This window comes from Scyliorhinus canicula, chromosome 18 (genome assembly GCF_902713615.1).
Source record: "Scyliorhinus canicula chromosome 18, sScyCan1.1, whole genome shotgun sequence".
Classification (NCBI taxonomy): Eukaryota; Metazoa; Chordata; class Chondrichthyes; order Carcharhiniformes; family Scyliorhinidae; genus Scyliorhinus; species Scyliorhinus canicula.
This window is the reverse complement of record NC_052163.1, coordinates 33,464,358-33,580,081: the sequence shown is the minus strand read 5'-3', so window position 1 is coordinate 33,580,081 and position 115,724 is coordinate 33,464,358. Positions and strand designations below refer to the sequence as shown.

At 43.3% G+C, this 115,724-nt stretch overlaps 4 protein-coding genes across 10 annotated transcripts; 2 read left to right on the top strand and 2 right to left on the bottom strand.

Annotated features, from left to right (window-relative positions):
* Positions 1-5,262: 5,262 nt before the first annotated feature.
* On the bottom strand, positions 5,263-53,779 carry mfsd11 (major facilitator superfamily domain containing 11). The gene is made up of 13 exons (XM_038776991.1): positions 53,287-53,779; positions 50,380-50,435; positions 50,027-50,134; positions 39,427-39,506; positions 19,156-19,252; positions 18,095-18,153; positions 16,344-16,503; positions 8,995-9,032; positions 7,508-7,573; positions 6,838-6,963; positions 6,555-6,741; positions 5,924-6,059; positions 5,263-5,747 (listed from the first exon to the last, which is right to left on the bottom strand). The coding sequence occupies exons 1-13, from the start codon at positions 53,380-53,382 to the stop codon at positions 5,586-5,588; spliced, it is 1,371 nt and encodes a 456-aa protein (XP_038632919.1). The 5' UTR covers positions 53,383-53,779; the 3' UTR covers positions 5,263-5,585.
* A 966-nt stretch (positions 53,780-54,745) lies between these two features.
* On the top strand, positions 54,746-63,205 carry LOC119953119 (serine/arginine-rich splicing factor 2-like). 4 transcript variants are annotated; one of them, XR_005457962.1, is made up of 4 exons: positions 54,746-55,320; positions 57,724-58,009; positions 58,620-58,756; positions 62,370-63,205. XR_005457962.1 is itself a non-coding variant. In XM_038776990.1 (3 exons), exons 1-2 carry the CDS (start codon positions 54,965-54,967, stop codon positions 57,986-57,988), a joined length of 621 nt encoding a protein of 206 aa, XP_038632918.1. In that variant the 5' UTR covers positions 54,750-54,964; the 3' UTR covers positions 57,989-58,009; positions 62,370-63,205. The 4 variants fall into 4 exon arrangements, 1 of the variants encoding a protein (XP_038632918.1); XR_005457960.1 differs by having other exon boundaries at positions 58,620-62,486; positions 62,818-63,205; XR_005457961.1 differs by lacking the exon at positions 58,620-58,756 and having other exon boundaries at positions 54,750-55,320; positions 62,370-62,486; positions 62,818-63,205.
* A 2,490-nt stretch (positions 63,206-65,695) lies between these two features.
* LOC119953118 (methyltransferase-like protein 23) lies at positions 65,696-78,108 on the bottom strand. Of its 4 annotated transcripts, XR_005457959.1 has the most exons (6): positions 77,915-78,108; positions 70,851-70,955; positions 70,195-70,432; positions 67,473-67,557; positions 66,648-66,852; positions 65,696-66,346 (listed from the first exon to the last, which is right to left on the bottom strand). XR_005457959.1 is itself a non-coding variant. In XM_038776986.1 (5 exons), exons 1-5 carry the CDS (start codon positions 78,011-78,013, stop codon positions 66,166-66,168), a joined length of 708 nt encoding a protein of 235 aa, XP_038632914.1. In that variant the 5' UTR covers positions 78,014-78,107; the 3' UTR covers positions 65,696-66,165. The 4 variants fall into 4 exon arrangements, 3 of the variants coding, with proteins under 3 accessions (XP_038632914.1, XP_038632915.1, XP_038632917.1); XM_038776986.1 differs by lacking the exon at positions 66,648-66,852 and having other exon boundaries at positions 77,915-78,107; XM_038776987.1 differs by lacking the exons at positions 66,648-66,852; positions 77,915-78,108 and adding an exon at positions 73,509-74,138.
* Positions 78,109-78,118: 10 nt separating this feature from the next.
* On the top strand, positions 78,119-115,350 carry jmjd6 (jumonji domain containing 6, arginine demethylase and lysine hydroxylase). The gene is made up of 6 exons (XM_038776985.1): positions 78,119-78,429; positions 83,703-84,091; positions 87,066-87,352; positions 93,266-93,401; positions 98,684-98,822; positions 114,813-115,350. The coding sequence occupies exons 1-6, from the start codon at positions 78,301-78,303 to the stop codon at positions 114,942-114,944; spliced, it is 1,212 nt and encodes a 403-aa protein (XP_038632913.1). The 5' UTR covers positions 78,119-78,300; the 3' UTR covers positions 114,945-115,350.
* The last annotated feature ends 374 nt before the right edge of the window (positions 115,351-115,724 follow it).

The following is a 115,724-nucleotide window of genomic DNA, read 5'->3' as shown; positions in this document are numbered from 1 at the left end:
CCATTGTTGTTTTGATATACATAAATGATCTGGACGACGGTATAGGTGGTCTGATTAGCAACTTTGCAGATGATACTAAGATTGGTGGAGTTGCAGATAGCGAGGAGGACTGTCAGAGAATACAGCAAAATATAGGTAGATTGGAGAGTTAGCCAGAGAAATGGCAGATGGAGTTAAATCCAGGCAAATGCGAGGTGATGCATTTTGGAAGATCCAATTCAAGAGCGGACTATACGGTCAATGGAAGAGTCCTGGGGAAAATTGATGTCCAGAGAGATCAGGGAGTTCAGGTCCATTGTACCCTGAAGGTGGCAATGCAGATCGATAGAGTGGTCAAGAAGGCATACAGCATGCTTGCCTTCATCGGACGGGGTATTGAGTACAAGAGTCAGCAAGTCATGTTACAGTTGTATAGGACTTTGGTTAGGCCACAATTGGAATACTGCATGCAGTTCTGGTCGCCACATTACCAGAAGGATGTGGATGCTTTAGAGAGGGTGCAGAGGAGGTTCACCAGGATGTTGCCTGGTATGGAGGGTGCTAGCTGTGAAGAAAGGTTGAGTAGATTAGGATTGTTTTCATTGGAAAGACGGAGGTTGAGGGGGGACCTGATTGAGGTCTACAAAATTATGAGAGATATGGACAGGGTGGATAGCAACAAGCTCTTTCCAAGAGTGAGGGTGTCAATTACAAGGGGTCACGATTTCAAGGTGAGAGGGGGGAAAGTTTAAGGGAGATGTACGTGGAAAGTCTTTTTACGCAGAGGATTGGTGGGTGCCTAGAACGCTTTGCCAGTGGAGGTGGTAGAGGCGGGCACGATAGCATCATTTAAGATGCATCCAGACAGATATATGAACGGGCGGGGAACAGAGGGAAGTAGATCCTTGGAAAATAGGCGACAGGTTTAGATAAAGGATCTAGATTGGTGCAGGCTGGGAGGGCCGAAGGGCCTGTTCCTGTGCTGTAATTTTCTTTGTTCTATGTTCTTTGACAAATTGATATAGGGATTCTGAACTAGCCTTAATGACAAGTCAGTCGCTCTTTGTGGAAAGCATTCATTGATCAATTATTGTCAAAATAAGTTTTTTTTGGTGGCCATGTTGTGTTCAGCCGCTCCCAGGGTAGCTTCCACACAAAGATTTTGGTTTGGGCCCTTTCTTTGTCAATTTATGAGGCAATTGTGTCAAAAAAGTGGTTGTGTTTTTTTTTTCTTTGAGGTGATGTGTCAGGTACACGCAAAAAATTGAATAGGGCGATGGTTGAAGTGCAAGGTCTGTCTGGTGCAGATAAAAATAAAATGGTGGAGGAAAGGATGGCATCATTGTTGTCACCCTATTATCAGTAGAAAAACTGCTAGGAATGATTGAAGAGCAATCACTGGAGCATCAACGGGAAATGCAAGAAGATTGGTCAAAGGCGATCGAGGGAGCAATCGGCTCTCTTTGTGATAAAATGGAGCATATGGGTCTGTGAAAAGGCCCTGGAAGTAGGCTTGAGCACACAGATCACTTCGGCAGAAGCCGAGAACGGGAGAACCACCGAGGATGGTTATAGTAAGGATGTACTGTTTCCAAGTGAAGGAACAGATCCGGAGATGGGTGAGGATGACAAAAGATTAAAGTGGGAAGGCCAGAAAATCAGAATTATCGGGACATTAAAGAAGATCTGGCCAAGCAACAAGCTGGTTTTAATCGGACCAAGATGATTCTTTATCATAACAAAATTTGATTTGGCATATTATGTATGGCCAAACTTTGGGAAACATTTAAAGGGAAAAATTATTATTTTACATTCGCTGAAGAGGCACATGATTTTATTCAGGAGCATGGTTTAGAGGAGGAGTGATTTGGAATTGTTGAAGATTTATTTGAAATATTTGTACATATAATATATATATATATATTGTAAGCAACAGTCTTGTTCTATTTGCACATGCGAACCACTTTTGGGTTTTTCCGTTATTTTTGAAATGTTTACGCTATGGTTAATAATGTTGTTAGATTTATACATTATTGTCACCTTGTTGTTGTTTACATGTTAAAATGGTTGGGGGGAGATGAGTCAGAATATTAAATATCTAAAATGGGGAATTTATTAAACAAAGGTAGCGGTCATCCTGGACCTGGACACTCACAAATCGATCATGGGTGGTGGATTGGATCCTCAGCTGGACCGGTCTTGCCCAAAAGCATTAATCAAATTGGGAGTGGCGAAGGAGCTGGGGGTATTTATGGACAAGATTTTGGAAGGGTGGGGGGGGGGGGGGACCTTGGAGATTTCTGAATCCAGGAGGGAAGGAATTTCCATACTTCTGCCATGTATATCAGGTATACTCCCGTATAGATTTCTTACAGTGGATAATTCAATTCTCCCAGAAATAGTTGGAATGGAATATGGGCGATTGTGGTCTTCGATCGTGCCCCACATTTGATGGATATTAGGTTGAGAAGGTCAATCTCAGGGGCTCTCGTGGAGGATGGATTTGGCATTATTAGCTGCTGAAAAATTTTGTGGAAAGATTACTTCAACCATCAAGGAATATAGAATTTAACCAAAATGGGGAGGTCTCCTCCTCCACATTCTGGGAGGCATTGAAGATGGTGGTATGAGGGGAAATGTTTGGATTTAAAGTACATAGGAATATGATGGAGAGATCAGAGAGGTAACGATTGATGGATACAATTCTGGAATAGGATCGGCAATACTCTGTGGTTCCTATCAGGGAACTCTTGGCAGAACGGAGAAAACTAAAAGGGGAATTCAATTTGATGATGATAGGGAAGGCAGTGAACCAGCTTCATCGAGCAAGGGGTGTTTTCTAGGAGTATGGGGAAAAAGGCTAGCTGCCTGCTAGCACACCAACTGCAACAACAAGATGAAATAATATGATTTTTTGTGGATTGGTTTTCCCAGAGGTTGTAAAGGAGGGACTGGAGACTCCACTGAAGTTACAGAAAGTGAGAGGTGTTAAGAAGGACCAGCTAACCACGTCCACATGTTCTGGTCATGTCAACGATCAATGGGGTTCTGGGTGTTGGTATTTAAAACACAAATAGAATTTGTGGAGGTGGAAATATTACTGGGACCTCTTGATGCAATATTTTGGGTGTTTGAAGTACCAGGACTGAAAGAAGGGAAAGGGGTTGATGTCGGGGGCATTGGCCATTGGCCGGTGGCGGCATCTACTGGTCCCACCATTGTCAACAGGTTTCCCCATTCTATGCACCCTCGTCGGCATGATGTCGGTGGATTTTATTGGAATGGATATCCCCAAAGGTATCACCATTGTTGGGGATGTTGCAGAATTCTTTAACCATGAGAAAATTAAGTTTGCTTTTCGTGGCTCAGGTGGGGTCTTCTGGACGAGATGGAAGCTGTTCTTGTTTTTATGACAGATCTATTTGTTACCGGCGGCTAAGGTGAGGGGGTAGGGGAGGTGGGAAAAGGAGGTAGGGAAGAGGGGAAAGATTTAATGGAAACAAGGGGAAAAAGTCTCAATTTAGGAGAATCATATTTTGTTTATTTTGCTATTATGCATGTCCTGATTTGAAAAAAATATATACTTTTAAAAAGTTTGCACCCAATTTAGAAAAAAGAATATCTTTCTTCAAAATAAATCCCACTACAGGCTTGCTTTAGTATCTGTAAACACGAGAAACAAATAATCGAAAATGGAATAAAAATTACTTGGATTGACATAACCATCTATCAATTCAATAGCAGAGAGTGTTCAAAAAGTAAACAGTAGAAAAACTGTTACGGGCAGCACAGTAGCACAAGTGGCTAGCAGTGTGGCTTCACAGCACCAGGGTCCCAGGTTCGATTCCCCTCTGGGTCACTGTCTGCACGTTCTCTCCGTGTCTGCATGAGTTTCCTCCGGGTGCTCTCGTTTCCTCCCACAGTCCAAAGACGTGCAGGTTAGGTGGATTGGCCATGCTAAATTTCCCTTAGTGTCCAAAAGGTTGGGGGGGGGGTTCTTGGATTACGGGGATAGGGTGGAGTGAGGACTAAGTGGATCGGTGCAGACTCGATGGTCGAATGGCCTCCTTCTGCACTGCATGTTCTATGTTCTAAAATACTTATTTAAATTCTCGTTCACTTCCTGACTCAACCTTAGTTCAAAGCAAAGTTTCCCTTTTGATCCCTACATAACTATTCAGCGGCATGTGATCGGGAAAAAGAAACATTCTATACTTGACCGATAACATAACTGGGGGCTGCTGACAACTTGCACTTACGTCAATTTCTGAACATCTGAAGGCCATTGATAATTTTTGTGGCTAAATCATTTCAGTTCCAGTCACAATCATTAATAATCATGCAATGGCCATATTGCCACTTAAGCAATGCCAGTGGAATTACTTGTGCAAAACATGCATTTACATGAGAGAATATAATAATCAATTAGAAATAATTGCCACAAAAATATTTAGTTTTGCAGAATGTAAAACATCAGCAATACGAATGTCTAGTTAACAAATTTTGAGTAGCTGTCAATAGTGCTGCAATGATTTGGAATATCATGCTTCAGTTAGTTAATTGGTACTCCTGATACAGTATATTTAAAGAGAAACAATAAAGATTAATGTGAAGCAGGGTGGAATGGAAGTTTCCGAACCTTGGGTGGGATTTATCGCACAATCCGCCGTTTGTTTCACAGCGGCAGGAGGCGACCCGCCATTGGCCGGTGGCAGCATCTACTGGTCCCGCCATTGTCAACAGGTTTCCCCTCGTCGGCATGAAACCCGCAGCTGTGGGTGTGCCGTTGATGGGACTGGAAGTTCCCGCCGGTGTGATCGGTCGAAAAGTTCCAGCCCATGATTCACTTCCATAAGTCTCGTCCAAAAGCACTGGAAAATTTTTAAAGGTCTGTGAGTCACAAATAAAAGCATCTTCTACATTAATAAAATCTAATTAGAATGGATCAAATAAGACTTGGCAATTAATAACTTGAATCTGAAATAATACTCTGCAATACTACAAGGAAAATGCTTAAAACAGCATTTCAAAGGGCGGCATATGGTATAGTGGTTAGCACTGGAACAGCAACGCTGAGGACTTGGGTTCGAATCCCGGTCCTGGGTCACTGTCCATGTGGAGTTTGCACATTCTCCCCATGCCTGTGTTGGTTTCACCCCCTACAACCCAAAAGATGTACAGGTTAGGTGGATTGGCCATGCTAAATTGCCCCTTAATTGGAGAAAAAATAATTGGGTAGTCGAAAATTTATATTTAAAAAAACAGCATTTCATTTCAAAGTAGTTCAATGTTTTAGTGTATTCTGATTTAGTTTCAGAATATTTTTAAAGTGCAGAATTTTATTTTTATGCAGCAGAAATATTTGGCAAATATATCTCACCAGCCCTTCAATGGCTGGCTTCAGGTTACCTTATTTAATTGGCTTTATTACATTTCTTACAGTTATAACCACCTCCCACGTTTGTCTGTTTGAACAATTTTTTTTGGAAGTTTTTCACACAACAAAATTAAAATTCTCAAAAATAGTTTGTAAAATTAGTATTTCGGAACAAATTGAAGATTAAAAAATTACATTCCATTGGGTCTTTTAAAAGCTGGCTTCTTGATTAAATGCGATCATAACTGAAACCACGAGAATGCGCTTCTGTCCTCCACTCCACAAGGATGAAAGAGATTGTGCCGAAGAATCCAGCCACACAAAGAATAAGCAGCTGCCAGTGAAGCAGTAGATAATTGCTGTAGCCAAATGCTATTGCTGCACTAATAGACTGGTGGAGGGATGGACGGAGAAAAATAACATTCAGTGAGTGCATTGCTAAATTCAATGTTTAGAATAAACAAGATTTTTAACCACAACATTAAATATTAATCTGTTCACTTCATTTAACTGCTTATGAGTTGCATTTGGGTTATGTGCATGCACAAGAAAACTCTTCATTCTTACTTGCACAAATTTGAAAACAGCAAATGCAGGAGCACTTTCTTCGGAATACATAAATCCCACAATGCTGAGGAGCTGTGTGTTAAAACAGCTGTCACCTAATCCCAGAAGAAAACTGCAAACCAAAGCGATAATTTTGCTGTGGAGAAAAAAGGCAAATTATGAGCTGGGGAAATCATGAATACAAACATAAAAACAGTATATATCTAACATTTTAATTGTCTGCTGTTTTGTTGCTGGGAAAGGGCAAGATAAAACAAATTGTATTTCAACTGGTTTAATCCCATGAGTACGAGCAAGTTTTAGGAAAGGTAAAAAGTCAATTTATTTCTGGCAAACAGTCAGGAAAAGGAAGCTAAAATTCAGGTGCTTCCCATAACAAGGAGTGGGGTTCTCATCATATTCTTTATAATAGAACAGGAGACCCATTCCAATGAGTAGTCAGTGGAAATCAAATTGAATGGCTAAAATTTGGATAGGTTCAGTTTAATGTTCATCCCCATGTTTTAATTGAAGGTTTAGTAACATTTTCAAATAATCAGTCCCCTAAATTAATGAATTCCCTCATCACAAAGTAGCTTACTTGCACTACACTTAAATTAACCAGAAGTACAAATCAAGATATATGACTAACCTTGGAATTAAATAAGAAACTCTATTTGTCCCTTCATCAGAAACAATTGGTGCATCCCCTGGTACATTTAAGAATATCAGATAGAAGGCTATTACATGACTTATTAAACCCAGAATTACTACAGGGTTTCTGCCAAGGCCGAGATATTTGCTGAGGAATTTGTTCAATAAACCAAAAGTTGCACCACCTAGAAATACAAAATTTACAAAATGAAGTCAATGCAATTCTGTTTAATGAAAGCAGATTTAATTATTTAATAATACAACAACAAATAATCACAAACCTATGATTTCTCCAACACCAATGAAGATGCCAGATAAACCAATCAGGCTTTTGGCTTCATTCCCAAAAGAATTTGTTGCTCCCAAACAGGTCCCATAGACCCCACTGAAAAAGGTTAGTTCAAAACCTAGAGGGAAAAAAAACAATTTTCACTGATTGAATCGCTACATGCCCTCTCATTAACGCTGAAGCACAAGCAATTTCAGCATTTAACTTCCTCACATTAACTAGTCTTTTTGCTATACGGACAGAGAGTCAACTTGCAAATCATCAAGTCCAGCATCGTGCAAGATAGATCCACGTCATTTCATATCATAGCAATACATATCATGAGAAATGCAAAGCTGAGCGTATACAATCTTCAGAAGTTAGTTATGCAACATGATTGTAGACCCAAGATGTTTGCTCTAGTCACCCTCTTGCTAGGAATATGGTGATGTTTCAAAATGAACACGAACTAAATATTTGAAATCCATAAAATTGTATTTTTAATGGATAAAATATCTTCACAACAATAATCACTGATCAAATGTAATTCACTCTGTATAAAAGAACATTTTGAAAACCATTACTGGCGAATTAATTTGATGTACATCATACGAAACCAATTTAATTTTGATAAGGGAAACCCCATATTCATCAGATTTATCAGACTTCTGGGAAATTCTTACCAGTGTAAGCAATAGTAACACTTAGAAGCAGCATATGTTTGGTGAAGAATATACGGATTGCACTTCCTATTACAGAAAGGAAAGAAAGATTTACTAAATTCCTGAAAACCAGCTACTTATACATGTACACAAATGCAAGAATTTTAATGAAACTGACCCACTTCCAGCAGGGTGGCCCAAAGCAGGCACGGTATCCATTTCTCAGAGAAGTGGGTTTTGCCTTGGCTGCTAAATTCAGCTATATATTCTACTTCTTGCACACATTTCACACAGCTTGGGAGACTTGCGCACTGTTAAAGCCAGAATGGCCAGGTGGCGACTTCCGGTGGTGGCCATGGTCTGGCCGGTCGCACACAGGGTGGCTCCTGCATGCAGTTGTTGGTTATGAAACTTTCAGCCCATTTGATGGGTGATTTTTGGTGACAAACTGTGAGGAGAGAGGTGGGTGGTGGATTCTCCCCCAGGCGGAATGAAAATGGGGTACCGGATCCGGCAAAAGTCAGTGAAAGCCCTAGCTCAGTTGGGGCATCCTCATGGCGCAGCAGTATTGGGAAAAATGGTGGAGGGGACTGGGTCGTTGTTGATGGCCACATTGCCGTTGCAGCAGCTTATGAGCTTCATGAAAGAGGAATTTCGACAACAGCAAAAGGAGATACAGAAAGACTCGTTAAGATCAAATGAGAAAGAGGAAAACATTTGTACAGACTGTATAGTTGATTACTGGGAAGTATGTATGCCGGGGTGTTTATATGTTGCAACCTGTTTTGATACATGTTGGTAATAAAATCTTTTTTTTCTTCAAAAGAGTGAATCAGGGTGCAGTAGCACCACTTCGTGGGTCTTTGGTTCAAGTAGAGAAGTGTCTGGAGGCACAGGGTGCAACGATAAAAAAAGTGGAGACGACTGTTTCAGACAGTGACAATCGCATCACTGGAGGCAGAGATGCTGGAAGAAATGTGCAAGCTGCGGCGGGTGAGGGGAGACAACCAGGAAAATCAGACCAGGTGGCAAACCTAGCGCATCGTAGGTCTGTCGGAGGGAGTGGAGGGAACAAGTGCCATCAGCTGTGTTACAAAGATGTTTGAGATACTGGTGAATGAGAAGGTATTTGAGAAGGTCACTGAAGTGCATTGGGCCCACAAGTCCTTGAGACAGAAATCGAGGGAGGAGGAGGAGCTGCCCCGGGCTGTGATTGTGCGAATACAAAAATTATAAGACAAAGAAAAGATTCTGAGGTGGGTTACGGTAATTCGGGACTGGCTGGGAGGGGAATCGGGTCTGGATATATCAGGGCTCTTTATAATAGAGTCGATATTTCCACAGGGCGATACCAGCACCCCTCGAAACATGCTGCAGTAAAAGCCAGAAGTGAGTGAAGCACGTTACGTTTTCGCCAAGTGGCACGTGTTTGGATTTAACTCCCTGCCCATATTTGCAACCGCACACCCACTTGCCAGTTAACATTTTGTCCATAAAAGCATGCTTACGAAATGCATCTATTGCTTGTGATCGCCATTCTGGAGGTCTGTAAATAACATGAAACAATTTGTTCAGCATCACAGAAATCCAACTGCCACATAGAATTTTAAACATTTAATATTCAGTAAGTTGTAAAGTACTGGTGGGAAAGGATAAGAGTGGTTCTAGGGTGAATGTGCTAAATTGGGGGAAGGCTAATTATAACAATATTAGGCAGGAACTGAAGAACCTAGATTGGGGGCGGATGTTTGAGGGTAAATCAACATCTGACATGTGGGAGGCTTTTAAATGTCAGTTGAAAGGAATTCAGGACTGGCCTGTTCCTGTGAGGAAGAAGGATAAATGCGGCAGATTTCGGGAACCTTGGATAACGAGAGATATTGTAGGCCTCGTCAAAAAGAAAAAGGAGGCATTTGTCAGGGCTAGAAGGCTGGGAACAGACGAAGCCTGTGTGGAATATAAGGAAAGTAGGAAGGAACTTAAGCAAGGAGTCAGGAGGGCTAAAAGGGGTCACGAAAAGTCATTGGCAAATAGGGTTAAGGAAAATCCCACGGCTTTCTACACGTACATAAAAAGCAAGAGGGTAGTCAGGGATAGGGTGGGCCAATGAAGGCCAGGCGAGGGAATCTATGTGTGAAGCCAGAGGAAATGGGTACTAAATGAATACTTTGCATCAGTATTCACCAAAGAGAAGGAAATGGTGGATGTTAAGTCTGGACAAGGGTGTGTAGATAGCCTGGGTCACATTGAGATCCAAAAAGACGAGGTGTTGGGCGTCTTGAAAACTATTACGGTAGATAAGTCCCCAGGGCCTGATGGGATCTACCCAAGAATACTGAAGGAGGCTAGAGAGGAAATTGCTGAGGCCTTGACAGAAATCTTTGGATCCCCACTGTCTTCATGTGATGTCCCGGAAGACTGGAGAATAGCCAATGTTGTTCCTTCATTTAAGAAGGGTAGCGAGGATAATCCAGGGAACTATAGGCCGGTGAGCCTTACGTCAGTGATAGGGAACTTACTGGAGAGAATTCTTCGAGACAGGATCTACTCCCTTTTGGAAGCAAATGGATGTATTAGTGAGAGGCAGCACGGTTTTGTGAAGGGGCGGTCGTGTCTCACTAACTTGATAGTGTTTTTCGAAGAGGTCACAAAGATGATTGATGCAGGTAGGGCAGTGGATGTTGTCCATATGGACTTCAGTAAGGCCTTTGACAAGGTCCCTCATGGCAGACTGGTTCAAAAGGTGAAGTCACATGGGATCAGGGGTGAGTTGGCAAGATGAATACAGAATTGGCTAGTTCATAGAAGGCAGAGTAGCAATGGAAGGGTACTTTTCTGATTGGAGGGCTGTGACTAGTGGTGTTCCGCAGGGATCAGTGCTGTGACCTTTGCTGTTCGTAGTATATATATATTTTTGGGAGGAAAATCTGATCAGTAGTTTTGCAGACGACACAAAGGTTGGTGGAATTGCAGATAGCGATGACGACTGTCAGAGGATACAGCAGGATTTAGATTGTTTGGAGATTTGGGCGGAGAGATGGCAAATGGAGTTTAATCCGGACAAATGTGAGGTAATGCATTTTGGAAGGTCGAATGCAGATAGGGAATATACAGTGAATGGTAGAACCTTCAAGAGTATTGACAGTCAGAGAGATCTAGGTGTACAGGTCCTGCACTGTACTTTTCTTTGTTCTTTATTCAGATGACTAGATATTTCCAGTTGGATAAGTTCAACTGAAGCAGGACTCCCATCTTGTGCATAGCACAAATCTGCTTGTTTACAAAACGTCACCTTACTTGCTCAGTGTAATTCTGGATAGGTTTTCAAGAGATGAAAGTCATTGAATTGTACATGTCCCCTAATTGTAACTACACGGTAGGTCAGAGTATAAATGAAGAGATAATGGGAGATTAGAAAGCTACTGCAATAATCATGGGGGATTTTAATCTAAATATAGATTGGAAAAATCAGGACGACAACTGTTGCATTTATGAGCAGTTCATAGAATGTTTTTGAGATAGTTAACACATACTGGAGCCAACCATACTATACGTGATATTGTGCAATGAGATTGGATTAATTGATAACCTCACAAGTGAAGGCACTCCTTGGTAACAGCGATCATAATATGATTGAATTTTACATTCAGGTTGAGAGAGAGAGAAGAGTGCACCAAGACTAGTACTTTAAACTTAAATAAGGGTATTATGCGGACATGAAAATAGAGCTAGCTAAAATGAATTGGTAAATATGCTGAAGGGATAGAACAACAGATCTTCAGTGGCAGACATTTAAAGGAATATTTCAGAATGCACCGAATAGATACATGCCAATAAGAAAGAAAAATGTCCATCATCTCTGGTTAACTTAAAATGTTAGACAGGATTAAACTTAAAGTAAAAGCATATATTTGCACAAAGACAAGTGGCAGGTCAGAAGATTGGAAAGAATATAAAGAACATCAAGATTGACAAAAAAAAGTGATATGTAGGGGAAAACTAGAACTGTAACATAAAGAAGGACAGTAAGAGTTTATGTATATATTGAAAAAAGAAAAGAAAGAGTTAACAAAGTAAGTATTTGTCCTACAGAAAGTGCCTCTGGGGAATTGGTAATGACAAGTAGGGTTATAGCAGGTGGATTAAACAGGTATTTTGCATCTTTCTTCACTATAGAGGACACAAGTAACATCCAGAACTAGTTGTAAGCCAGGAAATAAAAGGAAGGAGGGAACTTAGGAAAATGACAATCACCAGGGAAGTGGTATTGAGCTAATTATTGGGTCTGTGGGCTAACAAATCCCCTGGTCCAGATGGACTTGGAAGAAGTGGCTAATCAGATAGTTGATACATTGGTTTTAATTTTCCCAAATTCCCTATTTCAGGGGAAGTCGCATTAGATTGGAAGATAACAAATGTAACACCTTTATTGAAAAAGGGAGAGAGACAGAAAGCATGAAACTACATACAAGTTAGCCTCACATCTGTCATAGGTAAAATGTTAGACAACATTAATAAAGATGTTTTGACAGGGCACTTGCAAAAATTCAAGGTAATCAGGCATAATCAACATGGTTTTGTGAAAGAGAAATCAAGTTTAACCTATTTATTGGAGTTCTTTAAAGGAGTCACATGTGCTCCGGTGGATTATTTGAATGGATGTAAATTGAGAGAGGTGGATACTCAACGTGACCTTGGTATCTTAGCAGTCGCTGAAAGTAAGCAGGCAGGTACTGCAGGCAGTAAAGAAGACAAATGATATGTTAGCCTTCATAGCGAGAGGATTTGAATATAGGAAAATAGGAATGTTTGACTGCAATTGTATAGGGCATTGATGTAGCCACACCTGGAGTATCGTGTGCAGTTTTGGTGTCCTTATCCGAGAAAGGTTTTTTTGCTATGGAGGGAGTGCAGCGAAGATATACTGGGCTGATTCTTGGGATGGCGGGACTGTCAATGTGGAGAGATTAAATTGATTAGGATTATATTAATTGGCGTTTAGAAGAGTGAGATGGGGAGCGGGATCTCATAGATTTCCAGAAGACATTTGATAAGGTTCCACATCAAAGGGTTGTGCAGAAGATAAAAGCTCATGGTGTAGGGGATAACATATTGGCATTGGTAGAAGATTGGCTAGCTAACAGGAAAAAAAGTTGGCATAAATAGATATTTTTCTGGTTGGATTTCACGAGTGGTGTACCACAGGGATCAGTGCTGGAGCCTCAACTTTTTATAATTCAGATGAACAACTTGGATGAAGGTTGCAAAGATTTGGTTGCCAAATTTCTGGGCAACACAAAGATAGCTAAGAAAGTAAATTGTGAAAAGGACATAAGGAGGCTACAAAAGGGACATAGATAGGTTGAGGGAGTGGGCAAAAATCTGGTAAATGTTCATTTTGGCAGGAAGAATATAAAATAGTGAGAGATTGCCTAGCTCTGAGGTGTGGAGGGATCTGGGTGTCCCAGTGCATCAATCACAAAATGCTAGTATACAGGTACAGCAAGTAATTGGGAAAGTGATGCGACCATTCATTTACACGAGACGATTAGTAGAATTGAACAGTGGTTTCAGTAAGCTAGATCTGTGCCTGCCTGCGACTGCTCTGTACTGACTGTCGCCTACAGGCTGCAGATTTATATACCACCCCCAAAGGGGCGGAGCCACAGGCAGAGCCCAGAAGGGCATCAACATAATACAATACAATACAGTGGTGAATTGTAGTAGCAATACGTTCACGACAGAAAGCTAATAGAATTTTGTAATTTATTAGGAGGGAAATTGATGACAAAAGCAGGAGGTTATGCTTCAGGGCATTGTTAAGACCACATCTGAGATATTGTGTACAGGAATGGGTGGGCTGTCTTATGAGAAAAGTTAGGAGAAGTTAGATTTGTATCCACTGAGTTTAGAAGAGATCGAAATCTTTTAAGATCCTGACGTGTAATGACAGGGTGGAAGTGGAGAGGATGTTTCTTCTTGTCAGAGGATTGAGAATTAGGGATCACTGTTTAAAAATAAAGGGTCGCTCGTTTAAGGTGGAGATGAGGGGAATTTTTTTCTCTCAAAAAGACATGAGCCCCACCAGCCAAAGACAGTGGAAGCAGATTCTTTGAATATTTTTAAGGCAGTGTTAGATAGAGTTTTGTATGTAAAGGTTATTTGGGTAGGCAGGAATGTGGGGTTGATGTTACAATCAGATCAGCCATGACCTGATTGAATGGCGGAACATGCTCGAGGGGCATACTGGCCTACTCCTAATTTGTATGAATTTCTTTTAATTTGTTTTTGACACTCAAAATTTAAGAAATCCCAGCCTTAATCCATAGCACACCATACAAATTGAAATGTCAGTGAATGCAGATCAAATAATTAAAACTAGAGATTAGTTTATTGCTATCCAAGAAGGAATTAGTTTGAACTAATAAATTAATGTGCTCATGAATATCCTGAAACTAAAGACATTTTTATGAAGGAGTTATACTCATTTGCTAATGCATAAAGTAACCACTTTTTTTCATTCTGAACTGTTACTACGACGAAAAATGGATTTAGGAAAAGATAAGGGGCTAAATTCTCCGACCCCCAGCAGGGTCGGAGAATCGCCTGGGGCCGCCGAAAATCCCGCCCCCGCCGTGGCATAGATTCTCCGCCACCCGGGAAGTGGCGGGGGCGGGAATCACGCCACTCTGATCGGCGATGCCCCTGCGGCGATTCTCCGGCCCGCGATGGGCCGAAGTCCCGCCACTGGGAGGCCTCTCCCGCCGCCGAGGTTTGAACCACCTCTGGAGGCGGCTAGATCGGCGGCGCGACCGGGCCCCCGGGGTCCTGGGGGGAGGGACAAGAGGGGGGGGGGCGATCAGACCCCAGGGGGTGCCCCCACGGTGGCCAGGCCCACGATCGGGGTCCCCCGATCAGGGTGCGGGCCAGTGCCCTGGCGGCACTCTTTCTCCTCCGCCGCCGCCACGGCCTCCGCCATGGCGGAAGCGGAAGAGAAACCCACATCGCGCATGCGCCGGTGGTGACGTCAGCGGCAGCTGGCCGCTGACGTCACCGCCGGCGCATGCGCCGACCGGCGAAAGCCTTTCGGCCAGCCCCGCTGCCGGGCGGCGGGCCTGAAAGGCCGCTGGCATCGATTTTTTGCACCAGTCGTCTGGTGCCAACCACTCCGGCGCGGGGCTAGCCCCCAAAGGTGCGGAGAATTCCCCACCTTTGGGGAGGCCCGACCCCGAAGTGGTTGGCGCCACTCCCCTACACCGGGACCCCCCGTCACGCTGGGTAGGGGAGAATCCCACCCAAGGTCAGCAGCACTGAACAGCAATATTGGATCATTGACAGAACAATTGCTGATGGTTTACTGCAGTGGTGCCGAAAATAGAGTATCTCTTAAGGCTTGGCAATCCGGCTCTACATGTACCATTATTTTTCTCTCCCACCTGAAGTTTTAGAAATGTTTGTATACGTATATTAAGGGGTATGTGATGGCTTTCAACATCGCATGATATTGTAAGACTCCTTCCTGTTATTTCCTTTGTTTTCATTTATTTTCTTTTATTTTTGGTCTGTGGACCCATAATCAGGGTGTGCCTTTAAGCAGAAGATATAAAGTTGAAGCAGCCTGCTTGTCAGCAGGACACTGTGTTCCCAGGTTTTATATTTTGGAAGGGAAAATCATAGAATCCCTACAGTGCAGAAAGAGCACGCTACTTTGGCCCACTCCCCCTCCCTATCCCTCTAACCCCACGGAACCTTTGGACACTAAGGGGTAATTTAACATGGCTAACCCACCCAACATGCACATCTTTGGACTATGGGAGGTAACTGGAGCACCCGGAGGAAAACTATGCAGTCACAGATAGAACTTGCAGACTCCACACAATCACCCAAGGTTGGAATTGACCGTGGGTTCCTGGCGCTGTGAGGCAGAAGTGCTAACCACTTTGCTGCCCCAGACTCTTGGGCACCAAGTGGATGTTAGGCACAAGGTTTGGAGGGCATTGGGTTGATTGGTTAATTGGCAACAGGTGGGTTGGCGAGGGAGTGTTCTGCCTGACATCGGTCAGTGATTGGTTCTCGTGATGCTTTTTGAGAGAATTTAGCAGAAGCGTTTAGACCTTGGAAGTGAAAGGAACTATCTCATTCTCTCCGGTTTGAAGAAGTGAAAGACCCGATTTATTGGTCTAAAACCAGCGAGTGCATAGCAAACCCTTTGCTGTGAACCCAAAATGATTCTGAGTCTGCAGATGAGGTAGTCAACCTTACCAGAGAAAACCATCACAAGCCTGGAAGGAATAAGTATGAAAACAAAAGCCTGAACTTCAGAACGACATTGACTGAAATCCAGACCAGTGCACCAGAGATCCTTATCATTTGATTTTTATTAATATTTTTTCTTTCCTTTTCCACCACCCTTTCCCCTCTGTGTTATTTGTCTGTGTATGTATATAGAGGAGATTGGACAAGTTGGGGTGGGGTGAGATTCGGAAAGGTTAGTAGATAGTCAGTAATTTTTACAAACCTGATGACTATAGTTTACTGGATTCAACCAAGGACCTTGGGTATTTTAAATAAAATCTAAATTCACCTGTACTGCGACTCTGGGTCAAGTGGGGCTGGAATTGACCACGCACTAGCCCACGGTCTTGTGACAAAATGCACTTGAGGCCCATAATTCAAATAAGCTTGCACATTTTCAATTTACACCATCACAAGTTGAATACATCTCTACAGAATCTCTCCACAGTATGTGCACACACAAATAAAAATTAAGCCTATAAATTTCCCAATATAGCAAACTGGTAGAATTTTAGTTTCCTCCCATAATCTCTACTCTTTTTAAAAGAAAACAAAAACATACCCAAGTACAGTATCAGATTCATCATCAGATTTGTCTTCTTCTGTAGACAAAACCTCTGAGGCAGGTTCCTCTGAGACAGGTTTCCTTATAAGTAAAAACAGAAAACTTCCAACAGCACTAATTACAGTGAGTATGATATAAACGGTCCTCCGGTTATGATCTGAGGAGGTCAAAGAAGAAAGATTAGTGTGAAACTATTAAGCTGCTAAAGAGAAAGAGGGGATGGGTATATTTATGAACTTAGGGGACAAGAAAAAGGCAACAAGATGGCTCTATAAAGCAGGGAGGAGCGGGTAAAGTTGGGAATGCGTCCATAAAGAAACACGGGAGAATAAAGTTTCATGAATGTGGGAGGTGGGAGGCAAAGAGAAATAAAGTGCATCCAAGAAAGAAGAGGATGATCTGCATAGACTGTCTCTGTGAAGGAGGAATGGAACTGTGAAGATGGAGGACTCAGTGTTGACACAGTTATGGAGGCAAAATTAAAGACCACAGAATTTGATACTTTTACAAAAGGAAATATATACATAAAAAGGCTGAAAATCACCACGTATTGACCATATTGCATCAGAAAGCATTGTGAGAAACTAAGCAAATGGTACTGCAAACCTTAGTGAGAAATTTGCTAACCAATAGCCAGCAGTTTGTTACATAAAGGGTTTGAGGCAGCAAGAGATTATAAACAGAGAATTATGAAGTCAATCTGCACAGAGTGTGGCTATTCAACCCATCCAGTCCATGCCAACATAGTATATTTGAAGCAGGACTACATTTATACATTTTTAGTCTTAAAACATTGCCAAACAGTTGCTACGCTATTTATATCCCATACTCCATTAGTGCCATGCTCCTACAAGGATGTACAAGAACTCTACTACAATATTACAATGGAGTTAATCCAAAAGTATGTCAGTCAACATAACAGAAGCTAATAGGGTCACAGTGTTTTAATGGAATAAATATCCACAGTGCAGAAGGAGGCCATTTAGTCCATCGGGTCTGTACCGAAAGAGCACCCTGCGTAGCCCATTCCCCAGCCCTGGCCACGTAATCCAATAATCCCCCCACACTAAGGGGAAATTTAGCATGGCCAATCCACCTAACTGGCACATCTTTGGACTGTGGAAGGAAACTGAAGCACCCAGAGGAAATCCACGTAGGCGTGTGGAGAAAGTGCAAAGTCCACACAGACAGTCACCCAAGGCCAGAATTGATACCAGGTTTCTGGTGCAGTGAGGCAGCAGTGCTAACCATTGCGCCACCGCGCCTCCTTAGCAAAAATATTTATTTAAAAACAGTAAGCATGGCAAATACTGAAAATTGTAGATGGTGGACAGTGCTAATATTATTTTAAAACAGGAAGCGTGGCAAATACTGAAAATTGTAGATGGTGGACAGTGCTACATAGAACAATGTTCGTAGAAATTCAGGTTTACATTAATACGACAGATGAAGGTAATCAATAATGAATGGATGACTTTTCATAAGTTCCGAAGATCATTCCTTTAACACCTATTGTGAAATGTTACAGGCGATGCATGCAGCAGCATTTTGTTGTTAAAAAAAAAATTGCTTCCTTATTAATCGAGATATTTTAAAAATTCATAACCAACAAAAAAGGCATCACGCAGCAACACAAACAAAAGTTTAAACCTGTTGGGCTATTAATCACCAATGGTCTGCAATGAAATATTTTCTATGGCTCAGTTCCTACTTACAGATGCTCAATACAAGATTTGGATGAAACTGACCTGAGATATGCGTTTCTCCCTTCCATGCAAAGTATATGTACAGATTTCCAAACAAAAGACTAGAGACAGAAAAGGGATTATTATATTAAGATGATAACAAAAGGCATCACAGCTGAGCAGAACTAAAATGAAAAGAATGAAAATGAAAATCGCTTTATTGTCACGAGTAAGCTTCAACGAAGTTACTGTGAAAAGCCCCTAGTCGCCACATTCCGCCGCCTGTCCGGGAAGGCTGGTACGGGAATCGAACCGTGCTGCTGGCCTGCTTTAAAAGCCAGCGATTTAGCTGAGTGAGCTAAACCAAGTCTATGTCAAGAGAAACTGCGTTTAGAAGGATACCAAATCACAAATGTGTGAAGATTAAGAAATGATCTTCAAAAACTTATTCTGTAAGATTTTCTGGCTCATATAGATACAAATTATAGTAAGAATCTACAATTCTGTTGTGTTCGGATTTGGGGATTCTATAATAAACTTTCCCCACACCATCAACTTAATACCCACTCTCTCCCCCCCACAAAAAAAACCTAATTTTCCAAAACAATTTGAGGAGCATTAAAAAACACTACAATTTTAAATGCTTCGGTTTCTGTAACTTTTAAATGGTTTATGAGCTATTTGAACTTAAAACATTCAACTTTCAGTGAGTAAATGTAATGCTGGAAATATTTATTGGAAAACTTTCCAATCTTATACTGCCCATTAGAAACATTACCAATCTTACTCAGCAATTAGCAAAGATCAGTCAGAAATACATTCAAACATTTTTAGAGAGGAGGCGGCTGGGGAAAAAACATCCAAAAAATATCCAAAAAGAGCAGCAAGTTAACAGTGTTATTTAAGTTCACAAATTTATCTGTGTTATAACATAAACCAATAAGTATACATTAAAAGTTTCACCTCCACATGATTGACACTTGTATGTATAATTCTATAACCATATTTAAGTAAATACACATGCGAAAAGGTGAAAAGCTTCAGCCTTGAAATACCTTGACAATACAAAGATTTGTTCATTCAAGTAATTCTGTTATATCGTAAACTTAATTTTTAGTAAATACCTAAATTGTAACAGAGCCCAAAATATACCACTGTTTCTTCCAATAGTGCTTTCATTGGAGTTCGTTGACAAACAGTTGCCTTGTGCAGTCCAGATCACTGAAAATAAATAAGAATCAGAAATGTTCAATCATTCTAACAATCATCTCTATTAGCCGATATCCCTTTCTTCCTCCTGAGCAAGCATGGGAGATGCTCCCCCTGCACTTTAACCTCCTTCTTTTCTCACCGAGCCAGGCCCGAATCACTCCTTCCAAGTAAAACAGCAATTTTTTCAATTTAATATGCTCTATTCTCTGCTCATGTGGTCTCTACGTCAAAGAGACAATACACAGATTGGATGGCTGCTTCACAAAGCATGCCCATTCAGTTTGCAGGCTTGGCCCTGTGTTTCCAGCCACTTGTCATTTTGATTATCTGCTCCACTCCCACTTCAACATTGCTGTCCTTGACCTTGGTCTAGACTGTTCCAAAATGTGAGGAACAATGTTTCGATTAAGCACTTTACAGTCTTCCAGACTTAACACCGAAGTGAACAAATTCAGATCATAACTTCTGCTCCCTTTTTTGGCTTCCCAGGCAGTACTGACCTTTATGCTTTGGTGACTTGGATAAGCTATTGCAGGCACCTAAAATCACTGGGCAATAACCATCAGCGGTGCCTTTGCAAGATCCTTAAAATCTGGAGGCAAGAAAGGCAAGTCTAACGATAGCGTCCTCTCCCAAGCCAACTTGCCCTGCATTGATCACTCAAATCCAGTTCTGCTGGATTTGTTGGTCATATGCCTGACACCAGACTTCCGAAGCAACTGCATTACTTGGAACTCACACCCAAAGGAGACTCGTAGGAGGACAGGGAAAATGTTTTAGAGATGTCTTTAAAGTATCCCTGAATAAGTTAAACATACCTGTTGACTCACGAGACCCTGGCTTGTGACTGATCAAAACGGAGAAACATTATTTGGGAAGGCACCAAACACATCAAGATACTTTGTTGGGAACTTGCAGAGGTGAAGTTGAAGGCAGACAGAGCAGAGTCGAACCGACTGATAAAGGAAATATTACAGGTCGACAGGACGTATGCGGAGACCTCAGAGGCAGGGCTTCCAAGGGAACGACGGAGGCTATAGGCAGAGTTTGGCTTGTTAACTACAGGGAAGGCGGTGGAGCAGCTGAGTCAGGCGAGGAGGCGATCTATGAATATGGGGAGAAGGCCAGTAGAATGCTTGCACAGCAGCTTAGAAAGCGGGAGGCGGCTAGGGAGATTGGGAAAGTAAGGGACAGCGATTGGAGCCTGGTCGGCGATTCAGCTGGAGTCAATAAGGCGTTCGAGGAATTCTACAGTAGGTTGTATGAGTCGGAACCCCCAGCTGGGCCGGAGTGGATGAGGCAATTCTTAGGAGGCTGAAGTTCCTGAAGGTTGACGAAGACTTGGTAGAAGGGCTGGGGGCCCGATCGGGTTGGAAGAGATAGCAGATGGGCTGAAGGCCATGCAGCCGGGAAAAGCACCAGATGGGTACCCTGTGGAGTTGCACAAAAAGTACTCTGGGATGCTGGTGTCACTGCTGATGAGGACATTCAATGAGGCAAGGGAGAGAGGGGGGCTTCCCCCGACGATGTCACAGGCCACTATCTCATTGATCCTGAAGCGGGATAAGGACCCGGAGTTATGCCGGTCCTATAGACTGATCTCCCTACTAAATGTAGATGCCAAATTGCTGGCTAAGATCTTGTCCTCAAGGATTGAAGACTGCGTTCCGGATGTGATTGGGGAGGACCAGATGGGATTTGTTAAGGGGAGGCAGTTGGCGGCCAATGTAAGAAGGCTGTTGAATGTTATCATGATGCCCCCAGAGGGTAGGGATGTAGAGATAGTGGTCGCAATGGACGCAGAGAAGGCATTTGACCGGATGGAATGGGGTTATCTGTGGGAGGTACTGGGGCGGTTTGGATTTGGGCAGGGCTTCATTGACTGGGTCAGGCTGCTGTATCAGGCGTCGGTGGCAAGTGCTCGAGCAAACAGGCTGTCATCGGCTATTTTAGGCTACACCGGGGGACGAGGCAGGGATGCCCCTCTCCCCGCTGTTGTTCGCACTGGCCATTGAACCACTGGCAGTTGCGTTGAGAGCCTCAGCGGGCTGGAAGGGGCTGGTCCGGGGTGAGGGGGGGGGGGGGGGGGGGGGTGGAACACAGAGCCTCTCTATACGTGGATGATCTGCTCTAATATGTGTTGGACCCACTGGAAGGGATGGAAGAAATTATGGGGATTCTGGGGGATTTTGGCCGGTTTTCGGGCTACAAATTGAACATGGGGGGGAAAAGCGAGATGTTTGGCACTCCCGAACTTTAGCAATCCATGATGAGGAAGTGGGTGGTGGTGGGGGGCGTCGGTGTGGGTGCGAGTGGAGATGGCATCTTGTAAGGGCACTAAGTTGTGAGAGCTGTCTCACAGACTAATCAAGCAACAGCCTGACATAGTCTTACTCTTCGAATCATACCTCACAGACAGTGTCCCAGATACCAGTATCACCATTACTAGTTATTTCCTGTCTCACCGGCAAGACAGACCCAGCGGAGGTGGCGGCACAGTGGTATACAGTCGTGAGGGAGTTGCCTTGGGAGTCCTCCACATCGACTGGACCCCATGAAGTCTGATGGGTCCAGGTTATACATGAGCAAGGAAACCTCCTGGTGATTACCACATGAAAATGAAATGAACTGAAAATCGCTTATTGTCACGAGTAGGCTTCAATGAAGTTACTGTGAAAAGCCCCTAGTCTCCACATTCCGGCGCCTTACCACATACCATCTATCATCAGCTGATGAATCCGTACTCTTCAATGCTGAACACCACGTGAAGGAAGCACTGAGGTGACAAGGATGCAGAATATACTCTGGGTGGGGGACTTCAACGTTCATCACCAAGAGTGGCTCAACAGTACCACCACAGACTGGCTGGATCCCAAAGAACATAACTGTTAGACTGGGACTGCAGCAGGTGGTGAGGGAACCAACAAGAGGAAAAACATACTCGACATCATCCTCACCAACCTGCCTGCTGCAGATGCATCTATGCATGACGTATCGGTAGAAGTGACCGCCACACAGTCCTTTTTGGAGACAAAGTCCTGTCTTCACATTGAGGATATTCTCCATCGTGTTGTGTGGCCTGGCCACCGTACTAAATGGGATAGGAACATGGGAATAGGCCACATGCTTATCTACATTAAACTGTATCTGTCAAAAGTTTGGTCCAATCTCTAAGCCTATCTATATCCATCTGTAAAATCTTCATCTCTCCTTCACTACCTGCTTTCCCACTTATTTTAGTATCATCGCAAATTTTGCTATGTTACACTCTGTCCCTGCTTGCAGGTCATTAATATAGATTGTAAACCATTGAGGTCAGACCCCTGCAGCACCCCGCTAGTTATAGTGCGCCAGCCAGAGAAAGACCCATTTATCCCAACCCTTTGCTTTCTGTCAGTCAGCCAATCCTCAATCCAATCTTGTAGTCTCCCCTCAATGCCCTGCGATCTCATCTTCGGGACCACTTTTTTTATGTGGGATAGACTTCAAACAGATCTAGCAATCAAGACTGGGCATCCAGGAGGCACTGTGGGCCATCTACAACAGCAGAATTGTACTCCTCCACAATCTGCAAACTCATGGCCCGGCATATCCCCACACTACCGTTACTACCAAGTCAGGGGATCAACTCTGGTTCAAAGAAGAGTGCATCAGAGCATGCCAGGAGCAACACCAGACATACCTAAAACGAGGTGTTGACCTGGTGAAGCTACAACTCAGAATTACTTGTGTGCCAAGCAGCAAGTAATAGACAGAGCTAAGCAATTCCACAAAGAACACATCAGATCTAAGCTCTGCAGCCCTGCCACATACAGCCATTAATTGTGTAAAAATGTAAACTATTCACTGGAGGAGGGGGTCCACATATATCCCCATCCTCCGTGATGGAGGAGCCTAGCATATCTGTGCAAAAGACCAGGCTGAAGCATACACAACTATCTTCAGCCAGAAGTGCCGAGTGGATGATCTATCTCAGTCTCCTCCGGAGGCCCCTAACATCACGTATGTCAGTTTTCAGCCAATATGATTCACTCCATGTGATATCGAGAAATGGCTGAAGGCACTGGCTACTGCAAAGCCCTGAAAATATTCCGCCAATAGTACTAAAGGCTTGTGTTCCAAAACTTGCCCCCCTCCATCCCCCCGAGCCAAGCTGTTCCAGTTCAAGCTACAACACTACCATCTGCCCGGCAATGTGAACAATTGTTCAGATGTGTCCTGTACACAAGAAACAGGACAAATCCAACCCAGTCAATTATCACCCTGTCTGTCTACTCTTCGTCATCAACAAAGGAAGGTGTAATCAACAGTGCTATCAAGCGGTGTTTACTCAGCAATAACCTGCTTATGGACGCTCAGTTTGGGGTCCGCCGGAGTCATTCAGCTCCTGATCTCATTATAGCCTTGGTTCAACATGGATAAAAGAGCTGAATGTGGTGAGAGTGACTGCCCTTGACATCAAGGCAGCATTTGATTGAGTATGGCATCAAGGAGCCCTCGCAAAACTGCAGTCAGTGGGCATCAGAGGGAAAACTCTCCGCTGGTTTGAGCCATACCTGGCAGAAAGGAAGATGGTTATGGTTGTTGGAGGTCAATCGTCTCAGCTCCAGGATGTCACTGCAGGAGTTCCCCAGGTTGATGTCATAGGCCCAACCATCTTCAGCTGCTTCATGAATGACATCCCATCATAATGTCAGAAGTGGGAATGTTCATAGATGACTGCACAATGTTCAGCACCAGTCACAGCTGTGAAGCAGTCCATGTCCAAATGCAGCAACCTGGACAATATCCAGGCTTGGGCTCACAAATGGCAAATTACATTCACGCCACACAAGTGCCAGGTAATGACCATCTCCTACGAAAGTGGATCTAACTTTCTTCCCTTGACGTTCAATGGCATTACCATCGCTGAATTCCCCACAATAAACATCCTGGGGATTATGATTGATCAGACACTGAACTGGATTAGCCATATTAATACTGTGGCTACCAGAGCAGGTCAAATGGTTAGGAATCCTATGGTGAGTAATTCACTTCCTGACCTCCCCAAAACCTGTCCACCATGTACAAGACGCAAGTCAGGAGTGTAATGGAATACTCTCCACTTGCCTGGATGAGTCCAATTCCAACAAACCTCAAGAAGTTCGGCACCATTCAGGACAAAGCAGCCCGCTTGATTGCTACTCCTTCCACAAACATTCAATCTCTCCACCACCGACAGACAGTGGAAGCCATGTGTACTGACTACAAGATGAAATGCAGGAACTCACCAAGTTTCCCAGGGCTGCACCTTCCAAACCCACAACCACTACCATTTAGAAGAACAAGAGCAACAGATACCCGGGAACCCCACCACCTGGAGGGTTCTCTCCAAATCATTCACCATCCCGACTTGGAAATATATCGCCGTTCCTTTGCTGTCACTGGGTCAAAATCCTGGAATTCCCTCCAAAATAACACTCTGGGCATACACCTTGAACTGCAGCAGTCCAAAAAGGCAACTCACCACCACCTTCTGAAGGGCAACTAGTGATGGGCAATAAATGCTGGCCTAACCAGAGATGCCCACATCCCGTAAATGAATTTTTTTTAAACTGAGGGAACAATCCTTTAAGATTGTTTGTTTGAGACGAGGAGGATGGTGAATCTGTGGAACTCATTGCAGCAGAAGGCTGTGGAGGCAAAGTCACTGAGTGTCTTTGAGAGAGATAGGTTCTTGATTAATACAGGAATCAGGGGATCTTGAGAGAAGGCAGGAGAATGGGGATGAGAAACATATCAACCATAATTCCAATGGTGGAGCAGACTGAATGGCCTATTTTGGATCCTATATCTCATGGTCTTATGGTAATGAGAACAGAATCATTGGCAATCTAGGTGTACGAGATCCCTTAGCGATGAGTGATCATGATATGGTAGAATTTTTCGTCAAGATAGAGAGTGATATAATTGATTCTGAGACAAGGGTCAGGAATATTAAAGGAAGCCACTGTGACATGAGGCGTGGGTTGGCTATGGTCAATTGAGAAACGTTATTTAAAGGGATGATTGTGGGTGGGCTACAAAGGAACTTGGAGATAGTATTCGATCCAAGGAAAACAAGAGGTTTGAGGATCGGGTGCAGTTTAGAATTCAACAAAGGAGGACAAAGGGGTTGATTAGGAAGGGGAAAATAGAGTATGAGAGTAAGCTTGCAGGGAACATAAAAACTGACTGTAAAAGGTACAAGAAGAGAAAAAGATTGTTGAAGATAAATGTAGGTCCATTGTGGTCAGAAACGGGAATTTATAATGGGTACAAAGAAGTGGCTGGGCAACGAAAAACATACTCCAGTCTTCACAAATGAGGACGCAAATAAGATATCAGAAATGTTGGGAAATGCAGGTTTTTTGAGTAGGAAGAACAGAAGGAGATCAATATTAGTGGAGAAATGGTGTTGGATAAATTGATGGGATTGAAGGCTGATATATCCCCAATGGAGGCGGTGACATAGTGCGATTGTCACTGGACTAGAAGCCAAAAACCCAGGGTAATGCTCTGGGGACCCGGGTTCGAATCCCGCCACTGCAGATGGTGAAATTTGAATTCAACACAAAAATCTGGAATTAAAAGTCCATGAATAAGATGACCATGAAACCATTGCTGGTAGTCGTAAAAATCTACCTGGTTCACTCATGCCCTTTGGGGAAAGAAATCTGCCATCCTTACCTAGTCTGGTCTATATATGACTCCAGACCCACAACAATGTGGTTGACTCTTAACTGCCCCGTCGAGGGCAATTGGGGATGGACAATAAATGCTGGCCAGCCAGCGATGCCCACATCCCATGAACGAATAACCTGATAATCTCCAGAGTACTAAAGGAAGTGTCTCTAGAAATAATGGATGCATTGGTGGTTATCTTCCAAGATTCTATAGACTCTGGAATAGTTCCTACAGATTGGAGGGTAGCTAATGTAACACCACTATTTAAAAAGGGAGGCAAAGAGAAAACAGAATTCTAGACCACCAAGGTGGTGGGGAAAATTCTAGAATTATCAAACATTTAATAGCAGTACACTGAAGGGGAAATCATGACTAATCTTATTGGTACTATTCGAGGGCGTATCTAGTAGAGTGGATGAGTGGCAACCAGTGGATGTTGTTTATTTAGACTTTCAGAAGGCTTTTGACAAAGTTTCATATAAGAGATTAGCATGTAAAATTGAAGTGCATGGCGTTAGGGGTAGTGTACTGAGATGGATAGAAAACTGTTGGCAGACGGGAAACAAAGTAGGAATTAACAGGTCTTTTTCCGATTGTTAGGTAGTGATATCTGAGGTACTGCAAGGATTGGTGCTCGGACCTCCGCTATATTAATGATTTAGATGAGGGAACAAAATAACTCCAAATTTGCACATGACACAAAGTTGGGTGGGACGGTGAGCTGTGAGGAGGATGCAGTGATTCTTTAGTGTGATTTGGATAAATGCGAGGTGATCCACTTTGGTAGCAAACACGACAAGGCAGATTATTATCTGAATGGCCATAACTTAGGAGAGGGGAATATGCAATGAGACCCGAGTGTCCTTGTACACCAGCCACTGAAGGTATGCATGTAGGTGCATTGACAGTAAAGAAGGCAAATGGTATGTTGGCCTTCATGGCAAGAAGATTCAAGTACAGGAGCAGGGATGTTTTGCTGCAATTATACAGAGTCTTTGTGAGGCACACCTGGAATATTGGGTGCAGTTTCGGTTTCACTATCTGAGGAAGGATGTTCTTGCTCTAGAGGGAGTGCAGCGAAGGTTTACCAGACTGATTCTTGGGCTATGGCAGGGCAAATGTATGAAGACAGATTGAGTCAGTTAGGATTATACTTGCTGGAGCTCAGAAGAATGCGGGGGGGGAGGGGGGGGGGGGGGGGAAGAGGGGGGGGGGGGGGAGGGATCTCGTAGAACCCTATAAAATTCTAACAGGAGCAAAGGGTAGATGCAAGAAGGATGTTCCTGATGGTGGGTGTGTCCAGTACCAGGGGCACAGTCTGAGGATGCGGGGTAGACCATTTTGGACAGAGGTGAGAATTTGATATAGCACTTGGAGCGAAGGGTATTAAAGGACATGGGGGAAAGGCAGGATTTGGCTACTGAGTTGGATGATCAATCATTACCATAATGAATGGCGGAACAGGCTCAAAGGGCTGAATGGCCTCCGCAGGCTCCTATTTTTTATGTTTCGAAGAGTTAGTGATACAGGTCCAAAAGGAATGCTAATCGGTGAAGTAAAAAATACAACAGATATGTCTAGAGGCGATGCAAATTGTGGAATGAGGAACAGCTGCAGAACAGCAGGAAAAAAAGGATGTAAGACCAAAACATGCAAAGAGAAGTATACTTTTGAGCCAGCACATATATTTCTGCCTACTCATTTCTATTTCATTGGGTAAACCAAACACAGATTGATGACCACTTTGTGGAGTTCTTTTTTCAGTTTGCAAGCATAATCCCGAGCTTCAGGTTGCAAAGTCCCTACTTTACTCTCATTCTGACCTCTATCTTCTGCCGACTTCAAATTTCAAATGAAGTTCAACATAAACTTGAGGATAGCACCTCGTTTTTTGATTGGGCACTTCAAAGCCTTCCTGACTCAATGTTATGTTCAACAATTTTAGATGCTAATCTCTGCCTCCCTTTTGTTTTCTTTACATGCTACCTTTACGTCTTACCTTTGTTTGTTTTCTCTCTCTTGATTTTGCTTTTGGGTGGCAGCCGTTCATCATTACTCCTCTGGACACACAATTTGTTTTGTGGTTTGTCCCACTTCCTTTGGCCAACTCTTCTGTCAGTTAATATTTCCTGTCTTCTACCCTATCACAGAACTTCCCTTTTGTTCGTTTCATACCCTCCCCCATTTCATCTGCTTAAGACCTATTATACTTTTTCTACTTTTCCCAATTCTGATGAAAGGTCATTGGCCTGAAATGTGAACTCTGTTTGTCTGATCACAGTTGCTGCCTGACATGCTAAGTATTTCCAGTATTTTCTGTTTCTGCATTGAGCAAGTACAGAGGCAGGTGAAGGGGGTGTTGGCAGTGAGGAGGGGAGATAAAGAACAAAAGATAGGGTTGTAGTGATCCTCACTTGAGTATGTACATAAGGGGCTGATGGAAAATGGAAGCACCACCAGGGGGCAGCACGGGGACATAAGAGTGACGCCGAAGGCCCCCCACCTCACTTGGTGGAGAGACGGAGAGGAGGACAGAGACGGAACTAAAGCTCAGGGTTGTTAGTGTGGTCAGGACTAGTTGCAGAGCATAGAGAAGCATTATCTTTACAAGTACAGTTCTGTAAGTAAAAAGCTAAAGCAGTCATTTATTGTGTAGCACAGTGAACCTTCCTTCAACTGCTGAACGACTTCTAGCATTCTTTCAGGAAACATAACAAGGGTATGTGATCGGTTTGGGGACAGATATTAATTGTCAAGAGTGAGTGTGTGAGATAGAAGTGGGAAAGTAATGAGACAAGAACAGAAATAAAAGATGTGTCTGCAAGAGTTGTTAATGGGGAAATGCGGGGTTATTACTGACAGCTGACATCCCAAAACAAATAAGGCTGTACTTGTTGATGCTGCAGCTGCTGGGAGCAAACCACCCATCCATGGACAGTTGGTGTCTGTGACATCAAAGCCACTGACTGTTGGCTTCATTGGCACGGTGTGCAATTGTTGTTTCAATAATGTTAAGCCCTCCCCAACGCTATTCTTCTTCGGCAGTCCCTCAGGAATGACTTGTTTCCGCACTGGCTCGAAGGGTTCGGAGATGGCTGATACATCCAAAATGGAATCTACAGATTCTGCAACATGTAGGACAGGTGGTGTTTGAAGGGGAGGGTTTGGAGGTTTGTGCGCTCTCGCCTCAACTTCACCTCTGCAAGTTCCCAACAAAGTATCTAGATGTGTTTGGTGCCTTCCCAAATAATGTTTCTCCGTTTTGATCAGTCACAAGCCAGGGTCTCGTGAGTCAACAGGTATGTTTAACTTATCAGGGATACTTTAAAGACATCTCTAAAGCATTTTCCCTGTCCTCCTACGAGTCTCCTTTGGGTGAGTTCCAAGTAATGCAGTTGCTTCAGAAGTCTGGTGTCAGGCATATGACCAACAAGTCCAGCAGAACTGGTTTTGAGTGATCAATGCAGGGCAAGTTGGCTTGGGAGAGGACGCTATCGTTAGACTTGCCTTTCTTGCCTCCAGATTTTAAGGATCTTGCAAAGGCACCGCTGATGGTTATTGCCCAGTGATTTTAGGCGCCTGCAATAGCTTATCCAAGTCACCAAAGCATAAAGGTCAGTACTGCCTGGGAAACCATGCACATACACAGAACAAGTTTTTGATCCAAGTTGGGAATTACAGTGAACAAAAATGCCAAAAAAGGGAGCAGAAGTTATGATCTGAATTTGTTCACTTCGGTGTTAAGTCTGGAAGACTGTAAAGTGCCTAATCGAAACATTGTTCCTCACATTTTGGAACAGTCTAGACCAAGGTCAAGGACAGCAATGTTGAAGTGGGAGTGGAGCAGATAATCAAAATGACAAGTGGCTGGAAACACAGGGCCAAGCCTGCAAACTGAATGGGCATGCTTTGTGAAGCAGCCATCCAATCTGTGTATTGTCTCTTTGACGTAGAGACCACATGAGCAGAGAATAGAGCATATTAAATTGAAAAAATTGCTGTTTTACTTGGAAGGAGTGATTCGGGCCTGGCTCGGTGAGAAAAGGAGGTTAAAGTGAAGGGGGAGCATCTCCCATGCTTGCGCAGGAGGAAGACTTTCTCGAAGTATAGGAACTCCATCAAATTTACCAGCAGACCCCCACGGCAGTAGTACTTGCCTCCGGGCAATCAGTGAGGCGAAGGCTAGGACATCGGACCCCGTACCGGTCTGTAGCTCTGGTGAGTCCGAAACCCCAAATATGGTTTAATCCAAGTAAAAGTAGTTTATAGGATGCACCTGACTAAATCCAAGACAAGACAAGTGCAAGTGCTGCTCGGGAGGTCAGGCTAACCACGTTCTGGTCTTTCCCCAAGCTTGTGGGTTTCTGGATCTGCTTCGTTAGCACCGTGTCGGCAGTTCTGAAGATTGAGATGGAGCCCTGTCCCGTTGCACCATATTTGGGGTTTCGGACTCACCAGAGCTACAGACAGGTGCGGGGTCCGATGTCCTAGCCTTCGCCTCACTGATTGCCCGGAGGCAAGTACTGCTGCCGTGGGGGTCTGCTGGGAAATTTGATGGAGTTCCTATACTTCGAGAAAGTCAAACACACCATGAGGAAGCAATTAAAGGGTTTTACCGAAGATGGGAGCCGTTTATTGTTTACAACAAGGAATTGGTCAACCATTACTCGCTAAGGGCGGGTGTGGAGGGCTGTGCGTGAGGTTAGTTTGTGTTTTGGGGGGTTTAGGTGTGTACTTGTGTGTTATTCTCTATCATCCGTACCAGCCTCCCCGAACAGGCACCGGAATGTGGCGACTAGGGGCTTTTCACAGTAACTTCATTGAAGCCTACTTGTGACAGTAAGCCATTATTATTATTTTGTATTGAATAAAGTGAAAAATTTGGAATAAAAGTTTTTTTTTAAAAAATAGTAACAATCTTTATTAGTGCCACAAGTTGGCTTACATTAACACTGCGATGAAGTTACTGTGAAAATCCCCGAGTCACCACACTCCGGCGCCTATTCGGGTGTACAGAGGGAAACTTCAGAATGCCCAATTCACCGAACAAGAATGTCTTTCAGGACTTCTGGGAGGAAACCAGAGCACCCAGAGGAAACCCACGCAGACACAGGGAGAATGTGCACACTCCGCAAAGACAGTGACCCAAGCCGGGAATCAAACCCGGGTCCCTGGCACTGTGAAACAACACTGCTAACCACTGTGCTAGAGAGGAATTGAAAATTGCCAGCGCCCCTGCTATTCCCTCCCTTGCCTCACTCAACAGCCTGGGACACATTTCATCTGGCCCTGGAGATTTTTCTACTTTTAAGGATGCCAGACCACTCAGAACCTCCTCACGGTCTGTTAATTTCTTCAATTTTCTTTTAGTTCTCCTCCCTGCTTTCTATACCCACACCAGCCCTTTCACTAGTGAACTCTGGCAAAAAAATATTCAGTTAGAACCCTACCTATGTCCTCTGAATCCACATATGAATTACTAATGAAATGAAAAATGAAAATCGCTTATTGTCACGAGTAGGCTTCAATGAAGTTACTGTGAAAAGCCCCTAGTCGCCACATTAAAGCAGCCTGTCCGGGGAGGCTGGTTTGGGAATCAAACCGTGCTGCTGGCCTGCTTTAAAAGCCAGTCATTTAGCCCAGTGAGCTAAACCAGCCCCTAGGGGGTGAAGGTGTTAAATCCCGGACTCGCCGCCGATCGCAGCGGCTCTAATGTGGTCCTTAATGGGCCCTACTCTTTCCCTAGTTACCTTTTACCCTTAATGTACCTGTAAAACAACTTCGGATCAGCCTTTATTTTATTTGCCAGTATCCTTTCATGTCCCCTCTTTGCTCTCCTAACTTCCTTTTTAAGTTGCCTTTTTTGCACATTCTATACAGCTGGAGGGAGACTGCTGTTTCGAGCCCTCGATGTCTGCCATAACCTCAATTTTTCACCTTATCCAATGCTGTATATCATTGGTATATCCCTTGATAAAATCATAGAATTTCTACAGTGCAGATGTAGGCCATTGGCCCATCGAGTGTCACCAACTCTTGGAAAGAGTTCTCGACCGAGGCCTATGCTCCGACCCTATCCCCGTAACCTAGTAACCCCACCTAACCTTTTGGACACTAAGTGGCAATTTAGCATGACTAATCCACCTAACCTACAATCTTTGGACTGTGGGGGGGGTGTAGCCACCTGGGGTGGCCACTGCCCAACACAAAATGGAAGATTACAAGGAATGCAGGGAAAATGGACACGTTGCAAAAGCAAGCAGCTTGCAAAAGCGCTTGTGTATTCTGACTGCTGCAGAAACCAGTTCTGACTGCTGCAGAAACCAGACAGCACTGTGAAAGAAAACAAGTTAACATACTAATGAGGCGATACCGGGCGATTCCCAGGTACAATGGAAACAAGTTAACGGCAATCGATACATTGAATAGAAGGCCAGACTTTTCGGTGCCAAGAGAAGTCCAAAACAATAAGTCCCAAGAACCGGCCAGTGATCGAGGGACTGCTCCGTTATTGGGGAATTCAAATCAATCGATTGGGAAGAGACCCAATCGATTGCCAGTGTATAGATGGTCCGCCCAGGTGGGTGCGAGACCCTGAGAGAGGTATAAGACAGAGACCCCGACCCCAGCTCTCTCTGCCAGCCTCTCCTTGACCAGCTCTCTCAGCCGGCCCTCCCAGTAAGAACACCTTCGTAGCAGCTCTCGAACTTGACCACGGAGAGGAGAGGCCTGGACAGCAGCCGCCATCACTTAAGTGTCATACAACGCACGCTACGACAGTAGACACTCCTGACCCCCTTTAGTCCATAACTACTGGAAGCCTGCGGACCCAGGACAAAGCTAGAGGCCGTTGTTCCCTGATCCGGCAGTCCCCTTATCCAGATAAGTATTTGGCCTATTATGAAAAATGAAATGAAATGAAATGAAAATCGCTTATTGTCACGAGTAGGCTTCAATGAAGTTACTGTGAAAATTATTAGTGGTAGGATTAGCCTAGTCTTATAGTTTTATATGCATGATTAGTAGATTACTGTATTATAATAAACATGTCTTGTTTAAACTTACTAACTGGTGTGTGGAGTTATTGATTTGAACTTGAACTTGATACCTGGCGACTCCACAGCTAAGGAACGAAACAGAGCCAAATTGAGTGTAAAGCACACTCACCCAGAACGAGCAACAGGGGGAAACCAGACCAACCTTACCAGAGTTCACAGGATTTGTTGGTCCCACTCTTTTTCTTGATTGGAATATGTTGGCCCTGTACTCTCCCAATTTCCTTCTTGAATGGTCCCACTGTTTTGTCACAGATTTACCTCTGATCCCAGCCCATGCTGGCCAAATCATTTATTATTATTATTATATTATTCTGATCTTATTCAAATCAGCCTTCACCCAGTTTAGAACTTTGATTTCAGCCCCAACCTTGTCCTTTTCCACAACAATCTTGAATCTAATGAGTTATGATCACTGTCTGCAAAATGCTCTCCCAGATACATCAACCACTTGCCCGGCTTTGTTACCTACAATTAAGTTCAGGATTATCCCTACTTTTGTAGGACCTTCTATGACTGTCTTTAAAAAGTTATCCTGGATACATTTTAAGATTTCTGTTCCCTCTAAACCTTTGACACTATGACTATCCCAGTTAATGCTGGGGAAATTGAAATCCCTAACTATCATTACCCTATTGCTTTTATACATCTCTGAAATGTGCTTACATACAAAATAAGAATAAAATTGCTTCCCTTGCTCAAGGATGCTAGAACCAGGGGACATAGATTCAAGATAAGTGGCAGAAGGTGCAGAGAGGACAAGAACATTTTTATGCAGAGGGCAGAGATTCAAGATAAGTGGCAGAAGGTGTAGAGAGGACACGAACATTTTTATGCAGAGGGTAGTAGGATTCTGGAATTTGCTGCCCTAGTTGGTGGTAGAGGTAGAGACCCTAAACTCTTAAAAAGTGTCTGGATTTGCATCTTAAGTGCATAAGATACAGGGCTATGGACCAGGTACAGGAATGTGGGATTAGAAAGGGAAACTGGGTGTCCTTGGGCTGGCATGGACAAGATGGGCCAAACGGCTTCCTTCTGCAATGTAACTTTTCTATGATCCTATATCTGCTCATCCATTTCTCTTGGATTGTTAGGGGGCCTATAAAACACTCCCAACAATGTGATCGTCTCTTTTTTGTTTTTATGTTCGACCCATTTGGATTTATTTGAAGAGCCTAAGATGTTGTCCCTCCTTATTGCTGCAATTGAGTCCCTGATTAAAATTGTGACACCTCCTCCTCTTTTACCTCCTTCCCGGTCTCATATCCTCGAATATTGAGCTGCCAATTCTGCCCCTCTCTCAACCATGTTTCCTTGACAGCAATGACATCATACCCCTATGTTTTAATTTGTGGCCTCAATTCATCTATCTTGTTTGTCAGACCCCATGCATTAAAGTAAATACAATCCAATCTTGCCAAACTCCCTTGTGACTGAACTAGAACTGTTATGCCTTCCTGACACTTGATGCTTCTTCTAATTTTAGCTGTGCATCTATCCCTGCTGAACCTTTTCTCAGGATCCCAGCCCTTATCCAGTAAGTTTAAAACCCCTCCAAGCACTAGCAAAAGTCCCTGCAAGAACGCTGGTCACATTTCGGTTCAGGTGCAAACTGTCCGCCTTGTATAGGTTCCACCATTCCCAAAAACGATACCAATGTCCCAGTAATCTAAAGCCCTCCCTCCTGCACCATCTGTATAGCCACACATTCATCGAGACTAACCTCCTATTTCTATGCTTCCTAGCATGTGGCACCAGAAGAAATCCAGAGATTACGACCATCTGGTCCTGTTTTTTTAATCTACTTCCTAGCTCCCTAAATTCTGCTTGCAGGACCTCATCCCTTTTCTGCCTACATCGTTGGCAGCAATGTGCATCACGATGTATGTTTGCCCTCTCCCTTCAATACGTCCTGCACCTTTCAGTGACATCCCTGACCCTGGCACCAGGGAGTGAACATAGGATCCCAGAATGTCTTTTGTGGCCGTAGGAACCCACCTGTTTGTTCTCCTAACAATTGAATCCCTTACCACAAAGCCATAACTTTCTTCCTCTTCTGTTGTGCAGCAGATTCACCCACAGCCATCTACCCCAACAGTATGCAAAACGGTATAGAACATAGAACATAGAACAGTACAGCACAGAACAGGCCCTTCGGCCCTCAATGTTGTGCCGAGCCATGATTACCCTACTCAAACCCACGTATCCACCCTATACCCGTAACCCAACAACCCCCCCTTAACCTTACTTTTATTAGGACACTACGGGCAATTTAGCATGGCCAATCCACCTAACCCGCACATCTTTGGACTGTGGGAGGAAACCGGAGCACCCGGAGGAAACCCACGCACACAGGGGGAGGACGTGCAGACTCCACACAGACAGTGACCCAGCCGGGAATCGAACCTGGGACCCTGGAGCTGTGAAGCATTTATGCTAACCACCATGCTACCCTGCTGCCCCTATATCTGTTTAGAAAGGAGGATGGTCATAAAGGACTCTGCTTGGTGGTCACCCATGCCCTTTCTGCCTGTTTAATCTTCACCTGCGGTGTGACCACCTCACTGAATGTACTATCCATTAATTGCTTTGCATCATGGATGCTCCATAGTTGCTCCCTCAGCTCCTAAATCCGGTTACTAATATTGCAGTTGGATACACTTCCTGCACAGTTTGTCACCAGGGACAACTGAAGCTTCCATGATTTACCACACAGCACAGGAGAAGCATACATAAGAACATAAGAACTAGGACCAAGAGTAGGCCATCTGGCCCTTCTAACCTGATCCACCATTCAACGAGATCATGGCTGATCTTTCGTGGACTCAGCTCCACTTTCCCACCCGAACACCATAACCCTATATTCTTCAAAAAAACTATCTTCATCTTGAAAACATTTAATGAAGGAGCCTCAACTGCTTCACTCGGCAGGAAATTACATAGATTCACAACCCTTTGGGTGAAGAAGTTCCTCCTAAACTCAGTCCTAAATCTACTTCCCCGTATTTTGCTTTCACCCGCCAGTGGAAACAACCTGCCCGCATCTATCCTATCTATTTCCTTCATAATTTTATATGTTTCTATAAGATCCCCCCTCATCCTTCTAAATTCCAACGAGTACAGTCCCAGTCTATTCAACCTCACCTCGTAATCCAAACCCCTCAACTCTGGGATTAACCTAGTGAATCTCCTCTGTACACCCTCCAGCGCCAGTACGTCCTTTCTCAGGTAAGGAGACCAAAACCGAACACAATACTCCAGGTGTGGCCTCACTAACATCTTATACAGTTGCAGCATAACTTCCCTAGTCTTAAACTCCATCTCTCTAGCAATGAAAGACAAAATTCCATTCACCTTCTTAATCGCCTGTTGCAGCTGCATACCACAGATGTAAGCTCATCTGCCTACCACAGGTGTAAGCTCACCTGCCATGGCTACGCTTAAATCCCTTGTTTACATCCTTTTTTAACAAAAAACTTATGCTTATAAAAGAATGCTATTAACTTACCTCCCTTACCCTACTTTGCTTACTTACATTACTTCATTATAATGGCCCTGACTTACACTTATTTGTGCTGTTTCTCAATTAATCCCTTCTCCAAAAAAAAACTTTTTAAACTAACGACTGCTTCACTGTGATGCTGACTGGAGGTCAATGAGAACAGGAATCTGACCTTGGTGTTCAAGAAACTCAGCTGAGCTCTGCTCCTGCCTGGACTGAGACTGACTCTGCACTCAGTTTTTAGCTTCACGTTCTCCAGGTTTCACCTAATTCCGTTTTTCACACAACTCCAAAAGCATCGTGTTTAGCCAAGCAACATTTGCCATGCAGCCCAAACCTGCAGTCCCTGAGACTACATCATCAGTTGACTCTCCAAAAGGAATGATACAAATAATTCAGTATTCATTAAGAATGGCAGAAAAGAATGGTTTTGGATGTAGCTACCGGTCAAATATATCCAACCATCAGTGGTTATTGCCAACAACATGGATAAGATATTGACCACAGATCAAATAAAATAAGTTACTCCAATTTTCAATAGATTACATGTGTTTGTTTTAATCTTTCATGCATCTATCTACAAAGAGTCAACAATATGTTGGACAGGATTCAAAGCAGAGCAACAAAACTAATTTTATGTTTTACAGTTCGAATTTACAAGGAAAGACCAACTAAATTAATCTTGTTTCATTAAAGCCAAGAAAATTGAGAGGAGCATGAGGCAGAGCTTCAAAACACTGAAATAAATGAATAACACAGATGTGAACACACCAACTTAATCAATGATTGCAGAGTTTGAAAAGTGAAACACCAAATAGACACAAGCTAGATAATAGATTATTTTATAATCCTTTCCTGAATATCAAACATAGTAGCCTGCTCCATCAGGTGTGATGCTCGAAATAAAATACTGGGCTAATACCATGGAAAACAACAAATCCAGGAGAAGTAATACAGAATACAAAGATAGGCAGGTTTTTTGCACTTAATTTCACTAGTTTGGGGAAAGCAGTGAGAAATTAAACTGTGCATTGTTCACATTGAAGCTATTCATGTATAACTGACAAAGAAATAGGAACTGAATGTATTTTCTGATGCTGAAGTGGCGCAGTGCTTAGCACTGGGACTACAGTGCCAACGACTCGGGTTCAAATCCCAGCCCTGGGTCACTGTCCGTGTGGAGTCTGCACATTCTCCCCCTGTCTGCGTGGGTTTCACCCCAACAATCCAAAGATGTGGGGGTTAGGTGGATTGAATCATAGAATTTACAGTGCAGAAGGAGGCCATTCGGCCCATCGAGTCTGCACTGTGATGTGTTCTGTGTTGGTCTAACATCGACTGCAACTGGATGCAGTGAAACGAGAAACAGGCTTCCGATACAGGAGATGGTCCAACACTGTTTTACTGAACTTGCTGATTGCTGTACATAATCTGCTGTGGGTTGACACTCTATTAACCAAACTGATAACCTCCTACTGGCTTGACCAGACTAGCTCTCTACCACATGGTGATGATGTTCACTGGCTTGTGCACTGTGACTATCTCAGTAGCCATGTCCTGTGAGTGGGCTTTATAGTGATGATGTCCTGTCTGGTGATTGGTTGTTCTGTGTCGTGTGTGTTCATTGGTTATCCTGTGTGTCAATCACTGCCTGTCTGCATCTCATGATATACATGAGTGGATATTATGACACACCGGCCCTTGGAAAGAGCACCCTACCTAAGCCCTATCCCTGTAACCCCACCTAACGTTTTTGGACACTAAGGGCAATTTAGCATGGCCAATCAACCTAATCTGCACATCTTTGAACTGTGGGAGGAAACCAGAGCACCCGGAGGAAACCCTCGCAGACACAGGGAGAACGTGCAGACCCCGCACAGACAGTGACCCAAGCCGGGAATCGAACCCGAGACCCTGGAGCTGTGAAGCAACTGTGTTAACCATTCTGCTACCGTGCTGCCCCCTAAATTAGCCACGCTAAATTGGGGGGGGGGGGAGAAAAGAATTAAAATTGGGTTCTTAAATTTTAAAAATAATTATTAATTCATCCAGAAATGTTCATATTAATTTCATTGGTACTACTGCCACAAAATTATCAGATTTATTGAGTACCATGGTGAGATTTGAAAACTCAATCTGGATGACTTGTTGAATACTAGAAACTACTAAACTATCAAGCCCTAAAATGTTTCGAATTAAAGCCATTGTAATTCAATACAAGTTTATTTTCTCTATATTATTCCAGAATTTCTATTGTGACTTCTGTCAGCAAAGCTGAAACCTGCTCCATCAGGTGTGATTCTGCATCATACAAGGTAGAGAAGCCCCAGGCCTGTGTCAAATCAGCCAGTTTCAGAAAAGGTAGTGGTGGGATCTATCCACTTGCCACCGCTTAAGAAGCATGTATCTTTGAAGACAAAATCAGTTTATCTTATGATGCCTTCAGTCAAATAGACAGCCAGCACTCATATATGATCACTCTAGATAGATACCTGAAGCTTGCTACTGCTTGTTGAATCATGAATCATGTCTAAAGTGAAAGAAAATAACTAACTAGACAGGAGGAAGAAAAATGTCACGTCCTTACAGCAGTTGAAAATAAGTACTAAGATGGTTAAATAAACATCAGCCCTGTCCAAAAAAAATCCAAGTGGAATCTTTGCTGAGCTTTTGTCCATCAGAAGGCAAATTACTCATGTCTGACGAGTTTCACAGAGTTTGGATGAAACAAATTTAAGAATGCAATAAAAATAGGATTAGAAAACTTCTCACGCATTATGGAATTTTAGTCATTATTTTCCCATCCAAAAACAGATAACATTCAGTTAACAAGTCAAATTTAATTAGTATAAATCAAAAGACTAAAAGCTTTTCTCCTCGGGTCTTATTCACGTTGTTTAGCACATTGGAAGAAAACTCACCTGCAGCTGCTATCCCAATGATGACTGAAGCCAAGTAAAACGACCAAGTGAATGGCTCAATAAAAATTGCAGCATAAGCACTGAAAAGTAGACAATTTTGATTAAATATAAATGTGCCCCAAATTAACTCAGCAAAAATAATCCTTCTATTACAGCCAGGATTTTGTGAAAAACGCAAGGAATGCTGCATGGAGCACTGAAATAGGAATTGAACAGGTCCAGGTTGTGAATGGCCTCCACACTTGGTGGAAGCCATCCTCAGACCATCAGAGAGAGAATGTTATCTTCCCCACGTGGGGAAATTCATTTTTTTAAAATATAAATTTAGAGTACCCAATCCATTTTTCCAATTAAGGGGCAATTTAGCGTGGCCAATCCACTTACACTGCAGATCTTTGGGTTGCGGGGCCGAAACCCACGCAAAACACAGGGAGAACGTGGTGGGGACATTTTGAAAAGTCTGCCAGTCTGCAGCTGCGAGTGGTCCTGCTGATCGCCAGCCGAGCAGGATTTTCTGACAGGTGATTTGAGAAGCAAAGGCAAGGGTGTCAGCTCTCTTCCCCATGAATAGTTCTGGCTGGTCCGATACCCTGAAGTCTGTCACTCTTGGACACGCTCCACTTTCACCCTCACCACCTTGGACATTGCCTCGAAGAAGGCTGTCCAAAACCCAACAAGTCTGGGGCGTACCCAGAACATGTGGGGGTGGTTGGTTAAGCCTCCCTGGCGTCGTTCACATTTGTCGTCTACCTCCAGGCAGAACCTGCTCATTTGGGTTCTTGTCAAGTTTTTGACCTGTACATGTCAGAGTTTGTTTCCTTTAGGTAGCTCCAGTCTCCCCATCAGTTCTTCTCGGGTCGCTAGTCTGTCCTCAGTGTAAAGTCTCTAACCGTCAGTGACCCCCCCCCCCCCCCCCCGTCTCCACCTCTTAAAGATGGCATCAAACATGGCTGTTGCAAATCTATGATTGCCGTAGGTGGGGCCATGTTGGGCATTTTGGTCAAACCAAAGTGCTGCCTCATCTGGTTCCAGGTTCTATGGGTAGCGACCACCACTAGATTAGCGTGTTCTGTTGGCGTGTTGGGATCGCTGCCGTGGCGATGGCCGGAGGGTCATTCCTGTACAGTAGGTCTCCTCTATCCTCACCCATTCTGGGTCGTTAACCCATCCCCTCACTGTTTCCACAATTGCTGCCCAGTGTAGCACTGTAGGTTCGGGAGGGACTGGCAACAGCCAACAGAGCAAAAGGGAGGGGGGGGGGGGGGGGGGGGGGGGGGGCACAAGAGAGCCAACAAGAGTACAGGGAACAGGGTGGGGGCAGAGAGAGACAAGGGGAGAGGCTGAAAACGGGACGATACAGAAATCAGGGCGCTTAGATTGACACACTAAATTGTCCCTTAATTGGAAAAAAATTATTGGGTATTCTAAATTTATTTAAAAAAACATTTCATGGTTGATATTTCAAAGTAATTTAGACAATATTCAGTTTGGGAAGACTGCTCAAACCAAAAGTGTTCACATACAGATATTGCAAAGTATGAGAGAAACAGAAAATGCTCAAAATACAATGTAACAGCTTGTTAATCTTCAATGCTTTATTTTTTCTTGTACTTGATCGTTTTTGTTACAATTCATATAGAAAACATAAACGGGACTTTTTCAAGTTGGCAGGGAGTAAATAGTGGAGTGCCGCAAGGATCAGTGCTGGCCACTCAGCTATTTTACAATCCTTATTAATGACTTCAATAGAGAGACAGTGAGTCATATATCTACGTTTGCTGATGATAACAAGCTAGATAGGAAGGAGAGTTTGGGGAGGGCACAATGAGGCTGCAAAGAGAAACAGACAGATTAAGTGATTGCGCAACAAGATGACAGACATAGGGAAGCATGGGGTTATTCATTTGATTAAGAACAAAAAAGCAAAATATATTTCTTTAAAAAGATGATAAACTTCTCAATGTTGATGTTTGAAGAGACTTGCTTGGGTGTGCTTGCACAAGGTATGCATAAAGTTAGCAAGAAGGTGCAGCAAGCAATTAGGAGGACAAATAGCATATTGGCGTATAAAGCAAGGGGATTGGAATATAAGCTTGAAGAAGTCATGCTGCAGCTGCACAGGGTTTATCTGAAACATCTGGAGTACTGTGTGCAATTTTAGTCTCCACTTCTTAGAAAGAATATACTTGCATTGGAGATAATACAATGAAGGTTCACTTACATTGTTCCCTGGTATGAAAGGGTTGTCTTGCTGAGAAAATTAGGTTTTATAGTCTCTGGGGTTCAGAAGAATGAGAGGTGATCAAATTGAAACCTACAAAATTCTGAAGGGGCTTGATAGGGTACAGAGTGATAAGAGATTGTTTCCGCTGGTCGGTGAATCTAAAACATGGGGCACAGTCGCAGGATAAAAGAGGCCAAACAATTAGGGCTGAGTTGAAGGGTAATTACTTCACTTGCAGATTTGTGAATCTTTGGAATTCTGTACCACAGAGTGTTACAGATACTCCACCTTTGAACACTTTTTGTTTTTTTTAATAATTTTTATTAAAATTTTCACAAAATATCAACAAGAAGAAAAAAATTACAAAGAACAGAAAGAACACCCCCCCCCCCCCCCCCCCCCCCGGTGCACACACAAAGAGATAAATGAACACCCGTCATTCGCATAAAACTGCCAGTCCCTTCAACAGAAAGGACAAACCCGCCCCCCCCCCTCCGTGTATACATAAAAGAAGAAACAAATAGCGCCCGTCATTAGCACAGAACAACTATGCCTGTCCCTTCAGTCCAAAACAAAGAAACGACCCCCCCCCCCCCCGGGATCAGCGCCGGCCCTAGGGTTGCTGGCGCCCCGGGCAAGCTGAACTTCGGCGCCCTTGGGGGGGGCCGAGGGGGGGGCGGACCCGAGGCGGGGAGGGCGGACCCGAGAGGGGGGGGACGGACCGAGGGGGCGGACCGCGGGGGAGGGCGGCCACCGCGCATGCGCTGGTTGGCACCGGCCCAACTGCGCATGCGCGGGACCCGAGTCTCTGGCGCCCCCTAGCACATGGCGCCCCGGGCGACTGCCCGAGTTGCCGGTGCCTTGAGCCGGCCCTGCCCGGGATGCTGCTGCTACTGGCCTTCTCCTACTGTTCTGCCAGGAAATCCAGAAATGGTTGCCACCTCCTGAAAACCCCTGCACCGACCCCCTTAGGGCAAATTTCACCTTCTCTAATTTAATAAACCCTGCCATATCGTTGACCCAGGCCTCCAAGCTTGGGGGCCTCGCATCCTTCCACTGAAGAAGAATCCTCCGCCCGGCTACTAGGGACGCAAAGGCCAGAATGCCGGCCTCTTTCGTCTCCTGCACTCACGGCTCCACCGCCACCCCAAATATTGCGAGTCCCCAGCCCGGATTGACTCTCGATTCTACCACCCTCGACAGCGTCCTTGCTACGCCCTTCCAAAATTCCCCCAGCGCTGGGCATGCCCAGAACATATGGGCATGATTTGCTGGGCTCCCTGAGCACCTAATACACCTGTCCTCACTCCCAAAGAACCGGCTCATCCTTGTCCCGGTCATGTGAGCCCTATGCAGCAGCTTAAACTGCATGAGGCCAAGCCTCGCACAAGAAGAGGAGTTCACCCTCCCCAGGGTGTCCGCCCACGTCCCCTCCTCTATCTCCTCATCCAGGTCCTCCTCCCATTTACCCTTCAGCTCCTCGACCGAGGCCTCGTCCATCTCCTGCATCACTTGGTACGTTGCCGAGACCCTCCCCTCTCCAACCCACACCCCCGGGAGCACCCTGTCCTGGATCCCACGCGGCGGCAGCAGAGGGAACTCCGCCACCTGACAAACGCCCTTACCTGCATGTACCTAAAGGTGTTCCCTGGGGGGGGGGGGGGGGGGGGGGGGGGGGTATCGGGGACCCCATCAAGGCCCCCACCTCCCCCCGTGCCGCCTCCACTGCCCCCAAATTTTGAGGGTAGCCGCCGCCACCGGGCTCGTGGTATACCTCGTTGGAGGGAGCGGCAGCGGCGCCGTTACCAGCGCCTCCAGACTCGTGCCCACACAGGACGCCTTCTCCATCCTCTTCCATGCTGCCCCCTCCTCCTCCATCACCCACTTGCGCACCATTGCTGCGTTAGCAGCCCAATAGTACCCACAGAGACTGGGCAGCGCCAGCCCCCCCATCCCTGCCCCGCTCCAAGAACACCCTTCTCACCCTCGGGGTCCAGTGTGCCCACACAAACCCCGTAATGCTCCTGTTAAACCGCTTGAAAAAGGCCTTCGGGATAAGGATGGGGAGGCACTGGAACAGGAACAAAAATCTCGGGAGCACCGTCATCTTGACTGACTGCACCCTACCCGCCAGAGACAGCGGCAGCATGTCCCACCTCTTAAACTCCTCCTTCATTTGCTCCACCAGCCTTGTGAGGTTATGCTTATGCAAGGCCCCCCAGCTCCTGGCCACCTGAACCCCCAAGTACCTGAAGCTCCTCTCCGCCCTTTTCAGTGGGAGCCTACCAATCCCCCCCTCCTGGTCCCCCGGGCGTACCACAAACAGCTCGCTCTTCCCAAAGTTGAGCTTATACCCTGAGAAATCCCCAAATTCCCGGAGAATCCCCATCACCTCTGGCATTCCCCCCACCGGGTCCGGCACATACAACAATAGGTCATACGCATAGAGCGACACTCGGTGCTCCTCCCCACCCCGGACCAGCCCCCTCCAATTCCCTGACTCCCTCAGCGTCATAGCCAGGGGTTCAATTGCCAGCGCAAAAAGCAGTGGGGACAAGGGACACCCCTGCCTCGTCCCTCGGTATAGCCGAAAATACTCCGACCTCCTCCTATTCGTGGCCACGCTCGCAATCGGGGCCTCATATAACAGCCTCATCCAACTGACAAACCCCTCCCCAAACCCAAACCTTTCCAGCACCTCCCACAAGTACCCCCACTCAACCCTATCAAAGGCCTTCTCCGCGTCCAGCGCCACCACTATCTCCGTCTCCCCTTCTACCGCCGGCATCATTATAGCATTCAAGAGCCTCCGTATATTAGTGTTCAGCTGCCTCCCCTTCACAAACCCCGTTTGATCCTCGCGGATAACCTGCGGCACACAGTCCTCTATCCTCGTGACTAAGATCTTTGCCAACAACTTGGCGTCCACATTTAAGAGTGAGATCGGCCTGTATGACCCACACTGCAGATGATCCTTGTCCTGCTTAAGAATCAAGGGGATCAGCGCCCGAGACATCGTCGGGGGCAAAGCCCCCCCTTCCCTTGCCTCGTTAAAGGTCCTAACCAACAGGGGGCCCAACAGGTCTGCATATATCTTGTAAAATTCAACCGGGAACCCATCCGGCTTCGGCGCCTTCCCCGACTGCATGTTCCCTATCCCTTTGACCAGCTCCTCCAGCTCAGCTGGCGCCCCCAGACCCTCCACCTGTCCCTCCTCCACCCTTGGGAATCTCAGCCGGTCCAAAAAGCGCCCCATCCCCCCCTCCTCCGCCAGAGGTTCGGACCGATACAGTTTCTCATAAACGTCCCTGAAGACCCGATTAATGTCTGCCCCCCTTCACACCACATTTCCTCCCCGATCCATAACTCCACCAATCTCCCTAGCTGCATCCCGCTTAGGGAGCTGGTGTGCCAGCATCCTGCTCGCCTTCTCCCCATATTCATACACCGCACCCTGTGCCTTCCTCCACTGGTGGTCAACAAGTCGAACTCAGCCTGGAGGCTGCGCCGCTCCCTCAGCAATCCCTCCTCTGGGGCCTCCGCGTATCTCCTGTCCACCCCCACCAATCTCTCCCTCTCTCTCCGCTCCCTTCTCTCCCTGTGGGCTCGAATAGAGATCAACTCCCCCCGGACCACCGCCTTCAGCGCCTCCCAGACCGTCCCCACTCGGACCTCCCCATTGTCGTTGACCTCCAGATACCTCTCGATACATCCTCAAACCCGCCCCCCCCACCTCCTCGTCCGCCAGCAGCCCCACCTCAATGCGCCAAAGCGGGCGTTGGTCTCTCTCCTCTCCCAGCTCGAGGTCCACCCAGTGCGGGACATGGTCAGAAATGGCTATCGCTGAATACTCAGCATCTTCCACCTTCGCAATCAGCGCCCTACTCATAACGAAAAAAATCAATCCGAGAATAGGCCTTATGCACATGGGAGAAGTATGAAAATTCCCTGGCCCTCGGCCTCGCAAACCTCGCTGAATCCATCCCTCCCATCTGGTCCATAAACCCCCTCAGCACCTTAGCCGCCGCAGGCCTCCTACCCGTCCTGGAACTGGATCGATCCATTGGCGGATTCAGCACCGTGTTGAAATCCCCCCCCCCATTATCAGGTCCCCCGCCTCCAAATCTGGAATCCAGCCCAACATGCGCCATATGAAACCCGCATCGTCCTAATTCGGGGTGTATACATTGACCAGCACCACCCGCTCCCCTTGCAGCCTGCCGCTCACCATCACATACCTCCCGCCACTGTCTGCCACCACATTCGACACCTCAAACGACACACACCCCCCCCCCCCCCCCCGATTTTTTGCATCCAGCCCCGAATGAAACACTTGGCCCACCCATCCATTCCTCAACCTAACCTGATCCGCCACCTTCAGGTGCGTCTCCTGAAGCATGGCCACATCCGCCTTCAGCCCCTTCAGGTGCGCAAACACACGGGCCCGTTTGATCGGCCCATTCAGTCCCCTCACATTCCAGGTGATCAGCCGGATCAGGGGGCCACCTACCCCCCTAACCCGTCGACTAGCCATCGCCCTTCCGTAATCCGCCACGTGCCCGTGCCCCCCGCTCAGCCCATTCCCCACAGCGACAGACCCCTACCCAGACCCCCTCTACACGCTCCAGCTCCTTCTCGGCCATTCCAGCAGCAACCCGGTACCCCCCCCCCCCCCCAAAACCACCCCCCTCCTCCCCCCTCAAAGCAGCCCCCCCCCCCCCCAGCCTCACCTCCAGGCTAGGCCCCCCCCTAGCTGCGTAACCCCTTCCATTGTACTTCCGTTAGTCAGCCGACTCCTGCTGACCCTGGCAGCTCCCGTCACCCTAATGACCCTCCCCAGTGCCACACAACCATCCCCCCAGTGCCGGCCGCGCCCCCTGCTCCTCCAGCACGGGAGAAAAGCCCGCGCTTCGATCCCAAGCCCCGCCCCCCTGACCCAAAACACGGGAAAAGACGGGCACATGACCCAACAGGACCGCGAACCCCACCCAAACTCTCAACCAGTGAAAAAATATTAAAATCCAAACATGACAAAACATCCAAATAAACAGATAACAGTCCCAAAAAGCAAAAAAGCAGAACAGCAAAAAAATCATCCAATAGAACCGATAAAGCGAAAGGATACCAGGAAGGACAAAGCCTCCGGTCTATGTACAGCGTTCCCCAGCCCCCAGTTCAAGTCCAGCTTCTCTGCCTGGACAAAAGTCCAGGCCTCCTCCGGGGAGTCAAAATAGAGCTGGGGGTCTTTATAAGTGACCCACAGGTGTGCCGGCTGTAACAGGCCAAACTTGACCCCCTTCTTGTGGAGCACTACCTTCGCCCAGTTAAACCCAGCCCTTCTCTTCACCACCTCCGCACTCCAGTCTTGGTAGATCCTGATCTCCGTATTCTCCCACTTGCTACTCCTCTCCTTCTTCGCCCAACTCAGCACACACTCACGGTCGACAAAGAGGTGAAAACAGACCAGCACCGCACGAGGCGGCTCGCTTGGCCTGGGCTTCCACAGCAGCACCCGATGGGCACCCTACAGCTCCAAGGGTCCCTGGAACGACCTCGCACCCATTAGCGTGTTCAGCATCATAGCCACATAGGCCCCCAAATCCGAACCTTCCTGCCCCTCTGGGAGGCCCAGAATCCGCAGGTTCTTCCGACGGGCCCGGTTCTCCATCTCCTCCATCCTCGCTGACCAATTCTTATGGAGCGCCTCGTGCGACTCCACCTTCACCGCCAGGCCCAGGAGTTCTTCCTTGCCTTTTGTCGAAGCTCTCGGATCTCCGCACCCTGAGCCGTCTGAGTCGCCATGAGCTTGTCCAGGGAGGCCTTAAACGGTTCCAGAATCTCTGCCTTCAGCTCCTCGAAGGAGCGCTGAAGCAGCTCCTGCTGCTCTCGCGCCCACTGCTGCTGCTTCCCCGCCCGCCGCCATCTTGTTTTTCCTGCCTCACACCTTTCTCTGCTCCAAAGCCGATTTTTTGCCCGCTCCACTCCTAGTCCAGGCCATCCACCAGCGGAGGATCTTAGAAAAAGTGTTCCCACACGGGGCAAAGTCCAATCAGCACCGCTACGGGCCCTTAAAAGAGCCCAAAAGACCGGAAATAGCGGGAGCCACCGAACGTGCGGCTTAGCTCCGCTTCACCGCAACCTTTTGAACACATTTAAGGAAGGGATAGATATATTTTTGGCCTCTCTGGGAATTAAGGGATATTGGGTGCAGATGGGAATATGGAGTTTAAGCCCAAAATCAGTCATGATCATATTGGATGAAGCAGGCTCGATAGGCAGTGCGGTCTTTTCCTGCTCCTATTCTTTGTATTTGTTTGTCCTAAAGCCGCATTCTTGAACTGCTGCAGTCCATGTGGTGTAGGCATATGTCCAGAAGGGAGGTCCAGTGGAGCGGCACGGTGGCACAGTAGTTAGCACTGCTGCTCACAGCACTCGGCTCAATTCCAACCTTGGGTGTCTATCTGTGTGGAGTTTGCCCTTTCCCCCCCGTGACTGCATGGGTTTCCTCCCACAGTCCAAAGATGTGCAGGTTAGGTGGATTGGCTGTGCTAAATTGTCCCTTGGTGCCCAGGGATTAGGTTAGGTTAAAGGGTTATAGGAATAGGGCGGGAAGTGGGCTTGGTTGGAGTACTCTTTCAGAGGGTTGGTGCAGACTCAATGGGCCAAATGGCCTTCTTCTGCACTGTAGGGATTAAATAGTTCCAGGACTTTGATCTAATAACAGTGAAGTTTTTCAGAGATCTAAGTGGAGAGTATTTTGTCACATTCCTGAGCTGTTGATGTTGCACAGGCTTTGGGGAGTCAGGAGAGTTATTCGCCACAGAATTCCCTGACCTACTCTTGTAGCCATAATATTTATATGGCTGGTCCAGTTCCGTTTCTGGTCAATGGTAACCATTAGAATGTTGATAAAGATTCAGTGTTGACAGTGTTTTTGAACATCATGGGCGATGGTGGATTTGCTCATATTGGAGATGATCATGGAGATGGGGCAGTGGGGTGGCACTTATCAGTTCAAGCCTGAATATTGTCCAGGTCTTGCTACATATGGACAGACTGCTTCAATCTCTGAGGAATGATAAATGGTGCTGAACATTTTGCAATTGTCATGAAACATCCCCTCTCTGACCTCATGATGAAGGGAAGGTCATTGATGCAGCTGAAGATGATTGAGCCAAGTACACTACCCTGCAGCAATGCCCTGGTATAGAGAGGACTGACCTCCATCAACCACAACTATTTTCCTCTGAGTTTGGTATACTGCAAATGGCTTTGGTGGGACCTTTTGGCAGCAAGAATTGTTTTAACTATTCATTAAACTTTGAAATGTTGATGTTCAGAGAAACTTGGATGTACTCATACAAGGAACAGAGGAGGTTAGCAGGCAGGTATAGCGAGCAACTAGGAAGGTAAATAGCAAGTTGGCCTTTATTACAAGGGGATTGAAAGGCAAGAATAAAGTCTTCCTACAATGGTAGAGTGCTTGAGTGAGACTTGAACTGGAGTAGTGTGCGCAGTTTTGGTCTCATTATCTAAGGAAGGGTATACTTGCTTTAGAGACTGTACAGTAAAGGCTCACTGGATTGGTTCCTAGGATGAGAGGATTGTCCTATGATGGGAGGCTAAGTAAAACGAGCCTTTACTCTCAGGTGTTTAATCTCAGGTGTTTAAATCCCATTGAAACTTACAAGATTCTAATGGGGCTCGATATTGTAGACTTTCAGATTGTTTCCCTTGGTTGGGGAATCTAGAATTCGGGGACAAAGTTTCAGGATGAGGAGATCAATCATTTAGGAGAAACTTCTTCACTCAGTGGACTGTGAATCTTTGGAGTTCTCCATCCCAGAAAACAGTGAGATAGACAGACTTTCAATCCCTCTGGGAATTAAGGAAAATGGCAGGCAGGTAGAAGAGATAGAAATGAAATGAAATGAAAATTGCTTATTGTCAAGAGTAGGCTTTGAGTGAAGTTACTGTGAAAAGCCCCTAGTTGCCACATTCCGGCGCCTGTTCGGGGAGGCTGTTACGGGAATCGAACCGTACTGCTGGCCTGCCTTGGTCTGCTTTCAAAGCCAGCAATTTAGCCCTGTGCTAAACAGCCCCAGAAAATCAACCATGGGGAGGCAGTGGTGTTGTGGTATTGTCACTGGACCAGTAATCCAGAAAATCCCACCACAGCAGATGGTGAGATTTGAATCCAATAAAAATCTGGAAGTAAAAGTCTCCAAAGGTGACCATGAAACAATTGTCGTAAAAACTCAACTGGGTCAACCTCGGGTTAAAATATTCTTAATTTGGTACACAAGAAAATAATTAATGAAAATGCAGGTGAAAATAAAAGTACAAGAAAATGAATTTGGTATTGGTTTATCTTACCTGTAAATTAATCCAGAAATGAACATAGAAAGTCGAGCTCCCAAAAGAGCAACAATTGATGGAGTCAGAAGATTTGACGCAGAAAATACAGTATAAATTATACCCAAGCTACAAGAGAAATATGATAAATATTAGCACAATGAAATGCTGGATATAATTATCCGAATCTCCAACAGTTGGAATATTAAAACAATTAAATCATGCACAAATTATTATTTTTTCTGACCGGCAGATAAAATGGTTGTGTGTAAATATACTTCATTACAAAGCTGTAGACATTAAAATGTTTGCAAAGTATAATATTTCAGCATAATACAGTATCACTTTGTAGAGGATGATAAACAAAGAAACACCTGGTATATCCACTTCCGTGAAACCGGGTACTGTTGATGCTCTTGATGACCGTTTGCTGTTAAACAAAAATCAATGTTACTTTAATCGAAAGAACAAGTTACTCTACACAATCAATCTTCAGTACATGCTCATCTTTACAAGTTACTATGGCGACTCAGCGCAACCATGTTACAGATGAATGTGACAACCATGTTACAGATGAATGTGACAAAGTAGAAAGAGGCTTTGAGGCCACTGCTTAAGCTTCTGGAACAACAGTGGTCAACGTGACCAAGTGCAAGCACTTTAGTGATGCAATGATAACTGGTATTGGCTGGTTACATCAGTCTAGACATGAGAAGTATTTTCAAAATGTTATCTGATGGGGATTGGTCATTTACTTGAAACAGGATATTACCCGGCCTCATCTGACCAGTTGTTGAAATCAGTCTCTAATCATGAATTGCAAATAATGACTTTCATAATATGTTCAATTCAGTGGTAGGGCAATGCAGGTTTGAATTCAGTCTGAAAGTGAGTTTTCAATCAATTCCATATTTAATCCATTTGCTAAATTTAAAAGTCTTAAATTCAGAAATCAAAAATATTTCTTAAATCTAGGTGAAAAACATCAGTGCTCAACTAGTGAACACTTCACTTTTGGCACACAATGAAGCACTTACTATAAGCTAAGTAATCAGGCCAGCTTTTCCTTTTTCTCAAACTAGCTGCCAACAAGTATTGAACTTTCAGGAGAACCTGAATTGAGGCAATCAAGTTTATTTCATACAGGAACTTCATAACATGCACACACCAATACATATTTATAAAAATGTTACTTCTAAGACTTCATGTTGCCAACAGCTTTGTAAAAATTAACTACTATGAACTGGCTCATGTTTATTATGAATTTTATCTCTCACAGCAAACTTAATTTGTTTCCCTGGGCAACCCGACAGCACAGTCGTTAACATTGTTGCTTCACAGCGGCAGGAACCTGCAACACTAGCGTGTGAAGCAACAGTGCTAACCACTGTGCTACTGTGCCACCCAATGTCAGATATTGTTTCCTTTATGGAGCTCCAGTCTCTCCGTCAGCTCTTCTAGGGTCGCTAGTTTGTCCTCGGTGCAAAGTCTGTAAGCGTCAGTGACCCCCTGTCCTGTCGCCACCTCTTAAAGATGGCATCAAGCATGGCTGTTACAAACCTATGGTTGCCACAGATGGGGGCCATGGTGGACATTTTGTTCAAACCAAACTGCTGCCTCATCCAGTTTCAGGTCCTGAGGTGCACATTAATGTTGCTCTCTAAGATTTGCAAAAGAAGTCTCAAAATCTAGTCACTCATAGCCATCCCTTAAATAGTGTTGCATTTCAGTTTTTCAACTGATCTGTTCAACATCATGTTTGTTTGTGATATAGGCTACCCTATTACCGATAACACCATTAACCACTTGTTAACCATTCCATGCTGACAAAGCTTTTGATTGTTAAATGTCATCCATATCCTCAAGAATTCTGGGAACGGACACCTTCAACCATTTTATTTCTGGCTTTAGTACAAGAGTGCAAGCTATTTACAAATGAAATGGAAACAAACACCATAATCATACAAGATTAAACCAAATCTTACCTATAAATGTATATAAGGTGTTTTACATGCCACTTGGACTTAGTGAAGCTGTACCAGCTGACATAGCAGCTGTACCAGAGGAAACAACCAGGAAGGGAGACAGTGAAGGTTTTATTGAGGCCAAAAACGTCACAGGCCAAGGTGAGGTGGTCAATTGTTGCATTGCTCTGTGATCAGCGTTAAAAGCAGGAAAATAGGGAGCTTGAAAGTGTTGTTACAAATAACGCAAAGCCATTCTTTTCCAGGGACAGGCACTAGATTTGAGCATGCCTGTGGAGAAATATGAGTGGTAAGGGACAAACACACATATACAAACTTTCCTTTCAGTGTCTTATTTAAATGGAGCCATTACTAGCTAACTTTTAAAAATATTTTATATTTTAAATATGCCCAATTGCCCTCCAACATTTCTATAATAAGAGGAGGAAATTAGTGATTTTGTTTTGAATCAGTCTCGTCACGTGCTGATGTGTGAATGTTAAGAGGCTAACCAATGGATTCAGCGGTGATAAACTGAGCAATATACCAACACTTGAGTGCCAAAGTACACACAAGAACATGGACTTTGATTCGATTTTTTTTCTGAATTAGATAAACTCAAATGCATTTGGAAAACTTCATTTAAAAATAAAAGAACTTATAGTACAATTTTACACTTAGCCCTTCCCAACCTGAACATACAACAGATCATTTAACACAAATAAAACACCGATCTTGCAGACTTCAACTTGGGACCACTCAATCTGCACGTTAGCTACCTCATCAGTTCAAAACTATAGAGGAAATTTTATTGTTGAATGAAGCAGTAAACTTTTTTTTGAGGACAATAAGATATTACGTTTTTATTGAAGATCTCAATCGTGTTGCTACAAAACTGTGGGCAGTATGGTGGCAGTGGTTAGCACTGCTGCCTCGCAACACCAGGGACCCGGGTTCAATCCTGGCCTTGGGTGACTGTGTGGAGTTGGCACTTTCTCCCAGTGTCTGTGTGGGTTTCCTCCGTGTGCTCCGGTTTCCTCCTGCAGCCCAAATATCTGCAGGTTAGGTGGATTGGCGATGCAAAAATTGTCCCTTTAGTGTCCAAAGGTGAGGTGGGGTTGCGCAGAGTGGATCAGGGTAGATTGCTCTTCCAGAGGGTCGGTGCAGACTTAATGGACAATGGCCTCCTTTGGCACTATAGCGATTTCATGGTTCCAATGGTGCTAAAATACTTTTTAAAAATGCAAAAGTCTATCAATTCCTTCCCCACTGTATGAAATAATGGCAGTATCCAAGATTCAGAAGACAAGCACTTACTTCAATGTTGCCGCAGGTTTGGAAGGCACTGAAAACCAACATAAAGCCAAATCCCAAAATGATGACATTCGTCAGTTTAGTTCCTTCTGCCGTCATTGTGAAGCGTATCAGACACCTGCTAGTTGTATCTTAAATCTCACGCTGCCACTGAGGAACTTCAAAACAAGTCTTCAAAATTCAAGGCATTGGATTGCTTTTGAGGACTCTCTCCCTCCTCACTCAACAAATCTCTCACTACACTCATTGACTATCCCCCTCCTCCTTCCCTCCCTCACTCACTGCCTGGCTGATATCCTTCTCCTCACTGACTGACTGACTGGCTGATATCCCCCTCCTCACACTGACTGGCTGGCTGATATCCCCTTCCTCACTGACTGTCTGTCCTCCCCCTCCTCACTGACTGGCTGGCTGATATCCCCTTCCTCACTGACTGTCTGTCCTCCCCCTCCTCACTGACTGGCTGGCTGGTTGATATCCCCCTCCTCACTGACTGACTGACTGTCCTCCCCCCTCACTGACTGGCTGATATCCCCCTCCTCACTGACTGGCTGATATCCCCCTCCTCACTGACTGACTGACTGACTGTCCTCCCCCCTCACTGACTGGCTGATATCCCCCTCCTCACTGACTAGCTGGCTGGCTGATATCCCCCTCCTCACTGACTAGCTGGCTGGCTGATATCCCCTTCCTCACTGACTGGCTGATATCCCCCTCCTCACTGACTGGCTGATATCCCCCTCCTCACTGACTGGCTGATATCCCCTGCCTCACTGACTGGCTGATATCCCCCTCCTCACTGACTGGCTGATATCCCCCTCCTCACTGACTGGCTGATATCCCCCTCCTCATTGGCTGGCTGATATCCCCCTCCTCGCTGACTAGCTGGCTGATAGCCCCTTCCTCACTGGCTGGCTGATATCGCCCTCCTCACTGACTGACTGGCTGATAGCCCCTCCTCGCTGACTAGCTGGCTGATAGCCCCTTCCTCACTGGCTGGCTGATATCGCCCTCCTCACTGACTGACTGACTGGCTGATAGCCCTCACCTCACTGACTGACTGACTGGCTGGCTGGCTGATAGCCCTCACCTCACTGACGGACTCTGCTGCTCCTCCTCCCCTCACTCAATCTCCTGACCGGCACCGACTCGACAACCAGAAACAGCCGCCTCAGCACCGGAAACGACAAACGCGAGCACCACACTCCAAACGGGCTGTTGAAAATTATTCGGTTGTTGAAAAGCCGGGTGTGACGCGGTAGCTAACGACCTTCCGTTCGAAAACGAGCGCCGCCGCTTTTAGCGCGGGCTGACACGGAGAAGTGCAAGGGCCGGAGAACTACAATTCCCAGGAGGCGCGGTGGCACAACTTCCTGGGCCGGCAAAGAAAAAAAATATATGGGCAGACATTAAAAGGGTTGATTTTCTTCCCCCCCCCACCCCCCCCAAAAAAAAGAGGGAGGACGTGCGCCGGGAACAGGTTCTTGTGTCTGATCAAATTAAGTGGGTTGGGTTATTGCGCTTTTGGGCGAGGAGAGGGAGCGTTTCCGGGTCGGGCCGGCGCCATCTTGTGATTGTGGTCGGATCAGGCGGTGGCTTGTGGCGGGTTTCGCACCGATCCCGAGTCAACAAGTCTCTCACCCCAGCCGCTTGTTAGCCGGAGCTCAGGCCGCCAACAGGGATGAGTTACGGTCGAATGCCGCCCGACATCGAGGGGATGACTTCGCTGAAGGTGGACAACCTGACCTACCGCACGTCGCCCGAGACGCTGAAGCGCGTGTTCGAAAAGTATGGCAAAGTGGGCGACGTCTACATCCCGCGGGACCGCTTCACCCGGGAGAGCCGCGGCTTCGCCTTCGTCCGCTTCCACGACAAGCGGGACGCCGAGGATGCCATCGACGCCATGGACGGCGCGGTGCTGGACGGCCGGGAGCTGAGGGTGCAGATGGCGCGCTACGGCCGGCCGGCAGAGTCCCACCGGAGAGGAGGCTCGTCCCGCCGGTACGGCGGCGCTTACGGGCGGAGGAGCAGCCGCAGGTCAGTGAAGGAGGGATTGTCGGGGGTTGGATTGACGGCCTCCTTTCGCCCTCCCGAAGCTCCTGCGATGGACTAAATACATTTTTTTAAAACTCCGAAATCGGCCTTCACTCCTCAAACTTTTTGTTTGACATGTCTAACGATAGCTGTAAGGCTGGGGCTGGTCAGTGTTTGCTTCAGGCTGAGGGGAGCAGGCTTCAGATTCAGCCAATCCTCGCCGTATGAATTTGCCTATAAGAGACAATTAGTTAGATTTAACTTCAAATCAAAAGGCTAGTCAATTTTGACAACGGGTCATCTGTATTCGAAACGTTAGCTCTTTTCTCTCCCTACAGATGCTGCCAGACCTGCTGAGATTTTCTCCTTGGCTAATATGGGTTTGTTTTAAGTGGTGATAGATTCCCCCCTTTCTCCAGTAGATATGTTTTCATTTTAACCGTTTATCTTTGTAGTACCAGCTAATAGATATTGCACTGAAGGAGGAGGCTCTGTTTTCACAGGCTCCAGACGGTTATTAAAAGTTGACTCTTTTGTTGCAGTTTTTTGTGATAAGGACGAGCTCACTGAGCCTGGCCGCAAAGGATTATGTAGCATCACTTGTACTGAGGGCGAACAGTGTACTTTGGGTTCTGCGGTTAAAATACGATTTTTATTTTGTTTCTTCGTGGTTTAGTTGTGACAACATTTGGAAAGAAGTGTTTGGGCAGGTGGCACCTTTCTTGGTCTATTGTTTAGAATTTCCAGAAATTTAGCCTGACCATTAACAAATTTATTTATGCAATAATCAGGATTGCTTTTCGAAGGCAAATTGAATTTATGGACAGTAAGAAGTCTTACAACACCAGGTTAAAGTCCAACATGTTTGTTTCAAACACTAGCTTCCTCAGGTGAATGACGAGGTATGTTCCAGAAACATATATATATAGACAAATTCAAAGATGCCACACAGGGGCTGGTTTAGCACACTGGGCTAAATCGCTGGCTTTTAAAGCAGACCAAGGCAGGCCAGCAACATGGTTCATTTCCCGTACCAGCCTCCCCGAACAGGTGCCGGAATGTGACGACTAGGGGCTTTTCACAGTAACTTCATTGAAGCCTACTCGTGACAATAAGCGATTTTCATTTCATTTCATGCCTAGAATGTGAGCATTTGCAGGTAATTGAATCTTTACAGATCCAGAGATGGGGGTAACCCCAGTACCACACGAAACCACGCTGCAACAACGAATGAACGGACATCCCACGACAATCACCAGGCAGGAATGTTCCCTTCCAGTCGGGGAGCACTTCAGCAGTCAAGGGCATTCAGCCTCTGATCTCCGGGTAAGCATTCTCCAAGGCGGTCTTCAGGACGCGTGACAACGCAGAATGGCTGAGCAGCAACTTATAGTCAAGTTCCGCACACATGAGTACGGCCTCAACCGGAACCTGGGATTCATGTCGCATTACATTCATCCCCCACCATCTGGCCTGGGCTTGCGAAATCTCACCAACTGTCCTGGCTTGAGACAATTCACACCTCTTTAACCTGGGGTTACCCCCATCTCTGGATCTGTAAAGATTCAATTACCTGCAAATGCTCGCATTCTAAGCATTGTCTGGCATCTTTGAATTTGTCTATATATATGTTTCTGGAACCTACCTCTTCATTCACCTGAGGAAGGAGCAGTGCTCCGAAAGCTAGTGTTTAAAACAAACATGTGGGACTTTAACCTGGTGTTGTAAGACTTCTTACTGTGCTCACCCCAGTCCAACGCTGGCATCTCCAGATCATGAATTTATGGACATTTTCTGAAGTATGTCTTTTGTGTTTTAGTGCAGTCTTGTGTATCTGGTTCTGTGAAAATTTTTAATGGAAAAATCGTGTCTCTCTTTAGAACAATGTACTGCTTCAATCTGTGCAAGTCCCTCTTCGTTGGGTTGGTTTGCTTCTGGACCATTTCAGCTCTTGCTTAGTGCCGTGTGGGACATGATGATTGAGTGTTTATATTTTGCTGTTTTAGGAGAAATGATGCCTGGCAGTTGAAAGTTGCATTTAATAGTTTGAATGAAAACTAGGTGGAAATCTGTATGACATGTTTCATGAGCTCAGCAGAAGTCAGGTTGGAAATACTGCTGATAATTTACAGGGGTTGTTGGAAACTGCACAGAGGTGGATTTTTAGTTGGTGGTTCGTCTTCACTTGCGTTGCCCATAGTTCCATTTTGTACCAATACCCGTGAACCACATATGCAAGATAAAAATGACAGTTCAGGGTGACTGTTGCCTGTGAAACACTTTTAGCTGCAGAAGCAGTTCCAGGGATGCGAAATATGCAAAACAGTAGCTTTATGCTGACTTACCAGTGGTATTTCATACACTTTTACTGAGTTTTGTCTCACTAAAACTATCCTTTCCTCTTAGTCCTAGAAGACGACGTCGATCTCGTACAAGAAGCCGAACTAGATCAAGATCTCGCTACAGTCGGTCCCGGTCTCGATCATATTCTCGATCTAGATCCCCATCAAAATCTAGATCTGTTGAGAGATCAAAGTCTAAATCAAAGTCTCGGTCAAGATCGAGGTCTAGAAGTGGATCTCGGATGTCTCACGGTTCGAAGTCGAAATCCAGGTCTAGAACCCCAATTTATTCAAGATCTCCACAGAAAGATGGCATTGAATCACCATAAAAAGTGGTAAATTGCACCAAAGTAAGTAGATGCACAAAGTTGGTGGAATTATTTTTGAGACCTTTTACATGGGAGAGTAAAACATATTTATCGTTTTAGGGGGAACATAGAACCAACAAATATCTAGACAATTTGTGTTAGAGTTGCATTAAACTGCGTGAAACTGGTGGGAAAAATCTTGATACGAACTCCTTTAACCCTTGACTTACAGTGAAATTTCAGTCATAGGAAGATGTTTTCCTGAGCTACCAATTTTATACTGTTGAAACCTTTGCATGTCCATCTATATGCTGCTGTTCATGCAACTGAAACTTTCATCAACATGGACAGTCAGTATAATAATACTGCAGGCCGAGTAATCCTGTGTATTTCATCATTTGTGAGTTAATGACCTCCCTTTTGATCAGCAACCAGAAGCAAACATTGTGTAATTGACGGTCTATTGACTGAATTTGCAAGACGCTCCAGCTGGAAGTATTCGGCCCAGAGGCAGTGTGATGCTGGTAATTACCTCTTGCACACTGTCTGTGTGCATCAGTGAGGGAGAAACATTCTCCAGAGAAAATCCTTGCTTTAATAAAAATTGTTTACAAGGAATTGTTTACCTTAACTTGCATTTTTTCCTATTTAGCAGGGGTACTGGCCTGGGGGAGTTGCTGTGCCCAGCAGTGTGAGAGCTGAATGAACAAACAGTTGAAATTACAGAGTTGCTGAAGTCATGATCCAAGATGCTGCCTCTTCTGATAATTTGGCTCCTTCACACTAAAGGCACAGTAACTTTTTCAAACCATTTCCTTAGTTTATCATCCACATTCACATTTGTACAGCAGTGGCAGAAATAGAAAGTCAGGAAATTCATTATATTTGTTTTAAAGAACAAGTGATATAGACAATCTGAGAATATGGTGTTGGAACAAAAAACAATATATGCTGCTGGTCCCTCTATCCTTCAGGGACTTCAGAAAATTTGAGTCCTGTACACTCAACTTAATCTTGCAAAGAACTTGCTGTCTGAAGTTTAATGATAGTTAAAAGCTGCTCTGGGGATGAGTATGATTTCGAAAACAAATTAAAGCAAAGCCAGAAAATATTACAATAGCTGTTAGCATTTGAAAAAAGAAAACCACGGTTCATGTTTCAGATTGACGCCATTTGTTACATTGAACAGAATACAAATTTGACCACTCCCTCCATTCTTGTAAACCTGGATGATCCAATTTGTTGCAACCAGTATACAAATTGGCATTTAATGATTCAAGTAGATCTTGAGTTTTATTTTTCTAATTGCCGTAAAATTGTTAATTTTTTCAAATTAGGCATCTGGTCATGGTGGCAAAATAACTGGACATAATATTACAGTGAATTACTTTTATGGCACCCACCTCTAGAATAAAATTGGACTGTGCCTTGCCCTTAACCTTGCTTTTCCACCCAATTTTGTTCCAAAAGTGCCGTTATTAGCCATGTCTACATAGATTCGGAGTGCAGTAAGCAAAGATCAATTTCAGTAGAATGCTGTGCCCACTAGTCTCCAGTAAATTTACTGTTCTCATGACTGCATCTTGTATTCATTTGACACCTTCATTCTTGTACATGTTTTGTCATTGTCCAGAATTTCCATAATTGGGTAATCATAAGATGACCGTTCCACCCTTGTAACTGCAAAATATCCTAGTTTCATTTTTACAATTAGTTTGTCTTCATTTGTAGCAATCTGATTGAACCAGTTAAAGTGCTCACTGTGTCACTGGGCCTAGTAGTCTATTTGCTGGAGATCACAAATATGGCGATGTCATTTAATCCAGCAGCACGTTTGATCTCACGGGCAGATGACAGCTGCCCTGAACATCTTGTGTATTTTTTAAAATCCTTTCTTTGCTCCATTTTTTTCACTATTAGACCTTCACTTACAATCTACACCCCCTGTTCGCCACTCCCAGCATATAGCTTCAACCTGCAAGTGGAACTTCTTTGCACATTGCCAACAAAACTTTTCTGATACTTGAGTGCTCAACAAAAGTAGTCTGTAGTTTCGTGATGCTCATTCTGGATTTGGGCTTGAGATATTTCCATGCACAACTCTAGATATGTCAATTTTCAGTTCATTTGTTGGGTCCAATATACCTATCAATATTTTGCAAATTTAAATGTTCTCTTTATTAGCCACGTGGTAACAGTCAAGCTTCTTCAACTGTCATAGTGTCTCATCTCTTTCATTAAAGGAGATTATCTTATTTCAGTTACACAATTCCTCACCTTTTGGAAGTAAAACGGGTGAAAAATTAGCCTATTTCCATGTAGTTTAGTTCTAATTTTCAGCTAACCTTTTTGCTTGCACTTCGGCTTTTAAAGTTGTAAGTTTGTGGAAAATTTGTTGGTTGATATTGCAATTTCTTTTAAATTTCTACATTGCCGATTGCTTTAGATGCTGGAAAATTATTGGTAAAGTTGCATCTCGCGACTGATACAGATTCCACATTATGGTCATCTAAATATTTTTTGTACAAAATAAGATTTGAAATTATTTAAAGATATTTGAGTTAATTTCTCAGAATTTAATGTAAGATGAGACATAATTTCTTTTTTGGCAGAGTTAACTAATATTTCTATCATCACCTCTATAATGGTTTCAGAGTTCACCATACGTGTGTGCCTTCAATTTGAGAATCAAATATTTAATATGCTCTTGCATTAGTTTTGGCAAGGTCTGCAATTGCTTAACCCCAGTTACACTGACTAAGTAGTGGTGGACCACCTTCAACTGCTGCAGTCCTTGTAATAGAAACACAGAATAGTAGCAGTGATGCTCCAGTGAGGTTGGGTGGCACTTCAGATTTTTTACCCAGCAATGTTAAAGGAACAGTTATTTTTAGCCCCAAGTCAGAATCCATTTGTGTCTTGGGGATCATGATGATGTATCCATGATTTTGCTTCTCGTATTCTTCAGGGTGGTAGAGGTCATTTGGCAGGTAGGTGCTGTTGGAGTAAACTTGGTGAGTTGATGTACTGCATCCTGTGGATTATATGTACTGCAGTCGCAATACACTGATGGTGGAGGTATGGATATTGAGTTCACTGGCAAGGGTGCTGAGCAAACGGATTGCTTTGTCTTGGATAGTGCCACTTTTCTTCAGTTTTGTTGTGGCTGCATCCATCCAGGCAACGGGTGAGTATTTCATCAAGCTCCTGACTTTCAAGTGTGGGATTATTATAGATGTTGAAGTCTTGGATTAATATTACTATAAAATGCAGTCTTGTAGATATATATATATATATTATATATATGTATAATCAACTTTATATAGCATTTAAATGATAAAGTCTGCAACTTGTGAAATGTTATCCTGAAAGTAAACTAACTGGGAACTACATGTGCACAACAGACTATTATTTCATTCAACCTGGTGATATATATAATCAACTTTATATAGCATTTAAACGATAGCGCCTGCAATTTGTGAAATGTCGTCCTGAAAGTAAACTAACTGGGAACTACACGTGCACAACAGACTATTACTTAATTCAACCTGATGATAATACTATTGGAACATTCTAAGTTTTGGACCAGCTTAGTACAATGATTTAACTTGAAGTTTTGTTTTGTAGATTGAATATTAATCTTACGATCTATGTAAGATAAAACAAATTATTTGCAGTTAAGTAGTACTGAAATTTCAATAAAATATCTAACTCCCGATATTGTCTTTTAGAATTTTGTACTTCCTGGGTAATACTGTAGCACTTTGATAGTGAAGATGGGGTATTAAGAGTTATTTTCTACCTCTTATTGGGGAGGTGTACAGAACCAAAATTTAAAAATGCGCTTTCTAAATAATTGATGTTGGATTGTCTTAAATTGAATTGTGCTCCGGACATGAGAACTATAATATTTATATTTTATGTAGAATTTTATTCACGATTCCCAAAGTCCAAATACTGTTTTTAACCTGTTTTCCATTTAGAATTTGCAAAATATTTAACCTATTCTGACATCTTGACAAAATGTCAAATTTAATTTCTGTAGTAGAGACGACTTTATCTTCAGGTAGTACACTCAAGAAAGTTTAAATGGTGTGGAAACTTTAAAGTTTTCATTTAACTTTTTAGATCCAATACCACGTGACTTGAAAGTTGACCCCAAAAATTCTATAAATGCCAATTTAATGGAATGTGCTCTTTGGAGGAAGTGCACTTTTATTATTTAATTATCCTGTTTTTAAGAACCTGGGAAAGACTTTGATGTTGATGAGGTGAACCACCTATGTGGACTAAATGTGATTTTTTTTTTAACAGTTCTAGTACATACGGTAATTTTGGATATTTTCTGCAGTTGTGAAATAGAATACACCTTTTTAACTTTAAACTTCTCTTTTTGTTCTAGATATTCTGGACAGCTGGAAGATTTACATGATAGATGCTTTGCAAGAAATATCATCTCTTGCCATCTGTTTAGGTGATGGAGAGACCTTCCTAAAATAAGCAGTGATCTACTTAAAAGGTTATTATAACATCATTGTTTATAAGGTTTTGTCAGTTTAAGTCTTGAATTAAAATTAGTGTCTGAGAAGACTCGTTATGTTATGTGCCATCTGTGTTGCTATTACTTAAATTTCTTACAATTTAGTGAAATGTTCGACTTCAGATGCATTTTGGCTTGGATATGTACATAAGGTAAAAAGCATGGAACATATTTCCAGGTTTTGTAATGTCTCTTTCTGTACGCTGAAATAATTATCTTTTAAATTTCAACTTTGCATATGTCTTTTTCTTTTTTTTTATTATTTCAGTCCAATACTAATCTTATTGTCTCATGTATTTTTGTGCACTAGGCGCAGTTGTGTAGCAGTTCTGTAAAGCGGGTTAGCTGTAAGGTGGCGTGTTGCAGTGCAGTGCAGAGTGCTTGGCTGTGTCCTGTATTCTCCTGATTGCTCCTGTAATGATGCCTTGGCGTGCAGAAAATATGGCTGTCCGGTAAAATGCCTGTCAGCTGCACCTCCAGAGACGTGGCTGCGTGTAAATTATGGAGCAGGCAGTAAGCACCTTTAGCTACCTTGTTTTTGTACTTGGTATGTGGTTTATCCATTTACACGTGGAATACTGTTTAGAATGCTGTTAATTTTTTAATTGATTGTAATTAACAGTTTTATTTGTTTCAGTACATAAAATCCTGTACAACTTGTATTTCTGTAATTAATTAAAGATTTTTTTCTGTGTTAATTCTGTATGACTACTATTTAGAAAACATTTTTTAAGCATAATCGTGGGATATTGACATTGTACATGTGTGGTTGCGTGATTGAACAGCTGGGGATCTTTGGTGTCCTTAATTTTTTATAAGTTTGGTAATTTATAGTTTAATCTGTGCTTTAAAATAAGATCTCTAAAATGAAAACATTTTTGCCTGCTCTGAAAATAATTGGATCTTTTTGGTAACGCTTAAATTTGACAATCTTAACTTATTTTGTAGCAACTGCATGAATGGATCCAGTGTTGTGCTGGAAATATGGCCCAAAGCCCTCACCGTTAATTTTGATTTATAAAAACCCAGCTTTATTTCTTGAATATTTGCATTTGTTGATTTCTGCTGCACTGGGAAATTATCTATTTAGTTCTAATTTATAAACTGTATCTGATTTCCCTTGGAATTGTGTTTAGACTACAGACACAAAATTCACATGTCTAATATAGAACGCTATCAGATTTCAGTCGGAAATCAAAATTTACCACATTGTTAAGCAGACCATTTAATGCACCCTGGAGAGAGTAGCTCTGCCTATAACCTGGAACAATTGTATTTGATTCTATTTCCCCCGAAAGGAAAATTACAAACGAGCAATGCTGCATTGTAAATTATTGTAAACTTTCTTTCCAGACCTTAGCAGTGGGAGGCTCAGGGACTGCATTGCATATGATGAATAATAGAGTTCTTCGTACAATGGATCCTACCGTGCTTATATTGCACATCGACTGCTATAATGCACTGGGAATAAAACAATTGCATAAGCAGTTGTTTGAGACTCTCATTTCTGGCAGTTGGAGTTTCTCTTAATGGCTGGGCAGGGTCATAGGTGATGGATCAAATGTGGAGCATCTCCTTGACTAGTGTTATCAGATACACCGAATGATAATTCTGTTGATATTCTTGCCCGTGACTGAGAAATAATTGGCCTGCAAATTGCTCATAATTTATAATTGCCTTCTAGCACAAATTTGCTCCTGTTAAGTTGTAGCTATTGTACCAGTAGCGTTGTTTGCTAGATTTAGAGTACACACTTGTATAGTCATCTGTATCATACAATACGTTTTACAATTTAACATTGTAAAAGCTGAAACCAAAATCTTCTGGCTCTGCTCTTTAACTGAGACAAAGTGTTAATGTTCTCTCTCAATTTGCTACTGTGGTTACAGTATATTGAAATAGTCCTGATTTTAACTAGAAGTGGAATTAAAAGTAGTTTGGCAATAAAAACACCAAACTTTCTTTCCAGACCTTAGCAGTGGGAGGCTCAGGGACTGTTATATCTGCGGCCTTGCCTGCAAACTGCCAATCAAGTAATTGCCTGCCTGATATTAGCTAGAGGTGTCAAATGGGCAAGCGCAGAAATTTGGGTAGGTGGATACAGATGAATATGAGTAGGATAGGGTTTCGGAACCGAATGGAGAGCTTTGGGCAGAGATAGCTTGTCATAACTGGGGAACTAAGCTGCCAGTCTTGGCTCCACAGGGAGACATGGAACACAACTTTTGTTTGACTCGTGTGATCCCAGGTATTATTGCTGTCAAGTTGGTGAGAAAACAAGTTGGTAAGAGCACCATGCCTGCCTCCATTGCCACCGCACGATCGCTGTGGTCCAAGAGCACTCCTTCGATCTCTCAGAAGTGTGACCCCTCCACCTCCGAGCACTTCTTCACCCGTTCCATCAAACTCTTCCGTGTTGCCACAGCTTCTTCAATGACCTTTGAGCGATCCTCTCGCATTTCCTTTCTCTGCTGGTAGAATTCCTCCTTAATAAAAGCCATCAACTGCTTCATCAGGGGCTTTCCACCTCGCACCGAGCCCTTCCCCATGCAATCCTTACACCGGCTGCTGCACCGCAGATTTCCTCCAACTCTTTGGCCAGATTTCTCATCATCTTCTGCCGGGTTTGACAGCCAGTGAAACTACTACTCCAACCTTCAACTGCACCTTTTCATCAAAATTACACCCAATATCTGGTAAAAAGAGCTCTTTTTCTTTTGCCTGCAAGCAGGACAACCACTCACATCATGGCCACCACTGGAAGTCTCTGCGCATTTACCCTGGGAATGAATGTGCTTAGAACAAACTGGATTCCACACTAACCTCGGAACTCGCAAGTAACAGAAGTTACTCTGTGGAATGGAGCAAGTGCCAAGACTGATGACAAACCACAACCAAGTCAAAATGAGCTTCTGCTGGCCAGTTTTGTTAAATATCGAGTAGCACATTGAACCTGCCCAATGAAATCCTGTAATTATATAACGAGTACTCACAGAATAGGAATAGGTTCAGAAATACTCCACTTGAGTGAAATAAAGTACTCAGCACAAGGAGTGGGTGGACTTTTAAACCATTCAAAGGTAACTCTTTCAATAAGATCGTTTCTTGTAGCTGGACAGAGAAATTACTGTCTTGCATCGGGGGAAAAAACTTTACGCTTGAATTCAGAGGTGAAGTAGGTGCAGGAATTGGAAGCCACTTGTATCCCAAAGGGTTTCTTTTTATTATTTATGATTCTTAAACTGAATTAAGATTAGGCTGTAATATAAAATGCACAACACTGGGCATAAAGAAATACATAAATATGGAGCAATGATTTTGAATCATATACTCGTGATTTAACATGAATAGGGATACTATTTCTAAGGAAATATTGGTTGTAAAGCCAATTAATGTAGTTTATAAAGTATCTTGCATCTCACATTTATATTCCTGTATCTTCCATGCCAGATGCATCCTTTCAGCAGAACTATACTTCAACGAAATGTTTCTACAACAGATATTCCACTTATGGTGTCTAACTGGGATATTTAGACAGTTTCCTTCAGAAATATTCCGTGCATGTATCATTGGTTCTGAATGGAAAGATGATAGCAGTGGAGATTATAAACATGTTTTTTTTAAAACTGCAATGAAAACAGTTGCCCTTGCTACTGAATTAGCTGTTTGTTGCTGAAGGAATACTAGTCCTTAAGGTGATAACCATCATGTGAACAGTGTGACGTCCAGGTAGGCTGGATCCAGCAAGATGTTGTTCGTTAGCATTAAACGTTTTGAGTGGAATGTGAACACACTTTAAATTCCACTTGTGGAGCAATGCTTCAATTGACCAGTCAGCACTGGAAGAGAAATTTAGAAATTACAATAAAATTACAACAATCCAACGAGTTCTGTTAAACTATAAATGCAGTCGACCTACGGAACATTTCAGCTTGTTGGAACAAATCATATGTTCTCTTACATTTACCATATTTTAATTTCACACAGATCTTTATATTACTGAATCTTTAATATTTACTTATCGTGCATGGTAAAATTGTGAATTTCAAAGAAATAGATCTACGGGGTGGGGGGAGATATCACATAACAATATTTTGGTTTTAAACTTATTTGAGAAAATTGGCTATCATTGTTGCTTACCTTACAACAGTGAGCAAGTACTGCACTTCAAAAGTACTTGATTTTTGTTAAATATTTTGATATGGCCCAAGGATAAAGAAATGTGTAAAAATAAGTTCTTGGGGGTTAGATCTCCAACATAGAGTTGATAAATGATATGTTATGAAGCTGGTTACGTTTAAGCCACAGCCAGACAGAAAGCCAACATTTCCCTCTGACAGATGAGCTGAAAATGAACAATGGAATTAGCACACAAAGGGAAGAATGAATTAATGCCAGGCAAGACTGGCAAGTATCAACTGCATGAATCATGAAGCTATTTAATTACGTTGGAATAAACATATACTTGGGAATAATGTTTTCAGTCAAACATACCAAGTTGTTTTGGTTTTATTCATTCGTGGGTATCATGGGTAAGGCCAGAATTCATTGCCCATTCCTAATTGCCCATAAAGTAGTAGGAAGCTGCATTATTGAACCACTGCAGTCCATGTGGTATTAGGCAGTTGCATAATTTCGACCAAGGAACATTGAAGGAACAGTTATAGTTCCAAATCAGGATGATGTGTGGCTTGGAGGGGAACTTGCAGGTGTAACATGCATCTGCTGCCCTTTTACTTCTTGGTGGTAAAGGTCATGGGTTTGGAAGATGCTGTTGAGGAGCTTTGGTGAGTTGCTGCAGTGCTTTTTGCTTCTGTGCATTGGCAGTGGAGGGATATGTTTAAGGTGGCAGATGGGGTGTCATTCTAAGGACTACTTTGTCCTGGGTGGTGTCAAGCTTAGCTGCACTCATACATACAAGCATTAAAAATATTGTTCAAGTGCTTACACTAATCAATATCTCACCTCCGCTCCTGATATGTGGTCCAGAAAAGCACATGTGGATTTTTTTGCATGAGGTAAAAAATGGTTATTAATATATCCTCGAAGTCTGAAATAAAATTAAAGAGGACACTTAAAACATCTATTTCCCATTCAGGGATGCTGAATACATACAAGAATAAGGTGCAGTCTCACATTGGATTTGATGGCAAATTTAATTATATTTCATGGGGGAAAAGATGTAAAAGCAAAAATACTAAAGGTGATAATGCTCACCACTCCAATCTATTCCAATTATTATTCAGCAGATTTGGCAGCATCAATGGAAAGTTTCAGGTCAATAGCCTTTCATCTGTCATATGCTGCCAAACCTGATGAGTATTTTCTGTTTCTATATCAGATTTGAAGCATTCACGGTATTTTACTTTTGTACTCGCAGTTCCTCAGCTTGTTGGCATGAGTTGTTGTGCCATGGAGACCAAGAATATCACTTGTTCAACCACCAGTTTATGTTGAATGAATTTATTCCAATTTTCATATCTTTAGGACAACAGAAAAATCCTGAGAGTTTTACTCGTCTATTTATAGGGGACTCAAATACTCACCTAATTCCCATGACCTGCATCCAATTAAACACTATATAATTACAGCAGGAGTTTGGTCCTCTTTGAATTTCATTGGTTTATTCAATATTTCTCAATTTGAATGCATTTATATCATTTCTAATCTCGCCTTCTGTGTGATGTAAACCGGATCAATCTTCCTAGTAAGTATTGAAGCAAACTAACTTTCTGCCATTTTACTATTGCTGTCTGAGTTTCCGAGATCATCCATTAGTGGCCAACTCTCATCCCAACTTTCTTTTTGTGTACCTGTAGAATATTTACTATTTTGTTTTGTAATTCTTGAGAATTAAATTTTATTGGTCCCCTTCGCATTACTTTTTTAAAAAATTGAGCGCCAATTATTTTTTTTCCAATTAAGGGGCAATTTAGTGTTGCCTTTCTTCCCACCACCCACCTTCCTTTCCCTTCTGTTGGTACAGAGGCACGGGGACCTGGTCTCTCCAGCGCAATGTTTAGTGAGTGTACTGTTTGTTTTTTTAGTACATATGTGTTGTGAACTTTAATAATCAGAGAGTATCCTCCCCCCCCCCCCCCCCCCCCCGTACATTGGTACTGAGGGAGAGTAGCCTGTTTCTCCAACACAAAATTAGTGTTTGTACCGTTTGGCCATGTATATGTTTTTTAATAAAAGGGTATGGCCAATCCACCTACCCTGCACATCTTTAGGTTGTGGGGGTGAGACCCACGCAGACACGGGGAGAGTGCAAATTCCACATGGACAGTGACCCGGGGCCAGGATCAAACCCGGGTCCTCGACACCAGGAGCAGCAGTGCAAACCACGTGCCTTTCTAGAATTTTAAAAAACTTTACTGGTTTCCTTATATTCTCCCTGCTTTCTCCCTTTCCTTATCATCAAATTTCCCCTTATGGCTTTATTCGGTCACGATGACGCATTAGTGTTATGTTCTGCAAAATACAGGAAATAATTTTCCTGGACTCTGGAATATTTGAAATGTTTCCTATTGCTGTCTAGCATGATGATTTCCAATGCTGTCCATTATACTTTTTTTTTCTGTTCTCAGCCCCATGGGCTGGACCGTATGATGTACAGGTCAATTGTGAGACCACTCTGCTCTACTGGCTCACCCTGTAGCCATTTAACAGTTAATTGGCTCGGTGAAACTTTTACCCCAATCTGAGGAGGAACCTCAAGAGAGCTGGAGACCAATCAAAAGGCCGGCAGCTCTTAGTTCCCAGCACAGCCACCATGAGCAGCAGCCACTACTGGGACAACCCAATCCGAAGCAGCAATCATCAATCGAATCGGTGCGAGATCGGGGTAGGGGGGAATCAAACATGGGAGCAAGGGGCTGGGGAATACAGGGCAGATGGGAGAGAAGTGGAGAGCCTCTGTCGGGCACAGGGGGCTCAACAAAAGAACCCCACAGTCCTGTCACGGTCTCGAAAGTTGCCAGGCAGCACATGTAGCAGGGGCATCTTCCACCCAGGTTAAATCCGAGCAGTCCCTCGAGATCAAGGATGAGTTGCTTCCACTGCAGATCGATAGGTCCTGAAATGGCTTATAAGATGATAAGACAGGAGCAGAATTAGGCCACTTGGCCCATCAGGTCTGCTCCACCATTCAATCATGGCTGACTAGTGTGTGACCTGCGGACTCTACCATACGTTGAGCAAGTGATACTTGAATAGCTCGGTTGTTTGTGTTCTGCCATCAAACTGATCCGATCTTGAATAAAGTCACAATCACAGGTGCTTGTTATAGACATTAAGATCAACCAGGCAATATGGACATATTGTGGTTCCTGGTCACTGGAGGTTGACAATGAGGTGCTTCCTTAGAAGAGCCACCTTGGTTGGATCTTTGAGACCATTCAAGGTAATCTTCCTGCATTGCTTCTGTTGCCTCTGCTGTTGCCAGGCTGGTGGAGATGGTAGATTGGATAAAGCGGTGATCAGTCCAGCAGTCATTAGTACCAGTTAACCATGAAGTAGAAACTTCATTGAAATTAACTATTCCTATTGAATACTTCCTATTGAAATTAACAATGCTCCATCATGCTACTGAACACCTAGGTTTCAAGCAGTGAAAATGATTCAGTAAAAAAATATAAAAACAAGCAGAAACACAGAATTAGTTTTGCAAAATTCAAATCTTTACCTTTCGGCTCATAAAAGACATCAGACCCCAAAACGATGTCTATCTGTGGTAACAGCACTAGATCAGGAGATATTTGTCCCCAGGTTAAACCGACGACAGGCACATCCTCAAGGTTATTAATCTGGCAATTTAAGCGGCAATTATCCAAGCAATTCTGAGTCTCTGCGCCATCCGATAAAATCACTCTCGCGGCACATTTTGCTGCCACTATACCAGGTAGGCTGGCACCAGCTCCAATCTGAAAATATAAAATTAATTCCTGCACCATTCCCTATTGACATATAGTGTGCAACAATTTGAAAACAATAAGATATTACATTTTCTAGGATTTAAACGTATTATATCTTTTTATTCTGATGCAACCTTGCTTGAGTGTAATATAAAGATGTTTCAAAAATTCAGCTGGCATACTTCTAAAAAATACCAACGGGTAATACTTGATGTTACTCTTTTTGGGAAACTGGTAACTTTTTAGAAATGTGAAACCTAATTTTTATTAAAAGGACTTTCAGTCTTGATCAGCAGAGGGCACACTTATCCTTTTACAGAGCAAAACACATCTTGGATTGTCTAACAAATATACCCTAATTTATTCCAAATGTTTCTAATTATTTCTGCCTGTGTATGCAATTCAGAATCAAGTTAATTTATTTTACCTCTAAAATGGTCTTTCCTCTTATGGTGTTTCTATAAAACCACACGTATTGTGCCAAAACCACAGCACATGGCCATATGTACATACCATATTGAGGATCCAATACCTGAAGAAGCAACAATAACTTGCATTTATACAGTGTCCTTAACATGGTACAACATACCAACACATTTCACAGGAACATTACAAGGCAAAAATGGACAGCCCAAAGAAAAAAAACATTTTGATTGAAGATCATCAACTTATAATGTTAACTTTTTCTCTCAGGGGTGGCGTTAGCACTGCTGCCTCATGGCGCCGAGGACCCGGGTTCAATCCCAGTCACTGTCCATGTCACGGTCACTGTCCGTGTGCAGTCTGAATGAACCTCACCCCCACAACCCAAAGATGGGCACAGTAGTGGATTGGCCACGATAAATGTCCCTTAATTGGAAATAAAAGAACTGGGTACTCAAATTTCTTTTTTTTCAATTTAAAAAAACGTTTTCTCTCTCCACAGGTACTCCCTGACAAGTTGAGTATTTGCAACATTTTGTTTTCATTTAGGAAAGCATTAGGATCCAGATCTTCCAATCATCTGATGGTTGGAAACCAAATGTACCTTGGAAGATGTGCCACCGTGGGATCGCCCAGTAGGTTTGAACTTCGCTGGGACCCACCAAAAGTCTCCAACTCCGTGTTAGTGGGAGACTTCAGACAGTTCCAACTTACTTACCTGGGCAATTGCCCAAGAAACATTAGATAGAAATCCTAGTCTATATCACCTGGATAACTATACAGTTGGACCCACTCCCAATCACTAAGTGACCCCTCGACCAGACCTAACCAGACCCCATCACCTGACACTCAAGACCACTCGTCCCGACCTGACTGGCCCGCCCTACTCCACCTGTTCCAACGCCTCACTCACCCTAACCTCCACCCTACCCATCTGCCACATTTACCCCCTCTGTAGCTTTTCAAATAAACTTTGGCCCATTTAAATAATTTACTTGCAGAATACAGGATCTCTAGTGCTGTAAAAAATTCTGGTTTTTGCAAATTCTCTCCACTGCTCCCTCGGAGGATTCCTGCAGTGAATATGAGTTCTGCAAGATCCTCCATCGGAAGATTGCCCTGAAATATCAAAGGACGATAACTGGATTTTTTTTTTGTCTGATCAGGGTCAGGTATAGTGGTTCAGACTCTGAATGGAAGATTCGCGCTTAGACCTGGTGATCAAACATTTGGTCGAAGAACTGAGTTTTAAGCAGCGTTTTCGAGAGCAGAGATGTTTGTGATAGAAGTCCCAGAGCTTATGGCCGAGACAGTTGAAGGAACAGCTGCCAATGAGGGCCAGAGAAGTGGGAATGCACAAGAAGCCAAATTTGGTGAAATAGAATTTCCAGAGAATTGTGGAGCTGGGGTAAGTTACAGAAATACAGATGGAATCAGTGGCTAGGCAACAGAGTCAGTGGTCTCCATAAATAACTGCAAAAACAGAAAATAAAGCAGGTGATTAACTGGCTCCAGCTGGAAAGTTAAGCTAGGAATCAGGTGAGAGAAGTCCCACCACTGAGAAATGGAGGAGAGATATTGAAGGAGAAACAGTATGGTCAACATTGTGAAAGACTGCAGGTAGGTCAAGAGGAATTGTGCAGTCATTGAGGACGTAATTTCTGGCTTTGATTAGAGCCATTTATTTATGTGCTGGGGCAATGTCAGAAACCAGATTGGAGAGGTTCAGACATGGCATTCGGAAACCTACCAGAAACATAAGCAGAGATTTCAATCCAATAAATAGAAAGAAAAATAGCAGGGACATGGGGAAAGAACTGGGGAGTGGGACTAACTGAAATGCTCTTCGAAAGAGTTGGTGCAGATTCGATGGGTTGAATGACCCCCTTCTGTGGGGTAGTATTCAATGATTCATTCCCCAATTCTGGTTTCTTGTAGATTGTTTAACCTTTTAAAAATATTCATGGAATTAATTATGCAAAGTTTTAAAATCACAAATAAACAAAATGTAGATGATGTCCAGTTGGGATTGTATTATCTCTTTGTATCTAAACACATTTTAAATAATAGTAAAGGAATCCTGAATGATTCACAATGTAATTCAATACAATTTTATTTTCATTTGTAAAACTGGCTGGAATTTTGTTACGGAAATAAAAGTCAGATTACACGGCCAGACATGTGATTTTTTTTGTATGTATTCCTGATATGAAATGTTGCGGAATTGCCTTATGAATTGATCTGTTGCAGAAATGTGTTATTCAGTATTGAATCACATAATATTGTGCAGGAGAGATCCTTCGGCCCATCGAGTTTGCACCGATGCACGAAAAACACCTGACCTCCTTACGTAATCCCATTTGCCAGCACTTGGCAAATGGAATTAGGTATATGATGTTCATATACCTCTGTGCTTATCCTTTTTAAAGGATGTGAGGCAACCAGCCTCTACCACCCTCCCAGGCAGTGCATTCCAGACCATCACCATCCTCGGGGTAAAAAAGCTTTTCCACAAATCCCCCCTATACCTCCTATCCCTCATCTTAAATTTGTGTCCCCTCATAACTGACCTTTCAAATAAGGGGTACAGCTACTCCCTATCCACCCTGACCGTTCTCCTCATAATCTTGTACACCTCGATCAGGTTGTCCCTCAGTCTTACCTGCTCCAACGAAAACAACACAAGCCTATCCACCCTCTCTTCGTGACTTAAATGTTCCATCCCAGGCAACATCCTGGTGAATCAGCTCTGCACCCAGCATCTTTCAGGGATTTGGTAAAATAAAATTATTTTAGTTATCCGTACTACAAAGTTATTTCTCAATTGCCAGTTTCGATGTTGAACTCACACAGATCAATAAACAAAAACAGTATTCAGAGGAACTTGTACAATGATTCTAAAATAGGAAGGCTAGGTATCAATGGTAGATGCATCCTCTGTTACAAAACCAGCAAAATAATATGGAGAGGAGAAAATTGAAAAATGGTTCTCAAATCAAAACGTCAGCATTCCTTCAGGAAATTTCCTTTCTCCTCCCCGACACATATGGTCCAGAACAAAATGGATATTTTTGTCTTTTTTCTGTCTGAAAACACAAGCCAATTCCTACAGATGTCTTGCTGCAATAGAGACTTGGCGAGACTGCACCTGGAGTGTTGTATGCTGTTTTGTAGTCCTTACCCAAGATATATACTTGCCATAGAAACACAAAAACATTATGGCACGAAAAGAGGCCATTCAGCTCATAATGTCTGTGCCCGCCAAGAAAGAAAAAAACTAGCTTCCTACTCTAATCCCACCTTCCAGAACCAGCCTTGCAGGTTACAACACTTCAGGTGCAGATTAAAGTACCTTTTAAATGAATTGAGGGTTTCTGCCTCCACTACCAAACCAAGCAACGAATTCCAAACACTCACTAATCTTTCTACCAATCACCTTAAATCTGTGCCCCCAGGCTAGGGGAAAACTGGTCTTTCCTGAATACTCTATCCAGGCCTATCATAATCTTGTACACCTCAACTAAGTCACTCCTCTGCCTCTCTATTCTAAGGAAAACAGACTAGTCTATCCAATCTTTCCTCATAGATGCAAGTTTCAAGCGCAGGCATTATTCTTGTGAATCTCCTCTGTGCTCTCTCCAGAGCAATTATATCCTTCTTGTAATGTGGCAGTCAGAACTGTACACATCTGTGGCCTAACCAACGTTTTATACAGTTCCAGCACTACATCCCTGCTTTTGCATTCAATATTTCATCCAATAAAGGAAAACATTCCACATGTTTTCTTTACTACCTTAACCACTTGTCCAGCCACCTTATCAACCTGTCTTGCTACCTTTAGGAACCAGTGTACATGAACTCAAAGTCTCTCACATCCTCTACCCCACTCAATATTCTCCCATTTATTGTTCTCTAGCTTTATTTACCCTCCCCAGATGCATTACCTCACACATATCTGGTGATTAATTTGATTAAAATTGTTAAAATTTCTAACAAAAGCATGCTATTTCTGATTAATCGGTTCCTTTCTAAGTGATAGTTTGTCCTGTCTCTGAGTTGATTCTAATAACTGCCCACCACTAAAGTCAGTTTGGCCGGTCTGGAATTATTTGGTGAAGTCCTTGCACTCCTTTTAAATAATGGTACAACATTCATAGATCTCTAATCCTCTTGGACCTCACCTGTACCTTGTGAGGATTGGAAAATGAACAGACAGACGTACTTACATATGAATTAGGAGCAGGTCTATTGAGCCTGCTCCACCACTCAATGAGATTATTACTGATCTGATTTTTACTTCAACTTCATGTTCATGTCTACCGCAGATAATCTTTCACCCCTTAATCAATTATCTACCTCTGCTTAAAGATATTCAAAGACTCTGCCTCAATCACATTTTGAGGTAGAGAATTCAAAGTGTCTCAACTTGAAGTGCCTGTTCTTTTTTTCTCATCTCTGATTTAAATGGGTGACAGCTTACTTGAAACAGTTACCCTAGTTCTAGACTCTCCAACAAGAGGAAAACATCCTTTCCACATCCACGATATCAGGTCCCCTCAGGATCTTATATGTTTCAATCAAGTCGCCTCTTACTCTTCTAAACTCGTGGATACAAGACTAGCCTTTCAAACCTTTCCTCATAAGGAAATCTGCTCATTCCAGATATTAATCACGTTAATCTTCTCTGAACTGCTTCTAACCTATTTACATCTTTCCTTAAATAAGGAGACATATACTGTGCATGGTATTCCCGATGTGGTCTCACCAATGCCCTGCATAACCTCCCTACTCTTGAATGCCCCTTGCAATAAATGATAACATTTTATTAGCCTTGCTAATTACTTACTGCAAATGCATACTAAGCTTTTGCAATCCATGCACTCCCGACTCCTATATCCCGCTGCATCACAGAACAAAATGATCCTGAGAATATCCACTATTTCCTTCCTGTCTTCTTTTAACAGTGTTGGATACAATCCATCCGTTCTAGTGATTTATCCACCTTTTCAAGTACACCAATCCCTCCAGTACTTCCTCTGTCATTATTACTGTATTTCATAATCCTCCTCTTTAACTGTAATATCTGCATCATCCCTCTTCTTTGTGAAGACAGAGACAAAGTAGTCATTAAGCATCAGCACAGAAATTACCTTGTATATCCCTGATGAGCCCCTTTCCTTAGTTATCCACTTGCTCTTAATGTACGAATAAAACATCTTTGGGTTTGCCTTGATTTTACCTGCCAATATTTTTTAATACTGTACTTCACCTCTATACTTTTTATACTCCTCTGGGCCTTCTACAGTATTATTTTTGTGACTGTCATATGCTTTCTTTTTCTGCTCTCTGTTACCCTGTTTGTTTCTGGATAACCAGGTGTCCCTAGATTTGGCAGTATCACCCTTTTTCTTGGTGGGGCCATGTCTACACTATGCCTGTAGAATCGTCCTTTTGAATGCCTCCCACTGAATTTTCAGCAGTTTTTCTTCAAGTAGCTGTATCCAGTCAACTTTCACCAGATTACTTCTCAGCTTTGTAAAATTTGTCTTCCTCCAATCTATAACTTTTACTCCTGTTCTTTGTCCTTTTCCATAATGGCGCTAAATCTGAATGCAACAATGAAGGAGTACAAAGAGAATTCACAAGACTTCCTGGAATGGAAGAATTGCCCTATGAGGAAAAGTTAAACACACTGAGCCTTTAGACTCTCGAGTTTAGAAGAATGAACGGTGATCTCATTCAAACATACAAAATTCTTATGGGCTCAACAGGGTAGATGCAGGATGGATGTTCCCCTGGTTTGGGGGTGGGAAAAAGTCGAGAACCAGGGGACACAATCTCATAAGGGGCAGGCCATTTAGGGCTGAGGAGGAGAAATGTCTTCACTCAAGAGCGTGGTGAATCTCTGCCTCAAAGGACTGTGGAGGCTCAGTCGTTCAGTATGTTCAAGTCTGGGATTGATAAGTTTTTTACATATTAAAAACATCAAGGGATGTAGAAAGAGTGCCACAAAATGGTGTTGAAGTAGATTTTTTAATTTAGAGTATCAAATTATTTTTTCCAATTAAGGGGCAATTTAGCATAGCCAATTCAACGACCAGCGCAACGCTCTGGGTTGTGGGCGCGAGACCCGCAGACCCGGGGGGCATGTGCAAAAACCTCACGGACTGTGACCCGGGTCCTCGGCGCCGTGAGGCAGCAGTGCTAATCACTCTGCCATCATACAAAGCATTTTATAACCAAGTCATTTTTCTAACAAAAATGAATGATAGTTGTTTCTGTAGGCAAATGTAGACATTCCACAAATGACACAAAATTAATGGCCAATTGATCAGTTTTGGGAGAATTTAAACTAAGCCTATCTTCCAAGAATGGATCGTTTTCTATCCATCAAAGCAGGATCGAAAGAAGCAAGGAGCAGCCTTTTATCCACAGAATCCCGAAAGTGCAAGAGGCCATCTGGCCCATTCAGTCTGCACTTATCCTCTGAAAAAGCACTTTACCAAGGCCTGCTCCTGCGGCCTATCACCATGACCTAACTCACACATCTTTGGACACCAAGGGCAATTTTGCATGGCCAATCCACCTAACCTGGACACCTCTGAACGAGTTTCAAGGGTGCAGCAATTTGTCCAGGAAAACAATGTGGTGTCGGCCTCATATCAGCTTCTTCAAACAGAAGGTGAATGAATTCTCCCTCCCTGGACTATGTTCACATGCATTGCAGCTCTCAGCACACTCCCTGCTCAGTCACTTCCAACATTACCCAGCTCTTGGAAACAGGAGCAGGCCATTCGGCCCTTCGAGCCTGTTGCGCACTTCATTAAGATCATGGCTGATCATCCAACTCAATAACCTGATCCCGGGAGACGGACACACACACATGGGGAGGGTACACCACATTTGAGAGGAGCTGAGAGCAAGGATCGGCCTTCCATTGGTCTATTGCCCCCAGACACTGGCTCGAAATCTCCAGTGAGGGGAAAAGGCGCTCGAATTAACCCGGGGGCCTATCTAACCCGACCGACGGCGCTTTAATCTCCTGCAAGAAGCCAGTCAGTCAGCCACCTCGGATACAAAGACCTCCAGCCGCTGGGCACCACCTCCCGGCGGCGGCTCCGGCTTCTCCTCAAACACGAAGCGCTTCGCCGTCGGCTGGTCGCTCATGACGTCGGCGTGTCCTGGGTGGTGGGGGCGTGTTCTCGACGTCACAAGAGTGACGGGCTAATTCACCAATCGGATGCGGGTGGGTGGGACTTCCTCCCGGCGGCCTGATTGACAGGTCGTTGCGGAGAGCGGGTGAAGATTCTGGAAGGCTTCTCTCCCCCTCCCCCTCGACAAGGCTGCAGCCGGGAGCCTCCGGGGGGGAAAGGGGGCCGTCAGTCGTGCTGGTGGCGGCGGTCGGGGGAAACGAAAGAGAGAGAGAGAGAACCGCCGGCTCTGAGATTTAGGAAATGAATCACAAAGCTAAGAAACGAATAAAAGAAGCTAAGCGCAGTGCTCGCCCCGAGTTAAGAGATTCTTACGACTGGACTAAACACAACTACCATGAAACTTTCTCTTTATCCTTGAGCACTGTCAAGGTAAGGAGCGGCCGGGGGGCCCGGGGCCGCCTCCCGGGGTGTTCCACACACACACACCCGGTCACGTCCCGCACGTACACACACTCGGCACAGCGCCATGGCCTCTTGGGCCGCCCCAGGGAGGTGGGCCGACTGCCCAGCTCCCAAGAGCCGGATGGCTCAGTCTCCGGGGAGGGGAGGCCAAACCTGCGCCAGGCGGGAGAAGGTGGAGTGTTGCTGCGCCGGGCCTGGGGTGGGGGGAAGTGGGGAGATTGATTTCTGGGGGCCGCCACCTCGTGGTAAACCTGGGCCCCCTGGACACTTTTTGAGAAGGGCAATTCTGGAGAGCGCGGTCACCGGGAGCTTGTGCCACTTAAAAGCCAGTCTCCGAGCCCGGCATCACCACCAGGGAAGTGCTGGAAATCTCGGCAAGGAAATCACTCGTTGGGAATACTCGGCTGGTCTCCTCCATTCCTCCACAGGGTATCTCCGGCACTTCCTGAGGGAGGGAGCGTGGAGAAACATAGTTTGGGCTCTCTCTGGGGAAACGTAAAGGAAGACCCACTTCTTGGTTGGGCCCGGGCCTTGCGGAGAGTCCCTGGGTGAAAAATAACCTTAAATAGGAGGCGGTTTCACGCGAGAAGCAGAGGAATCGGGGCTGTGGCATCACCGGGGGATACAGTGGCCTCCAGCCTTTCGTGACAAGCTTTTAAACGTGATAAACTCGCTCACAGAGATAATGATATTTACATTAATGGTTGCAGACGATGTGGGGTAACTAGCTCCCTTTTCAAAATCAGTGGTTCCTCGTATTGCAGTAAGTCTGATACTGCCTTATAATTTGCTGCATATATGTAGATATTTTCTGGAAAGAAAACGTTGTTTATACATTACTGCAGGTCAAAAGTCAACATGTGGCAGCAGGAATAACCTGTTTATTTGGTGTCTATTTTAATGCTGATTTCAATCTATCGAATAAAAGAGCTGATATTGGTGATGTCGTTTTACACCAATGTGACTTTTCAGCCATCCATAAAAATAGCCATGACTCAGAAGAAACTTGGGATGGATGGAATTCATTTACTACCACAGTGCCATGCTTTATCAATTGTCTGATTGTCCAAAAAGTACATTAAATCTTTAAGCTGGAGAACTAATTTGTCTGTTCAGTCAAAATTCCATTCTTAAGACTCAATGCAGTTGCTTCTGCCTACTGCGATTACAGCCACCTACTTGTCCTTTTCATGCTTCCCAATGCTGATTACGTCAACTGTGCCAATTATAACTGCTTTTTACACCTCCTGGCCCTTGCCAGCTGTGACCATACAGTGAATAATGGCCTTGAAAGGAACTTGGTGTCAACACCTTCCACCACCTTCCATGCTCCAACCGTTGTCATTATCCTGATCAAATTCTTCCTTGCTCTGTCCCATTATTCCCCTGGCGTCCCCTTTGAGCAAGTTACTTTATTTGGCCTTTCTTACTTTATTCTGCCTTGTCACTGTTTTAAAATCCTAATTTGCTGCTGCCCACATAAGCCTCCTCCTGAGTTTCGCACTCAGCTCACTCCCTCCTCGATCCTTGTATTGACTGACTTAGCAGTGTTTGTGATTTTAAACATCCATCTAAACACACTGTATACTATTCTCTGAATAGTGCCCTCCCTTAGCCACTCTCTCCATATAAACTGTTCTTCCCATATTCATGGCCACCCCCTCATACTTCTTATTTTCTTGATCACACTTCCTTGTGTCATACTCCATCAACATGATCCTTTTAGTCCCGTTTTCTTCTGCACGCGTCCCTGGGAAATCTCAACTCTTGCGCTCACAACCCTAGTTCCACTAATTTTCTTTCCTCAAACTTCAACGCCTTATTTCCACCTAAGTGGGACTTCCCTTGTATGCTTCTACTGTTACCTATCCAGCTGTAACCAGAGAATCTTCTGCAATATCTTATGTTCCTGCTTGCACACTTTAGCCCTGGAGCCCCACAGGGGGTCTGTTTTTATTCCTCATCTACATCCTTCTCCTCAGGGACAATATCCAAAGACTTGATGTCCAGTTCCACTGATAATACCCACTTCTATCTCACCACCACAACCTCTCTTGATCACTGCCTCTGTTGCCAGCTTTCATTTTTGACATATAGTCCTTAATGAGCTGTAATTTCACAAACTCCCATTTCTATGCCATTAATTCTTTTCCCTTCCCAGGCCATTATAGTTTGTTGAACTGGACTGTTTGTCACCTCAATTTCAGTTTTAACCAAACACATTGTTTGTCTTAAAGACTGGCAAGTACCACCCTTGTCGCATTGTTGTCTTCACCCTGCCTTTGCCCATCTATTGCTTAATACTTCATCCTGAGTTGATTATTTTGGCATGTTCCACCCTCCATAAACTTCAGTTCATTAAAAATTCTGCTGTCAGTGTGTTAAGTGACGTCAAATCCCATTCACCCATTACCCTTGCTGATCCAAGTGGCTCCTGTCCAGCAACACCACCAATTTAAAGTTCTCATCCTTGTGTTCATATCCTTCCATGGCCTCCCTGTCCATAATCTCCAACCATCTGAAAATAGTGTGCTCCTCCAACACTGGTCTATTATTCATCCCCTAGTGTTTTTGTCACCTCATTCACAACTGTGTCCTCCCCATCTTAGCCCTAAACTCTTAATTTCCCTTCTTGCATCCTTTAAGACCCCCCTGAAATTTATTGGTCTAAGCTTTTAGTCACCTTTCCTAAATCCCCTTCTGTGACTCTGCAAGTTTTGACTCAGTTGAAGCTTCTTGAGGAGTTTTTCCTACATTAACGTTGCTAAGTTAGGTGATGGGTAGAATTCTGCAGCCACATTTGGACAACTAACATTTGACATGTTGCCCCACCGTGCCCGCCCTCCTTTCTTAATTCACTGACAAATTGATAAGCTTGCTCAGAACAATGAATTCTTTCTGGAATCTGGTATGTTTACAGCTGGGTGGAATGATACAACTTCAGTTTCCTCTGTTGCAGTGATCACCATGATAGGCCCAGTTGGGTGTGTTTACCTGTCTGAAGTTTATAGATTTAAAAATGTATATTTTCTTAGTCTATAACAATTCTACCACCACTGTCACCATTCTTTACCTAACGTATTTATACAGCATTAGAAAATATATAAAGAATTACATTTCTGCATCTTTCTTTTCCTTCACCAATGTTTCATTCCATTTTCTCCCTTTGAGGGGGTATCACTGCTTACTGGAGTACACCTTAAGCATCAGTTATCCTAAAGAATTTTACAGCATCGCAATTGACCATTCAGCCAAACAGCTCTATGCCTATGATGCATATCAGCCTCCCAGGATGCTAAAGCTTATTTGTCATGCGCCAAACACTGCCCCAGCAAAATAATTGGCTAATCTGGCACTGACTGGGGCTTGCTCCTGGCATGTACATTCCTCATTGAACCAGGGTTGGTCATCAGGCTTGATGGAGATGTGGAGGATATGCCCGGCCTTGAGGTTGCAAATTGGGGTTTGTGTGTTTATAGTTATTGTGCTCCGTGACACAATGGAGGGTGTTCTCAGTGTAAAGATAGGTGTTGATCTTCCAAAAGAACTGTACACGGGCTCTCCTCCAAAGCTGAGATCTGTAACAGATAGACTGGTAAAGGCAAGTTCATTATTCCCATATGTTGGTTCTCTCCACTTTTTTTGCAATCCTAGCCTGGCAACTATGAACGTCACGATCCGGTCAGTGATGCTTATGGAGCCACTCTACTTGATGGACATTCAATTCCATCACCCAGAGTTTGTTATGGTCCCTTGCCAAAATTTGGGTTTAATATGAAGGAGTACTGATTAATCAGGTGAGGGAGGGTAGTAGCTAGTAATTTGCTAGAGGTTGCCTTATGCCTGTTTGATCTAAAATGTTGATGAAGCCCATGGACATTTCCCTGACTGCATATTACCCATTTCTGTGGGTCTGTCTTGCCATTGGAACAGAAACATTGTTTCCTCTAAGCTGCACGACCATGCCATAGTCCCTTTCCGATGTGTGGCGACCTGACAGACTTAAAGAGACCGCGCAGCACAACAAACCTGTTACAAACAGCAAAGGAAAGTTAAAGGAAACATTGGACAGGATATATTTCCAATTTCTTTGTAACCTGAATTCACATTCTCAAACTTCTGTGATGGGATTTGAACTCTCATTTTCTGAATTATTCGTCTCGGCCTCTGGTTTACTTGCTGAGTAATATAACCACTTCACTACTTTATCCAACTGAATAAGCATTTTCCATAACATTAACTGGAATCTTTTCAAAAAGCCAATGTGCTACGTGTATGGAACAAATGTAAACTCAAAATATATAATACTTTTTATTTGCTGTCTTCGTGTGGCTGTAACTCATAGACTAGCTAACAAATGTGGAATCTTCCTTATCTGTATTACCACGTCTGGTAGTGTACTTACCTGCATTGCTATTGAAGACAACACAAATTTAAATTTTAGTTTTACTTTCCCAATTGTACACAGTGTCACAAAACATGAGAGCAGTTGGCACAAACCAAAGCATTCATTCAACTTTGGTTCTGTGATTGTGGGCACATTGAAAAGGATTATTCTGCTGATCTATTTTAATACAGACGTGCACTTTAATAATCTCTATTAAGTAATTTCCATAAATTGGCAACAATCTAAACAATATTGTTATGCAGCCTTTATACGTTTAGTTAGATGCTATAGCTTTCATATAATTTGAAAACAAGCTGGTGATTTATAATGTGTCCATTAAAGGCCAGCCAAAAGGGTTTTTGTGCAAATTTAAGATCAAAAGAACAGTCGGTTTTAAAGAGGATATTACAATTGTGTGTTTCGGTGTAGTTACTTTTAAAGAAATCGATTTAGAGTCCCCAATTAAGGGGCAATTTAGCATCGCCAATCCACCTACCTTGCATATATTTTTGGGTTGTGGGGGTGAGATCCATGCAGACACAGGGAGAATGTGCAAACTCCACATGGACAGTGACCTGGGACTGGGATCGAACCCAGGTCCTCAGCGCCGTGAGGCAGCAGTGCTAACCACTTCGCCGTCATGCCGCCCTATTCATTGAAAGATGTCTATCCAAAGTGCAAGAAATTCATAATTTCCAACGAGAAATTAATTGATCAATTTTTTTTTTAACCAAATGGGGATATACTTACTTTACCTGAGTTACAGCTACGTCACTGCAATGGCTCAATGTAGATTTCCTAATTGCCAACATCAACTGATTAATTTGAATATATATTTTTCGCTTTGTTTCAGGACAATGTAGAAAGGATAGATGCCCTCCAAACATCAGTTGAAGAATTCATTGAGAAGTATGAAAGACCATATAAGCCTGTGGTGGTGTTAAATGCTGAACATGGGTGGGCAGCACACGAAAAGTGGACACTGGAGAGATTAAAGCGCAAGTACAGAAATCAGAAATTTAAATGTGGAGAAGACAATGATGGCTACTCAGTTAAAATGAAAATGAAGTATTATGCCGACTACATGGAAACTACAAAAGATGATAGCCCTCTTTACATTTTTGATAGCAGCTACGGGGAACACCCGAAAAGGAAGAAACTGTTAGAGGATTATGAAGTGCCAAAGTATTTTAAGGATGATTTATTCCAGTTTGCAGGGGAAAAACGGAGACCTCCATACAGGTAACAGCACTTAAACAACAAGGTTTCATGATTAATTGCTGGAAAGCCGTAATGTAGGTCACTGTGTACAGAGTTGTCTCTCCTTGTATCCCACAGTTTTCATGGTGAATTTCTAGTGTAACAGAGCAGGCCTTAGTTGGCAATTCTTTTGGAGCCCGAGGGCTCGACATTCCATTCAACCAAAAGTAAAATAATGACACTGCTGCCTCACCGCGCCGAGGCCCCAGGTTTGATCCTGGCTCTGGGTCACTGGCCATGTGGAGTTTGCACATTCTCCCCGTGTTTGTGTGGGCTTCGCCCCCACAACCCAATGTACAGGATAGGTGGATTGGCCACCCTGAATTGCCCCTTAATTAGAAAAAATGAATCGGGGTCTCTAAATTTTTTTTAAAAAGTAAAATAATGAGCTGTGTTAAAAGTAGGACAGTTGCTGCTTGTGTAGCACATCATCTACCCAACTGAGTAGTTAGTAAATATTCTCTTATCAGACAAATCCAAAAATGTTTTTCTCTTTCTAACACCATCCTTCGTGAGGTATACAACATGTCCTGAATTGGGTTGGAAATGTTTTAAAAGCTGGTCATGGCGTTGGTGCTATTCAAAAGGATGCCGTTCAATATCTTACTCAAAGTAGTCAATAAAATTGGCAAATTTAGAAAACATACAAAGAGTCGAGTTGATTTTGGTAAAAGGGTCAAGAGTTTGTGGATTGCCTTAGAAATAAACTTTTTCAAGGGTCCCGTTATATTCCTGCTCACTCACTCAAATCAGTTTAGCTGCCTGGTACTACAATATAAAACATATTGTCTTATTCATCCTGATCATACAAGCAATTTTGTCTTAAATGTTTTCCTTCTGGAGTTGTTTTTTTGTAAATTTTGTGTTCAAGTTGAGAGATGCTGGAGAAATAATTCTTTAATTTCAGGCATGCTATGTCAGTATCAAGGATTTCAAGGCAAGGTATAGTATGGCTAAATACAGAGGAAACATTTGCCTACTCTATCCCAAAAAATATACCTACAATCTCACTCTAAGACAATCATGGGCAGAATTTTCCATTCTCTGCACAGTGCTGGCTGAGGCGAAAAAGCCAGCGTGCAACTCACAAGCTGCACAGCTGGATTTTCTCACCAGGTAATCCTGCACGCTGTAGAAATAATCTAGAGGCGAGGCTCACACCATCCGCTGGCGGGGCAGGGCTGGAGAGCCAGGAATGTAGAAATCGGGGCGCCCTGATCTCCAATGGAAAGATCAGGAACCCCCCCCCCCCCCAGGACAAAGGGAAGCCCCCCCCCCCCCCCCCCCCCCCCCCCCCCACCCACCCACCCACCCACCCACCCACCCACCCACCCACGCACCCACCCACGCACAAGGGGAACTTTCTGGATGGGAACCTCATTATGTCACAAGGGTGGGGAGAACCGGAAAATTAGATTGCGCCGGCAAGATTTTTTCAAGTGTTGTGATATTTTACACCCACAGCGAAGACGAACACTGGCGCTAAATCAGTCTTTCTGCACCTTTACAACAACCTCATTACCCACACCAGCTATTCTGTTGTACTTTGGTCTTTTGTTTTGGGAATAGGTCAAGAGTAGCCTAACTCATTTCACAAAGCTTTATACTTTATGGGATTGTTCTGAATAATTTTCATCAAAACAGAAAACAACTTCAATTTACATAGAACTTTTAAGGATGAATCCTAGACTATTTCATACCAGAGAGCAGTAGCAATGAACATGAGTTTCTAGATATTTGAATGAATGATTTGTTTGAAAGCCTCGACAAAACACATCTATTTAAGAAAGAGGTGCAAATGAATTTTACAAGTGAGCTCCAGAGAGAAACGTAGTGAAGTTTGATGGCTCTGATACTGAAAGCAGGATGACAAGCAGATGTAGGAAAAATGAATCATAAAACTATAGGTCAAGGAGCGAAGAAGTAGTGGAATACCAGGCCATTCAGAGATTAATGAACCAGACAAGAGATTTGAGCTGCATTCACTGGGACATTTGTTATGGGCCAGGGTTTAGAAAACTCCAAAGTATATCATGGAGTTTACCTGACCTACAACTTTTAATATATTTTGGTTATGAGGAGCACAAGGGCCTATTTTCCAGGTGTTATGCAATAGTGATCTTAAGTATTTTTAAACAAAACAATGTTTATTCTTTGAATTCAGTTAACATTTTAACAACTACCAACACAACTGCCCTCCACAGATGCATTACTCTATATGTAACCCGTAATAACTTTCCTTCACAACATCGATAAGCCAAACACCCTTTTTAACAAAGCAGTAGGTATAAATTATTCACACAAGACAGTTATCACTTTTAAATTATCAAGTGATCTGGACACCTTTTAACATACAGAGAGAGACAAAATGAACCTTCCTTGTCTGAAATCAGCTTTTAACTGCCGAAACGAAAGTAAAACAAAGCCACAAACAGCTTCCAGCTCGAAACGAAAGTAAAAGCCAGAGACACAACCCAGCTCCACCCACACAATGACATCACTGCTGCTATTTGATAAGCACCCATTTCTTAAAGGTACACTCCCATGACAGACAGGGAGCAAGTGCTGGTTTACAGGGGTGATGAGCAAATGGGATTTAGTGCAGGATGGGCTGTGAGCAGTAAAGATTCAAATACTTAGATACCCTGATGATGAATAGTTAATGTTCCGTCCAAATTCTTATATGATTTTCTAATTTTCAGCAATTTTCACAATGCACATGAATATATATGTTTGATTGGGTGCAGAGAGTAAGCGGATTAAAATGTTACTTTCTGAATCATTGCTAAGGTTTTTATTTGAAGAGGAAAACACTGCCGGAATTGGAAAAATATTGTTAACAAGTGTGTTGCATACAGAAGATCAGTCACAACATCAAGATCAACACTGACAAAAGTTTAGTATTACATTGGGGATTATTTCATATTTATTCTTCTACAATTTTTTATCTTTTTAGATGGTTTGTCATGGGTCCACCAAGATCTGGAACTGGAGTCCATATTGATCCTTTAGGAACAAGTGCGTGGAATGCTCTAGTCCAAGGTCACAAGCGATGGTGTTTGTTTCCTACAAATACACCTCGTGAACTTATCAAGATTACCAGGGACGAAGGTGGAAATCAACAAGATGAGGCCATCACGTGGTTTGTCATTATCTACCCCCGCACACAGCATCCGACCTGGCCCCAGGAGTTTAAACCCTTAGAAATCATTCAGAAGCCAGGGGAGACTGTCTTTGTACCAGGTGACTTTTCTTTTTAATAGAAAAGCTTTACTTAAACAGTGCTTTGTTAATGGAGATAATTTTTGAATTGTTGTTGAAAAGTCATTGATATTTTTCTAGTGGTGCTCAACATTTGACACAAAGGTACAATTTCTGTTCAAACACTGATTTTTGCGAATAGGCGATATAAAATGACAAACCCTGTCTACTTCTCCAATCCAATCAAAGGCGACAATTTCCCCATTTTTCAAAGGTACCTCAGAGTTTTACATTGATTAAATCATTTTGGTGATTGGTTTCTTTCTTTAAAAGAAATTTAGAGTACCCAATTATTTTTTTCCAATTAAGGGGCAATTTAGTGTGGCCAATCTACCTAACCTGAAGATCAGTTTCTAACTGTATATGCTGTCACCCAGAATCTACAGTGCCCTAAAAAATTTGATCATGCTTCCTAATAAAGGATTTAGGACAAATTGTTTGCAGTTAGGACCCTTTAATATTGTTCTGTGATGGGTTGTCTGAATCTTTTAACAGGGGTAAGAGGAACGCTTATATTTTTTTAAAAAATTGATCCCAACACTTTTCCTCACAAATGTTCTCTCTATTTCATTGGAACCAGTTGCCTTCTGGTATCCAACTCAAATGTTTATTGTTTAAATGTGATCTTTGTCAGTGAGTGCAAGAACAGACAAGTCTCTCATCAAATTAGCGCCCAATACCCAAATGCAGCCAATTTTTCTCGAAGCAATCTGGGACTATAGTCTCTGTCACTATCCCGGTTGAGAGCTGAATTGTGCTATCCGGCCATGGAGACTATTCTGTGGGCAGAACTGATGGACGCTGGATATGCTATTGAAACTGAGATTATTCATGGCCTTTCTTATGGTTGAAAGCGGAGGCATCGCCAGAATGTGCATAACAGTGTACTGTTCTGGCCACAATACCTTCATTCTTCTTGGAAACTGAAATGCTTATGCACTATATTTGAAGAATTTCTTAAATTAATCTTTTTGCTCTCCACTGCATTGAATGCACAACCTGGATGCATTTTATTCCTCACCTCTGGATTTCGGCTATCACTGTTGGTGTAAATATGTTGCATAAAGCTGTGATTGTGGCATTTTAATTGTCATACGAAGCCTCCGCTTTTAACCATAATAAAGGCCATGAATAATACTATAATCATAAAGATGTTGGCTTGCACTGAGTTTTAGATATTACAGGTTCTTGAATTCAGAAGATTTGGATTCTTCATTTGAAATAAATTGTCTTGAGAAAGCTAACATTTTTCAACAAATTGTAGCAAGACCATGATTTGATTACGTGGATGTTTTACAAGTAGGGATTTAACATGTAGTTTTCACACCTGACAAGAGAAAGGTCCAACAAGGAAAGATGATAGCTCTTTAAGTGATGATTAACTATTTCAAGTTAGCGGTAATATCCCGCATGTCAATACGAACACTACGTAAAATATCTCTTATAAAACACTGAAAAGTTAGTGAATGCTTTGAAATAATACAGTAAGAAGTCTTACAACACCAGGTTAAAGTCCAACAGGTTTGTTTCAAACACTAGCTTTCGGAGCACTGCTCCTTCCTCAGGTGAATGAAGAGGTATGTTCCAGAAACATACATATAGTTTCAACAGGGGTGGTACCAGAGGATTGGAGAGTGGCGAATGTCGTGCCCCTGTTCAAAAAAGGGAATAGGGATAACCCTGGGAATTACAGGCCAGTTAGTCTTACTTCGGTGGTAGGCAAAGTAATGGAAAGGGTACTGAGGGATAGGATTTCTGAGCATCTGGAAAGGCATTGCTTGATTAGGGATAGTCAGCACGGATTTGTGAGGGGTAGGTCTTGCCTTACAAGTCTTATTGAATTCTTTGAGGAGGTGACCAAGCATGTGGATGAAGGTAAAGCAGTGGATGTAGTGTACATGGATTTTAGTAAGGCATTTGATAAGGTTCCCCATGGTAGGCTTATGCAGAAAGTAAGGAGGCATGGGATAGTGGGAAATTTGGCCAGTTGGATAACAAACTGGCTAACCGATAGAAGACAGAGAGTGGTGGTGGATGGCAAATATTCAGCCTGGAGCCCAGTTATCAGTGGCGTACCGCAGGGATCAGTTCTGGGTCCTCTGCTGTTTGTGATTTTCATTAACGACTTGGATGAGGGAGTTGAAGGGTGGGTCAGATGATACGAAGATTGGTGGAGTTGTGGATAGTGAGGAGGGCTGTTGTCGGCTTCAAAGAGACATAGATAGAATGCAGAGCTGGGCTGAGAAGTGGCAGATGGAGTTTAACCCTGACAAGTGTGAGGTTGTCCATTTTGGAAGGACAAATCTGAATGCGGAATACAGGGTTAATGGTAGGGTTCTTGGCAATGTGGAGGAGCAGAGAGATCTTGGGGTCTATGTTCATAGTTCTTTGAAAGTTGCCACTCAAGTGGATAGAGCTGTGAAGAAGGCCTATGGTGTGCTAGCGTTCATTAGCAGAGGGATTGAATTTAAGAGCCGTGAGGTGATGATGCAGCTGTACAAAACCTTGGTCAGGCCACATTTGGAGTACTGTGTGCAGTTCTGGTCACCTCATTTTAGGAAGGATGTGGAAGCTTTGGAAAGGATGCAAAGGAGATTTACCAGGATGTTGCCTGGAATGGAGAGTAGGACATACGAGGAAAGGTTGAGGGTGCTAGGCCTTTTCTCATTAGAACGGAGAAGGATGAGGGGCGACTTGATAGAGGTTTATAAGATGATCAGGGAATAGATAGAGTAGACAGCCAGAGACTTTTTCCCCGGGTGGAACACACCATTACAAGGGGACATAAATTTAAGATAAATGGTGGAAGATATAGAGGGGATGTCAGAGGTAGGTTCTTTACCCAGAGAGTAGTGGGGTCATGGAATGCACTGCCTGTGGTAGTAGTTGAGTCGGAAAAGTTAGGAACCTTCAAGCGGCTATTGGATAGGTACTTGGATTAGGGTAGAATAATGGAGTGTAGGTTAACTTCTTAAGGGCAGCACGGTAGCATTGTGGATAGCACAGTTGCTTCGCAGCTCCAGGGTCCCGGGTTCGATTTCGACTTGGGTCACTGTCTGTGTGGAGTCTGCACATCCTCCCCGTGGCTGCGTGGGTTTCCTCCGGGTGCTCCGGTTTCCTCCCACAGTCCAAAGATGTGCAGGTTGGGTGGATTGGCCATGAAAAATTGTCCAAAATTCTATGATTAACCTAGGACAAAAGTTCGGCGCAACATCGTGGGCCGAAGGGCCTGTTCTGTGCTGTATTTCTCTATATCTATATACACAAATTCAAAGATGCCAGACAATGCTTAGAATGCGAGCATTTGCAGGTAATCAAGTCTTTACAGAGATAGGGGTAACCCTAGGTTAAAGAGGTGTGAATTGTCTCAAGCCAGGACAGTTGGTAGGATTTCGCAAGCCCAGGCCAGATGGTGGGGGGTGAATGTAATGCGACATGAATCCCAGGTCCCGGTTGAGGCCGCACTCGTGTGCAAAACTTGGCTGTTAGTTTCTGCTCGGCAATTCTGCATTGTCGCGCGTCCTGAAGGCCGCCTTGGAAAACGCTTACCCGGAGATCAGAGGCTGAATGCCCTTGACTGCTGAAGTGTTCCCTGACTGGAAGGAAACATTCCTGCCTGGTGATTGTCGCGCGATGCCCGTTCATTCGTTGTCGCAGCATCTGCATGGTCTCACCAATGTACCACGCTTCAGGACATCCTTTCCTGCAGTGTATGAGGTAGACAACGTTTGCCGAGTCGCACGAGTATGTACCACGTATCTGGAGGGTGGTGTTCTCACATGTAATGGTGGTATCTATGTCGATGATCTGGCACGTCTTGCAGAGATTGCCATGACAGGGTTGCGTGGTGTCGTGGTCGCTGTTCTGAAGGCTGTGTAGTTTGCTGCAAACAATGGTTTGTTTGAGGTTGCACGGTTGTTTGAAGGCAAGTAGTGGGGGTGTGGGGATGACCTTGGCAAGATGTTCATCTTCATCGATGATGTGTTGAAGGCTGTGAAGAATATGTCGTAGTTTAACAGGCGGGCTGCAGAAGGACTTGGGCAGACTAGGAGAGTGGGCAGATGTGGCAGATGGAATACAGTGTGGAAAAGTGTGAGGTTATGCACTTTGGAAGGAGATATGGAGGCATAGACTATTTTCTAAAAGGGAAGATGCTTAGGAAGTCAGAAGCATAAAGGGACTTTGGAGTCATTGTTCATGATTCTCTTAAGGTTAACGTGCAGGTTCAGTTGGCAGTTAGGAAGACAAATGCAATGTTAGCATTCATGTCGAGAGGGCTAGAATACAAGACTAGGTATGTACTTCTGAGGCTATATAAGGCTCTGGTCTGACCCCACTTGGAGTATTATGAGCAGTTTTGGGCCCCGTATCGAAGGAAGGATGTGCTGGCCTTGGAAATGGTCCAGAGGAGGTTCACAAGAATGATCCCTCGAATGAAGAGCTTGTCGTATGAGGAACGGTTGAGGACTCTGGGTCTGTTGGATTTTATTGAAACTTACAGGATACTGCGTGGCCTGGATAGAGTGGCCGTGGAGAGGAGGTTTCCACTTGTAGGAAAAACAAGAAGCAGTGGACACAATCTCAGACTAAAGGGATGATCCTTTAAAATAGAGATGAGGAGGAATTTCTTCAGCCAGAGGGTGGTGAATCTGTGGAACTCTTTGTCACAGAAGGCTGTTGCGAAATTACTGAGTGTCTTTAAGACAGGATAGATAGGTTTTTGATCAATAAGGGGATCAGGGGTTATGGGGAGAAGGCAGGAGAATGGGGATGCAAAAAATATCAGCTGTGATTGAATGGTGGAGCAGACTTGATGGGCCGAGTGGCCTAATTCTGCTCCGATGTCTTATGGTCTTATCCTCAAACGATGACCCCTAGTTCTGGGCTCCCACCATCAGGAACATTGTTTCTGAATCTAACCTCTCTAATCCCTTTAGAATTTTATAAGTTTCTATGAGATCCCCTCTCACTCTTCTGAACTCCAATGAATACAATCCTAACCAATTTATTCTCTCCTCATATGACAGTCCTGCCATCCCAGGAATCAGCCTGGTAAACCTTTGCTGCACTCCGTCCACAGCAAGAACATCCTTCCTCAGATAAGGACACCAAACCCGCACACAATACTCCAGGTGTGACCCTACCATCACCCTATCCAATTGCAGTAAAACATGCCTATTCCTGTTCTCATCCTCTCACTATGAAGGCCAACATACCATTTGCCTTCTTTCCTGCCTGCTGTACCTGCATGCTTACTTTCAGCGACAGATGCACGAGGGCACAAAGGCCTTGCTGAGTATCCACCTCTCTTAATTTACACCCATTCAAATAATAATCTGCCTTCCTATTTTTTGCTTCCGAGTGAATAACCTCAGATGTATCCACATTATACTGCATCTGCCACGCATATGTCCACTCATTCAGCCTGTCCAAATCCCGCTGAAGCATTTCTGCATCCTCCTCACAGCTCATCGTCTCACCCAATTTTGTATCATCTGCAAATTTGGAGATAATACATTAGGTTCCCTTGTCCAACATATAATGTGAACAGTTGGGGTCCCAGAACAGATCCCTACAATACCCCACTAGTCACTGCCTGCCAATCGGAAAAAGACTGATTTATTCTAACTCTTTGCTTCCTGTCTGCTGACCAGTTTTCTACAGCAATCCCATGCGTTTTACATAGTAATCTGCTGTGTGATGGGCTGAATGATCTGTGTATCAGAAAGGACAACTATTTTCGCCTAGTTTAGCTTGCACTGAGGAGCATGAGTCAGAAATGGATTCTGCCTTTCGCCAATTCTCCGTCAGTCAATAATTAAACTTATTTGAATGTGTTAAATTAATTGAGATTTGGAAATTGATGCCTTACATAGAATTCTTCTTATCTTTCAGGTGGATGGTGGCATGTAGTGCTCAATATGGATCACACCATTGCTATTACTCAGAACTTTGCCAGTGCAACCAACTTCCCTGTTGTATGGCATAAAACAGTTAGAGGGCGCCCTAAACTATCCAGAAAGTGGTACAGGTAATCTCAGCATGAGATAATTATTTTCTGGAGTGCAATAGATTAATGGTATTGAGATACAGTTTCTGACGGGTCAGTGATGGTGTAATTATGAGTTGAGACATAGTAAAAGGTAAATTCACCATAGGGGGAGAGCTGATTGGTGGTGATTTAACCTGAGGATCACCATCCCTCAGGCAAGGTTGAGAAGGCAGACTTCCATGAATAACCTCAGCCAGTACGGGACATAGTTGAGACAGTACTGATGGGTACGTAGCCTTTCCTCAGTTCATTTTCAACTTCTCTGATGCATGTTGCCCGAAGTCTATTAAAGCGGTCAGTCATTGAATCATGCCGACCAGACAAATTCCAAATCTTGATTTTGTGCTCGGTTACTTGATTTCAAACAGGGAGTGATATAGTTATTCTTGGTAACAATGAATTGGGGGGCTGCTGCCCATTGCCCTACACAGGAAGCACGCATGTACGGTCATTGAGTGAGGACAAGATTAGGCATGGCTCTGATTCCCCCAATACTGATAGTCTCTTGTCAGTGCTCACGTATAATGAATGGCCACTTGGACAAAGTGCCAGAAAATTTATTTCCTGCCAAAGAAAGAGCATCGAGAATTAGCATTAAAAAATAGGAGAATGTAATTCTTTTGGGAAAGGAAATCATTTTACAACAAGCTCATTCCTTACTCAGACGAGTACCAGCTGCCCACTTTCATATCATGTGTATTCTCTCCAAAAATTCAAACAATTTCTTCGTCTACTATTTATTCTGTCTACTTCAATGGCCTTTCATGGTAAATTATTCTACAATTCTGTTAAACGTTAGGTGGCAAAGTTTTGCTACACTTCCCTTTCTACCCCAAACCTTTTCTTTCTCTTGAAATGCCGCACTAATACACCCTGCTGGAGCGACTGCTGCTCCTGGATGTGAAAGGGGAGGGAAGAATTGGGGATATGTACATGTGGCTGGGGAGCAGGGAGGCAAGCGGGTGGTGAAGATCAAAGAGAAATGGGAAGCGGAGTTGGGAGGGGCGATCAATTGGGGAGCATGGAGTGAGGCACTGCGTAGGGTAAACAGAACCTCCTCATGTGCAAGGACAAGCCTGATACAGTTTATGATGGTGCACGGGGTGTATATGACTCGGGCAGGAATGAGTGGGTTCCTTCAGGGGGTAGCAGATGAGTGTGAGATGTGTGGGTGGAGGCCAGCGAATCACGCGTACATGTTTTGGGGTTTCAAAAAATTGGGAAGATTCTGGGCGGGAGTGTTCGCAGTCTTAGCCAGGATAGTGGAGGAGGAGGTGGATTTGGATCCTTTGGTGGCGATATTTGGGGTCTTGGAGAAGCCAGAGTTCATGGAGGAAGGCCGATGGCTTGGCCTTCGCCTCTCTAATTGCACGACGGGTAATTTTGCTGGAGTGGCGGTCGGCACCGCTACCGGGGGTGGCAGCTTGGTTGGGTGACCTGTACAACTTCCTGTGATTAGAGAAGATAAAGTATGAGTTATGGGGCTCTTCAAGGGGGTTTGAGAAAAGGTGGGGGATGTTTATGACCGTGTTTGAGGGGCTGTTCGTCGTGGGGGGGGGGGGTGAAATGAGGAAAAATTGTACAGATTGTATAGTTGATTGTAGGGAAGCATGTTTCCTGGGGTGTTTGCTTGTCATAACCTGTTTTGATACATGTTTGTAATAAAATCCATTAAAAAAAAATAAAATGGCACATTAACTCTGCACCTTTGAGGCACATTTTAAGGGCAATTTGGAGAGGTTTTGCAGTTGTTTTGACATGTGTCAGACCACATTAAATTGCCTTTGATACTAGCACTGAGTACAGAGTGCAAACATGATTCCTCAGTTTATGGTAAGTTTACATGGTTAGCATTCCTGCTGAATTCCACCTCTCCTTACTGGATATGGTCTCACAGGCACCTTGTGCTGTACTATAATTTGATGAAATGGCCATTCGCCACTTGTGGATGTAGTCAATGATTGTCAGCAGTGCTGCTCCAGAATACTGGTAGAAGGAGATCCGCATTCCCCTGTGACTTATACACATGCAGTTTTGCTGGAAAGTGATCAGAGTCCTCAACAACTTTACTCTTCCTAACTTTGGGATGCCAAGATGAATTAGTGCTTTAGCTGTTGCAGATTTGAAATTGTCTGAGTGACAACAGGGATTTAACTTGTTCTGAGCCACTCAGAGAGCCTCATTGTTAATATGTTCCCTGATATTTACACCCTTTCATCTTATGGAATTAGTATTTTTTGCTCCTCCACACCTTCATCCTGACCGTACATTATTGTGACAGTACACCAGATGAGTCTTGTAAACATCTTACGAAATTACAATATAACGGCCTTTAACTTCCTCAGAATGGCAATCTCCAGTGGATTGCCACTCTCGACGGACTTAACCTCGCTGAATTTCCAAAGCTCCTGTCTCACCCAACCTTCCTCACTTAGGCTGGGTGAGGCAGGAGCAGCGAAGCATGATGTGGAATAACTGGGGTGCAGGAAAGAAAGGAACATCCACTTTTTCACGCCATGGTGTGTTCAAAAAACAATTTAAAGGGAGAAGGGAAGTTTCAAATATAACTGGTTCAGACAACAGATGGCGGGGGGGGGGGGGGGGGGGGGCAGACTGGAAAGATGGGATGAGGTGGGGGGGGGGGTGTGGGATTGGGTCGGGATGGATGATGCATTGGGCGATTGTGTGTGCAGGACCGGGGGGGGGGGGGGGGGGTTTCTGTGCAAGTTTAAATAGTTATTCTGGAGTTAGAAGTGATTTTTTTTTTTCCTTCTCACTCTTTCAGAGTAATTATGAAGGTAAAAGGGCAGAACCATCCGAAGTTAACCATTTTAAATCGTCTCTGGCGGATGGTTCCCAGCCCAATGCAATTTTCCAGAGGAAGTTAGCACTTTTGGGCAATTGTCGCGTGAACCCAGACATGGGATCTTCATGGAGGGATTCCCAAACGCATCATTGTGGTACTCCCTAAATGCGATGCTGGGGAATCAGGAAGTTATGGGCCAACATTTTCTGATTTATGCTCTGTACCTCTGATCATGCAATCAAGCATTTTAATTGCTGCAAAATCTTAGTTAGTTCTTTGTTCTTACGTTATTCCATTTGCCTACATTTATATAAATCTGCCACTCTTCGACCTTGTTATGCAAAAGATTTAGATCTTTTAATCTGGCTAAATTTTTCCTCGTTATTTGTGCTGTTTCTTTTTTCGCATCATCCTCAACTTTGCTTAATAAATTAAATACCCTACATACATCTCTGATGTAATCCACTTGTAATCATGTCGGCTTGAGAAGTTTCTATTTATGGCTATCCTCTGTTGGCTACTTTCAGAACACTTTTAGAACAAGGAATAGATTATTTTCTTCTTGGATCAAGAAACGGGAATAAGATAGTTATTCAGCAATACTGGAAGAGATTTGGGGCCAAGCTGTTCACCTGTCATTTCAGTTGGAAAACACATAGCTCATTCTATTATTACCCTTTGCATGAGTTGCTTACGTGACTTGGCTCTTATAAGTTATGTAATTCATTTGCAGTATTTTGTGGCCAGATTCTCCAAATTAAAGAGAACTAAAAATCAGTAGCTAAGTCAAAGCATGTATTTTGGCTTTGTTTTTGGTACGCTAGGTGAAGACTGGTTTTCTGAATATTTCATCAGCTTATATACATAGTGTTATTTATGTGAAATAATTTTGATATTCAACATCTGAATAATCTACTTACAAAGCAAGGAATAAGTTTTTTCAAAAAAAGTATTCGTATTAAATTCTAATAAATAGTTATATGAAAGTAGAAAGATGCGTAAATACCTTTTGTTTCTTTGCTTGGGAATCCCTCCATGAAGATCCCATGTAAGGGTTTGCCCGACAATTACCCAGAAGTGCTAACTTCATCTGGACAATTGCATTGGGCTAGGAACCATCCGGCAGAGGCGATTTAAATGGTTAACTTCGGATGGTTCTGCCGTTTTAACCTGATAATTACTCTGAAAGACTGAGAAGGAAAAAAAATCACTTCTAACTATTTAAACTTGCACAGGACCCCCCACCCCGCACACACAATCCCCCAATACCACATCCATCCCGACCCAAATCCCCCCCCCCAATACCTCATCCCCTGAAGTTTCCTGTACACAGACTGATATCTGTCTGATTCAGATAACTTCGAAATTAACAAATATATTTCTCAATCAGCTACATTTAAACTAATAACTTAAATGTTGTTCCACTTAAAGATCTCTACAAGTACTTTTGTTGAACGTGCTTTAAAGTACAAAAATGGCTCTAGAGAGCCTCTTTCCTACAAATTATTGTCCCTTTGTTGGTACATCTTTGCGCCTTGATAGTGCAGCTGACATCAAGAGCTGAGCATTTAGCATATTGCGATGACCCCTAATGACTAAGTTTTAAGGAGAAACGTAATAAGATAAATACCGCCTTTCATAAATGTGGAACACAGAATTTGGTGTTTGTGGTCTTTAATCACTTCACAGTTCTTCATTGGTCCCTGGAAACGTGTGCCATGTAGAATAAGGGTGTTGGTGGCATCAGTTGCAGACATAGAGAAGTTATCTCTGTTCTCAGATTTTGTGACTCAGGATAACGTTGAATATCTTAATCTATTGCACCATATACATCAACACTTTTCTTTGAACTGGAGTGTAGAATTAATTCATATTGAAGTAGAATTACAGCAAGATGAAATCTTCAGTTTACATGGGATTTAATGCTGTTAAATGGAACTAAATCAGAGATAAGTACATTGCGATAACTAGTTTCAGCTATGAAATGCAGTATATACAGCTTTAAATTCAGAGGTATTTAAGTATAAATTTTGTATTCATAGAATCCCTACAGTGCAGAGGAGGCCATTCAGCGCATTGAGTCTGCACCGACACTCTGAAAGAGCACCCCACCCTATTTTGTTTTCTGTAAAATTGTATAAAGTGATAAAGCCAGCTTGTTACTTCCTGGTTTGTGGTCTGAAAATTATTCAGTGTAATTGGCAGATCAGCTAGTGTACTGAAATCACTGCTGATGGATGCCAAAAATCAATTCTCGCTGATAACGGAATAAGTTAACATTGGGAATGGGAAGGTGAAATCCACTCCATGGAGATCACTAGATCTTTGTTGTGAGTTTCCATCCTGGTCAGTGGTGAACCTGATCCCTTTGTCATTGACTGTAAACTCTAGTCCTTTGTCCTCTGTTTGCTTTGCTGAGAAGAATCAAACATTTTCTGTTTCTGTATTTTTGCAGGATTCTGAAGCAAGAACGCCCAGAACTTGCTGTAGCAGCAGATTTGGTTGACCTGCAGGAGTCCACGGGTATTGCATCAGACAGCTCAAGTGATTCCTCCAGTTCATCTAGTTCTAGTTCCTCAGACTCTGACTCAGAGGTAGTAACTTACTTTCTTTTCCCGCAAATAACTGGATGAAATGTCCCCTGCTTACTTTTATTTAAGGTGCCAGCAGTAGAAATTGTAAGAATTTGTAGAAATTGTCAATCTATTTTCAATCAGTTGGAAATGATGAAGTCAAAAGCAAACTTTGGGGCTGAAGAAGATTAGGTTTTGTTAACTTGAAATAAAATCATTATGTAAGTATGCAATATATTGTATGATCCTGTGTATCTCATTTGAAATTGTAATGATATATTCTTACTCCGATCCTATTACTGAGGATTATACTTGCTTATATTAAAAGTAGTAAAATGTAAGGCGGCGCAGTGGTTAGCACTGCTGCCTCATGGCACCGAGGACCTGGTTTAAATCACAGCCCCGGGTCATTGACCGTGTGGAGTTTGCACATTCTCCCGTGCCTGCGTGGCTCTCACCCCCACAACCCAAAGATGTGCAGGATAGGCGGATTGGCCATACTAAATTGACCCTTAGTTGGGGGGGGGGGAGGAATTAATTGGCTACTCTAAATTTATTTTTAAAAAGTAGTCAAAGGCATCTGATCATCAAAATAACCATTCTACAGTGGAGCAAACTGATATTTAAAAAGAATCAAGGGCTTTTTTATTAAACACAGAGTGAATTCTCTGCTATAACCTGAACTAAACAGTAATATTGCCATGAAGTGGTCTTGGTCGAAAGTTTTCAACAAAAAAATTGCCTGAGAAATGATCCCTAAAGATGTAAACAAATTGCCTCAATCCTGAAGTGTGGCGAATTCTAGAAAAAATGTACAACCAAGAATAAAGGCAAAGAATTGCCGACCAAACAAACTCAAATGGCTAAGAAGGACAAAATATATCAACGTAGGCTTACAGGCGTATTGAGAAAGAATAATATGGTAAAAATATCATACTAGGGAGTTTGGAACTGATAGAACAATGTTCAGTTATTAAAACTACAATAAGTGAATACCTACCTGATAGAACATGAATAAAGTGGAAACCTAGATGGCTTCAATTTATCAACTGGCGAGCATGCTCCTGTTCCGAAGAAGAGTCATATTGGACTCGAAATGTTAACTCTGTTTTTCTCTCCAGAGATGCTGCCAGACCTGCTTTGTTTATCCAGCATTTCCTGTTTTTATTTCAGATTTCAAGCATTTGCAGTATCTCGTTTTCAATTTATCAACAGTATTTATGTCTTGGATGTAGCAGGGTACCTAAAAAATGGGGTTGTTCTTGTTTTGAATAAATTAGTAAAGGAATATACCTTCATATTAACAGGACCACAATATACAGTCTTCAGATTGCCTGATAATTTTTATAGCAATTCAAATAGAATTACTGATAAAAGGGATAAACTGCTTACAGCCACAAAAGACTGATGTCATTTTGGCTAACGTGATGTAGCATCACCGTGTTAAATATCTTTACATGCTAAACAAGTGGAAGTCTGAATGAAATTTAAACTGTCGGGAGTTCTGTATTATGCATTACCAACAATCTCAGATCCCTGCTCAAATATTTGAGAGACTTGCTACTGGCACTGAAGGATGTTTGCGAGATTAGAACAAAGTAGCTATACACAGCCAAAGTTGTTGTAAGTAGATTAAGGAACCTTCTCAAAGTAACAGTAAAAAAAAGAGTAAGGGAATGGGAGGCTAAAACAGATGAAATATTCAAATATAAAATTCATAATGAACAGAATAGGGAAACCAATATCTCAGAGGAGGTGTGGTGAGGATGGAGAATAATTGCAATCAAATGAAGAAAACCAACACTGATGCAACAGGTGGCGGGGTGGTTAACACTGCTGTCTTGCAGCTCCAGGGTCCCGGGTTCAGTTCCAGCCTCGGGCTGCTGTCTGTGGAGTTTGCACTTTCTCCCCGTGTCTGCGTGGGTTTCCTCCGGGTGCACTGGTTTCCTCCCACTGTCCAAAGATGTGCAGGTTAGATGCATTGGCCATACTGAATTACCCCTTAGTGTCCAAAAGGGTAGGTGGGATAGGATGGAGGCGCGGGCTTAAGTAGGGTGCTCTTTCCAAGGGCCGGTGCAGACTCGATGGGCCGAATGGCCTCCTTTGGCACTGTAAATTCTATGATTCTATGAAATCCCTGATAAATTTTGCAGCCTTTGTGGATTTTGACACTGAATATGGACAGATTGTTAACAGTCTTCATTTTGCATACATGATACTTGTTTTGAACTGTCTGACACTGAGAGCTTGCACTCCCCAATATTAACATCATTCAGTTTGATCAATAATAGAGCCACCTGCCCCCCAAAATATAAACAGTTACGGCTTAAGGCACTAAGACACTGTTGTTGTATTGTCTAAGGATGGAGATAATGTGCAATTATATTTAAAAAAAGAAAGTTAACAGTTGGATGCAAGAAGTCTATTTTGTTTTGTATTAAGAGATAATAAAAGCAGGAGTAGAGTGTATGGTCAGTCGAACCTGCTCTGCCATTCAATACAATCATGACTGATCTTCAGCTTCCACTCCACTTTCCTGCCCGCCCTTGATTCTCTGAGAGATAGGTCTGCCTGTCTCAGCCTCAAATATATCCAGCAATGGAGATGAACACAAAATAATAGGATAGGAGGAATAAAATAAAGGAAACGTATTTGGAAGAGGACCCAGGAATGTGTCTGATAGTGTTGCACAGGGTGAGCAAGTGATTTTAGTTAATCAATTTGAAGATATTGGCACTGGTATCAGAAGAACATTCATTTGTAGAAAAGCAAAATATTGCAGATGCTTGAAATCAGAAATAAAAACAGAAAATGCTGAAAATACTCAGCAGATCAGACAACATCTGTGGCAATGGAAGGTCATTGACCTGAAATATTAACTCTGTTTTTCTCTCCATAGGCGCTATCTGACCTGCTGAGTATTTGTAGCATTTCTGTTAAAAAAAATATTTTAATGGAAAGTTTTCATTTTATAAAATACAAAACAAACAAATCCAAACAAAATACCATTTACAAACCCCGTATCCTTGAAAAAATAAACACTCCCAAGTCACCAACCCACCAAACACACTGACTGTGACCAATTCCTAAAGATAGAAGACAAAGGTCGCCACCTCCAATAGGCCCAGTCACCAACCCTGTCCCAGGGAGACAAAGAAAACCCCTTAGTCCCAGTCAGATCCCTACCCTTCCCAGCCCTCCTCCCCCCAACCCCATAACCCTGAAAAACCAAACAAATTAGCTAGGTTCACTGAACCTTGCTCAAGCAGGTCCAAGAAGCCGCAGCCGCTCCCCTCACCTCTCCCATTCATTAGCTGAAACTTACAGCTAGCAAAGGTAACCCCCCACCCAGGGTCTATGCTCAAGGAAAAACAACGCTCTCCCGGCTACGGAAGAGGAACCAAAACCCAACAAACTCCTACCTGGGTCATGTATTCCCCAGACCGTTACCCTGACCACTACCCCCGACACCGTAGCCCCCTCAATCCCAAACATACAACAGATATAAACTGTAACACATCTCAAACTGATACCTCCCAACTATCCCCATTAAAGTCCCAATCAAATCCATTCAATTAAGTCCAAGTCCATGTATTGAAAAAATGATCTTCCAACTCAAAAGTCACTCTCAGCCTCGCCAAACCTGACTCCACTCTGGAATAGCACTGATTTTGCCTTATTAAAAGCCGCATGCCACTTCACCACCTCTCTCTCATTTTTTTCTTTCCTTTTTAAAATAAATTTAGAGTGGCCAATTCTTTTTTTTTCAAATTAAGGGGCAATTTAGCGTGGCCAATCCATCTACCCTGCACATCTTAGGGTTGTGGGGGTGAGACCCACGCAGTCATGGGGCGAATGTGCAAGCTCCACACGGACAGTGACCCGGGGCCAGGATTGATCCCGGGGCAGCAGTACTACCCACTGTGCCACCGTGCCGCCCCTCACTCCGTTCTGACATCTTGGTATATCCTGATGATGCTTCCTTTTCATATCGAATCCCAATTCACCTTAGCCCATTGCAGAACCTGTTCCTTCTAGAACAGGGGTGGGCAAACTTTTCCGTGCAAGGGCCACATTCAGAAATTCACAATTTTAAAGGGCCGCATAGTATATTAAGTGAAATAATTAATATTTTAAATAGCCAAAATAAAAGGTCTTGAAAGAAAAATAAGCACATTTATTTGAAAAACAAAGTAACTCAGTAAGTAACAGAACAATGTCAATGAGAATGATGCATCTGACTGCAGTCATTTACCAGTTTGTTGAAATCAGGTGTCAAGTTGCTTGTGCTGATCCTTAACGCTGACAGAAGCACAGCCTAGCCGAGTCAACGATAAAAACGCGCGTAGTGGGGTGGATGAGTGGGGCTGCCTTATTGGTCAGTTTAGTTGGGTGTGCGACCAATAGGAGTCCAGGTTACAAACAATAATAAGGCTTATTGTTTGTAACCTGGACTCCTATTGGTCGCACACCCAACTAAACCGACCAATGAGACAGCCCCACTCATCCACCCCACTACGCGCGTTTTTATGCGGACCGTCAATGAGGTGCCCGGAATCATAACCGGCATTTTTGAAAAGCCGCCGGGGAAAAGCCGCTGAAGTAAATGCGCTTATTGAATAAGCGCATTTACTTCAGCGGCTTTTCCCCGGCGGCTTTTCAAAAATGCCGGTTATGATTCCGGGCACCTCATTGGCGGGCCGCATAAAAACCATTGTCGGGCCGTAGTTTGCCCACCCCTGTTCTAGAAGATGCGGATTCCAATAATTACCACCCACGGCAGCACATTCGCCCGAGGCTTCTGCCGGAGTACTTGGTGGGCCCGATTCAACTCTGGAGGGAACAATCACCCATCCCACAAAAGCTTGGCAAACACCTGAGTAAAGTATTCAGCCTACTTCAGGCCCTCCACCCCCTCCACAACCCCATGATTCTGTCTCCTCAACCTTTTCTCCAAGTCATCCACTTTTGCCCTCAAGAGTCTTGTTTTCAACATCCCAATTTCCAGTGAGGTGAATTGATCAATTGATCACCATGCGGTGATCTGCCTCCACACACTTCAGCATCTCTCCATCCTCCTTCACCGCCTTCTCCCAGCTCAGGCCAAGTGCCTCCTCAATTGACCACTTAAGGGTCTCCATCATCACTCTGCCATGCGCCTCAAAATGCTTCACAAACTGTGTTTCAGACTCCTGCGCCATAACTTCAGTCAAATTTCCACTGTGATATGAGCAGCCACACCCAAGGCCGGGACCGCTGCCTTCCCTTCTGCTGAGCTTTGCGTGTTTTCTGGTTTTGTCGAAGGATTACTCCCTGTAATCTTCGGGTCACCGACCATCTTCATAGACTTCGACACACTTTCGCCGACAAATTCCTTATCCCATATGATGGGCCGTTTTTAGTAACCAAAATCATCAGGAACCGAGTTTCAAAAGTCAAAGACCATAGCGAGAGCTACCTTCTGAGAGTCCTACTCCTCCCAGTCGGCACCTGAAGTCCGTATTTCCAGCATATCTGCTTTTATTTGATATTTCACTTATGTTTTATTCTGGTTCGGATATTTCCATATTTTCTTCTTTTGCTTCCTTTTCTTAACATTATTCTGGACTGTAAAGAAATGGAGAGATGGGACCAGAAAAAATTAAGAACGATATAGTCTTATTCTTTCCAGAAATCTCTCTAGGCACAGCGGAAAATGTAAATGAAGCAAAAGTATATGGAGGGGAAGGTCAAGAAAGTAGCGACAGGAAGTGCAAATTATCTGCAAGGCAAAACGCTGAGACACATTTAAGGCTGAAACAGTTGCTTGTTACCTTGTTGTTTATCTCACATCTCAAAAAACGAGCTGCAGCCAGTTCTGACCAAATAAAACGTCACTTAAGATAGCAGCAAGGATGCCACAAAAAGTTATTTTGAGAAAAACAAGTTTTTTTAAAACTGCAGCTAGCAACTTAGTGGTTATATATAATTCCTTTGGAATAAACATTTTATTTAAACAGATCCTGTAACTGTATCAATCAGAAATAGTCCTAATTCGGGCAGCACGGTGGCGCAGTGCGTTAACCATGCTGCCTCACGGCGCCGAGGTCCCAGGTTCGATCCCGGCTCTGGGTCACTGCCCTTATGGAGTTTGCACATTCTCCCCGTGTTTGCGTGGGTTTCACCCCCACAACCCAAAGATGCGCAGAGTAGATGGATTGGCCACTCTAAATTGCCCCTTAATGGGGGAAAAAATGAATTGGGTATTTTAATTTTATTTTTAAAAAAATATAGTCCTAATTTATTCTGCCTGAAGTTTGGGTGCAACCAACAGTAAGGGAAAGTAATAGCTGATCAGTTTTGGCAGCATCCAGTCCCATTTATAACTTGTGATTTCAAAAGTAAATTATTAATTTAATTGGTCCATTTAATTAACCTCTGACCCTTGTAAAATAATTAATTTTGTTTTCTGAAATGCTAAAAGGTTGCATCATGGATCAGAAAGCTGACTGAGCTTAATACATGAGCTGTTGCCATAAATGTGTCTTCAATTTGAATTCCTGAGGAACTCCTGCAATATCTTGGGACTAGGTATGACAAACAGTGGAATGTTTTCCCCCTTATTCCCAATTACTCTAACTTTGCGAGGGCTCCTTGATGCCCTACTCAGTCAAATGCTACCTTGATGTCAAGGGCAGTCACTTTCACTTCAACTCTTGAGTTCAGCTCTTTTGACCATTTTGTTACAAGGTTAATTAATAATCCTTATTGTCACAAGTAGGCTTAGAATAAATGCTTCAGTTTTGTCTTATAAACTGATGTGCTGGGCTACCCCGTCCATACTGTCATACAAAAATACGAATTAGCAACAGGAGTAGACCACTCGACCCTTTGAGTTTGCTCCGCCATGCAACAAGATCATGGTTGATCTGATTGTGACCAATTCCACTTTACCATCTACCCTGATAATCTTTCACCTCCTTGTTCATCAAGAATCTCTCTACCTCTGCTTAAAGAAATTCAAACTCTGCTTGCACCACCTTTTGAGGCAGAGTGCCAAAAACTGAGAGAAAAAAAGTCATCCTCACCTCTGCCCCAAATGAGTGGGTGACCCCTTATTTTTGAACAGTGCCCCTGGTACTAGATTCACCCACAAGAGGAAACATCCTCGCTACATCTACTCTGTCAAGATGCCTCAGGATCTTATATGTTTCAATCAAGTTGCCTCAATCTTCTAAACTCCAGCGGATAAAAGTCTATCTTTTCCAGCCTTTCCTCATAAGAGACCCCGCACATTTCAGGTGTTAGTTTAGTAAATCTTATGAAATGCTTTCAACGTATTTACTTATTTCCTTAAATAAGGATACCAGTACTGTACGCAGTATTCCAGATGTGGTCTCACCAAACCTGTATAACCTTTTGTATTCAATTCCCCTCGCAAGAAATGATAACATTCTATTAGCTTTCCTGATTACTTGTTGTACCTGCATACTAATCTTTTACGATTCATGCACTGGAAGACCCAGATTTCTCTGCACCTCAGAGCTCTGCAATCTCTCACCATTTAGATAATGTGCTCCTTTTAAAAAAACTTTTTCCTGACAGATATTAAGCTAACTGGCCTGTTTTTTTCTGCTTTCTGTCTCCTATTTTGAAAAAAGGAGTTACATTCGTTATTTTCCAATCTAATTGGACCATCCCCAAATCAAGAGAATTTTGGAAAACGGAAACAAACGCGTCACTATCTTACGAGCCACTTTTTTTAAGAACCTAGGATGGAGACCATCAGGACCTGGCTCAGCCCACAGTGCCAACAGTTCTGCCATGGTGATTGTAATTGTACGGAATTTCTCCCTCCATTTCTTGATTTACAGCTATTTCTGGGATGTTACTTAATCTGGGCATTAGTCTGAGCCTCTGGATTGCTAGTCCAGTGACATTACCACTAGACCACTGCCTCTATAGCGTGGTATATAGATTTACAAACTGGCCTGTGAGATAACCTGTGGTCTCTGAGGTAATTAGATCTTTGTCAGGAGATTTGTGCATTTTTCTGTATGTGTTAACTGTTGCCATATATTGCCGCATGCAATACGTTTCCTCTGTGTCAGCACTATTTTTGCTTTGGGTTACTGACAGGAAGTCCATGGGATTGTGTAAATATTTACAGCGTATCCGACACATAGTAAAATGAAAAATTATGTTTTGGAACTATTGATGCTGCCTCTATTCACATAGCATGTTTTTACAAATATTGGGGGTGGCATGGTGGCCTATTGTTTAGCACTGCTGCCTACAGCACTGAGGACCCGGATTCAATCCCGGCCCTGGGTCACTGTCTGTGTGGAGTTTGCACATTCTCCCCGTGTCTGCATGGGTTTCACCCCCACAACCCAAAGATGTACAGAGTAGGTGGATTGGCCACACTAAATTGCCCCTTAATTGGAAAAAAAAAAGAATTGCGCAATTTAAATTTATATTTTTAAAAATCAGTAGAGAAAAAGTATTGACAAAACCTGAGGGACTAAAATCTAACAAATCCCTGGGACCAGTTGGCCTACACCCTAGCTTTTAAAAGTTATCTGCAGAGATTGTGGATGTGTTAACTATGATTTTCCAAAATTCGGTAGATTTAGGAACAGCCCCATTAGATTGGTAATTGGCAAATGTTACACTGCTTTACAAGAAAGGAGGGAGAGAAAAAAAACAGTGAACTAAAGACCGGTTAGCCTAAGTTGCTAGGGAAATGCTGGAATTCATGATAGATGAACATATGGTCAGGAGCAAGGATAGGCCACGGCCCTTTGAGCCTGCTCAGCTATTCAATAAGATCATGGCTGATTTGATTAACAATTGACAGTATAGTTGGAAAAGCATTGTATGATTAGAACAATGCAACATGGTTTTACTGAGGGGAAATCCTGTTTGACAAATTTATTTGAGATTTTTGATAAAATAAATAATAGGATACATAAAGGGGAACCAGAAGATGCACCGTACTTGGTTTTCCAAAAGGCATTCAGTAAAATTCCACACAAAAGGTTAATAGGAAAGATAACAGCTCATGGAGCTGAGGGTAGTATTTCAGCATGGTAAGAGGATCGGTTAACAAAAAGCAGAGAGTGGGCATACAAGGAGCTTTTTCATGTTTGCAGGCAGTGGAGTGCCAGTAGAATCTGTGCCTGGGCCTCAGCTATTTACAGTTCATATTAACAAATGAGACGAACAAACAGTGAGTAATGCTGCAGTTGTACAGGATGTTGATGAGACCACATTGGAAATGCTGTATGCAATTTTGGTCTGGTTCTTTTGCCATTCACCTTAAATTGGTGCCCTGTAGTTTTTAACTGGTCTTTTACCAATGGGAACTGTTTCTCTCTGTCTATGCTGTCTGTACCCCTTTTGATTTTCAACAACTCTGTGGATCCAGAACCTTGCCCTAAGAGCAGCAACCTACATCTGGTAGTGTACACTGGTATTCTGGCCCTTGAACTCTGTAGTCTGCATCAACAACAATTTGTATTTATATAGAACTTTTGACATAGTAAAACATCCTACGGCATTTTACCAAAGTGGTACCAAATAAAATTGGACACTGAGCCACAGTAAGGGATATTAGATCAGATGAAGGTAGATGAAAAAAGAAGAAGATGAAAGAAGAAATTCCTCTTTATCTTTGTCCAAAATCGGGCAGCACGGTGGCCCAGTGGTTAGCATTGTTGCCTACGGCGCTGAGGACCCTGGTTAAAATCCCGGCCCTGGGTCACTGTCCATGTGGAGTTTGCACATTCTCCCCGTGTCTGCGTGGGTTTCGCCCCCACAACCCAAAAGATGTGCAGGATAGGTGGATTGGCCACACTAAATTGCTCCTTAATTGGAAAAAATAATTGGGTACGCTAAATTTATAAAAAAAGAAGAAAAATCTCTGTCCAAAATAACCATCCATTTATTCTCATACCCTGAGTTCTAGACTCCCCAGCCAGGGGAAACGGCATCTTGGTGTCCAAGCTGCCCCCCATTTAGCACTCTTAATGTGCTCCTAAAAAGCAAAATCATTTTCTCATAAAGAAACGGTTAATAAGTATGTTATGCTCCTGACGGTATTTTTACATTATAAACCTATCGGCTGTCTTGAACCAAACTGGCCCAAAAATCCTCTTACTACCTATATAACTGACAAACTCTTAATAAACTAACTCCCGCTTTCCGCCGTTCCTGTTTGTTGCCTCTGATGGCTCTCTCTCTCTTCCCTCCATTGACCCTCCCGCTCACCGCTTCCCCCCCTCCGACCTCCAGCTTTCCTCTTTCCACTCCTTCCATTCCACTCCCACTTGCTGTTTCCTTCACCCAACCCTTCCACTCATCACTTCCCTCTCCCAAACACCCACTGTTTCCCCTTGCTGTCTCTCACCAGCCAACTCTCTTCTCACTTACACATTCCTCTCACTGACCCTCTCCCAACCTTTACGTACCACGAGCGGTTGGAAAAAGGGCAGCAAATGTGGTGACAAGTTGGAGGAAGTGAGCGGGTCAGGAGAGGGGAGGGGTGAGCGGAAGGATAAGGGCAGTTGCAAGCAAAGTAACAGTGTGTTGTAAAATGAGACTAATTATGCGCATTAATTACACTAAAACCAAAATGGCAGCAGCACTATTCGTGGAACCTAATTTACAAACCAAGCTAAAAAGGAAGTACGCGATCAGAACATGTTTTTAATGGGGGACCTTCGAGTTGAAGCTCCAGTTCTGATCTTGAATCACGCCACTAGTAACAGCTTGCCAACCTGAAAATGACCCAATTATTCCTATTCTCTGTTCTTTAACCAATTTTCTTTCCAATCAGGTGTATTACCGTAAAAATTATGAGACCTTTGTTTGTGCAGCATCCTTATATATCTGACAGCATGTCAAATTAAAATCCAAATATACAACTTTCACTGGTATCTCTATCTGTCTTACTAGTTACATCCTCCAAAAGCTCAAATATCATTGTCAAAAATGGTTTTCCTTTTATAAATCTATGTTGGTTCTGTCTACTTGCATCTTGGTTTCCTAAAAGCCCTGTTAACACTTCCTTAATAATGGATTCCAGAATTTTGTGAATAACTGATGTTAGGCTAAACAAGCTGCAGTTCTTTGTTTCTTCTATTCCCCTTTCTTGAATAACTGTGTTACATTGCTGCCTTCCACTCTTCACTGGGACCATTCCAGAATCTGAGGAATTCTACAAGAGCTTTATCAGTGCATTCACTGTCTCTGCAGCTTAAAGTTTTTAGAAACTTTGGACGCAGGTCATCAAAACCAGGGGATTTATTGGCTTTCAGTTCCATTAACTTCTCCAATTACTTTTTCTTTACAGATGTGAATGAATTATTTCCTCACTTCCATTCAGACCCACATTTCCCCACTATTTCCAGTTTGTTTTTGGTTTTTTTTACTTTGCAGGCAGACACAAAATATTTGGTTGAGGTCTCTGACATTTCCCAAAGTCGCTGATGTTTACTTTTCCCCATTACTTTTTTTCCTGCCTCAGCCTTTAAGGAATCCACCTTTATTCGCCCCATTCTATTCCTCCTTCCATATTTGTAGACAGTGTTTATAATCTGTTTTCATTTTTTACTTGGTTTACTCTCATTCGGGACGGCACGGTGGCGCAGTGGTTAGCACTGCTACATCATGGCACCGAGGACCAGGGTTCGATCCCAGCCCCGGGACACTGTCCGTGTGGAGTTTGCACATTCTCCCCGTGTCTGCGTGAGTCACTCCCACACGCAAAGATGTGCATGGTAGGTGGATTGGCCACACTAAATTGCCCCTTAAATGAAAAACAAATTGGGTACTTTAAATTTTAAAAATGCTTACTCATTCTATTTTCTCCATCTATTTATTGTTTTCACCATCCTTTGCTGGTATCTTAAACTCTCCCAATCCTCACACTTTACTACTCTTACAAGTATTATCAGTCTCTTCTTAATCACATTAGTTAGCCACGCATAGATCACTTTTCCATTTGAGTTTTTGCTTCCTAGTGGATGTAGATTCATGGAGAATTATAACATATTTATTTAAATGTTCACCATTGCTCATCTACTGCCTACATTTTAATTTAATTTCCCAATCTACTTTAACCAACTCCTACCTACTTACTTGACTTTCTTTAAGCTCAGTACTCTAATTTCAGACTTATGTACATCACTCTCAAACTTAATGTGAAATTGAATTATATGCTCACTCTGTCCCAACCTAAGATTACTAATTAATCCTGATCGTTACACAAAACACTTGTGAAATAGCATCTTCCCTGATTGATTGTAGGGAATGCTCTCAAATGCATTCGACGAACTCGTCCTCCAAATGACTGCAATTTTGTTGATTTAATCTGTTCAGTGTATATGAAAATTAAAGCTGCCCATGTTGCCTTTGTTACAATTTCCTCTTATTTCTCAAGCCATTTTTTGGATTATTATTCAGTCGGATCGTATAACTATTGTTATGAGGCCTATAAACTACTCCCACCACTGTTTTCTGGCCCCTGTTATTTTTTTGTATCTATCCAATCTTCATGCTCTTCTGAACTATGATCCTTCCTAGTTACTGTCCTTAAATCATTTTTACCAGAGCTACTCCCTCCCCCTCCTCCTTTACCATTTCATTTTGCCGTTCCAAAACACCCAAGTACCCTGACATATTTAGTTTCTAAGTTTGGTCACCATGCAACCACGTTTATAAACCCAGAATTAATTTAAATTACTGCCTTGATTGGCAAGTGGTTTCCATGAACACTGACGACTGTTAATTAAACCGCATTTCTTTAAATACACTTAGATAAACCTGTTGCTATTTGAATACTTGTGTGATCCAGTTTTGTTTTATTTTTGCAACTTCTACAAAATGAATTTTGATGCACCACTTACTCCTGTGGAATTGATAAACGATTTGCGAACAGATATATTGGGTGGCACGGTAGCACAGTGGTTAGTAATGTTGTTTCACAGCCCCAGGGTCTCGGGTTCGATTCCCGCTTTGATCACTGTCTGTGTGGAGTCCGCACATTCTCCCCGTGTCTGCGTGGGTTTCTTCCGGAGGCTCCGGTTTCCTCCCACGAGACCCGACAGACGTGCTTGTTAGGTGAATTGGACGTTCTGAATTCTCCCTCTGCGTACCCGAACAGGTATATTGCAGTGTTAATGTAAGCCTACTTGTGACAATAATAAGGATTATTATTATATAGTGAGAAACTATATTGGCTGTATTTTCTCTTTGGTATCTCAGTTCTCATTTTGAAATTCCATGTCTATTATAAACCTGTCTCAAACAAACCCTGACAATATTCAGTGCCATATCTTTCATCCAATTCTCTTTATCGTTTGCATATTTTCACAATCCCCCTTCTTTCTCGAATCCTTCAGTCTTTTAAAACATTTGCTTATTTCTAACGAATTGCCATTCTTACTTCGTCGCTTTAGTCTGGTTTTGTTTTCAGCAACCTACTTACATTGGGTATGTTTTTCATTTGTGTCATTTCTAGTACGCCTTAAGGTTTACATTTTTCTCCCAGTTTTTCCTTTCCATTTAAATCTTCTGAATTTAAATGAGTTTCCTGAATTTTTATTAAGGGTTGCTATCTTCTGGTAATACTTCAGGAATGCAATTCAAATGGTAGTGCAGTCCTTAAAACAACAATTCTTTTCCAAGACTGACATTGCACCACCATACTTGCCATAGAACAATACATGTAACTATATAATTTATATCTGCACATATGTATTCAGCCAAAGAAGATACCTCAATATTTGAATGTAGGAGCCCACCCTATAACACTGGGACTCCAGTTAATTCTTACATCCAGTAAGATACAATGGGCCAACATTTGCTGGAGCTGGGGCATCTCATGGTTTGCCCCGTTTATTAGATATTTTTCCACACCCTTAGCATCAAAAACTTTTGACTACAGGTTTTTGGAAGTGTGTATTGATAATATTGAACCCTCATCTATGATTTTCTTACCTCTAAACTTGACTGTTCCAACTCACTTCTGGCTGACTTCCCTATTTCTATCCTCTGCAAACCTGAGGTCGTTCAAGACTCTGCTGGCTGTGTCCTCACTTACACCTGATCCCATTCACCCATCTCTCCTTTGCTCGCTGAGCTGCATTGGTTCCCAGTGAAGAAACGTCTTAGTTTTAAAATTCTCATTGCTGATTTAGGTGGGTTGGCCTCGCTAAATTGCCCCTTATAGTGCCCAAGAGATTAGGTGGGGTTACTGGGTTACGAGGATTGGGTGAAGGCGTGGGCTTAAGCAGGGTGCTCTTTCCAAGGACCGGTGCAGATTTGATGGGTCAAATGGCCTCCTTCTGCATTTTAAATTCTAAGGTATGATTTCAAATGCCTCCATGGCCTCACCCCTCTTTATCTCTGTGGTCTCCTACAAACTTACGCCTTGAGATCAGTGCGCTTCACCAATTCTGATCTCTTGAACATTTCTGATTTGCATCACCCCACAATTAGCAGTTGTGCCTTCAGCTGCCAGGGCCCTAAGTTGTAGAATTCCCTCCAGAAACCTCTCCACCTCGCTTTCCTCTGGCTGGGCAACAGGAGACAGAGAGTAGTGGTGGAAGGGAGTGTCTCAAAATGGAGAAAGGTGACTAGTGGTGTTCCACAGGGATCCGTGCTCGGACCACTTGTTTGTAATATACATAAATGATCTGGACGAAGGTATAAGTGGTCTGATGAGCAAGTTTGCAGATGATACTAAGATTGGTGGAGTTGCAGATAGTGAGGCGGACTGTCAGAGAATACAGCAAAATATAGGTAGATTGGAGAGTTGGGCAGAGAAATGGCAGATGGAGTTCAATCCAGGCAAATGCGAGGTGATGCATTTTGGAAGATTGAACTCAAGAGCAGACTATATGGTCAATATATGGTCAGGTGCTGGTTTAGCTCACTCGGCTAAATCGCTGGCTTTTAAAACAGACCAAGCAGGCCAGCAGCACGGTTTGATTCCCATACCAGCCTCCCCGGACAGGCGCCGGAATGTGGCGACTAGGGGCTTTTCACAGTAACTTCATTGAAGCCTACTCGTGACAATAAGCGATTTTCATTTTTCATTCATTTCAATGGAAGAGTCCTGGGGAAAATTGATGTACAGAGAGATCTGGGAGTTCAGGTCCATTGTACCCTGAAGGTGGCAACGCAGGTCGATAGAGTGGTCAAGAAGGCATACAGCATGCTTGCCTTCATCGGACAGGCTATTGAGTACAAGAGTCGGCAGGTCATGTTACAGTTGTATCGGACTTTGGTTAGGCCACATTTGGAATAATGCGTACAGTTCTGGTCGCCACATTACCAGAAGGATGTGGATGCTTTAGAGAGGGTGCAGAGGAGGTTCACCAGGATGTTGCCTGGTATGGAGGGTGCTAGCTATGAAGAAAGGTTGAGTAGATTAGGATTGTTTTCATTGGAAAGACGGAGGTTGAGGGAAGACCTGATTGAGGTCTACAAAATTATGAGAGGTATGGACAGGGTGGGTAGCAACAAGCTTTTTCCAAGAGTGGGGGTGTCAATTACAAGGGGTCACGATTTCAAGGTGAGAGGGGAAAAGTTTAAGGGAGATGTGCGTGGAAAGTGTTTTTCGCAGAGGGTGGTGGGTGCCTGGAATGCTTTGCCAACGGAGGTGGTAGAGGCGGGTACGATAGCATCATTTAAGATGCATCTGGACAGATATATGAACGGGTGGGGAACAGAGAGAAGTAGACCTTGGAAAATAGGAAACAGGTTTAGATAAAGGATCTGGATCGGCGCAGGCTGGGAGGGCCGAAGGGCCTGTTCCTGTGCTGTAATTTTTCTTTGTTCTTTGTTCCTCCGCTGGTTAAAATATACCTATTTGACCAAGCTTTTGGCCAGCTGTCTTAACGTTTTCTTACATGGCTTGCCGTCAAAGCTTATTTGATAGCATTTTATTAAATGCAAGTTGTTCATTTACTTTTTATGATCACTTTATTTCATTTACTTTCATTTTATTTGTTTCAACATTAGTGTGACTCTGGTGCTGAAGGCGATGGAATGATGCACAGAAGGAAGAAAAGAAGAACCTGCAGCCTGATGGAAGATGGCAGTTCTGAATCTCGTGATGACTGTGTGAGCAAAGAACGCAGTTCATCCAGGTGACAAGAAGCACTGGAAGATATCATCAGCATTGCATCGTAAAATAAATTAAAAATAAAGCTGCAGTAGAAGACGAACAATAACTCCGTTTTAAACTGAAATATTTCAGTTGCCAGTAGATATTTTTTATTTACCTCCTTAGTAGTAATTTTAAATCCAAACAGAAACCTGTCATGGATAGCCATTTAAGAACATATAATGTGAAATAATTGATTTTTTTTAGTTCAAATTATCTGGTGTTGGAAAGATATTTTTATAAACTCCTCCCTAAATTAACAATAATACTGAGCTGAACACAAGTTATTGGTCAGTGTTGATGGTCCAGATATCAATACTCTTTATAACTGTTGATCAATATTTCTGTTCAAGTCTGCTTGAACTAAATAAAGTTGAACACTGAATAAATCTGTTTTATACGTAAGTTATCAATTTATAAAATACCATTGCTACATTTTGCATATAACATGATTCAAAGGTCTTTCAAAAGCCAGATTTAAAACAATTTCTACCTTTGCTGCAACTGTGTGTCGATGATGGCTCAGTTGATAGCATTCTCGTCTCTGAGCCACAAGGTTTAGGTTCAAATTCCACTCCAGAACTTGAGCACAAAGGTCAACGCTGACAGTACTGCAGTGCTGAGGGAGTGCTGCATTGTGGATAGGCTGTCTTTCAGATGAGATATTAAACCAAGACCAATCTGCCTTCAGGTGAAGGTAAAAGATCAAGTGGCACTATTTCGAAGAGAAAGGAAGTTATGCCCAGTGTCCTGGCCAATGCTTATGC

Coding starts and splice junctions, on each gene's coding strand:
- mfsd11 (XM_038776991.1), bottom strand. CDS start 53,382: ATGACGGCAGAAGGAACTAAACTGACGAATGTCATCATTTTGGGATTT. Junction 50,135..50,379: donor CACGGAAGTGGATATACCAG/GTGTTTCTTTGT, acceptor TTTCTCTTGTAG/CTTGGGTATAATTTATACTG. Junction 7,574..8,994: donor ACAAGCAATAGATGCATTTC/GTAAGCATGCTT, acceptor TTTCTGTAATAG/GAAGTGCAATCCGTATATTC.
- LOC119953119 (XM_038776990.1), top strand. CDS start 54,965: ATGAGTTACGGTCGAATGCCGCCCGACATCGAGGGGATGACTTCGCTG. Junction 55,321..57,723: donor GGGCGGAGGAGCAGCCGCAG/GTCAGTGAAGGA, acceptor CTTTCCTCTTAG/TCCTAGAAGACGACGTCGAT.
- LOC119953118 (XM_038776986.1), bottom strand. CDS start 78,013: ATGAGCGACCAGCCGACGGCGAAGCGCTTCGTGTTTGAGGAGAAGCCG. Junction 70,956..77,914: donor TGGAGGTCTTTGTATCCGAG/GTGGCTGACTGA, acceptor TTGCTTCTTCAG/GTATTGGATCCTCAATATGG. Junction 70,433..70,850: donor GAGGAAAGACCATTTTAGAG/GTAAAATAAATT, acceptor TTATATTTTCAG/ATTGGAGCTGGTGCCAGCCT.
- jmjd6 (XM_038776985.1), top strand. CDS start 78,301: ATGAATCACAAAGCTAAGAAACGAATAAAAGAAGCTAAGCGCAGTGCT. Junction 78,430..83,702: donor TATCCTTGAGCACTGTCAAG/GTAAGGAGCGGC, acceptor GCTTTGTTTCAG/GACAATGTAGAAAGGATAGA. Junction 98,823..114,812: donor CCTCAGACTCTGACTCAGAG/GTAGTAACTTAC, acceptor TTTCAACATTAG/TGTGACTCTGGTGCTGAAGG.